The sequence below is a fragment of the Nelumbo lutea genome, chromosome 8 (genome assembly GCF_056320005.1).
Source record: "Nelumbo lutea isolate HS-2025 chromosome 8, American lotus-T2T, whole genome shotgun sequence".
Classification (NCBI taxonomy): Eukaryota; Viridiplantae; Streptophyta; class Magnoliopsida; order Proteales; family Nelumbonaceae; genus Nelumbo; species Nelumbo lutea.
Window position 1 is genome coordinate 29382689 of NC_142691.1, and position 144179 is coordinate 29526867.

General features: G+C 37.3%; 3 protein-coding genes across 3 annotated transcripts; 2 read left to right on the plus strand and 1 right to left on the minus strand.

Moving 5' to 3' along the window:
• Window positions 1–7889: 7889 nt before the first annotated feature.
• ALDH5F1 (aldehyde dehydrogenase 5F1) lies at window positions 7890–91989 on the plus strand. The gene is made up of 20 exons (XM_088958834.1): window positions 7890–8168; window positions 11582–11695; window positions 12419–12518; window positions 12809–12857; window positions 22291–22378; window positions 22488–22598; window positions 24169–24231; window positions 24343–24453; window positions 28949–29014; window positions 29916–29993; window positions 40490–40567; window positions 46587–46653; window positions 61296–61381; window positions 61646–61678; window positions 61784–61816; window positions 83384–83484; window positions 90212–90297; window positions 91094–91200; window positions 91304–91381; window positions 91458–91989. Exons 1-20 carry the CDS (start codon window positions 8076–8078, stop codon window positions 91491–91493), a joined length of 1578 nt encoding a protein of 525 aa, XP_088814960.1. The 5' UTR covers window positions 7890–8075; the 3' UTR covers window positions 91494–91989.
• Window positions 91990–103865: 11876 nt separating this feature from the next.
• LOC148843635 (RING-H2 finger protein ATL56-like) lies at window positions 103866–104880 on the plus strand. The gene has a single exon (XM_088956865.1). The coding sequence runs from the start codon at window positions 103968–103970 to the stop codon at window positions 104586–104588; it is 621 nt and encodes a 206-aa protein (XP_088812991.1). The 5' UTR covers window positions 103866–103967; the 3' UTR covers window positions 104589–104880.
• A 12969-nt stretch (window positions 104881–117849) lies between these two features.
• Window positions 117850–122146, minus strand: LOC148843636 (acyl transferase 4-like). The gene is made up of 2 exons (XM_088956583.1): window positions 121519–122146; window positions 117850–118878 (listed from the first exon to the last, which is right to left on the minus strand). The coding sequence occupies exons 1-2, from the start codon at window positions 121924–121926 to the stop codon at window positions 117946–117948; spliced, it is 1341 nt and encodes a 446-aa protein (XP_088812709.1). The 5' UTR covers window positions 121927–122146; the 3' UTR covers window positions 117850–117945.
• Window positions 122147–144179: the final 22033 nt, after the last annotated feature.

The following is a 144179-nucleotide window of genomic DNA, read 5'->3' on the forward strand; positions in this document are numbered from 1 at the left end:
TGCCGATTAACAACGCAAACAACTTATTTACAAGCCTTTGAAAGGTTGCCCCTGCGTTTTTGAACCCGAAGGGCATAATCCTATAACAGTATAGGCCGAATTTCGTGATGAAGGTAGTTTTTTCTTCGTCCGCTAGGTCCATCTTGATTTGGTTATAGCCCAAATAAGCATCCAAGAAACTTAGCAACTCGTGCCCTGAGGTCGCGTCCACCAAGCGGTCGATCCTAGGGAGAGGGAAGCAGTGTTTTGGGCAAGCCCGGTTTAGGTCGGTGTAGTCGACGCACATGCGCCACCTGCCGTTGGCCTTCTTTTCCAAGATGGGGTTGGCTACCCAACTCGGGTAGTGGACTTCTCTTATGAAGTTAGCTGCGATGAGCTTTTCGACCTCCTCGTCGACTGCTTTCCACCGCTCTAGGGTTAGGTTGCATTTCTTCTGTCTAATGGGCTTAACTATAGGAACAGTATTCAGTTTGTGAGTTATGAGTTCGGGGTCTATACCGGGCATCTCTACCGCAGACCATGAAAAAATATCTAAATTTTGAAGTAAGAAACTTACCAGTTCGGATCGTAGAGGTTCTTGGACAGAAGCGCCGATCTGAAGCATCTGAGCTGGGTCTGCTGCTGAGGTCAGAACTACGACTGTTTCTTCTGTGGGCGGCGATGTAGCACTTATGGGATTCGAGCTGGTCACCCCGCGCTACCCCCACACCGAAGTCTGTTGGAAACTTCATAGCCAAATGGTAAGTGGAGACCACCGCCCGTAAGACATGGGTGATCGGTCGACCTATTATGGCATTGTAGGGGGAGGGGGTTGCGACCACCAGGAAGTCGTGCTTGAATCTGACCACACAAGGCCACATGCCGACTTCCACAGGTACTGTTATTTTCCCAAGGGGCCGGACTTCTTCTCCGCTGAAGCCTATCAGAGGAGTGTCTATGGGCTTCAGGTCGCTTCTCTACAACTAGAGCTAGTCAAACGTAACTTTGGGGGGTTCTGCTTCTCTCGGGTGGCCTCACGAACCGAAGTCCGAGCTGCTGCTGAAGTGCAATCCACGACGATCGAACCTCTCACTATTATGTGGATGGTCCCCCGAACTAGCCTCTCCTCTGGAGGCTACCTCTGCGGTTGTTCGACCGGCCTGCTGCTGGACTTGGGAGCATCCTTACCGCACTCCCTTTGCCGACCTATTTTATTACTATTATTATTATTCTGTACGAAGTTTCTTAGATACCTGTGACGGATGAGCTCCTCTATCTCATCGCAGAGGTTTTTACAACTCTCGGTACTGTGATCGTGATTTTTGTGGAAACTGCAATACAGGTTCTTATTTCTTTCATTGGGATTCCCTCTCAGACGGGATGGCCACTTCACGTACGGGGCATCCTTGATTGCCATCAGGATTTCAGCCTGCTTCGCGTTCAGTGGGGTGTAATCAGCTCAGTCCGCTACAGGAGGTCGGGAAAACTAACCCGGCCTTGCCCCCGAGCTGTGTCCTTTTTATTTCGGCTGTCCCCTTGACTGGAAAGTTCTCCTTCCCTCTTTCTTTTTTCGGGTGTGCCCTGGCCCTTTTGGTTGATCTCCTCTTCGGTGGCTATGAACCTGTCCGCAAGCTTTAGAAACTCGGTTATGGTCGCTGGTTGGTTGACAATCATGTGCCATTTGAACTCTTTGTGTGTCACGCCTTTCTTAGCTGCTGCAAGGCGTATGGTGGGGTCCAGGCACGATATATGCATACAAGCATCGTTGAACTGCTTGACATAGCCTCGAATGGACTCTCCCTCTCTTTGCACTATGCTGAGGAGGCTTTCTTCAGTTCACGGGCACTGTTTGCTGGTGACGAAGTGGGACGTGAAGGCTTGTATGAACTGCGCTCAACTTCTTATCGACCCAGGTGCCAAGTTCCGGTATCACATGCGGGTTGCTCCCCTAAAAGTAGTGGAGAAGGCCACGCACATGCATGACTCACTGGCTCGCGCCAGGTGCATCTGTGACTGAAAGGCATCTACGTGATCATTTGGGTCAAACGACCCGCCATACTTGTCAAGAGGGGGGGAGCTTGAAGTCTTTAGGCATTGGGACTACCAGGAGTTTGGAAGACAAGGAGGATAGAACCGAGAGGAGGGGAGCTTTGACTTCGGCCGATCTTACCTCTTCTTTTCCCATGATCTCGGGCAAATCGCGGGTGACAGATCGACGAGCTCGTTGGCGGCGTCTCTGCTTCTTGGTGGGCTCGACGTTCGTGCTGCTCACCTCTGCACCGTCCGGAATGGTTTGTGCAGGAAGTAGCCCGGTCTACTGGTGATGGCTGCGGACAGAGGGGTCTTGATTGGAGTCTGTTGCCAGGACCTCGAACCGGTTCTCAAGGAGCGAGGTTTCAAACTTCGACTGCTGAGGTGACGTAGACCTGGCGAGCTGGGGTCCTCACAACCTGTCCGCCTACGGTGAGATCGGGGTAGTCGGTCTCTCTCATCTGATATGGGGGGAGGCTTGGTTTTTTGGGAGGTTTTGGGGGACCTCTTCTTGGCTAGAGGGGCACTCGTCCTGGCGGCAAGACTTAGCTTGCTGCGAGGTTGGGTGCCGAGGCGAGAACTGCGACTGCTGAAGTTGAGGTTGAGGCAGTTGGGAGAACTGCTGCTGATACTGATACTGGGATACCTGGTGCAGTACGTGTTGTTGATAGAGCTGAAGTTGCTGGAACTGTTGCATTTGGGCTTGCATGGCCCGCATGCACTGCATTAAGTCCTCCAGTTGGTTTGAGTTGGTTGCTGGGGGCACGACCGAAGGTTCGGTGAACGTCGCTCCGACTGTAGTAGGGAGTGGGGCGACAACAGGTGCCACTGTGAGAGGCACATTCAAGCTGGGGATTCTGTCCGCTGAGAGGGGGACAGTGAACTGTTCGACACAGACAGTAGGAAGCTGGGGTTGTTCCCTGGAGTTATCCATTTCCGTGCTTTGCTCGACGTTGCTAGAGGAAGCCATGAGCGTTGGATTGTTTTGAGGAAGAAAAGAACTGAGAAAGTTTAGAGAGAAAGGCATTTTGAAGCGTTTCCCATAGACGGCGCCAAATGATGTAGCGCAATCCGGTTACTCCTAGTTGGCGCTCGCAAGGCTCCTGAGAGGTACCTGAGATGAGAGGAAAGAGGTAGAACTCCCGGGGGGTTTCCTAGTGGGAACGGTCCGATGCTTAAGTTAGTATTGTGTGCAAGAAGCAAAAGGAGAACGAAGGCTAAGAGTGAAAGGTTACGCAGGTGATTCGAAGATACCTTGCTCCTTAAGAATAAGCCGCTTATAACCGAATTCTGTTGCTTCAGGCCCTCTGACTTCTGACAGGGCAGGTATAACCGCCACTGTCAATCTGCCACAACCGTTATAGGCAAGGCTAAGGTGGCACGCACGGGGCCATCATTGCAGGGTACGTATCTGTGAGGAGCGGGACACCTTTCTAAAGGTGGTAGGCGCGGCGAGAGGGACATGCTTGCTGTCCACAGATTTGTCAGGTATGGCGGTCGAGCTGGAAGCCCTCCTGTGGTATACCGAACTACCTTGAGCTGGGCTATCCTTTGAGTGACAGGCCACCTGTAGCCGGTTGTGCCGAGCTAGCTGAACCAAGGTGCCTAGGCCTCGGGGTGTCTGGGGAAGGATCGGTGCGTTCTTGCCTGGGAGTGGCCCGAGGTCCATTGGGAGGAGCTCGGGTCTTTAAAGGGGTCAGGGGGCCCCGAACTCGGGACCCCCTGAAGTGCCTTAACCCCAGGGAGGAGGTGCGGGTAAGGCAGCTACCGGCGAATAGTTTACTCGTTGAGTTGCCGAGTTGAAGTCGGTGGGACTTTCCCTCCGAGTTACGCTTGCTACACTGTCATGATGAATCACTGTTTGAGCAAGGTCACGCCCACGTGTACCTGTGCTGTGAGGTCGGGCCAAATCACCCTCCATCACTAAGCATGGCATCTAGAAATAAAGCTCTCGTCGAATCATTTACAAAAATCCAATCAATTCTCTCCATTACAGTTTTGTTCTTCCATGTGAATTGATTTCCTTTCATCTCTAGCACCATCAGATTGCACTCATTAATAAAATCATTAAAAGCCTAAATCTGACTAGGCTGTGGTTCCCTACCTCCTCTTTTGTTATTCATGGATTTGAAGTTATTGAACTCCCCAACAAGACACCACGGGTCATTTAAGTTATTTGCAATTTCATATATCCAATTCCAAATAGTTTTTGTTCATTTTTGTTCGGTGGAGAGTAAATGAAAGTGCACCACCATGTTTTGATGGAATGAACTTTAGTAACTAAAAAGTGAACCAACCTATCATTAGCAAAGGAGAGCTGAAGATTACATTGGCTTCAGTCCTAGAGAATCCAACCCCCCCCCCCCCCGAAAAACCAATAGGATCAACGAGAAAGTAATAATCATGCTTAAATCTTCTAACAATTCTTTATGCATGATCTAGTATTGCTCTGGTCTCCATAAAGAAAACAAACAATAGGACTATGAATTCTAATTCAATTGAGGACATGGTGTTGCAATCGGCCCCCTTACATTACAACTAATTAATTTCATTGGAGACTAAATTATTAATTGGATCAATGCCCCCGAACTCCTCAATCTTTGTTATTATTGAGACAGTTGTTAGATGGGTTCAGTAAAATTAATTTATTGTCCCAACATATATGCCAATTCAATTCATGTCTTGTTTTGTCTTGAACAGGTAGAACCACTATTATTAAGGTTGTGGCTCAAGCGATACCTAACTACATTATGGGTAATGTAATCTTGCCCAGAATGGTTACTAAGAAGCTTAAGAAGATATAGAGACAGTTTTGGTGGGTGGGGGAAGAAACGAAAAGAAGAAGAAAAGTTGGCATCATATTGGATGGAGCAAGTTTTCTAAAATCAAAGGTGAGGGTGGATTGGGTTTTAGAGAAGTGCATAAAATGAACCAAGCGCTATTACTATTCACAGATCGGGAAGATTGGTGGGTGAGGTTAATAATGGAATGGTATGGGGATTTAAAGCTCAATACAACAATAAAAAATAAGCAAAAGGATCCCACATGGTGGAAACACGTTATATCAATGAAAGAAGAGTTTTGTTGGTAAATTAAGGATGGAACTAAAGTGAAGCTTTTAAATGATGTTTTGATACCTTCTTTGGTTGGAGGAAAACCAATTCTAAAAGATGGTGTAGCTGAATATCTAAGCCAAAAAAACCGTAGGTGAACTGTTAATGCAAGATGGGTCATGGAATGTGCAAGTATTACAACAGTGGTTCATTACAGAAACCATTGCTCACATTGTGCAAATAAAACCAAATATAGCATTACATAGTGATAAATTAATGTGGAGGCCAAATAAGCCATGCATATACTCAATCAGGTTGGCATATAAAAGGTTTATGAAGATGGACGCTTCAACTTTTAACTTCATCATAAATTGGAAGTGGGTATGGAAATTAAAAGTTCCATATCGGTTTCAAGTTTTTCTTTGGAAATGCTTATGGAAGAGTGTAAGTGCATGTAGATGAGCATCGCAGAGATTGTGATGACATAGGGGTGACCACCATAGTACATGCAATGGGCCATTGTGCTTGTTGATGAAATCACAACTGCAGGCCTTTGCAATGACTTGGAATCACTTAAGATGACAAATGCAATCGTACATGCCTGTAATGTCTTATACATGTCACTCATGGTTATTCAAAGCCTCAACAAACAGAGTTCACCATAATAAACTCCTTATCACAATAAGCCATGTCATCACCTGAAGGGCTTTACTCCCAACATGTGACCGCAAGTTAGCATGAAAGCTCCTTAGCCAAAAACGTACCACGTGAGAGTTCTAAGGGATGGGAAATCCCTATCCCAAAAGATATTCATTGGACACGTAGCAAAACCCCGATAAAGCTTACTCATTAGGTACTTAGAGAATTGTGATCCCCTCCTGAGTAAGAAAAGCCTCTTTTTGTACTTTCTCATTATAGCTTTGGTGGTCTCTCTATAAAAGGGGAGAGGCTTGAAAGCCTCCACATGAGATTCATCTCAATAGGAGAATCCTTGCTTCCTAGCCTTCTTGCTCCCTTCCCTTGTAGTTACATTTCTCCTTCCTCACTAAGACTCATCCCACATACACACCTCCGGTCATCTTCTATCCTTTGCCTTACCACCCCTACCAACAGAGGGATAAGCCACTTATTCTTCAGATGCTGTTTTGTTAAAGCCATATCGTTGGCCTTAAAATTAGGAATAAACACAGAAATTATTCACTCTCAGCTTGTATTTTAGTGGCAAAGTGGTAGGAGCAAACCCTTTAGACTTGATCAAAATACTGAGAAGGCAGATATGTTGGGTCTATTTGCTATTGTGCTAAGGCAGACTTGGGATGCAAGGAATTATAAGTTATTCACGCTCAACCAAGGTTCAAAGTATCATTACGTATCGGCTGATACGAATCGTTCCGGGACCCTTCTAATATTCCCCTATAGTGGGTGTATCGGGGGTCTGGCCGGTTCAGGGGATGGAGGGTCCTAGACCAGCTCCCCCAAACTAGTTTTGAAAAAAAAAGATAAAAAACAAGTAACGAAGGCATATTGGGCGAATCGATATTTTGAACCTTGCTCTCAATTGGCACATGATAAATATGCAGCAAAATGGATGGTAGATGGATCTTTTGTCCCTTAAACAGGTAGAGCTGCTACAGGCTTAGTTTGTGTGGACTGCAATAACCAAGTTCTCTATGCAGTTGGGTTACAATGTTGGGCAACAAATAGCATGGAAGCAGAGTGGCGAGCAATCTTAAGAGCACTACAACTATCATTAGATAATGGATGAAAGGAGGTTTTTATTAGTGACAGATGCAAAACAAGTGACTAATATGTTGTCATAAAAAATATGGTCTTAGAAACTTATGCTCGTGTGCTCGACTAGTGTATAGACATGTTATTACAATTTCATTATTTTGATTGTTTATATATAATATAGGCAATGTAATGACTCATGTGTTAACTTATAAAGCATGTAAAGGGGCTGGTGACATATATATTGACACCACCCAGGGGATATTTGTATTAAGAACTTTTTTGCCTTATTAATGAAGTAGTTTTGGAAAAAAAAAAAAAAAGACTTAGATAAGTTTCCATGTGTAATAATCACTTACATAGCTTATGAAACCATATTAGCACTTTTTTTTATATTGAATCATGGCCTTTTGCCCCCTTGGCCCTATTTCATTTTTACTTAGCATGGTACAAGACGTTTCTCAAACAACAATTTGATAATTCTTCATTTTTATGGGTCGCATCGTTTTTGAGACTATCTCGATCAATCACCAAGGGACTCAAGCATCCCTTGTGAAATCATATTAGTATTTCGTCGCTTGATGCACATGATACTTTTTTTAGGAATAAATAGACTGCGGTTCATCTCAGAAATCTAAAATTATAGACACTCCTAATTTATTAAAATCCCTCTATAAAGCGTATCCTGACTAAATTTGATATCGATCAATCCACCTCAAAAAACTGAGCTACAGGTGAAATGAATCCTGATAATATATTTGGCATCCATCCACAGTCAGGGTTCATCCCACCTGTACGGTGAACTGAAGTATAAACACCCCATTTTTTTACTGGTCAAAGGAATATTGATTTTCATTACTTTTTCATCCCCCACTCATCGTAACGTGTCATATAAACTCTCTAGTCTCAAACCGTCCGGTCTGTTTTTCCTAAACGGCCAAAGTTTGTTCACCAACGGCGGCTAATCGCCCACGCGCAAGGCGACGTCTTGACTCCGGACAATTATGAACCGGTTAAAGTTGCTGATTATATCTATATGGGTTTATTCATGACCCCACAAAAACATGATACTGAAAAAAACTTGTTACCAATCAACTGGTATCATCAAAATGATACCAATCAAGTTGTATTTAACTATTTATCAAAATTCAACGAGTGGCTTTGATTGGTCAGATCTCTTTGGTATCATACTTTCGCCGCATCATAAATTTTCCCTATATTTATTTATTCAATTCTCAGTTCGGTTTTTCGTCACTCTACTCTGATTCCGACTGAGTTCCAATGTCGCTCTCCCGCATGGCTCTCCGCAGCCGGTTACTCTTTCAGACCACCTGTGCTTCATCTGTGCACCAAACTCATCGTTCCGTCCGTCAGGCAATCTCTTCTTCTTCTTCTTCCTTTTCTATCTTCTGTTTTTTCTCTCGATTGCGTGAGTCTAGTTTGAGTTTCACAATTCTTTTTCGGGTCATTACTTGGTTTAATTGTTTGTGAGTTAGTTAATGGTTTCTGATTCCTTTATTGAGACATATTCTGTTCTTGTGCAATTTTCTTCCTTTCATATACTCTGAGACGAATCTTGATTAGTTGCTAAGAAGATTTCGTTATTTTGGCTCTGGAAATGCGGAAAAGGTGCAGAATTTATAGCAATTGATTCTTCTATTGGTTCTGCTAGCTCTATGATCCCGTGTCATTATTATTTCATTTTTTTTTCTTGTTATATGAATCTTATGGATTTTGCTTTATTTTTCGGTTGTGTAATATGGACCCTCGTGATCAGTTGGATTAAAATCCTACATCCTGTAAAGGGCAATTCTTTATTTGAAATTATATTTGGATATTTGGACTGATTTAGGATATAGAAATTTGCTTCATTTTCAAATTATGTATTTTATTTCTGGTGACCATCTGATGTAGGACAGTTTAGGGGGTTCTACAACTTTTAGATGTGGTGGTAGGCTAGTGTGGTAAAGGAGAGGCTTTGGATGATCAAGGATGAAGAATAGGGATGAAAAACTAAGTAGACAGCCTTCTATCTACCAAAGAATGGGCTAGAAATTGGTAAAGGATAGAAGAATTCTTGCTGCTGAGGTAGGGTAAAGATCACTTAGAACTTAGAAGAAGAAATAGGAGAGAGAATTTCCAGGCAACAACCAGAATTCACTAAACCAAACTTGTTTTTTATGAATTTCAATTCCTTTTTTTAATTATGAAATCTTCCTTAAAATCAGTGTTTTAAAAGTGCAAGCATAGTTTTCAAGGTGCCAAGGCGAGGCTAGGCGACTGGGGGGTGCCTAGTTGCCTTGTCGCCTAGGCGATGGATTTTTTATGTTAAAAACATAGATCCTAGGGTAGTTCCCTAGGTACCATAACCATATTTCTTTAATAATTATTCATGATTTTCATAAGAAAAGTATAAATTTCTAATTAAAGTATAGAAAATCAACATATTCATGAGAAGAAAAGCAAGAAGGAAAATAAAATTAAAAAAATATAGGGGTTGAACCCTTATTTTTGTTATAGGAAAAGAAGAAAATAAAAAGTATTGGTAGAAGAAGAAGAATATAGGGAAGAGGAAAATGTGCTGATTACATAAAATTTTTAGTTCTTCCTTACTTATTGGTTTAGGTTTTTAAGTCTTCAAGGGTTCAATACAACATTTAGCAATGTTATGTTGATTAAACCCTAATAAATAAGAAAATAATAAAAGGAAATTAGTATATAAACACACAAAATGATTATTTTAGTTTAATAATGTCTATTTTATAATTATAATCTCAAAAAAGAATGAATAAAAAAGTTTTTTATTGTAGGAAGTAAAAAACTGTTAGGCGATTAGGCGGGGCGAGCCTCAAAGGGTGCCTTGTTGCCTAGGCATTGCCTTGACAACTATGAGCGCAAAGCGCAAGCGCAAGGGCCAATTTGCACCTAAGGTGCAAGGTGTGTGCCTTTTTGGAGCAAGGCGCAGAAATACAAAAAAATGCTAAAAAATGTCAGAAAAAAATCCAAAAAATTCAAAAAATATTAAACATAACATTAATAAAAAAAAATATAAACTTAAAATTTAAAATAAATGTTTTAAAATACCTATTATCTAAAATTAAAATACATAAACATAACAGGTAAAGCGTATTCAAATGAAAATTTAAAAATAAAAGCAAACATATAAAACATTTTCGAGCATGGAAAATCCACAATCTCTTTTTTTCCTCAATTGCGTTACTTCAAGTAACTAATGTGATGTAAAACGTATTGCATTCTTGATTCTATGAGTCACCTTTGTACCACGCCCCTAGAAGCAAGCCCGAACAAGTCCATGTTAGGGTCTTAAATTCTTATTTCTCACATAAAAAATAATGATTTTATAACTTTAATTGCCTTTAAAGAAGATATTTTATTGGAATGAATGAATGGACAACATAAGCATATAGGGGGGGTTCTCGGAGCTTCGGTAATGAGCGAAGTGAGCGAACCGGAGCGGAGTAGTATGTGGAGATGTTTTAGAGCAACCACACTATGGACAATTTGGGAAGAAAGAAATGTTAGAACCTTCCAAGATAAGGAGAGATCCTTTATTGAAGTGAAGGAATGTATTTTAACTAGGGCTATTCACTGGTTGAAATCCTTGGCTTTGTTCAACTCTGTTCAACTTTTTCTCTTTTGATGACATTTGGAGGAATTGGGCTGCAGTTGCACACACTTTGGCTAAGAAAACCAGGGCTGCAACAGTTTGGGTAACTCCTCCGAAAGGGGTTATTAAACTAAATTTTGACGGAAGCAGTCAGGGTATTCTAGCATAGGAGGAGTCCTGAGGAATGAGAATGGCAATATCATATCCTTATTCTCCGGCCTGGTGGTTATAGGGGATTCCACAAGAGCTGAGTTGTTGGCTGCAGTACAAGGAATTCAGATTGCTAATTAACTAGGACTGGAGAACCTATTAATTGAAGGGGATTCTTAAGGTGATTGTGGGCTGGTTGTCAAATCCAGACTCAGTTGTTTGGAGTTATAGGGACCGCGTTAAAAAAGTTAAATGTTTAGCAGGGTACATTTTGTGTAGATACCAGTGGGTGGCTAGGGAGGTAAATGCTTTGGCTGATTATCTTGCTAAACAAGGGTCTGCTAGGGATCGGTTATTTTGGGCAGTTTTGTAATCTTTTCTCTATGACTACTTGTAATGTTTAGGGGAGGCTGCATCTTGTGTCTGTAACTTAACGACCATGAACCAATTCTCCTCCTGGCTATTTAGGTCTTAGGAGTGGTTGACAAGATTTGTTTATAACCTTTGGCAGGCTTGAGCCCGTATCTTTATGCTTGTTATTTCCAAGATTTTATTATTACACTAGGCAATGATCCCTTTCTAACTACTGCATGAGCATGTGAATTAGATGGATATAACTGACACCTACAAGTCTGTGTGCTAATTTCATACACTAAGGGATAAATTCTGAAAGAAGGTATAACTATGTCCAGGTATTAGTTTATTTTTCTTTTTTACTATAAAAAGTATTAAAGTAAATTTCAGCATAGTTTATTAAAATAAAAAAATGTTTGATGTAACAAGTGAAAGGGAATAAAAAAATGTTCATGGAACATGAAACAAGATTTCTTTTCTTTTATGCAGTTTATAATGTTTAATCTAACTTTTTTACATTGATCTCTATGCATCTCTGCTGCCTTAAGGTGATTGTTTTGCTTTCTTGTGTAGATTGATGTCTTTTACATTCTCATATTTTAGTGATGGATATTTTAAGTCTTAATGGTATCTGAAAAGGTATTGGGTTATTCAGATAAGAACTGAAGCACAAAATGCTGCTACTCGGCTTAGTGGTTCAGGTCTCTTGCGAACTCAGGGCCTCATAGGAGGGAGATGGACTGATGCATATGATGGAAAGACCATTAAGGTTGGAAAAGATAAAATTTATTGTTTTATTTTGTTAATATTTTCTAGATGATTAATATCTTGATAGAATTGATGTTGTAGAACAGACAACATCTAAACATTGGTTGCAGAACCATGAAGAAATTTCAATGTTCAAATGATAGTTCTTCTTTAATTTAGTTGTTGCTTTTGAATTTGTAGCATATATATATATATTTCTTAATTTATTCTATGAAAAGGGAGTAAAAAATTGTAATTACAGAAAATTGGTATATAAATTATTTATCTGGAAAATTATCACTGTTTATTGTCCGCTCTATCTGCTCTCTTTAGGAAGAAAGAATAAAGACATCCATATGAATTTTTCTTTGTGAATGCTGCTTGGAACACTTATTTTGTTATACTTTCCTATGGTTTATCAAGAGAATGTACCTCAATGTAGCCCTACTAAACAGCAAATTATCAGAATATATTTGTTCCAGATATGCTTGGACTTGAAAACTGTTAGGATTGAAGGCCAAAAGGTTGTTATGTAGTTATTATGGCATGGTATTATTAAAAAGTACCGTTAAAGGAAAGATTACTTAAACTATGCTGCCCCATTTGGTTCTTAAGTGATCATTCTCTGATTGCTTCCCTTTTCATAGCATTGCCTGTTCATTAGTTTGCATTGCTGGATATTGTAGTCCTTTTATGTGTGTGGGTGAGAAATTGGTCAATAATGAAATAATTCTTGTCATATCAGGTGTACAATCCGGCCACAGGTGATGTTATAGCAGAAGTCCCATGCATGGGCAAGAGAGAGATAAATGATGCAATATGTTCAGCATATGACACATTTAGTTGTATGTATCTAAATACAACCTGCATCCAGACTTTTTTACTTTGCCAAAAAATTTCTATTCATATTCAGGAAACTTGGTTGGAATATCCTACTGAGTTTCTTAATTTCATGGAGGAATGAATTTGCATAATTTTAATACAGTGTTCACATGGATTGGTAATCCATGCAGAATTGCAGGTTTCCAACTTTATATAACTAGTATGATTAGTTGTTGTACTTTTTTTGTGCATCCCTATCCATGAAAAATATAGATATATCTAATTTATATATGTTATCTTTTTACCTATGTAGCATGGAGCAAACTAACTGCAAATGAAAGGAGCAGATGCCTACGGAAATGGTATATTGAAATTTTATCACCTTGGACATTTTCTAGTACTTCATTAGTCAGTATATCTGGTAAACTCTTGGAAATCCTAACAGCATACTGTGCATCATTTTGTTCAGATTTGTTTAGACATTTTTGTTTAGATTTTGCCATTATCATCCCATTTTCTCATGCCTGTGCCCAAGGTTTTACTATGGCACTAAGAGATGGCCTCTATATTGATTTTATACATATTATTAAAAAATGAGACAATGGTGGTGTTGAAATGTCATTATTCTGTATGTTTAGTACCACAGGTGTACTTTGGTACTTTCTGCCTTTTTTATTTTTAAGTTGTGTTGCCCTAGTATAAATGATAAAAAGCTGGCGCCGCCAGCACCTTTTTTGAGACTCCAAATCTCTGCCTCTCTTCTCTCCTCTCTTCCTTTCTTCCTTCTTCTCTGGATAACATGGTATCAGAGCAGGACTGTTAGATCTGAAAGAAGAGATCGAGCAAACCTTTTCTATCTTCTCCCTTTGCCAGATCCAGATCCAGATTCAGATTGGACTGAAGTACTCTCTCTCCTTTTCTCTTTTTTTTTTTTTTTAAAATTTTCTGGTCGTGTGCCAAAACAGAACCTGTAATAGGTTCAGTCTATTAATATGAGGCGAGCAACCCCTCTTCTTTCCTTTTTTGTGGGATCTGTTGATCCTTGTAATAGACTGTAGGTCGGTGATGACCTTTATATGCTGCGACGGCAGCCTTCTGGTGAACTTGTAGGTCAGGGGATGACCTGTATATGCTGCAACAGCAGCCACACTTGATTTGTAGGTTAAGAGAGGACCTGTATATGCTGCTACAGCAGCCATACCTGATTTATGGTGGGCCAGTGATGACCTGTGAGTTCAGTAATAGCAGCTGTTTTTTGTTGAGGAACTGATATTTAAACGAGGGGAGTGGTTGTCTCTAATTCCCTAGTGCAATTTTTTTTATTGGGGTGTTTGGCTGCTTCTATTTGGTCCTTGTGTTTAGTCGGAGTGTAACCTGAAGTTGTGATTATGAGTGGTGAAGACTCTGCCACATCTGGAGTCCCCTCAATGTAGAACGGAACAAGTGGGGGTATAGATTTATCCTTCCCTATGGCTGTTATACCCCTAGATGGTTTGAGTTATTTAGAATGGTCGAGGGGGATCAAGTTATACATTACTGCAAGGGGAAAAATAGGGTATATAAATGGGAGATCTAAAGAACTAAATTCTGGTAGTGCTGAGTATGACAGATGGAACCAGGAAAATGGCATGGTTATGTCCTGACTTTTGGTGTCTATGCAACCTCAAGTGAGAAGGAACTTTATGTGGGCTGAAATGGCTTATGAGATTTGGGAGTAGGCAAAATCGACCTATTTTGAACTGTCACTATGCAAAAATCTATCTGTTACAGGCAGAACCATCCACTTGTAAACACGTGGAGAGGAACCTTTCTATGTACTATTCAGATTTGACCTCTGTCTGGAAGGAGTTAGATCACTATCAGAGTGTAGATTGGAAGTGTGATGAAGATGCAAAAGCATACAAGAAGCTTGTTTCCCTACAAAGAGTGTTTGCATTTCTCCATGGTTTGAATCCAGTATATGAATTTGCCAGAGTCTAGATCCTAGGCAATAAGGATCTTCCATCTGTCTAGGAGGTTTTTGCATTAGTACAATCAGAAGAAAGGAGAAGAAATTTATTGAACAGCTTCGGAGGGGATGCAATTGTGTTGGCAGCAAAAGGGAATGTTACTGTAGGTGGGGGAATTTTTTTTAAGAAGGGGGACCCTCAAAAAAGGGTGGAAGACAAAGACAAACTATGTTGCACCCATTGCCAGAAACCCCGACACACCTGAGAAACATGTCGGGATCTTCATGGGAAGCCCAAATGGGCCCAGGAATTAAGCAAGAAGCAAGGTTCAAACCTGAACGAGAAGTCATGACAGTAAGGTCCAAGAAAGTTCACCACAACAAATATGGCTTCTCAAGAGAATCAACCCCCTACTATTGCTATGACTTAGACACACACTTCTGGTTTTGACTCGAGGAAGGATATTCTCAATTCCTTCCGTGACCATTTGGAACTCTATGGTAGAGCAATTCATCAGATGGATTCTTCACCTCCTTCAACTTCATTTGCGTCTACATCAGGTAACTCTGCCACGACTTTCCATGTATCGTGTCATCGCCTTGACTCTCCTTGGATAATTGATTCTGGAGTGTCAAAACATATGATTGGTAAGTCCACTTATTTCCAAACCTACCACCTCCTCTCTAGAATAGACAAGGTGAGGCTAGCTGATGGTGCATATTCTACCATAGCTGGTCAAGGAACCATTTCTCTTCCCTTTGGCCTCACCCTGACTAATATCTTACATGTTAAAAAATTCCCCATTAATTTGTTCTCTGTTAGTAGTATCACTAATTCTTTAAATTGCTTATTAACCTTTTTCCCTTCTTATTGTGTACTCCAGAATTTGGCATCGGGGAAGACAATTGGTAGAGGGCGTATGGTGGATGGACTCTACATGCTAGAGAATAAGGCTGGTCTTACAGTCACATAATCTAAGAGTCAGTCTAGTACAAGTCAAGTCTATTTATGGCACAGTCGTCTCAGTCATTTGCCTTTTGAGTCTTTAAAATTGGTGTTTCCAGAGTTGTTTAAGTCAGTGTCAGTGTCACAGTTTACATGTTAAACTTGTCAATTTAGTAAGCATTGTAGAACTCATTTTTCTTTAAAGAATAATAAATCTGAATTTCCTTTCCATATTATTCATTCTGATGTTTGGGGCCCTATTACTTTACTGTCTGAGAGTGGCTACAAATATTTTATTACCTTTATTGATGATTACTCTAGATACACATGGATATATCCCATGTGAACCGGGGATGAAGTACCAAAAAGTATCCAAGATTTCCACCAAATGATCTTCACCCAATTTCAAACTGAGATCCAAATTTTCCAATCCGATAATGCAAAAGAATATTTTCATAATGACCTCACGGAATTCTTTGCTTCGCATGGATCACTTCACCGTAACTCCTATGCCCGAACACCACAACAAAATGGTGTTGCTGAAAGAAAGAACCAACACCTTCTTGAAGTGGCCAAGGGTTTACTCATCCATATGAATGTCCCAAAACGTTTTTGGATTAAGGCGGTCCTTTGTGCTATATATTTCATTAATCATATGCCTTCTCGCTGGTTAGAGTGCAAAGCCCCACATCATCTTATTTTTCCCAAGGTTCCTCTTCTTTCTATTCCTCCTCGTGTGTTTGGTTGTTGTTGCTTTGTTCAAAATTTGACTCCCACTCATGGAAAATTGGATTATCGTGTTATTCTTTGCATCTTTTTGGGGTACTCCCTCACTCAAAAGGGGTACCGATGCTTTGATCCCGCCTCCTGGAGATATTATATTTCTATGGATGTCTCTTTCTTTGAGAGTGAGCCTTTCTTCCCTGTTTCTCCTCAGGGGGAGTGTAGAAATGAGGAGAAACTACTTCAGCTGCCTCCTATTCCTAATCCTCCTCCCTTTTGTGTTTTCTTTCGACGTCACAAAGGCTAGCCAAGTTCAAGAGCTGTGGAGCATCCAGAAGCTGTACCACCAATACCATCGAACTCTCCGGGGTTGGATCCTTCCCAACCAGGTGCCTTGGTTCCCATTGATGTTCTTGACTCTATTTCCATTGATACCTCTATTGCTGATGACCTTAACCTTCTTATTGCTTACCGGAAAGGTGTTAGGTCTTGCACCACTAAACACCCCATGTCCTACTTTGTTTCCTATGAGAACATTTCACCTTCCTTTAGGGCCTTTCTCTCTTCCATTGACAATGTTCCTATTCCTAAGAATGTGGCAAAAGCTCTTTTGATACATGAATGGGATAGATGCTATGAAGGAAGAGATTAATGCTTTACATAAAAGTGGTACATGAGAACTTGTAGATCTTCCTAAAGGGAAGGAACCAGTTGGATGTAAATGGGTTTTCACGGTAAAACATAGGGTTGATGGCACAGTGGAGCGGTATAAAGCTCATCTAGTAGCAAAGGGGTTTACACAAGTGTATGGAGTGGATTATGTAGAAACTTTTGCACCCGTTGCTAAGATGAACTCTATTGGAGTTCTTTTCTCCTTAGCTGCTAATCTTGACTGGGAACTTCATCAAATTGACATCAAGAATGCATTCTTAAATGGTGACCTTGAAGAGGAAGTATACATGGTTCAACCCTTTGGTTTACGAGCTCAAGGTAATGAATAGAAAGTGTGCGGGTTAAAAAAATCATTATATGGCCTGAAACAATCACCGAGAGCCTGGTTTAGTAGGTTCCATGTAGTAGTTCAGCAAAGAGGATACAAGCAGTGTCAATCTGATCACACACTGTTTGTGAAAAGAGGGGAAGGAAGGATTGCAACATTGATAGTATATGTTGATGATATAGTTATCACTGGTGATTGGAATGATGAAATTCAAAAGTTGAAAAGTTTCCTTGCTACCCAGTTTGAAGTGAAGGATCTAGGTCCTCTAAGGTACTTCCTTGGGATTGAAGTGGCCTTCTCACAAAAGGGTTTCTTCATTTTCCAAAGAAAGTATGTCCTAGATCTACTCCAGGATACATGAAAATTGGGAGTGAAGCCTATTGATTCCCCTATTGATCCTAACTTAGGAGATTGTCAAGGTGAACCCATTGAGGATGTGAAATAGTTTCAGAGACTTGTAGGAAGATTGCTATATCTTTCTATGACTCGACCAGACATTGCTTATGCAGTGGGTGTTCTTAGCCAGTTCATGCATGCTCCTAAGACTACCCACCTTGAAGCAGTAGAAAGAGTTCTCTGATATCTTAAGAAGTTCGCAGGTGCAGGCTTGTTGTTTCAAAAGCACGGTTATTTGAAAGTTGAAGTGTATACCGATGCAGATTGGGCAGGATCCTTGAATGATCGGAAGTCAACAAGTGGCTATTGTACCTTTATAGGAGGGAACCTAGTCACCTGGAGAAGCAAAAAGCAGAATGTGGTAGCTAGGTCTAGTTCTGAAGCTAAATATCGGGCAATGTCTCATGGAGTGGCCAAAATTATGTGGCTAAAGAATTTGTTGAGTGAGTTGGGCTATCTAGTTGATGGACCTATGACTCTTTACTGTGATAACAAAGTAGCCATAAACATCGCTGCTAATCCTGTGTTGCATGATAGAACTAAGCATATTGAACTTGACAGACATTTCATCAGAGAAAATGTTGTCACGAGGGAAGTGTGTACTCCCTATGTCAGTTCTGAAGACCAACTTGCAGACATCTTCACAAAAGGGTTACATCACTTGCGACATTATGATTTATGTGACAAGTTGGGCATGATTGATATCTATGTCCCAACTTGAGGGGAAGTTTTGAAATGTCATTATTCTGTATGTTTAGTACCGCAGGGGTACTTTGGTACTTTCTTCCTTTTTTTATTTTTTAGTTGTGTCGCCCTAGTATAAATGATAAAAAGCTGGCACTGCCAGCACCTTTTTTGAGACTCCAAATCTCTGTTTCTCTTCTCTCTTCTCTCTTCCTTTCTTCCTTCTTCTCTGGGTAACAGGTAGTTCTCTAAACTTGGGAATTCATGGCCTGTCAAGAGTGGGGGAGGTGTTTAGGGATGGTAATGGCAGAACCAAGGCACTGTATGTTCTTGGGACCAATTGGAGTTGGAAAATCCTTAAGAGCAGAACTTCTGACAGTGTTGCAAGAGCTGACCTAACACAGTCAATAAATATGTTAAAATTAATGATAGAAGGGGATTACAAAGTGGTGATCAGCTGGGTAAACAATAACAGCCAGGCAATTTGAACATATAGACATGTTAGCAAGGAGGTAAGATGCTTGTTGAGGGGAATGAAGGTATAATTTCAGTGGGTCAAAAGGTCAGCAAATGGAATGGCTGATACATTGGCAAAGTTAGTGGTAAATAGGTGGCAACTTTTCTGGGCTGAAATGTAATGTTTATACTAAGTAAAGGAATAGGTGGAGTATGTCCAGCCTATAAAGTGGGCACATGTTTGATTCTTTACAAAATGCAATTAAGTTTCTAATAAAAAGAAAAGAAGAAAAACTTAGAACTTCAAGGCTAATTCGTAAGAAACTCTAATAACTCATTAGAAATCCTAGTTAAGATTACCTAAATATAAGGAAACCAGAAATCACTAAAAATAGTAAATCATGATGGAATTTCAGTTTGTGGGTTGTGTTGGGGGAATTAGGCTCTTTTACTGCTAGAGCAAGAAACAAAATCAAATAATTGTTTTTAACCAGCATACCTTTTGGGTATGTGGGTTCTAAACCACTGTTCGTGTTTTTATCATTTGGGAAAAGATTGGAGGTGGAGAGGTTAATTTCTGATATTGAGTTCAGTGATAGGGGAGATAGGGGAAAAATCCCAAAATAAGTGTGATTGGTAAGAAGAGGGTTGTAACTGCTTTGGTAGTAGCTATGAAAATCATTTTTATTGGAATGTGAGGGAGATAGGGAGTGCTAGGAAGAGGAGGGTAATAAAAGATCTACTTAAAGAGAAACCTGACATTGTGATGTTATAGGAAACTAAATTGTTGGATTTGAATAAAAGTTGGTTTAAAAGCTTTTGGAGGTCTAGTGGTGTAAGCAGGTCTTCAACACTCTTGTGGGGAGCCTTAGGGGGAATTGTCACACTTTGGAAGGATGAAGTAGTGGAACCTTTGGAAGAATTGATAGGCAAATTTTTTGTCTCTATTAAATTGAAGTCTGTGGAGGATGGTTTTGTTTGGGTATTGAGAAAATATGGTATTATAGAAGCATAGAACAATCCAGGCTGACATCTATGTAAGCCAAATTTCACAACTACTAAATTGAACTTTGCCAAACCAAGAACGTGGAAACTGTTTTAGACCATACAATGCCTTCTTAACATCTAACTGATATAAGGGCCAATGATTAGTTGTAGTCAAGGAAATAACCATATGGAAAAATGTGACCTTAGCAACTAGAGAGAAAGTCTCATCAAAATCTACACCATAAGTTCGAGTAAACCCTTTAGCAGCCAAACGAGCTTTAAGTCTATCCATTGTACCATTACCATTAGGGTTAAATTTCGCAGCATACACTTACCTACATCCCACAGGTTGCTTACCAGAAGGGTGAAGAATGGAATCCCATGTGCCGTTTTGATGAAGTGCCAACAATTCTTCTTCCATAGCTGTCCACAACTTAGGATTAGACAAGGCTTACTATAGGGATTAAGGGATAGAGATCGCAGAAAGGGAGGTAACAAAAGCAAGGTCAAAGGTGATAATAACTGATAAGAAACGAAGTGCTAATAGTGTGCGTACTACAGGATCACTTACCTTTTTGAAGGGAAATGGGCAGATCAAGGTTTGTAGGTGGCTGCATGACTTGAGTAATAGTAGTAGTAGAGGGGTTGCAAGACCTATAGATAGCAAGGGGGAAGATGTTGGAGTTGAAGCTAGTCGCATGGAGTGAACTCATGAAAGGTAACATCAACGCTAACAAAGTGATGATGGAGAGGACTGTAACATTTGTACCCTTTTTGAGCTTTTGAATATCCTACGAAGTTACACTTTACTACACAGAGTTCAAGCTTGTTATGTTGATGATCAAAAAGATGGGAAAAGCAAATATATTAAAACATATGAGGTGGTAAAGCAAACAAGAGAGCATCAGGAAAAGTACAAAAAGAGGTATCTTATTATGAAGAACTGATGAAGACAGTTAATGAGATAACAAGCAGTTAGAACAACATCACACGAATAAATTTTTGGTGCATGCATTTGATTGAGGAGGGCCCGTGTAACTTCTAGAAGAGGGCAGTTTTTGTGTTCAACCACACCATTCTGCTTTGGTGTATCAATACAAGACGTCTGATGTATGATTCTGTGCTCATTATAAAATTCAATAAATGGTGAAGACATGTATTCTTTAGCCTTATCAGATTGGAGAACACAAATAGTAGAGTCAAATTTGGTTTTTATTTCCATAAAGAAAGACTTGAATACAGAAAACAATTTGGGCCTCTCATTTAACAAATAATATAACCAATTAACTCTAGAGAAATCATCAACAAAAGTAAGACACTACAAGACATGGACCTCAAACATCTGATTGAACTAAATGAAAAGGTTTGGACAAACGACTCATAGCCTAAGGAAGAAAAGTAGCCTGGTAATGCTTGCTAAGCTGACATGCATCGTACTCAAATCTAGTGTTGGATGGAAACAAAGAAATCATAGCATGAAGAAGAGGACTGTAAGGCAGTAGGTCCTCGCCACCTTGCAAATAGTAAAGGCCAATTTTTGTTAGTGGTGTGGCCACCAAAAGACAAATATATTCTCTTGCATCCGAAACCAATTTCCACGTTGACACACTTGAGGCTGTAGCACCCATGGGTAAGCCCAAGCAGCCAAACCCCAAAAAAAATTTCCCAATTTGACAATAAAATGCAGCAGCACATCTTAAAAAATTTCCTGACTTATATTTCCAGTCCCAATCATTACACTTTTAGAAAGATTGATCTTCAAACCTGAGCTCCAACCCCAAATGTAAATAGTAAGCACACGTTTGGGAGGGCTTTCATGCTATGGATTTTGGATGTGGGAGGTGGCTCAGCTGGACTGCCTATAAACTATGTTGGTTAAAAAACTGGAAGGCCAACGTTAGTTGTCTTTTAGCCAAAACCGGGAAAGCCCAATAGCTTTACCATGATGCTTCTTTTAGTGGCTTCTCCAAGGCGGCTCAACAAAAGCAACTCAACCAAAGCTTCAGCCCTCCCAAATGGGTCCTAAAGTTACTGGAGCATCAAAAGCTTATCTTTTTTGGTGGGGTACTTGGCACTTTTGCATTGTACATTCTAATCTTTTCACCTAATTTAATAAAATTGAACGGTTCATGATAAAACAAACACATGTTGTTCTTTAAGCCTGACAGCATTTCAAGACCTTTTAAAATAGCTCTATGATGTTGTATCTGATCTACTGAAGCATAAAAAAAGACCACGATCAACATATTCGGGTGTCTTTACTGCTACGGAATGATTAGTTTATCTTTTGACTTGGTTAGTTGGTCATTTGTAGTACAGTTAATTTATCTGCTGAGCTAGTTTTTATGTTCCCTATACCTGTTTTTACCATGAGTACTAGTTACTTTACATGAAAGGGTTGTAAATTTCAATTTCAAAGAAAAAAAAAAGGTGAGAAGCTTCTGAAAATTCTCTCTTTGGTGTTTGAAATTATATCATGTACAGATCAATCGGAAAAAAAGAAAAGAATTATATCATGTAGAGCATTTAAATTGCTGAATTGTCATTTCGTGCATTAATCCTGTTTATTGGTATACACTTAGGAGTTATTTTTGAGAGATTGTATTTGTTAAAATATGGATATGATTGATATTGTTTTCTCCAATGCAACTTAAGGTATGATTTATTAATTGCCCACAAGGAAGAGCTTGCACAACTTATAACACTAGAGCAAGGGAAACCTCTGAAAGAAGCCGTGGGTGAGGTATGCCATTTTTTCATTACGAGAAATGAGATTTCCTGTTTGGACTGCAGATTGTTTGCTATCAAGGAGTGGTCTTTAATGTCTGTTATTATGCATATTTACCTTACAGGTTAGCTATGGAGCCAGCTTTATTGAGTTCTTTGCTGAAGAGGCAAAACGTGTATATGGTGACATCATTCCAGCAACACTATCTGATCGACGGTTATTTGTTATAAAGCAGGCAAGTATATTGCATGCTTTACTTTTCAGATTTGATTTATTATATCTGCTTGTTTCCATAATCCAACTTCTTTAACATTGAGAAATTGAAGTTATTCTGAAGTAAATGTTTTCATCAATAAATATCCTTAAAAAAATTTTCATCAATTAGTTATTTAATTTGGACTAATTCTATGTTCCGTAATTTTCCTGTTATATTATAATTAGTGTGATGAGGGTGTGTCCATGAGAAGATGTTCAATTATATGTAAATTGGTTAGCATGTATAGGCTAATCCTCCTCCAGAAAACCAATTAGGCACTCAGCTTTTTCTACACAAAAGAAGCCCTTTCCGATATGTGAAAGCCATCTGGGATTGAGCTTACCTCTCATCAAACCCCTTACTTTTGGACTTCAATTGATGCTTGTAATTCTTTTTATTATCAATGAACTTTACAAGTTCCCATGGTTACTACCCCAAACTTTACTCCATCTAATAGTATTAGTGAAATACCTTTTGATTGCTAGGATGTAAGTTAAAGTCTCTTGGCAAGGAGTTATAAGGTTACTTCTCCTAACTTCTCTAATTTAACCCTAATTCACTCTTACATATGGGTCTTAGTTCAGCCTTTTGCTATACTGATTTGCTTTACTTTCTTTTCCTGCTTTTTTGATATATACTTTCTCTTGCTACTTCACAATTTCAATCGTTCTAATCAATCCTGGTAGTCGTTTGGCAGATATGAATATTCTTTTCCAATCCTCAGGTTGAATTTATATCAGGGCAGAATTGAATGTGGAGGTGGAATTGAGGGATCAATTCCTCAAGTCTCCAGATTATGCTGTTTGAAACCATTTTGACTGCAGAGAATATTCAGAAAAAGTGTGGATTTTGATCCTTCAAATACCCTTCCTTTTCTCTCAGGACTATTATTAACTGCTATGCTAGAGCCTAGTTTTAGTCTCATGTTCTATTAATTATCTCTAAAGGAATATTTCCATTTCTTTTTGCTCCCATTTATAGATGATCCTCAAAATTCGTGGAGAGTTGTCAAATTATGATCTCATTAAGCACATCGAATGTTGAACTGAATACTTGGATTCATCCTGAAGTCTAAATCTGTGAACTTAAAGAACAGTTTCATCATCCCTTGGAGCCTGGAAAAAAAATATTCCTGATTTTGTTTGTTTTCTGCCATCTAAACCCTTCAGTGTCTCCCTTAATTTGATTAGCATATTGTGCTCAGGTGAATTTGTTTGCCAGTGACTTGTCTGTCCATATAATTAGATGAAGAGGAGCCTATCCCTCCTTCCTTCCCTCCCAGTGTTTGTTTTCCCTTAGGTCCCCATGGGTTTCAATCCAATTCGGTGATTGGAATTATAGAGTTCATTTTTTGATCTTAATAGTTTGATAATCTTGCTACATATGTTTTTCGTATCAATACTAACAGAATCTTGATTTTGAGCTCCCATGTTGTTTCTTCTATCTCACTGTGGACATATTTTCTCCTTAACTTGGTAATATCATGATGAACCATGTTTCTTATTCTCTAGTTATTTAACCTATGGTCATTGATATACATATCTTGCAGCCTGTGGGTGTTGTTGGAGCAATTACACCCTGGAACTTTCCCCTGGCTATGATCACTAGGAAGGTATGTTAAAGTGTATACCAGTTCGTTGTGACATGGTACCTATCTGCATTTAGGATATTTGCAAGCACAGATGCCTTTAAATATTTGCTGATTGTCTCCCATCTGCGTCAGGTTGGACCTGCTCTTGCTTGTGGTTGTACTGTGGTTATTAAACCGTCTGAACTTACACCCCTGACAGCTTTAGCAGCAGCTGAGCTCTCTCTTCAAGCTGGAATACCTCCGGTATTCTCCAACTTATATATGTGTATCTGTCCCTTTAATTTTTTCTTTGGTTTTGTAAGTTGATTATTCATCATCATCTTCTATCTTTAGCCTTTGTAATGCCTTGGAAGGTACTTCTAGACTAGGGATTTATTTCTTGGTTCGGTTTTATCATATCAAGCTTATATCCTTATTAATGGTATGATGGATGCCCTTGGATTTGATATCCTTATATATGGTATGGTGTTGCTTTAGAACAAAGTAAATAATCAAATATCAGCACAATCCCCGCCCATTGCTGTCCCATACAAAATGACCTTTGGGGCACTCCCAAAACCAATCAACAAAAGCCAAATGTCAAAGTCATGTTACCTTCTCCAATTGGCTCCTAATCAAGCAAATGGTTCCAACTCATGTTACCTCCTCACTCATCAAAAAGCCCAAATGTCAAAGTCACCCATGGGAATATCAACACCACCTATTTAAAAACTTATTTTCTTGCCTGCCTTTTTTCTAAACTTTGGTGGAACATAAAGAGTATATTTATCTATTCAGTCTCATTATATATGAATTCTTTTGGCTCATACGATTGCTTCTTTCTAATCATTTCTATTCGTCCCCCCCTTCCTCTCTTCTCCTTTTTCTTAACTCTCTTTCACATGGATTTCAACATGGTACTAGAGTAGGGGTTTTGCCAGATGATTGCTGTTGACTGAGTGAACAGAAGAACCTGCTGATGTTAGCAGGTCATACAGTGAAACTGGGCATATGGTTAGCCTGCAATATAATTGAAATTTGTATTGATTTGTTGATTTCCTAAGATATTTTAGAGAAATCATCATCATCATCTAAGCCTTGTCCCAACTATATGGGTTCAGCTACATGCAACCTGTTTCACCATCGTGTTCCATTCAATGCTATATTTTTAAATTATAACCCATCAAGTCATTTCGTACCCTTCAATCTATGTCCTTTACTCCTTTTTAGTCTGCCCCTAGCTCTTTTAGCCCCTTCAACTTATGATCATTTCTTCTTTTATAGTTGTTGTAGATGGCCTTCTTTCTTTGTGGCCAAACCATCTTTTTTTTTTGAAGAATAAAAATAAAAAATTTATTAAAAGAAAAAGCTCGTGTACAGACAACTACCGGCGTGTTAAGATTACACCCATCCATCTACAACACAATCAAACAAAATAAAACACCAAGTTAAGATCACAAAATAGAGGTAAATAGTTGAGAGCCACCCTGAGACCAAACAAATTAAAATTCCTCTTCGAGCATTTCTTCTTGTTCATTTCCTCTGACTCCTTCATCCCAAGCCTCCCCTCCTCCCCCAATTACAATCTTCTTCTCACTTTCTACTCTCTTGCTCTTCTTAAAAGCTTTAAAATCTTTCATAGTGTACTCCTCTCCTCCCTCAAAAAAACAGCCTAAACTCTTGCCCACTTCAACATCCCTATCAACCTAAACATCAATCTCCACCCCCCCCCCCCCCCCCCTTCTTGCCCTTCCTGACTGATGTAGTTGTAATTTGACCCCTTTTTGCAGACTCAATTACCCCTTTCCTCCTTGTCCCTTTCTTCTGGCCTCAATGCCAAATCTTCTATAGTAGCCGGCGGCCGTTGTATTGGAATCCCTTGAGACTCTTGACACTTGTGTCCCTTAATCTCTGCAGTTTTCAAACTCATATCTTTATCTTTTGAGCTTCTTTTCTTGTAGAATTTCTTGAACTTGTTGGTAGGACCAGCACCGACCAGACCATTTTCAACTGTGAAAAAACTTCTGACACATGGACAAGCTGGTACTTGCCTAGCTCTCTTGCTTTCTTCAACGTCTCTGAAACCGAAGCATCTTTCTCCCTGACCTCAATGTTCCTCTTCCGACCTAAGTTGATTCCAAGTGTCCCAACTGAGACTTCAAAGTAACAAACTTTTCTTGAGACTTTGCTCCCCATTCTCTTCACTTAAGCTATTTATTTCGGGTTGACTACTTGATTCCAGTCTCCTAGCTTTCCCTCCTTTGGATTCTCCCCTCCTCTGCACCTCTTTTGAGATCCTTTCTCCCCTCTTAATCCCTTACCCTCTTCTTTCTCTACCCCAGCCTCCTTTCCTCCCCTGTTTCACTCCACCCTGGCGAAGTCCACTGCAGACGACACCATTCGTTCTTTTTGGGGAGAGTCAGCATTAGGTTCAACCACAAAAGAGCCAAAACGGATAGACCCACCTGTAGACTGGATGACCTTGCCTATTCCTCCAATCTCCCAGCATTTTCCTCCCAAGGAACTAATCTATCTTCAATGCAAGGAATACAATGAAACTCGTTTTCACTGCTCTGACTCTCCTTGTTACTCAGTCTTACCATTTTTCATCCAAGTTGTTGTAGCTTGAAATGATCCAAACCCAGTCTTTCATCTTTCTTGATCGAAACCTGTGAAAGTTCCTCTTTCCTTTTCTCCTCTTGAGCTGCAAAGCCTTGGTGCCAAAGCCTTTCCTTACCTTTAAACTGTTGCACCTAAAACTACTTTGGAACCTTTTAAGTTGTGATCCCCACTTGCAGCACCCGACTTCTCAAACAAGCCCCGTGACCCTTCATCTCCCCCTCTCCCTCTCAAAAACCGCTCTTAAACTCCCACCCTCCAACTAGACCAGCTAATACCTGTTCATAGTCTCCTCACCAACTCCATTCATGTGCATCTCTAATGGTATTCTCCTATTACCTAAGACTCAAGATTAGGGGTGATTATACATATATATATATGTGTGTGTGATATGATTTAATATATATTATAAAATGACACATATAATTTATTATATAATATTTTATATTAATATAAATTATAGCACATATTGTATGTCATATAATATAAAGTATTTAATGACACAAGCCCAAATTGGGTGCGGTCTGGTTTTGTTTGGTTTAGAGAGGACCTTAGACCAAATTAGTAAATTATGGTTTGAGAAATTCTCAAGCGAAACCGAGCCAGACCAAATAACATGCATACTTACATAAATAACAAATATAATTCAAATATCAAATTGAAATGCTAACAAGTGCCACATATTACTATTATATAAATTACATTCATACTTTCTCAAACATAAACCGATTCTTGGGCATAAAATTACAAGTTAGAGATTGAAAAAACAACAACAAAAATATATGAAATGTTAAATGAATACATACATACATACACATGTCTTATATACTATATGCATTAATAAGTATATTATTAATAATTTTGTTTACAGTTTGGTTTGGTTTCTAAAATTTAGAAAACCAGACCATCTGAGGAATTCTCTACCAAACCAAACTGTTTTAAGGCCAAACCAGACTAAACCAGCAATTTTGGTTTGGTTTGGTCTGGTTTGACGGTCTAGACCATATAATAAACACCCCTAGGCCCAAAGCCTAGATTGGGCCTGGGGTCTGAGTTGGCCTAGTCCTGGGCCCAGGCTCAGGCTATAGCCCTGATCAAAGGTGCTAAGCTAGCATAGCTCAGTCCACAATCACCCTTCACCATCCATTTTGCCCACCTAAGTGTACCCTTATTTGCACACCTATAATTATTATATTACATTCCATTTATTCTGTTTTATCTTACATATTTTAAAAATGGCTTGTTTAAGGTATTTATTGATAATCTAATTGTGTATTTAATCGTTTGTTAGTTTCATCCAAATAAGTGCTATAGTACTTCCTCCTGAATGTGTTTAGTCATTTTTTTTATAACCATGAATTTTATTAGATGTTACAAAAGAATGTTATTTACAAAGTACCTAGAGTTGATTAGTTAGGCTAACAGAAATGCTACCTAACCCCTATTCTATTTTGGAATTAGAGAAATAATTACATTGTTGTCCTTCAATACAAGTTACCCCTATTCACCTCTTGCCTTGCAAGTGAATCAGCCATGGTGTTTCTGCTATATGCATCCATGACCGTTTCACTGTCAATTCTGTAGCCATATGTTTAGCTTGTCTTAAAGTATGCCTATGCTGCCATGTTCCTTTAGATTTGTTTGGTAGCCTTCCTATTACAGTTTTGGATCTTCTTCAATCTCTCTAATATTTAGATTTAGCCTATTGCAACTCTTTAGTCCTTGAAGGACAACCTGCATCTTAGCTCTAGTGGAATCTCCCTTTCTAATTGGACCTGTGCAGAGTGCTAAAAGGGAACCTCAAGTGTCTATAATGATTCCCCCCCCAACACTCTAGGGTTTTAGGTTTCAAAAACTGTACCCATCAAGATTAAGTTTGATTTGGTTTGTTGCTGGCAGCTTCCATTGTCTTAATTGTTTTAGTTTGGAAGATGAGGAGCTTGCCATACTTTTCAATCCTATCAAGATATAATCTTTGGGGAATAGTTAAAAAATCTCCAAGCCCTAGAGTGGAATGAGGCTTCTGTTTCACTGGTTTGAGTTTTGTAGCTTACTTCTAAGACTTGAGACAAGGCCTTTTTTGTTTGATTGTCCTTTTTTCATTAAACTCTGTCTAATTATTTGATATTGAATAATTCAGGGTGTTGTGAATGTGGTTATGGGGAATGCATCTGATATTGGAGATGTTTTACTTGAAAGCTCTCAGGTTTGTAGTTTTTCATCATTTGGTCTCTCTCCCTCCCTCTCTCTCTCTCTCTCTCTCTCTCTCTCTCTCTTTCTCTCTTCAATATCTTGCTGGTTGGTTGTTACATGGTCACTGGTTTTGATATCTCTTCCACCTCAAGATACGACAATCTGTATCTATTATGCATTCTGTCTGACAGGATAGCCTATTTATTCAGAATAGACTGGAAGTTTTAACCATATGGATTTCCCAAAAGAGACTGAAAGTCATGCATATATTAAAGTTTTGGCTTTTAGTTTGAACAACTCGTTTGTGTCAGTTCCTAGAACTGCCAACTTAGTAGATGGGATTGCTAATATGTTTTGATACCTTGACATATAAAATTGAAATTTGACATGTCATAAGTAAAGTTGTGCCCAACCTGATCATAACGGTTGAACTGGAGAGACATTCACTTCCCAGTTTTCCTGGCTCAAGCAGGCAATCTGATATGGATTCAGAAATATTTGCATAAAATCAGCTTTAACATCATGTGTTTACAAGTTATCCCTTCAACAATGTAAGCTCTATATGGCACAACTTTACATATGAATTCCTTTTTTAACTGCCTGCTTACCTTGTGAACAGGAAAGTTTTTCCAATTCATTGAACAGGTCTGCTTTCAAAACATTGATTTTATAAGGAATTACCATGGAAAGGAGGAAATGTAACTTTTATGTTAAATAAAACTTAGCATATTTTCCAGTATAAATTAGTGGATCCATTGTCATTAGTGTTGAATTTAAATTCATGGTTTGAATATATCTCTGGTTGTCTTTAATGTACTTTTTCATCTGTCTTTAACAAATATTTGATCTTTTGACATAAAGAATCTTTCCCAACATAATATTGGTAATTAACTTTCTTGTGTACTTATCCTTAGGTAAGGAAGATCACCTTTACGGGCTCGACAGCTGTTGGAAAGAAATTGATGGCCGGTTCTGCTGGGACTGTAAAGAAGGTATATTTTGGCTACAACGAAACAATATCCTGCTTGATTAAGGAACTATGCACCGTTTCCTGTGTCATTCATCTTTGAATACCTATTAGTTAGTAAAAAACCATGTAGGGCTGAAAACAGATCAGATTGAATTCAGAGTGGGGTATATCTGATTCAATTTGATAAGAAATCCGACAGATTCAAATTTGAAAAGAGTCTGTTGGATTTTGCATATTGTGGTTCAAATTTCATCAGTCTATCTGCTAATATTAACGGATATCCGGTTTGATAATGAAAAACAAGAAAGTCCTTGCTTGATAATTTGTCAAAACCTTAAGCAAACTTTTAGAATTTTCTTAAATATCTTCATCCCAAAACTCTCTGATAAACTAAGAACTTTCTCAAAGTATACAAAATTATCAACGTAAAAGTTTTTTGATTTTTCTTTAATCTCTTAATCCTTTGCAGAATTTTCTTAAAATCTGTCAACCTAAAAAACATCATTCTTCTACATGCCATATGTATAAAAGTTTTCACCATATCTATAAATAATTAAGAGCAAAACACATTCACAACCATTTACCACCGTTAAAACCATTCTCCAAAATCCTATCCATCCAAGTCATTGTAATAAACTAACAATCATCATGAAAAGATGATTGTGATTATCTTGCAGTGATTTAAAAGATGATTCAGCTAATGGTCCACCATTGCAACGGGCAATAGGTCATACAAGGGGAGAGATTGAAGATACCAAGAAACTAAACAAAAATTAACCAGAAACAATATCAAATGAAAGAATAGACAAACTAAACAGTTCAGATCACTTATAAAGAACTTCAAACTAATCATTATGAACATCTTTATCATCAATAGAGTCTTCTTCTTCTTGTTCTGATACTATCTTGCAATGATTTACCTAGGCACACAAGTGAGGCACAGGCGCACCACTTTCAATAGGTGCACGCCTAGTGTGCCTTTCACCTCAGCCCATGTGTGTGCCTTTTTTTATTTTTTTTCTTGGGTTTTTGGTGTTTTTTGAGCATGGTGGCTGGGCTAGGGGCTCTACCCTTGGATCTCCAACCAAGCCCCTTGAGGCAAGCCCAAAAAAGTCCATGTTAGAGACTTAGGGCCTGTTCGTTTCCTCTTAACTCTTATCTCTTAAGAGGAATCTTTTAACTTTAAGAAAAAATGGTTGTTCGTTTCCTCTTATCTCTTACAGTGCAATCATACAACTTTTTGTTTTCAAATAATGCTCCCAAAAAGACAAACAAAAACTCTAATATATGGGGTCAAAATGGTTATTTGATAATTTTCAGAATTCAGAATTCAGAATTCCAAACAATATTCTCTGCATTTAGAGTTCAGAGGAAAGAAAAGTTCACCAATACCAATATACCTCTTAATGTAATTATTACACTTTCAGATGTTAGACTTCAGAGCAAACGAATAGGTCCTTAGAGTCTTTAAATTCTTAATCCTTAAATAAATGGTTTTATAATTTTAATTATCTTTTATTACGATGAAAGAATGAACAACATTAGCAAGTAGGGGGTTCTACTCTGCTATGATTTTATTCATTCATCCTAATAAAATATATTTTTAAAAGATAATTAAAATTTAAAATCATATTTTAGGGATTAATAATTTTAAGACCCTAACATGGACTTGTTTGGGCTTGCCTCAAGGGGCTTGGTACAAAGGCAGAAGTGCTTGGATAATGAAATTAAAAGTTGAAAAAGAAGTAACATCACATTAACTATATTTGAAATAATACCATTGAAAAAGAAGTAATGAAACTATAAGTTTGACATTCTTGGATATGTTTTATATGCTATTTTTTGTTTTATTTTTGCATTTTTCACTTTGAATGTATTTTATATGTTATGTTTATGTATTTAAATTTGAGCTAATAGGATTTAAAAAAAAACATTTGGTTTAAAACTAAAGTTTGATTTTTTTAATTAATAATATTTTTAATATTTTTTTATTTATTTTGATTTTTTTACAATTTTTTTTTTTAAATTTGTTCCATGTTCAAAAAGGTGCACACCTTGCCTTGCGCCTTGCGCCTCGGACATGAAAAAAAAGAACTTTGGTTTGAAAGATAGAAGAGAGGGCTTGAAGTTGGTGATACAACAGTAGAAGATAGGGGTATAAGACAAGGAGACCCCCAGGGCTTGAAGTTGGTGATACAACAGTAGAAGATAGGGGTATAAGACAAGGAGACCCCCTGTCTCCTTTCTTGTTCATTCTAATTGCGGAGGTTCTAGGGAAACTGATTCACAGAGCAGATGCTAGGGGGCTCATTAGAGGCTGGAGAGTTGGGAGGGTGGAAACCCCCCTCACTCACTTACAGTTTGCTGATGACACGATTCTATTTTGTGAAGGCGGTAATGCGAGCTTGATCAGGAGCTTGAAGTTGGTGATACAACCGTTTAAGCAAATGTCTAACTTGAAGGCTAACCTTGGGAAAAGTTGTATAGTGGGGGTGAACCTAGAGGAGGGAGAGCTCAGGGAGAGTGCTGAAATGTTGGGGTGTGAAGTTTCGGGGTGGCCTTTGAACTACTTAGGGTTGCCATTAGGTGATAATCCCATGCGAGAGAGCTTTTGGAACTCGGTGGTGGAAAGGTTTGAAAAAAGACTGGTATCCTGGAAAAAGAACTACCTCTCTCTCGGTGGGAGAATTACACTAATTAAGGCCACGCTTGCTAACTTACCCATCTTTTTGCTATCGGTGTTTAAAATCTCAGTGAAGGTTGCTAACAGATTAGAGAAGTTTATGAGAGATTTCCTGTGGGAGCCAGGAGAGGAGAAGAGGGATCACAGAGTTAGCTGGGAGATAGTGTGTAGGAGTAAGTCTTGTGGTGGCGTGGGGCTTGGGAGTATCAGGAGAAGGAATATGACTTTGTTGGGGAAGTGGTTGTGGAGGTTCCCTATGGAGAAGGAGAAGCTATGGGCTAAAATAGTGGCAAGTATACATGGGCTAGAGGACAATGGATGGGATGCTAGAATCAGAGCTAGGACCACAAGCAACTCTCCTTGGAAAGCCATTCATGACCTGCTACCAGTTTTCTCCCCTAATATCAGGTATGACTTGAATTCTGGTAACTCCATAAAATTTTGGGAACAAACCTAGGTGGGGAGCGCCCCTTTAAAGGATCAATTTCCTTCTTTGTATGCTCTTTCTGATTTGAAAAATGAGCCGATCTCGTCTTTCATCACCCCGTCCTCTTCCACTTCTGGGATTGGGTGGAACTTGGGTTTAAGAAGGGATTGAGGGACTCAGACCTCGATAGTATTTCAAGCCTTATTGCACTTCTTGATAACGTTGTCTTAGACCCCACCAGGGAGGATTCTAGAATTTGGACACCTACCCCCAATGGCATCTTCTCTTGTGCCTCGTTCTTCAAAGTCTTAAGTCAGTCTACCAGTCCTACCTTCCCCCCTTTCCCTATTGGTGAGGTTTGGTGCAGAGCAATACCTTCTAGGGTTGGTAGTTTTTGTTGGGAAGCCTATCTGGAAAGAATTAACACTGGTGATCTATTCCAAAAGAAGAGACCCAATACTTGTTTGTCACCTCAGTGGTGTGTTCTATGTAAAGCGGATGGGGAGACTGGTTTTTCACCTACTGGTGTCTTGCCACTTTGCGATGTCAATTTGGGATTGGGCTTCCTCCTTATTTGGACGCAGTTGGAATCCCCCATCAGACTTGCAGGGCCTTTTCTCCCCTACCTTTTTCAGGTGGCGGATAAAAAGGGGAAGGATAATGTGGAGAGGACTAAGGGCTGCAGTATGTTGGACATTGTGGGAGGAAAGAAACTCCAGGATAATCTGAGGGCTGTCATACATATTAGGGCGGTACAGTGGCTGAAATATTTGGAACTATTCACAGATTACACTGTGGATGACATGTTGAGGAAGTGGGGTGAAATTGCAAATTGCACACAGACCAAGTCAGTAATGAAAGTGGCTTGGACTCCCCCACCTAGTGGATTCTTGAAATTAAACTTTGATGGATGCAATAGGGGAAATCCAGGGCAATCGGGGATTGGAGGTGTTTTTAGGGATGAAAATGGGGTCATCTCTGCCATGTTCTCAGGTCCATATGGAGTGGATGACTCCCTTAGAGCTGAGATCCTTGCAGTTCTGGAAGGAGTCCAGAAAGCTAAGGAGTTGAACATCAAGAAACTCATAATTGAAGGGGATTCAGAGGTGGCGATAGGATGGCTGACTAAAGATCAAAATGGTTTATGGAAGTATAACAATGAGAGGAGGAAATTCATGTGGCTGGTGCGGGAGATGGAAGTTAAGACATGTTGGGTTAAAAGATCGGCTAATTCCCTAGCTGAAGGTTTAGCTAAACAAGGGGCAGAAAGGGATTCACTGTTTTGGGCTAAGCTGTAACTTTAGTGTATTTTTTTCTCTTTTTCTTCTTTTATCTTCTTTTTATGAGGCTCTTAGTGGCTCTTGGAAGATAAGTGTGTTTGTCTTCCTCCTGTAAATTTTCTACTGATGATTTAATGAAAGTGTTATTGATCAAAAAAAAAAAAAAGAAAGATAGAAGAGAGTAGTAGCAAGAGATGTGAATTGGAAAACAAATCATGGTTCTCATAATGAGCCTCCCAATCTCTTATGGTGCTCATTTGTAAAAATTATAGAAGTGTCCCTAATAAGATGGCAGTAACAAAACCTAAAAAAAACTAAAATAGGCCCATAAACTGGATAGAAGAGAAACAACTAAAAGTAGCTAATAATTCCACTTCTAGTACTACTTTCAACAGCTTACAAATAAGCTGAAGTAAAAATGAAACTAGATTACCAAATCTTGTAATTTCAATTTCAGAGTCGTCAAATCTTGCATCTTTCCCTTCCTTATCCCCATCAACTTCTACATCATTTTCTAAAACATGTAAAAAAATATCAATAACAAAGTATGTAAAGTATAAAAATAAAAATATATTTTAAATTCACTTATTTTGATTTGGAGTTTCCAACCAATTTTGTCCACACATCAGAGCCTCTACAACCTATGAACACAAACATGTATGATTCTTGTAAATGGATCTACTAGAAGTATTAAAGGCTGCTTCTAATGCCACGGTAGTAGATGGAATGGCCAAAATATCACGAGCCAGGGCTGTTGTCGAGGATGCTTAGGATGCTCTACCTTCCAATATGTCAAAATCCATATCTTGAGAATTAAAAAATTTCCTCCAAGTACATGCGCATTTCTGATTTGTAGGGTCTTCAGTGGAAGTAACACCTATTATCAATGCACCACTTATCTAAACCAGCCATTATTGCAATTTGGCCAGCACGAGTAGAATTTTTAGCTACAACCTTAGGCCTTTGTTTTCTTTCTTGGAGAGAGAGGAGTGAGAGAGAAGAGAAGAGAGAGGAGAAGAGAAGGGAGAGAGAGAGAGAGATCCAATTGAGAGTCAAAAGTCTCTAGCTGGCGGTGCCCAGCTTGTTATTTATATTAACTTAACATAAAAAAGATAGGAGATTACAAGTATGACCCTGGTGGCACTCCCTAATAACAAGCAAATAAGAAAGAAAGAAAGGAACTGGCTGACAGCATACTAACAACAACTGTAAAAAAACAAATAAATAACCCTCACAACACTCCCCCTCAAGTTGGGTTGAATATGTCTATCATGCTCAGTTTGTCACATAACTCATTGTGCCGCGAGTATGGAAGTCCTTTTGTGAGGACATCAGCAAGTTGTTTCTTGAAGTGACATAAGGGGTGCAAATTTCCTCTTTCTCCATTTTTTTCGTTACAAAGTGTTTGTCCACTTCAATGTGCTTGGTCCTCTCATGTCGGACAGGGTTGCTGGCGACGTTTATGGCTGCCTTGTTGTCATAGTAAAGAGACAGGATTATGAACAACAACTCCAAGCTCCCCTAAAAGGTTTTTTAGCCAAAGAACTTTAGCCACCCCATGTGCCATAGCTCTATATTCCGCTTCAACAATTGACCTTGCTACTACACTTTGTTTTTTGCTTTTCCATGTCACTAGGTTTCCTTCCACAAATGTGCATTACCCACTTGTGGACTTTCTGTCATCCACAACACTTGCCCAATTAGCATCTGTAAAGACTTCCACCTTTAGATGATTATGTTTACTGAATAGTAGACCTATTCTTGGATACTTTTTAAGTATCTAAGAACTCTCTCTGTTGCTTTCATGTGTGGTTTCTTAGGAGAGTGCATGAACTAGCTCAGGACCCCAACTGAATAGGCAATGTCTAGACGGGTCATGGACAAATAAATCAACTTTCCCACTAACCTTTGGAACTATTTCACATTATTCAGAGGTTTACCATCAGAGTCACCCAATTTATGATCAACATCCATAGGAGTATCTGTTGGCCTTGCACCTAACTTGCCTGTGTCTTATAACAGATCAAGGGTGTACTTCCTTTGAGAAATGAAGATGCCTCTTATTGAGGACAACTTCAATTCCAAGAAAATACTTTAGAGGACCTAGATCTTTCACTTCAAATTTAGATGCAAGGAATTGTTTCAACTTTTGTATTTTTGAACTCCAATTTCCTGTAATGATGATATCATCCACATACACTATCAATACAACAACCTGTTCCTAACATCTCTTCACAAAGAGTGTGATCAGACTGTCATTGCTTGAACCCTACTTGTTGAACTGCCATATGAAACTTACTGAACCAAGCCCTGAGAGATTGTTTTAAACCATGCAGAGACTTTCTCAGCTTGCACACCTTATTTTCACTTCCCTTGGCACAAAATCCAGGGGGCTGAACCATGTAAACCTCCTCCTCTATGTCACCATTTAAAAAGGCATTCTTTAGTCCAATTGATGCAATTCCCAGTCAAGGTTAGCGGCTAATGAATAATGACAGAAGAACTCAATTTGAGTTCATCTTAGCTACTGGAGCAAATATCTCATCATAGTTAACCCTATACACTTGAGTGTATCCCTTAGCTACTAATCTTGTTTTGTGCTTTTCAACTGTCTTATCCGCCATGTGTTTAACTGACACCCCATTCGGTCTTTCCCCCTTGGAAGATCCACCAATTCCCAAGTTTGATTTTTATGGAGGGCATTAATCTCCTCCATCATAGCCATTCAGGGTATTTTAAGGCTTCTACAACATTTTTGGGAGGGATGCAATCAACTGCAGATAGGAAGGCTTGGTATGAGGGGGAAATGTGATCATAGGAGACATACTGGGTAATGGGATGTTTGGTAGTGCATGACCTGAGACTTGACTCCCTTTCTTTGAGCAATAGGAATGTCAAGGTCATCCACAGTAGGAGTAGGGGTATCGATAGGTGCAACAGGGTTTGGACTTACCTCCTGGGAGTCTGACGGTGTTAGTTGCTCAATGTTTGGTAGCTCAACACCTCTGTCACATTGCTGATATCTACAGTGTTTACATTGGAAGACACGAAAGGGGGCAAGGTCCGGAATAAAAGGAAGAGAGACTTGGTGGACTTGAACCTGCTTCTCCTCTTCCACGTTACTCTCCCCCTGAGGAGAAGCAGGGAAGAACAGTTTAGACTCAAAGGACACGTCCATAGAGACAAAAAACTTATGACTAATGCAGCGATTGATGACATAAGCTGCTGTAAGTATAGCATCCATCCAAAACCTATGAGGAACATTCATGTGTACACATCCCTTGAGCTACCTCAAGGAGGTGTCTGTTTTTTCTGTTTGCAACACCACTTTGTTCTGGTGTTCTTGTGCATGAGCTCTTATGAATAGATCCATGGGAGGCAAAGAACTCATTGAGCTCACCATGGAAATACTCCTTTGCATTATCTGATTGAAAGATCTGTATCTCAACATGGAACTATGTAAACACCATCATCTGGAAGTCTTTCACAATCTTTGGAACTTCATCTTTGCTATGCATGGGAAATACCCATATATAACGGGAGAAATCATCAATCAATGTGATAAAGTACTTATACCCGCCCTCAGAGATTATAGCGGTAGGTCCCCATACATCAAAATACACAAGATGGAAAGGAAAACTTGATCTTTTATTATTTGAATGAAAAGTTGTTCTACTTTGTTCAACTGACATGTTTGACACTAGAAATCTGACACTGAACATTACTTAAATAAAAACGGAAACAAAGACTTTACTATTTCAAATGAAACATGGCCTAAGCGACTATGCCACAGGAAAAATGAAATCCAATTTGTGTGGGTGAAGTATTCAATGACAATGGTTTTGAGTTTCTAATGCTTGTGCATATTCCATGAGAGATCATGTATAGCTATCATAACTTTTGAAACATACTTATTTGTCTCAATACCATAAATCAGATCATAGTAGTACTCTGAATTTGGGATTAAGAACAACTGCAATTGCCAAAATTTATAATCTTTCCAATCTTTATTAAACTTTTCATTCATCTTCTATGCCATTGAAAATAAAAAAATGATGTTCACCAATTTCTCACTCACACAACTTAAGTTTGATAAGACAACCATTAGAGAAGAATATGTTAGAAGTTGGATGATTTCTCCTAGAAAGGCATTGGTTGTAGTGTAAAAAACCTTCAAACAATCCCATATGATAGAACATATTTCCCACTCTTCGTCTCTTCCTCGGATGGGTTGAAGGGGACTCTCAAGTGGTTGTAGGCTGGCTAAAGAATGAAAAAAGCCAGCCTCGACTTATCAAGAAGTGGTGAAGAAGATAAAATGGTTGTTATGGGTATTGAATGCAACATTTCAGTGGGTTCCAAGGGATACTGATGGGCTGGCAGATTCTTTAGCAAGGCACGGGGTAAATAGGGAGCAGTTTTGTTGGGCTCATTTGTAATGTCTGTATTTTAAGGGTATTTTTATCCCCTTTGAATCCTCATTTTAAATTATTGTTTATATTAATGAAATGTTTCCCTGTTAATTATCAAAAAAGAAAAAAGAAAAGCCAGTTAGGGAATAGTTAACCATGAGAGAAAGAGAGGGAGAGCAAACAGTTTACCATGAGTGGGGGTGTTGGCACTTGGAAGGTAAATGAAGTCTCTCAAAACAAATGGCCAAATGGGAGAATTCAAATTGGATCAGATCTGGCTCATTTGCAGCTCTAATACCATGCCCATTTGAAACTTCCCCAATTACTGGGAAATGCCTAAACATTTCTCTAAATCAAGTATCAGCATGCCAATTTACATCATAGATGTTGCACTCACTGGTCAGCAATTGCATTATGCTGCTGAAAACATATCTGAAACAATGCAAAATCAGTTTCTTTTACCTTGAGTGGGAGTTGATCAAGAGGTAAGTACAAGATGTGAACAATCTTAAGGAAAAGGAAGTAATATGGCTTTTTGTAAATACATACATATATGCATAAGTATACATACACACATACATACATTTGACTAGAAACTGAATTTCAATGGGTGAAGCTTTGGTAATTTAGGTCTTTCAGGAGTAGGTGACTAGAAATCCTGGGAGTGAAATGGTGGATGCAGGCCTGATGGGTACCTACAGGAAACTCGAAGTAGAAATTTTGCTTTGTTATAAGGACTGAGACTGCCTGCCTTGCATATTACCAAAATTTAATTGTTGCAGGGGACTCAAATTTTGTAGATTAGGAAGAGGATTGGGGATGTGCTCATCTCTCAGATTTGGTTAGACTATGATGTAGATAGTTCTCTTCAACCCTTGATCAGACCTCTGAACAAGGATAATAAAAAAGAAAAAGAAAAATAAGACTGTTTATGTCAATAGTTCATCAGTCCATCTTCCGTGTAGAAACCTCAAACTTCATTTCTTCTAATCTAACCATTGGATTAGCTTGAAGTTTGACATTTTGAAGCTTAAGAAGAAAGTAAGAAATTCTCCAAATCTTAAGCTAATAATCCTATTTGTAACATGCTAGACAGAATTTTGGTGATTATTGAGATCATCTTTTAGCTTTGATTTGATCATAACTAGGCTTTCATCAATCCTTGACCAAGCCTCAGAAGAAGGCTAAGAGAAAGATGAGAAAGAATTATCCATGTCTACAACCTAACTTTTGGGTAGAAATCTGAGATTTAGTTTCTTTTAATCCAGCCATTGGATTAGCTAGAGATTTGGATATCTTGAAACTTTAAGAAGATTTATAGGAGATTAGAAATCTCAAGCTAATCAGACTACAGGAAGACTTTCATCAAGGAAGGTTACTGTCGTTCACATTTGATTAATGGCCCCACATCAAGGGTTTCCTGAAATTGACTATTTGTAGTTCAAGTTTCATGTCACTTGGGTCAGTAGTTAATGAGTTATAGTAGTTATTTTGCTTCTGGAAACCTGAGGTTAGTTTTCTAACGTAGCATGCAATATGAGGATCCTAATTAGCCAATCAGTAAATATGTAAGTCCTATCTTGATATAAGTTTCAGTTTCTTATGGTATCATTTCCTTGTAATCAGCATTTTGTAATTTTAATATTATAAAGCTTCCTTTTATTTTTGTAATCCATATTCTTTTGGATTCTATAGCATGAATCTTTTATCCTCTAGGTATCTTTGGAACTTGGTGGGAATGCACCTTGCATTGTCTTTGATGATGCAGACCTGGATGTTGCAGTAAAAGGAAGTGTAAGTTCTCTTTGGTACTAATAGCTACATTCATGGTTTAAAGTGTTGCATGTATTTCAATATTTCACAACATATTTCCATTTCCATGGGTATTGACATGAAATATTACCTGTTCAGCAGTGCGCTAATATCTTTTATACTGTTATCAATAAATATTACTTTGTTACTTCTATTAGTATAAAGTTTCAATTTACATGTATACAAATATAATCCAAAGAGTTTTTTTATTATGTTTTTGTTCTCATAATTCTCATTAGCATGTAACTTTCTATCTTATTTCCTTTATGAAATATGTTCAGTTATACATAATTTAATAAATTATAGTCCATATTTCAATTTGAAATTTTAAACTCATAAAAGGATAAGCAGTAGTCGTACATAATTTAATAGCATAGGCATATTTAAATAATAAATTTTGTTAACGAAGAAATAATAAAATGTAATGTCTTAACTATAATATCAACAGCAGGTATAATAATTTTTAAACCCTTAATCCAAATAGTATTGGCGTGAAACTCCAATTATAGTCTTCTCCCAATTGTTCTTTCTCTTCTATTCTCTTTTCTCTCTCTCTCTTCTTCTTCTTCTTGCACTTTCTCACCTGACTTTTACCAATACAAATCATTATTGTATGCCCTTTTAATTTGCTGCAAGACAAGTGGAGCTACACTTGGCTTTAAGTTCAAGGGGAATGACAATAAGGTAGACCAATTGAATAAGTCAAACTAGGGGCTGAAGTACTCTCATAGGGCTTGGTTTGAGAGGCATAGATGAGTAGTTCCAGAGATTGGTTTCAAACAATCTCTAGTTGATGATACTTTATTCATCAAAGGATTGGGAGATTCTTTGACTACTCTCATTTTTATTTGGACAAAATTGTAGTTACTGGAATAACCTTGGTGAGATAAGCAGGCTTAATTCCCTGGCATCTGAATTCAATATTAAGGATTTAGAAAAACTTTGTTATTTACTGGGATAGAAGTGACTTGATAAACAAGAGGAATTTTTATATAACAAAGGAAGACACACTGGATTTGTTAAGGGAGACAAGGATGTTTGAAGCAAAGCTAGCAGAATTTCCTTGAAATACCCCATGAATCCAAGTCATATGTTCACAGGTGAAGTTCTTCCAAAAATTGTTAACAATATCAATGATATTTGTCAAAATTTTCTTGAAATATCCCTATTTTCCTAGGTGTCGATGCAAAATTTTCCAGGAATCTTTTTTTCCTGATACCTTTGATATTTTGTTGATATAGTGATATGTCTGCGATATTTCAAATTTCATTGATATATTATATATTTAAGGTTTAACGTTTTTGAAATTAGAATATTATTAAAACATTTTCAATATTTCATTAAATTCATCATAATTCTTTAAAAATCTTTTCCTAAAAGAACCTATTGGGAATTGATGATTTGATAATTGGCCTACTATTTTGATATGGTTCCCATAATTGTTCACTATAATTCAAAAGAAAAAGAATAGAGCATACAACTAAAAAGGAGGATATTCAATCTAATTAAAACATATAATAAAAAATATAAAAGTCAAAATGGCAAGTAAAACACATAATTAATGAAGAGAAGATAGCTAAAAGACTAAAAGGAAGACAAGGGAAAGATACCTATTATAGTCTCATAATTTTCTTCTATTTGATTTATATAGTTCTTTGCTATGATTTTTTGGGCCTTAAAAGTGCAATTATACTTCTTCTAATGATTCCTTGAAGGTTTATTAACTAATTCCATGTTTTTAGAAAACTTTCCTGGAATTTTTAGTTTTTCCAAATATCTTAACAAAATCAGTGAAATATGTCTGAAATTTCTCCTTATTTACATGGAAAAATGCCCATCAATGTCAAAATTGTGAGCCATGCTTCTAAATAAAGAGTTGTTACAGAGGTTGATCGGTTAACTTCTTTATTTATGTTTAACTGACTAAATATTGCATATGTTGTGGGTGTCATCAACCAGTAAATGCAGTAACCAAGAAAACCACATATTGATGTAGTTAAAAGGATTTTGAGCTGCTTAAAAGGGATATTTGGAAGAGGAATTTTGTATGCTAATCATGGTCATTTATAAATAGAGACCTTTCTCTATAGATGCTGAATGGGTAGGTTTTGTTGATGATAGGCCATCCATCCTTGGTTACTTTACTTTCTGTTGGAGGTAATATGATGTGATGGAGAATCAAGAAGCAATTCATTTTTGCAAGATCTAGTGCTAAAGGCATACAAAGTGCTTAATTGCTGTGTACATCTCCTCATGTACCTTTCTCTTTTCTTCGAATAAAGTTAACTTTTTTCTTCAAAAAAAAAAAAAAAGACAAACAGAGCAATGACTCATGAGCTTAAGCTCATCTAGCATGGTAAACTATTCACATTGTGGTCAATTGTCAAGTCATAAGAGAGAAAGTTTCTATGGTAGAAATATGTTTAGTTTTTATAAAATCTGAAAAGCCAAAAGGTATTTAACTCTAAGTTGTTGATAATCTTGGCAAGCTAGGCACGATTAATATCTATGTTCCACCTTCCATGAGGGAGTGTTGAGTGGATCGTGATTTATATTACAATTCATTATATGTACTATTTAAGTCATTTTTATGCTATCTATTTTAAACATATAAAAGCTAATGATTTGAGGCATGAATCCCAAGATAGTTCTTTCTCAAGATTTCTTTTCTTCCTCTTCTCTTCTCTTTTCCTTGTTATTTATTATACCGATCTTCAAGTATTTTTAACTCTGTTTATCATACATATATACCAATTAAAATACTCCTTTAATTACACTAATCAATCAAATAATACTTGTGGCTTATTGTCTCCTTTCACATCTAGATTTTCCTTTTCCCTTCCAATGTTCATGATAATATTGTTCTTATTAGTCAACCTAATCATATATGGTTTCTTCCACCATCTTTCAAATAAACTAACAAAAGATGATTGGTTTGGTTTAGAAAACTGATTATCATTGATTCTAGATCTCTAAGATTGTTTATAACATACCTTATAGAATCAATCACTTCTAAAAACTTGGTAATTAACCATTAGTTTTGATACGAAATGATGTAGGATCCTGCTTTGGCACAACTAATGTAAGTGTTGTGGGCCCGGGCATAGGATCTTGTCACGGGTCGGTCCACGGGGAGAACCTCTAGTTTCCCCTTGCCCCTCCCTTTGCGTGCTGACCCTATCGTTGCGACCTAAGGGGTGATTTGTCCAAGAGATCACCCTAACTCTCCTTTACTCTTCTCTTTGACTGAAATTTTGGATGCCTTTATTCAATAATAGTGGCTCCTTAAATAGGAGATTACAAGAGTCCTGCTCTTAGGGAGACTCCTTGCTGAATAGGGAGACCTCCAACTCTATCTTGATAAGATAAGACTGATAAGATAAGATAAGTCTCTCTTAATCCTAATCTAATAAGATAAGATAATCTCTCTTAATCCTAATCTAATTAGATAAGTCTCTCTTAATCCTAATCTAATAAGATAAGATAATCTAATCAACTAACTTAATAAGATAAGAATAACAAGATAGTCTAATCTAATATGTTGAATGGATAAGATTGTTGCTGTCGAATTGGATAGGATGAGAACACTGGATCATTGCTGCTGCTGTTCCCAATACGCATCCACATCATTACTCCCCTCTTGGAGTACGAGCTTGTCCTCAAGCTCGAATTCAGGATGGGTGTCAGGAAACACCGTCAAAGGAATCCTGGATAGGTGGAATGGTTTAAGTTTAATCAGCTCGCCTAAGGGGTTGCTTGTTAGTGTGGGCCTAAATCTAAGAAGGCAGTAGGACTTGAACTAGGTCCAACTGAGCCCAGGTTCTTCCTATTCTAATTGATAGAACCAAAGTTGCGCTTCCTCTGTTAAGTGAAAGGCGGCTAGGCTTACCTTATCCTGGTCGTCTGTCTGTTGATTTTGAAAAAACTGCTCGCACTGGTACAGCCAGCCCAAGGGATCTCCGTTGCCATTGTACGAAGGGAATTCTAACCTGCTGTACTTGGGGATGACTGCAGCCCCCTGGTTGCCGAATTGCTGTTCTTCGGAAGACTCCAACAGATCTGGTTGGTGGCCGCTAGTGGCTGTCACCCCTTCTGTGTTCCTTTCTTTGCTAGAAAGGAATAACTCCATCAGACGTCGTAGCTCCCTGACTTCGTCCTTGATCTCACGTACTTCTGAGCTGGTCTCCACGAGCTGGTGCTAGAGATCGTGGACCCTAGACAACAGTTGCTCCAGATCTCCCATGACGCCTTGCTCTGATACCAAGTTGCTGTGGGTCTGGGCGTAGGATCTCGTCATGGGTCGGTCCACGGGGAGAACCTCTAGTTTCCCCTTGCCCCTTTCTTTGCGTGTTGACCCTATCATTGCGACCTAAGGGGTGATTTGTCCAAGAGATCACCCTAACTCTCCTTTACTCTTCTCTTTGATTGAAATTTTGGATGCCTTTATTCAATAATAGTGGCTCCTTAAATATGAGATTACAAGAGTCCTGCTCTTAGGGAGACTCCTTGCTGAATAGGGAGACCTCCAACTCTATCTTGATAAGATAAGACTGAAAAGACAAGATAAGTCTCTCTTAATCCTAATCTAATAAGATAAGATAATCTCTCTTAATCCTAATCTAATAAGATAAGTCTCTCTTAATCCTAATCTAATAAGATAAGATAATCTAATCAACTAACTTAATAAGATAAGAATAACAAGATAGTCTAATCTAATTTGCTGAATGGATAAGACTGTTGCTGCCGAATTGGATAGGATGAGAACACCAGATCATTGCTGCTGCTGTTCCCAATACGCATCCACACCAGTAAGGCTAATAGCTCTGGTACCAATTAATATAAGACCATCTGGTTTTGAATTAGATAGTTTGAATTTACAAACTCTTTTTAAATAACAAATATAATACCCATTCCCATAGATTTATAATGCTCAATTTCAACATATATAAACTACTTAATAATTTATGCTTTTATAGACAAATGGGCAGCTATGTTATATGGAGCACAGTGTTGGACACTTAGAAAACATCATGTCAAGAAAATGAGTGTGGCAGAAATGTGAATGCTTAGATGGATGTGGGGTAAAACTATAAAGGACATGACTAGAAATGAAGTCATATGAGGGAATCTAGGAGTAGGCTCAATAGGTTATAAAATGAAAGCAAGTAGATTGAGATGGTTTGATCATGTGTATAAAGACCATCTACAAGACCTGCTAGGAAAAAATGATCTATTAAAAGTTGAAGGGGCTAGAAGAGCTAGAGGCAGACTGCAAAGGACTTGGGTGGAGGTAATAAGATATTATTTAAGCTCCCATAATTTCAAGATGGGTATGGCACTGAACAGAATGGAATTGTGAAACATGATTCATGTAGCCGAGCACATATAGTTGGGACAAGGCTTGGATGATGATGATGATTCTTTTTATTAACATTTCTGACATTCCTTGCTTCTTTGTCTTGCCACCAATTTCTTTTAAGCAATTAATTTATACTTATCTAAAATTATTTATCAAAAAAAATTATACTTATCTAAAATAAATATTAGTATATGCTTCCTTGTATATACGCATATACAATGATTTGTCAGGATGTCACAAAATCACACTGACTACCATCTTGACAAATCATTTAAGTAATGAAATTTATATTAGGGTGTTATAGTTTGATCCATGTTTCACAATAAATATGCTCGCGCACTTATAATTAGTTTTGCATGGACATTGAATGGGTGGCAAGACAAACAAGTATAATTTCAAAACTCCCCTTATATTTGTTGGGATGGTAATGCATATATGCATTCTTTGGCAATGTATTTCACTTGATCCCTGTATACTTAAATAATTTGTAATGGTAGCTACATTTTAGTTTTTTTCAGAGCAGATAGTATGAACAGTTATCCTTGTGTTCTTTTTAGATGTTTCTTTCCAGTCTTTTCATTGTTGCATAAAACTTATGTTAGAGGTTATAACTAACTGAGGTTATGCCATTTTTCTTTGCAGATTGCAGCAAAGTTCCGTAATAGTGGGCAAACATGTGTATGTGCAAATAGAATAATTGTGCAAGAAGGTATACATGGAATAAATGTTTATATAAATATTGAGGATAGGTAGATAAAGATTAAAAAAAACTAGGGGTAGGTAGAATTCTTTTTTGCTTATTTATTCCTTGTTTTTTAAAAGTTATATACATAGAGAATAACTACTCTTATCTACTACAAACAGTGAACAAATATAATGTTTCTATCATTTCTTTGGTTCTTGCCTATTGAGAATGCTTGGGCAAAGGTGTTTTAGACTTTTCACCATCTTTTTGTATTTGAGGGTGTGAATAGACACACACGCATACACACCTCTCTTTGATACCTCCTTCCTCTCCTTCACTCTTCTCTTCCAAACCCGAAATCTACAACTTGGTACTAGAGCAGGTTGAGGCTCTCAGGAATAAATCTTTCATTGATTCTCCTGCGAGATGATCCGCTGATGTCAGTAGTTCATACTGGTGATGATGGCAGTCAATGAATCCTACATGGTTTGGTTTGCCCTGATTTTAGAATTTTTTTGGTATGACTCTTGTAGCTGTTTGAAGCTTCTATGATTTTTTGTGGGTTTTTCAAGAAGAAAATTGAAAAAATTCCAGATCTGATGTTGAGCCTTATACAACATGTTTACTGGTGTTTTCTATTGCAAAACCTAGACCATTTGGGTGGTTTTACATTTTGAGAGTGACAGGAAGTGGTTTTGTAATTTTCTAAGACCTATACAATTTTTGGGGAGATTTTCTTCTTCCTTTATTTTGCTGTCAACCTAGTGTTTTGGCCTCCTTGTGGCTCTTAAATGTGTGGTGACTTATTTTCTTGGGTCCTTAGCTTTGGTTGAGTATTGGGTTGGGGGTCCTTTTGGTTGACGAGAAAGTGTTTTAATATAACATGGAATCATCCAAGGATGTATAGATGGTTTCCAGTGTGCTCTTGAGAAATGCAGATATTTCAAGGGGTATGATAACCACTGCTGAACTTGATGGGACCAACGTTTTGGACTGGTCCTGATCTGCTAAGCTTACCATCACAAGGAGAGGTAAACTGGGATTCATTACATGAAAGGTGGTGAAGCCAAATCCTAAAGATTCGATATTTGCAAAGTGGGAGTAGGATAACTCCCTTGCAATGCCATGGTTGATTTACTCAATGCAACCTCATATTGCCCATAATTACATGTTGCCACCTATTCCCAAGTTAACAATACTGCCAGAGTGTACCAACTTTGGAGGTAGGCTTGTAGTATGCGTCAGGGGTGGAGATCTGTGGCTATGTATTTTTCTTCTCTATAGTCTATTTGGGAAGAAATAGATCATTTGAAATCTCTAGTCTAGAAAGACTGAAGATAGTGAGTAATATTGTAAGTACATAGAAGAGGATATAGTTTTTGATTTCTTGGCCAGCTTGAACCCAGAGTTTGACTTCACTAGGCAACATATTCTCAATGTTGGCACTGTCACTCGTACTTCCGCTTACTCCCTTGTATAAGGGGAGGAGAGTAGAAGGGCCGCCATGATGCAACCTCTTATGATTGATCACTCAGCCTTTATGTCATCTTGACCCAAGCAAAGTACTAGTAAGCATCCTGTTATTGATGATGTTGAGGATGTTATTTGCGATTATTGCAAGAAGCCAAGACACACTAAGGAAAGGTGTTGGAAGCTTAATCCTCATTTAAAACCGAAAAAATTCAAAACTATGAAGAAGGGCAATGCTCACTTGGCTATAATTGGTAATGATGTTCAATTTTTTGATGCTCCCGACTCCTCTAATGTAATGGCTAAACTATGGATTATCCTGTTGCAGTTGGAAAAGGGTGGAACATCCTCCTCACCTGGTTTTGGACCTAGTAATCCATCTAGTTCATATTCTAAGACAAATACTGCACTTGCTTGTTCCACATCTTTCAGCCCATGGATTGTAGACTTTGGGGCTAGTGCCCATATGATTGCCTTCACATTTTTTTACGTATAAGTCAATCCTAGGGAAGGGTCTAGACCTAGAAATCCATCTAGTTCATATGCTAAGAGCGGTACTGCACTTGCTTGTTCCTCATCTTTCAGCCCATAGATTGTAGACTCTGGAGCCAATGTCCATATGATTGGTTTGCCTTCACATTTTACTTCAAATAAGTTAACCCCGGGGAAGGGTAGGATTATTGTTGATGTTGGATCTCAAACCCTTATCTCGAGTTAGGGTGAAGTCAAACTCACTCATAACCTCTGTTTGATCTATTCTTCATGTACCTCAATTACATAAAAAATTATTGTCAATTAGTTCTCTTACAAAATTCCATAACTGCTCTATGACCTTTTTTCCTACCCATTGTGTTTTTCAAGACCGGAGCATAGGGAAGATGATTGGAAGTGGGCATGAAGATGATGGAGTCTACCTCTTTAATTGATCTTCAAAAGCATGGATTATTGAGCTAGACTGAGTTTTGTTCTAATGAGAAACCTCCCTCTTACCTTATGACCAAGGCACCTTTGTTGTAGTTGAAGTGGAAGAGCAGTTGATTGCTAGAGATGAAATACTAAAATCACTCAAATTCCATCACCAACAATCCCAACAACGCATGAAGTTGGGTTATGATAAAAAGCATTGGGAGCTGCAGCTCTCCCTAGGTGATTAGGTCTACTTAAAGCTCCAACCTTACAAGCAAACCTCTTTGGCCCAACGAGCTTGGTAGAAGTTGGCTCCGCGTTATTGTGTGCCCTTCTAAGTGGTGGAGAGCATAGGACAGGTGGCATATTGCTTGGCTCTTCTACCAGACTCCAATTTGCCCCTAGTTTTCCACATCAGCCTCTTGAAACCATGCTTGGCTACATCAGATGCTATGAGCCCTTCCCTTCCCCATTACATAGATGAAGGAGAAACAATGATGGAGTCCTAGAGGATCATTGATTTTCAATGGATCAAATGTGGCAAGAAACCAAAAAATAGGCACTAGTCATCTGGAGCCACCTACCCAAAGAAGATGCTATGTGGGAAGATTTTGAGCAACTATGACGGTTCCCTATTGTTGACCTTAAGGCCAAGGTCATTCTTGATGGAGAGGGGGATAATAGAGCTCAGATGACACCCAGTCAAGCCCATTCAGCCTAGACCCAGAGTAATACAGCTAATTATTCGGTTGTCCCTTAGATCACTTGCTCGAAGCCTCACCTGAGGTTTGTTTACATGTGTTGTCCACATCAAGGGAGTGGACATGAGTTGTTAGTTGTTACTATCCTCCCATGCCAAAAGCATATATAAATATCATTGGAATAATCTCAAGAGGCAATGAGAAAACCCTACTTCTTCCTTTGCTCTCTTCTTCTTTTACTCTTCTCCTCTTCTTCCCTCTTTTTTCTTCCGTCCATTTCTAGAGGGTGAGCTCCCTCGGACCAACTCTCATTGTAACTGCAATTAGTAGTCAAGTTCTTAACAAATGCCTTGGTAAAGGGATGTTGTATTCCAATCATGGCCATCTAAAGATTCGTGCTTACATAGACCTTGATTAGGTAGGGTCCACTGATGATAAAAGATCTACATTTGGTTATTGTGCCTTAGTTGGAGGAAATGCGATTTCATGGAGAAGTAAGAAACAATCAGTTGTTGATCATTCTCGTGTTGAAGTAAAGTACAGGGTTGAACTACTTTGGTTGAAGACCTTCTTGACTGAGATGGGCATCCAAGAAGATCTCCAATGAGACTGTATTGTGATAATCAAGCAACAACAAATATTGCTCCCAATCTAGTTCAACATTGTCGTAGAAAGCATATTGAAGTGGACAAACATTTTATTATGGCTGATTGCCTCACTAAAGATGTTCACCATCCGAAGTTTTCTAAAAACCTTGTCAAGCTAAGCATGATTAACATATATGCTCATCTTGAGGGGGAGTGTTGAGAATGCTTGGGAAAGGGTGTTTTAGACTTTTCACCATATTTTTGTATTTGGGTGCCCAAATATGGGCTTTCTTGTAATTGTTCTTCAAAATATAAAATAGTGATTGAGGGTGTGAACAGTAACACCCACACCTCTCTTTGATACTTCCCTTCTCTCCTCTCTTCTCTTCTTCTACAAACCCTAAATCTGCGACTTTGCCAACCACAGAAGTACAACCAGAATAATTTCCATTGCTCCTTGGAAATTTCGCTATTTATACATGGTTAAATGTCAATTGTCAACCACATTGAAATAGGTTCGAAATTTCGCTATTTATACATGGTTAAATGTCAATTGTCAACCACATTGAAATTGTGTATCTAGGGCTGCAAAAGGATCGGATCGAATTAGATATACCTAGATCCAAATTTGATTCATTTCTATTAATGTTATTAACAAAATGAATTAAAATGACTTTGATATTGTATACATTGAATAAAATGAATAAAATATAATGTGTGAAACTTAAACCTGACACTTTAGTAAAAATACAACATTCAAATCAATTTTATCAATGGTGGGGCCATACTGAATCCAATTACAAATGGATCAAATTTGAATCACCATTAACTGAATTGAATATGAATTTAATTTGGACAAATTGATACCATTTTCAGCCTTATGTAAACCATGCTTATGGGCAATGACTCATGGTCAGGTGATGATTTGTCATGTCCCTAAACTATCTTCTTATAGTGAACAATCTAGCTGTCCTAAAATTTCTATTGATTCGTTTTCTATTCTTTTTTTTTTAGTAAAAATACAACATTCAAATCAATTTTATCAATGGTGGAGCCATACTGAATCCAATTACAAATGGATCAAATTTGAATCACCATTAACCGAATTGAATATGAATTTAATTTGGACAAATTGATACCATTTTCAGCCCTATGTAAACCATGCTTATGGGCAATCACTCATGGTCAGGTGATGATTTGTCATGTCCCTAAACTATCTTCTTATAGTGAACAAGCTAGCTCTGTCCTAAAATTTCTATTGATTCCTCTTCTATTCTTTTTTTTTTCTTTAATTTGATCAACAAGAGGAGAATTTTATTCAATTAAGAGAATCAGTTACAGAATTACAAGTAGAAAGCAGACATTGCACCACAAGGTGTTACCATAAAGCCTAGAAAAGCTGCTGCCTATGAACTCTGTTTGGCTAATGAAGTTTTTCTTGGGTATAGAGGTTGCTCTATCAAAGTAGGGAATCTCCCTCTAGCAAACAAAGTGTGTTTTGGATGTGTTAGAGGAATCAGGTTATTGGGATCCAATCCAATGGAAACTCCTATCAATCCCAATGTCATTATGTGAATATGATTGACAATCAAGGGAATCCGTTAGAAGATCCAGCAAAGTATAGGACACTTGTAGGTAAGCTAATCTATGTTCCTATCACTAGATGTGACATCTCATTGGTGTTGGAGGGCTTAGTTTATGCAAAATCCCACAACTACTCGTTGGGATGGTGTTGTGAGAGTGTTCAGATATTTAAAGGGTGCTCCAGGTCGTGGGTTATTGTACAAGAAAGGGGGAGACTTATCTCTAGAGGAGAGATATTGACTTGGAAAAGTATGAAGCAAAGTGGAGTTTCTAGGAGCAGCGTTGAAGCAAGTGCAGGACAATGACTCATGCTATCAATAAACTGATCTGGTTAAAGCATTTTCTTTAGCCAATTAGCCAACTCATCTAGCTATTTTGTGACAACCAAGCTATTGCACATATTGCCTCAAATCTAGTGTTTCATGAAAGAACAAAACATATTGAAGTTGACTGCCATTTTGTGAGAGAGAAAGTAACAAGTGGGGATATTCTCACACCATATATCAAATAAGAAGACCAAGTAGTTGATATCTTCACTAAAAACCTGGGTCAGACACCAAAGTCAATTCGTGAGAATAGAAATGAGGAGAGCAAGCACTATTTAGGTGTGTCAAAAGTGAGAACCCACACCCAGGAAAATATATTTATATCAAAGTAGGAAAATGACCATTCTGTCCTTAAGATACAAGTAACGTACAAAAGAAGAATGAAGGATCTAGTGTATAAGAAGGGCACAATATAAGGGTGCTCCCAAGATATATAAGGACAAAAATAATGCCCTAACTCGTATTGTGTCTACACTCCCCTCAAAATGATGCCTAGGAATGAGCATCAGTTTGCCCATAAGAAAAGTGTATTGGGCTTCAGCCATAGCTTTTATGAACAAGTTTGCAAGTTCGAGTCTAGAGGAAGAGAAATATGGCCTACACGGAAGAGATCTTGAATAAAATGACAATCCAATTTAATGTGCTTTGTGCGCTCATGGGAAACATGATTGGAGGCAATTTTAATAACACTGAGATTATCAACAAAGAGGGGAACTGCAGATGGAAGCTCAATATGAAGATCATGTAGGAGAGCCTTGAGCCAGACAATCTCACTACACACTGAGGACATGGGCCTATACTTTGTTTAGTAGAAGATTTTGAAACTGTGTGCTCCTTTTTACACTTCCACGAGATAAGAGATTCATCTAGGAAAATACACCAACCAGTAGTAGATCTCCTAGTGTTTGGGAAACCAGCCCAATTGGCATCAACATAGCCAATAAGATTAAGAGATGATGATGATGATGAGAAGAATAGTCCATGAGATAAGGTTCCTCCTAACATATCTGATGAAACGATAACTTGTCGATGTGTGGTTGACGAGGAGAAGAAAACAAACTAGAAGAAAACCAGTCCAACAATTTCCTACTTGTATAACAAAGAAAATAAGAAGAAGAGGAGCTGTTCAAGAGAAAGAAGAAGTTGGAAGAAAAGAGAGAAGAAAATCGTCCCTCTCTCACTCCCTTAATCTCTTTATATATGTGCTGGACTAATTAAAGGAGAAATTACATGGGTGTCCCTGGTTAGGCGGTTAACCCAAAAAACATAAGAACTAAATGTGTTAAGGGCCCATAGAGACAACTCATTACAGAAGAAATAAAAACAATAAACAACTGAACTAAACTAAGGCCCATTTGGCCCATTCTTTCTACAAAACTGACTCACAACCTGCATTACATTAGATATATCTAGCGAGTCATGCAATAACCAAGAAGGATCTTCTAGAAGAGGACTATCATCCTTACTAAGTTTCAAATTGATTCCCAAAGGAGTGTCAACCAACTTGGAATTAGTGAGATTAGCCAACTTAACAAGATCTGCTTCATACTTGTGTTGGTTAACAAAGTAACCACGAGAGTTATGATTTACTTCCAGGCCCAAGAAATAAGTCAAGGGACCCAAGTCCATCTTGAAAGACTCACTCAAGAGCTTCTTCAAGTTAACAATCCCTTGCTCATCATCACTTGTGATGATAATGCCATCAACATATAATAGAAGTATAGTCACTCATTAATCCCGGTGCAAGATCAAAAGGGAGTAATTAGAGGAACTCTCTATGAAGTTAACATCATAGAGGGGGAATGTTTCAAGTTGGGTATTATCATTGTTTCAAAAGAAAAAATAATAACAAAACGAAATCTTTCATACCAGGCACGAGGGGGATTTTTTAAACCATATAAACAACAAACAAGTTGGGGATTATCACAGTACCCATGAAGAAAGGCATTATTCACGCCCATTTAATGGATATGCCACTGTTTAACTACAAAAATAGCCAAGAGTAACTGTGGCACAGTTCGGAAACAAATCATGTACAGAGAAGCTTCAAAGAAAAGAACCAAAGCCGAAATAAACGGGAAAAACAACTCTTCCCTGAATACTTGAGAGAAAATGAACCAAAAAACTCCCTTAGCTTTGCCCTAGCTACTTTTTATATAGACTTTTTTACACCTTTATGCCTCTTACAAGGAAGTTTCCTAATCTATTAAAAGACTGCTTATTACAATCCTACTAAATCTCTTCGAAAAAGAAAGTCCTAATTGAATACAAATTTGGAAATCCTGCTATAATGCTTAGTTGGGCCAAATCCAGTACTGCATCATCCTCCTCAGGTTGGAGACAATTCGACCTCACATTCATGTTACCATTTGAGAGGCCGCCAACATATACTGTTGCATTTCCACTATTCTTCTTTGTTTCTAACCCTTTAGTACATAATTGGTGGTGTAGACCTCCAATACGAACTAAGATTCCTCATTACATCTCTTAACCTTTGAACTATATTTCTTCAAATAATTCAATTCCTCCTTTATTAACCATTCTAAATGTTGCAAAAAAGCATGCCAATAGGGATCTTCATAGACTTGTATGAAGACAATGTTATCAAAGCCTCTAGTATGATAAATATTGTCTCCATCATTTTGAAATTCATTATGAAGGATAACATATTCATCCTGAGTAATGGGTTCTTCATCATAGATTGGGGATTTGTTCTAATCAATATTTTGTTCTTCAATAGATGTTGAGGAGAATGGCCACACAAGATTTTTGTTATAATCCTCAATATATTAAATCAATCAATAAAGTCATGAGATTTGAATTAATTTGGATTTATACCTCTATGAAGCTCTAGGAAGTCAATTTGTAGATTTGTTTCCCACTACTTCTGATCACCATCTGCAACTACAGCCACCTTGGTTGCTTGCCTTTATGATAAAGTACAAGTGAAAGAACCTCCATGAAACTTTGGGATGTCAATCTTGAGACCCGTTTCCCACCGTTGCTGGTCACCATCCACAACTACACCCAATCTGGTTGCTTGTCTTGATGATGAAAAGGAACAAATGGAGGCACTTGCTTTGGAGCCGCTATCCCCTATTTTGGAACAAGAATGTAGCAATCTCAACTCTTGAGCAAGTGTATTGACTTGGCTTTGCAACTCTGCCACCTCTTGTGTTTTGTTGTTGTTTTCCTACTCCATGGTGTGAGTCACTTGTTTCTTCTTAGGAGCCATAATCTGAAGAAGGATCGAACTTGTGTTCTGATACCACATGACGCAGTTCGGAAACAAATCACATAAGAGAAGCTTCAAAGAAAAGAACCAAAGCCAAAATAAATAGGAAGAACAACTTTTCACTGAATACTTAAGAGAAAATCAACCAAAAAACTCCCCTATCTTTGTCCTAGCTACTCTTTATATAGACTTTTTTACACCCTTGTGCCTCCTATAAGGAAGTTTCCTAATCTAATAAAACATTCCTTATTATAATCCTACAATATCTCTTCAAAAAAGCAAGTCCTAATTGAACTAATTCGGAAATCCCGTTGTAATGCTAACTTGGAAAATATGAACTAAGATAGAAATTCTGTGATGGCGCTAACTTGGTAAAAACGAACTAAGATGGGTTATCGAAACCAACTTAGTAATTGTTTACTCAATTGGGCCAAATCCCGTACTGCATCAAAATGAGCAGTAGTCATCTTTGCTACCAGACCAAAGGTCTCATCATAATCTATCCCATTCTCCTACTTATAACCTTGGGCAACAAAATGAGCTTTATACCTATCATTACTTCCATCTAACTTTAATTTCATAGAATAAACCCATCGGCCACCAATAACAAAGGCATCAGGAGGAGCTTTGACATTTTCCTAGGTGTTGTTTTCAAGAAGAGCCCAAATTTTAGGGTCCATGGCATCTCTCCAATGAGGAAGGGCTGTAGCTTGCTGGTAAGACTTTGGAATATCTGTACTGGACATCACCATAGAGAGGGAGCTATAATCTAATAGAAAACCATAGCGGTTACGAGGTTGAAAGATTCTAGGGGAATGACATAATGTAGAAGCAGTAGATGAAATGGGCTTAGAGGAAGGAACACAAGAACTTACAAGGATTGATGAAGTAGGATGACCAACATCTAGTAATGGAGAAGCCCTTGTGGTTAGGAGTATAACCCACAAAAGCACACAATGTAGCTTGAGCAGTTGGCTTAGTGCATTCTTGTGGGGGAAGATGAACAAAGCATGTACAACCAAATACCCGAAGCATGGAAAAGTCTAAAGGGCGATTAAAAAGGGATTGAAAAGGAGAAGAGTTATCAAGGACTAAGGGTCTGTTTGGTTCGCAAACAAGATCATAATCGAAATCCCTTGGAATCGGAATGACCTATTCTTGATGCCTTATTAGTTTCATTAGGAAACGGAATCGGATTAGATTGTTGCTATTTGGTTCATTTGGAGTTGGAATCTGAATCAATTGAAAATTTTTAATTTTGTATTAGTAATAATTAATATCCTAGTATTTATCATTAATTTATGATTATTTTATTAATATATTATTTAATATTATTACTTATTAATATTTTTATTACTATATTTTATTAATAATTGATTATTTTATTATAATTTTTTTAATTAGTTTATGAATATTATTATTTTTCTTTATGATTTTAAAATTAGTTTATATTTATTTAATAAATAATGTGTTAGTATTTTATTATTACTTTAATTATAATATATTAATATTTTATTTGTACTTCATTATTATTATGATAATTATTAAATAAATAATATCTTTTCTTTTTATTATTTATTATTAATATTTTATTATTGCACTACTGTTTTATTACTATTTTACTAATATTTTGTTAATAATTTATTAGTATTTATTAATTTATTATTAATATATTATTTATCATTATTATTTATTATTGTCTTATTATTAATTTAATAATAATTTATTATTTTATTAATATTTGCATTTGGGTGGCTTTTTGTCATGAGTTCTTTACTTCTTGACATACTTTAGAATGGGAATCTCATTCCTGCCAAACAAACAGTAGGACATTCTGATTCCGATTCCAAGCACCTATTCTTGGAAACCAAACGAACACTAATATGGAAAGGAGATTTATAAGGTACACAACTGTGTTGGCCACCTCCACCCAAAACCAAGAAGGTACATGGGAATCCTGCAATGGGTTTTCACTACACTCAAGATATGTTTATTCTTCCTCTCTACCACCCCATTCTGTTGTGGTGTACTAGGACACAAATTTTTGGATTGGATGCCATGTTGTTTCATGTTTGAAATTCTTCATTAAAATATTCTCCCCCTGAATTTGAGCGCAAGATGCATATGTTAGTTTTGAATTGGGTTGCAACATGAACTTGAAACAACTTTAAGGTTGAAATCACTCTTGATTTCTTGTGAAGAAAGTAAATCCAAGTAAAGCGGGTATAATGATCAATAGAAGTCAAAATATTTGAAGCCCATCTTGGAGACAACTGGAGACGACCAAATATCATTATGTATTAACTGAAATGGAACAAATGCATGTTTAGAATCGAAGGGAAAAGGTTTGATATGACTCTTGCGCAAGTAGCAAGTAATACAAGCTTTATTAATATCTTTAAAAGAAGTAATTGAAGTTGGTAAACTACCAAAAGCAAACAAATAATCTAGTTTCTTAGAAAAGCGGTGGACAAGGTGTCTATGCTATAAGTGCCATGAATTATTACAACTAGCAGTCTCAAAACAAGTAATAGAAAGTAAGCAAGAGTCAGATGTAGAGGAAGCCTTTTCCTACGATGTATCCCTTACTGAGAACATTAGAACTCACAATCTCATATTCTGGCCTAGGATGCATTAAGAAATGCATAATCTTTCTTCTATCAAAATGTGTTCTCATAAATTTCACACAATAAGTTGATGGATCATCTCCCATGTGCACCAACTCATATTCAATCCATAGGTTAATGAACCCTGCATAATACTCCTGAATCTTTCTTTCTCCTTGATGATAAGAAAATATGTCAACTTCAATTTGATATTGTCTCAAAAGATTTGATTGCTGGTAGACCTTCTCAAGATATTGATACATCTCATAAGCAGTCATGTACTCATGCATAGGAATGGCAATGTCAATCTCTACTGGTCCAAGTATCCAGGAAGCAATCTTTGCATTCTCAAATTTCCATTGTTTTAGGGCCTTTGCGTTGGAATCACCAGGCTTAATAGTTGTGCCATCCAAATAGTCCCAAAGTCCCTTAGCCTTAACATGAAATTGCAAGTTGAATTTCCACATGGCATAGTTGGGCCCATTAAATTTGGTAGGAAGGATACCCATTCTTTCTGAAAACAGCAGCAGTAAGAATTGCTCCAAAGAAGAGGAAAATGGTGGCAGTCCACTCAATGTAACTAAAACACAGTCAAAGAGACAAAACAGCAAACACCTTTTTGGCAGACGAAAATCTCCTTGATACATCTTCAGAAAATAGGGGCAGTCCAACAACTGATTAAAACAGCTAGGAACAACAAAAAGTAACAGGACTACCAAGAGATTGTTCACCTGTCCAGAAATAGAAACTGTACCAGTCAGGCAATCCGAGAGAGAGAGAGAGAGATCAAAACCACTCTCAAACAGAGACAATCCAAACCATGCAAAGAAAGACCAGTTGAACTCCTCTGGGCGATACCAAATCCAAGTTTTTATGCATATCTAGTGCTCCATGTAAGAGAACCAATAAAAATACCAAATCTGGGGATGTAGAAATCCAGAAACAGAACTTGATATTGGCTGATTGAAACAGCCTAAAGAAGTAGTATCCAGCACTAAGGATAGGACCCACAATCATTGTGAAATTATTCCTAGAGAATGGTATAATACAGAGCAAAAGAATCTCTTTTCAACAAACTAGATCATGACCTGCTCTGATACCATGTCAGAGTCAATTTTTGAGAATAGAAATGAGGAGAGCAAGCACTGCTCAGGTGTGTCAAAAGTGACAGCCTACGCCCAGGAAAATATATTTATATTAAGGGTAAAATACAAAAACCTCCCCTGAAGTTTCTGACAATCATAAAAACTTCCCCTATAGTTTCATTTTAACAAATGCCTCCCCTGAACTTTTGAGAAACTCGACAAAAACCTCCCTTCCGTCACCTTCCCAGATGGAAAACGTTAGACTGATGCACCAATTTTTTCCAAATACCCATTCTACCCTTTTATAAATTATTTTACATACAAAATTACTGAAATAACCCTGTTTTAACTCAACAAAAACATTAAAAGATGACTGTTAAATGCGGTTTTTGTCAAATTAAAATAGGGTTATTTCAGTAATTGTGTATGCAAAATAATTTATAAAAGGGTAGAATGGGAATTTGGAAAAAACTGGTCCATCAGTCTAACGTTTTCCATCTGGAAAGGTGACAGGAAGGGAGGTTTTTTGTTGAGTTTCTCAAAAGTTCAGGGGAGGTATTTGTTAAAATGAAACTATAGAGGTTTGTATGATTGTCAGAAGCTTCAGGGGAGGTTTTTGTATTTTACCCTTATATTAAAGTAGTAAAAGGACCATTCTGTCCTTAAGATACAAGTAATGTATAAAAGAATAAATAAGGATCTAGTGTACAAGAGGGGCACAATATAAGGGTGCTCCCAAGAAATAAAAGGACAAAAATAACCCTCTAACACATATTGTCTCTACAAGTCAAGGATGGACTATATTTGTAACAAGCTGGAACCATATGATATATATGCTCCAGCTTGAGGGAGAGTGATATATATGCTCCAGCTTGAGGGAGAGTTTTAAAGTAGTTTTGTTCTTTTTCCTATTGTTTCTACTATTTTTAGTCGGTTGTTATTGTTAACAGTCAACAAATTGTAATTTTTTAACAGTAATGAATAGAATTGTATAAAGGGTCAGCTGTCTAGAGAAACAAACTGACTATCCTCTCTTGTAATGATTCCTTTTTTTTTCCTTCTTTTAGTTAAATAACTTAGTAAATCATATGCATAATAGTAAGTTAAACATCCAACCAAGAATCCGGAAAAAGATTTCAAAATTTCAATTGTTTCAATGAAACATCAGAAAAATTCATAGATATTCTGAATCATTAAATATTAGATGTATAATTTATGAGTTCAACTACGGTGCATTCACTAATATTGCTTGCACATTAAATTCAGATCTCAACCAATCACTTTAAAGTCTGCTTAGTTTTCATTGGTTCACATTTCACAAAATGTACTTTGACATTTGGCAATGAAATTCAAAGTGCTGCTTAATTTTCATTGGTTCACCATAGATTTTGCCAAATTTATCATTGAAATTCAAACTGCTGCTGATATATCAGCAATATATCAAAGATATAAGGGTAAAAAAGATTTTTGGAATATTTTATATCATCCCCAGTGAAAAGGAGAGATTTCAAGAAGATTTTGCCAAATTTATCAATGAAATTCAAACTGCTTCTGATATATCAGCAATATATCAAAGATACGAGGGAAAAAAAGATTTTTGGAATATTTTATATCATCCCCAGTGAAAAGTAGAGATTTCAAATAGTTTTTACCAAATTTTACTAATATTGTGAACCATGGTCAGAATATATAGTGATCTGAATGCCCGGCTTCTCAAATACTTTTTACTTCCCTTAGTTTTCATTCATACAGTTGCTTCAGACTCACCATGTTGCAAATTTGCAATAGACGTGTGTACCATTTAACAGAGATGTGCATTCATCTAGGTATGCATATCAGCATTTATATATGCATGTGTGTTCTGTCAACAAAAATAAAACTTAAATTGATGAATTCAACCAATTTTAACAGCATTCACTTTCAGAATACATGCATATTTATACAAGATATGAATGGGGTTAGGTGGATGTCAACATTCAGAATTTCAGCAGTATGGAAGTTCCCATGGGCCTAATTGTTCTTAACCAATTGTCTTGAAACTTTAATATCTCTGCCATTTTATGGTTTCTTTATTATCCTCTCATGTGTACATGTCTTTTAGGATTTATACACCTTTATTTACCACTAAGTAAGAAGTTTGAGGATTTAAAAGGCCTTTATGTGCAGGTATTTATGACAAATTTGCCAATGCTTTTGCTAGAGCTGTTCAAAATTTGAAAGTAGGTGATGGCTTCACAGAAGGTGTGGCTCAGGTATAGATTACTTAATGCCAACTTAAAGAATTTCTATCTAGGTGGTCAGGGTTTTATGCTTTTCTCCTTGGTAAATACATTGTTCAGGATTTTGTGCTTTTCTGAGCACATAGATTTTAACTAACAAATGACATATTGCTATACAAAAGCAGTTTATATCTTTAACCTTATTGCAAAGGGAATTTGTTTCTTCATTTAATACAAGCCCTTTTTTTACTCATAAAATAAAATATCTTACCCAACAAAATTGTTCATTTTGTACAGGGTCCACTAATCAATGAAACTGCAGTACAGAAGGTCAATTATGACTTCATTTTATTGATTGGTCATTCAGTATTTTCTTGTTATAACTCCATTCCATGAATTTATAAACCTAGCCTGGTCCTTCTGGATTTTTCACAGGTCGAATCATTCATTCAAGATGCAATCTCAAAGGTACATCCGATCAATAGTACACAAACAGGTGTTATAAAACTATTTATTAAAGGGGGTGTTCTCAATGTGAATGGTTTTTCTTGTTGCAAGTTCCAAAAACAAAACAGAACCAGCTGGTTTGAAAACAAATTGATTCTTAAAACAAAAACACAACCGAAAATATGTAATTGAATTTCTGGTTTAAAGAACATGTTTTCATTTGGTTATTTAATATCATGTTCCATAAATCATATAAATTCTGTAATATGAAATCTGTTTTTGTTTTCAGTGTTAGGTTCCTTTGAAAAAGTGAGGAAGGAAGAAGAGAGACAAGTATTTGGAGCTGTCAAAAGTGGTCTGGACAGCAGCCCCTCTTATTATTATTTATAAAAGGGCAACCATACTACTGTGGAAAAAGACAGAAATACCCCTGATACTAGAATAACATGAGGAAAGGAACCAGCATAATAATAAAGCAAACTACACTACAACACTCCCTCTCAAGTTGGGTCATTCCCAACATGTTACGAAGTCCCATATGACGAGGCAGGGACTCATTTTGTAAGAATACCAGCCAATTGATTCAAGGTAATGTAAGGAGTACAAATGTCACCAATATCTAATTTCTCTCTCATGAAGTGCATGTCAACTTCAATATTCTTCATTCTTTCATAGAGAATAGGGTTGTGGGCAATACTGATAGCAGTTTTGTATCATAGTATAAAGACATAGGGCTGATCATAGGAGGCCCTAACTCAAGAAGCATAGTTTTTACCCATAACATCTCAGTCACCCCATTTGCCATTGCACAACACTCTACATCTGTACTTGAGTGAGCCACCATTGATTGCTTACTTCTCCAAGTTACCAAGTTTCCTCCCACAAACGTGGAATATCTAGAAGTTGACCTCCTATCATCTATAAAGCCTGCATAATCCACATCTATGTAGTCTTCAACTCTCAAGTGTCCATTAGTAGCGAACAATACACCTCTACCAAGATGTTTCTTCAAATACTTCAATATTCTTTTAGCTGCTAAGACGTGATGTTTTAGGAGCATGTGCATGCTGACTGAAAACGTCAACAACATTGCAATACTAGGCTGGGTCATAGAAGGGTATAACAACCGCCCAACAGGTATTTGGAATTGTCTAACATCCACCATTGTATCCCTGTACAGTCTTCCTAGTCTATGATTAGACTTAATGGGGGTGTCAGCTAGTTTACACCCAAGTTTAGTTGTACCTTGTAAGAGATCTAGGATGTATTTCTATTGGGAAATGAAGATACCCTTTTTTGACTAGCAACTTCAATATCAAGAAAATACTTAAGAGGACCTAAATCCTTTACATCAAACTGAGAAGCCAAGAACTGTTTCAACCTTTGTATCTCCATCTCCCAGTCACCTGTTATGACAATATCATCCATATTCACAATGAGAACAACAATTTTCTTATATTTTTCTCAAACATTGTATGATCTAACTAGCATGCTTGAACCCCATTTACTAAATTGCTTTGTTGAACCAGCCAAACCACACCCTTGGTGACTGTTTCTATCCATATAAAAACTTCTTGAGACAACAAACCTTCCCTTCACTTCCTTTCTTATAAAAACTTGGTGGTTAAACTATATACGCTTTTTCTTCCAAATCTAAAGCATTCTTTATGCAAAGTTGATGAAGATGTCATCCCAAATTGGCTGCCAAGGACAATAAAACCCATATAGAGTTTATCTTTGCAACAGGTGAAAATGTCTCCGTGTAATCAACACAATACATTTGTGTGAAGCCTTTTGCTACTAGTCTCGCCTTATATCTTTTAATGGATCCATTGTCTATGTGCTTTACGTGCTTCACCATAAAACCCACTTACACCCAACATGATCCTTTCCTTGAGGAAGATTAACTAGTTCCCACGTGTTATTCTTATGTTGGGCATTAATCTCATCTAGCATTGCATGTGTTCATTCAGAAGATTCTAGGGCTTCTGCAAGGCATTTAGGTATAGACACACTAGATACAGCAGAAATGTAAGCATGGTAGGAAGGAAATAAAGAATCAAGAGAGGTGTAATGAGTAATAGGATTCTTGGTAATACAAGTTCTGACACTCTTACAATGTGCAATAGTAACATTAAGGTCATCAATGATAGGTGGCAAGAGAAAGGGACCAATACTTCTTTGTGAAGACAATAGACCAAAATAAGGATCTGTCCCCTGATATTTAATTGACACTGATTGCACAACTTCTGGCTGCTCTTTTTCTTGTGCTGCATATTGGACTTGCCAACTATGAGGACACGAGAAAAAGCATGACAAGGACTTAAGGACAAGTAGGAAACCACTCCTCCTAAGGAGTAGGGGTGGAAAATGGTTGGGTTGGGTTTGGGTTGAGTACCAACCCACCAATATTGACCCACTAACCCACATCCTTTTTCATGATTGTTGCATGGCATATGTGGGTCGGGTTAACCCATATATCCAAAAAGAAAATCTAAGAGAAGTGTTTGCACTTCTCATGATTGCCACATGGCATATACGGGTTGGATCAACCTGTATACTCGAAAAATACAGAAAATTGTAGGAAGATGTAAAAATATTACTAAAATTTTGCAAGAAATGCAAAAATTTGAAGGTAATACAGAGAAGTACATATTTGCAAGAAAATATATAATCAAGCCACGTGTCCCATGTTGCCACATGTCACTATTGAACTGGATCAACCCATTTACCCAAAAGGTATCAATCACCAAAAGAGGCAAAAAAGAAAAAGAAAACAGAAATTATAAACATGTCATTTGAATCTCTCTCTCTCTCTCTCTCTCTCTCTCTCTCTCTCTCTCCTTGAACACCACCCAAACATAGCTGAATCAGTCCAACCATTGTCACCCAAGTGGAGTTGAATCCCCACTGCCCCCTTTTTCTTTCTTCCTCCTCTTCTCTCGCTCTCTTCATTATTATCATTGGTTCGACCTAGGTAACGAATTGAGGAACATAATCAGACCCTATGTTTGTTCCTATATTACCATTCAAATCTCAAGTACCTCACTTGAATCAAACAATGGATACTATACATTGCAACTCCAAAGTTTCAATTCCACTATTTTTGCGTGAGGTCTGCAAACACAATGTATTCTCTCTCTGTTGGGTTTTTGCTAGAGCTTTGCAAGAGCTTTAATGGAAGATTCTTAAAACTCCAACAGTGAATGTCAAGAAAAGAATATCTCATCGAAAAATGATGGGTACCACTTAAAAGTCACAACAAAAATAACAAAAGCAACAATATTTGTGTGGAAAACCTAACAAGCTAATATTGATGTTATCCTAATGACCCAATGGGTACCCTTGACTAACCCACCCTGACCCTAATGGGTAACTCGACCCATATTGACCCACCACTCAAATGGGTGGGTCAAATGGGTTAGGGTCACAATTGCCAGCCTTGTCGAGAAGCAATAGAAGGAATAGGAGGGTAGAAGCAGGAGAAGTGGAACGAGTAGGAAGAGTAGCAAGAATAAGCATGTGAAATGGTAAGATTGGGTTCAAAGAATGTGACATCGAAAGAAATATAAGACTTAGAGGTCACGGGGTCATAAAACTTATACCCTTTTTGAGACAAAGGTTGCCCAAGAAAAACAAAAGTGATATTCAGGGTCAAGTTTACCTCGTAAAGGTGACAAGCCATGAACAAAACATTTATTCCCAAAACCCCGAAGAGGGATAGAAAAGAAAGGAGACTGCGGATAGAGAAGCTGATGGGGGGGCTGTACTTGAGAATTTTTCTAGGCATCAAGTAAGTGGCTGTAAGATTTGTTTTTTGGGTAGAAATAAGAGAAAAAAGGAGAAGCAGAGAAAGGAAGAGAGAAGAGAAGAGAAGAAGAGAGAAACATAAAATGGAGAGGCAAAAATCCTTGATGGCGGCACCAGCCTTTTCTTATATATTAGGGTAATACACTAATCACATAAAGAGTAAAAAGACTACAATACCCTTGCAGCCCATAATACATAAAAAACTAATAGTTTTAACACTCCCTCTCAAGTTGGGACATAGATGTCAATCATGCCCAACTTGTCACACAAGTTATTGTGTCGCAGATGATGAAGGCCCTTTGTGAAGATGCAAGTTCTTCTTCAGAGCTAATATAGGGAGTACACGCTTCTCCACATATGATTTTTTTCCTGATGAAATGCTTGTCAACCTCAATATGTTTAGTTCTATCATGAAGAACCGGGTTGGCTGCAATGTTGATAGTAGCCTTATTGTGACAATAAAGTGACATGGGACTATCAACAGTAAATCCCAATTCACCTAGCAAGCCTTTTTTATCCACATAACCTTAGCAATTCCGTGGGACATAGCTCTATACTCCGCTTTTGCACTGAACGTAGCCACCACATTTTGTTTTTATGCTTCTCCATGTGACTAAGTTTCCTCCTACAAAAGTACAATATCCACTGGTAGACTTTCTGTCATCTGCCCCTGCCCAGTCAGCATTTGTGTACACTTCAACTTTTAAATGCTCATGTTTCTAGAACAACAAACCAGCACTTGGGAACTTTTTTAGGTATCAAGGAATCCTCTCAGCAGCCTCAAGGTGTGTAGTTTGGGGTTATGCATAAATTGGCTGAGAACATTGACATCTGTGTACACTTCAACTTTTGAGAGCCTGTCAACAAGTCTTTGGAATTGCTTTACATCTTTTATAGGTTTTCCCTAACTATCACCCAACCTATGATTTTGATCAATAGGTGAATCAACCGGCTTCACTCCTAACTTCCTAGTATCCTCCAATAAATCAAGAACATATTTCCTTTGAGAGATGAATATCCCCCTTTTGGAGCAAGCAACTTCAATTCCAAGGAAATAGCACAAGGGACTTAGATTTTTCACCTCAAATTGTGTGGCTAAGAACTCTTCCAATTTCTGTATTTTGTTGTCTAGTCACTAGTAACTACTATGTCATCAACACTATTTAAACCCCATTTGTTGAAGAACTAAATGAAACCTGCTAAACCAAGCCTGCATTGACTACTTTAACCCGTACAAAGATTTCTTCAACCCGCATACCTTCTGTTCACTACCTTTTGCACAAAAACCTGGGGGTTGAGTCATGTACACTTCTTCTAAATCACTATTTCAAGAAAGCATTTTTTATGTCTAGTTGATGAAGGTCCTAATCAAAATTAGCTGCCAAAGACAAAACGGCTCTAATGGAATTCATCTTGGCAACAGGCGCAAAAGTCTTTGCATAGTCCACATCGTACACTTGTGTAAACCCTTTTGCTACCAATCTAGCCTTGTACCTTTCCATTGTACCATCAACCTTGTGTTTAACTTTGAACATCCACTTACACTGCTGGTTCTTTTCCTCTTGAAAGATTTACCAACTCCCAAGTGCCATTTTTATGTAAGGCATCAATTTCTTCCTTCACCGCATTTGTCCATTTAGGTATAGATAAGGCTTCTACCACATTCTTAGGAATAGAAGCATTGCCAATGGAGGTAAGAAAAGCACGAAAGGAGGGTGAAACATGATCGTAGGAAACAAAATGGGAGATAAGATGCTTAGTAGTACAAGATCTAAAACCCTTTCTCTTAGCAATAGGAACATTCAGATTATCAATAATAGAAATATAAACATCAATAGGAACAGGGATACTTGGGTGAGGAAGGTTTGCCTCTGGAGAGTCTGATGGTATTGGTGGCATAGCTTTAGGTTGTTCCACGGTTGTTGAACTTTGTTGGCCCTTATTACGGCCAGAGAAGACACGAAATGGAGGAGGATCAAGAAGAGAAGGGAGTTGACCATGAGTAGGAGAAACACTTACAAGAAACAGGAAAAAAAGGAATTTTCTCAAAAAAGGAGACATCCATGGAAAGGTAACACTTACAAGAAACTGGATCAAAGCACCGATAGCCCTTTTGAGAGGAAGGATAGCCCAAGAAGACACACGGGATAGCACAAGGGTCAAGTTTACCACAAGTAGGAGACAAGTTATGGACATAGCATTGACAACCAAACACACTCTTAGGAATGGAGAACCAAGGAGCCTTGGGAAACAACAACTGATGTGGAGTCTTGTACCCTAACATCTGAGATGGCATACAGTTGATAATATATGCAGCAGACGTAATAGCTTCCATCTAGAAACGCTTAGGAACATTAATGTGCAATAACAACCCACGAACAACTTCAAGAAGATGCCGATTCATTCTTTCAGCAACACTGTTTTGTTAAGGTTTTTTAGCATAAGAGCTGCGATGAAGAGAACCACATGAGGCAAAGAATTCTGCAAGATCACTATGGAAATACCTTGCGTTGAAAATTTTGCACAATTTGTGGTACCTCATCTTTGGATCACATTGGATAACCCAAGTGTATAAAGAATAATCATCAATCAATGTGATAAAATATTTATACTTGGTCATAAAAGGTACTGTAGTAGGGCCCTAGACATCAGAGTAGATAATAAGAAAAGGAAAATTAGATCCTTTATTTCTCAATGGAAAAGAGTTTCTACAATGTTTACTCAACTGACACATTTGACACTTTACTCATTTACTGACAAAGACTTAAAATAAATTTAGAAACACAACTTTTAAAGTCAAACGATAAACGACCAAGACGACTATGCCATTAATAGGCCCGACTCTTACTAGAATGACTCATAGACTCTGAAGCAACAAGACCAGCTTTATTCTCCAACACATAGAGACCATCCACCATATTACCTCTACCAATCATCCTCTTGAAGGTCAAATCCTAAAAAACAGAAGGAGAAAAAGGTTATTGAGCAATTTAAGGAATGAGTAATACTACAATTGGAAAGTAAATTGATAGGTAATTTAGGGACATGTAGCACATTAGAGAGAATGAGGCCAAATGGAAGGGAGATGGTTCCTTGACCAGCAATGGTAGAGAAAGACCCATCAGCTAGTCTCACCTTGTCTCTCCCAGAGAGGAGGTTATATGCCTGAAACAAGTTGGACTTACTCGTCATGTGGTTTGAGGCTCCAAAGTCAATGATCCAAGGAGACTCAGATGAGTGAGATGACACATGGAAGGATGTAGCAGAGTTACCCGATGTAGATGCAAATGAGGTGGATAGTGTAGGACCAGAGTCCATGTATCGAAGTGTCCTACCATACAGGTCCAAATGATCATGGAAGAAATTGATAATCTCTTCGGATCAAAAACAATAGGGCAATCCTGAGGTACTGTGTGGGAAGAAGTCAATTGAGTTGCCACATTTTCTGAATTGTACTTCTTTTGGCTTGGCTGGATTGGCTTCTTATCTTGATCAATTGATTTTTTGCTCAACTTCTGAGCCCGCTTCAGCTTCCCATGAAGACTCCAATAGGTCTCTCTAGTGTGCCTAGGCTGCTGACAGTGAGTACACCACAGTTTATCCTTGTCCTCCACTCTTTTCTGGTATCGAAGTGTCCTACCATACAGGTCCAAATGATCACGGAAGAAATTGATAATCTCTTCGGATCAAAAACAATAGGGCAATCCTGAGGTACTGTGTGGGAAGAAGTCAATTGAGTTGCCACATTTTCTGAATTGTACTTCTTTTGGCTTGGCTGGATTGGCTTCTTATTTTGATCAATTGATTTTTTGCTCAACTTTTGAGCCCGCTTCAGCTTCCCATGAAGACTCCAATAGGTCTCTCTAGTGTGCCTAGGCTGCTGACAGTGAGTACACCACAGTTTATCCTTGTCCTCCACTCTTTTCTGGGAGTCGCCCTTCTTAAAAAAGTTATTGCCATTCACATTAGTACCATCCCTAGCTATCAAAGCAACTGGCTCCCCCTCATAAGTATTCATCATATTTCTTCTGCTTTCTTTTGACTGCACTAAAGCATAAACTTCTTGGACTGAAGGGAGGTCTTTACTTCCAAGGATTTGAACCCTAATAGAGTCATACATAGGGTTCAGCCCCAATAGAAATGCAAACACCCTCTTTTGGGAGACTAGAGTCTTGTAGGCTTTGGCATCTTCACATTTCCAATTCATATTCTGGTAATGATCTTGGCCCTTCAAAATTGAAGTCAAGTCCGAGTAATATACGGAAATACTTCTTTCCTCTTGCTTACATGTAGTAGGCGCAGCTTGCAGTTGATAAATTTTCTCATAGTGTCTTAGTTCTGAATAGGTTGTTTTTGCTTGTTCCCAAATTTCAACAGCAGTCTCAGCCCACATAAAATTTTTCCTTACTTGTGGGAGCATAGATACAAATAACCATGACTTCACCATACTATTTTCTTGGTTCGATTTGTCATGTTCAACACTCCCAGATCTTGGTTCTTTAATTCTCCCATTGATATACCCTGTTTTCCCACTTGCCATAATGTAAAGCTTAATTCCTCTTGACCACTGCAAATAATTGAGGTCATCTAATGGAACAACAGCCATGGGGAAGGTCATGTTGACACTCCCAAGTCCCACCTAGTTCACTATGGCTGGAAGACATATCCAAGGTAGCTGTATCCTAAGAGGTCATGGAAAACCAACTGAAAAAATCACTTCCAAGTTCAAACTACAGACCAGATGTCGCAAACACACAAATATAGGTTCTGGTATAGGAAAGCACAGAAAAAAAACTTTAGCAGAAAAAATTTCACACTTCTGACAGCAATCCAACACCACTAGGGCCAGAAAAGAAGCACAGTCACAGTGCTAGGTTATCCACCAAATTGACATAGTTCAAAAAAAAGGTAGAACAGGCCCTTCAATCACAATCATTCATTCAAAAAAAGGTGGCACAGTGCCCACGGCAACCAAACAAGACTTACCTCTGCTGTCACAGTCATCACCAATCATTCTTGACCAATAAACATCACCTAACTGGGTACAGGAAGGACCACACGATCCATACAGGTGTTAAACACCACAAAAAACTTCACAGCATTCTGTCACCACGAGCAAACAGCTGTCTTGGCACACCGCCAAGAGAGAAAACAAAAGAAAGGTAGAAACTCCTATCAGATCAGTCTAGTGTGATTTGTCCTTTGATCAATCTGGAAAAACAGCAAAGGAGGAAGAAAAAACAAGGTTTGATCTGCCTTCAGGCCCACAGAACTCGCTCTGATACCATGTTTTCTGGGTACAAATAAAAGAAAAAAGGAGAAGCAGAGAAAGGAAGAGAGAAGAAAGAAGAGAAGAGAAGAAGAGAGAAACAGAAAATGGAGAGGAAAAAATCCTTGCTGGTGGTGCCAGCCTTTTCTTATATAATAGGGCAACACACTGATCACATAATAAAGAGTAATAAGACCACAGTACCCCTGCGGCCCATAATACATAAAAACTAACAGTTTTAACAGGAATTACATCTCCCCAAAATTTCTTTAGCATGTGCATTTGTAACATTAATCCATGAGCAACTTCTGACAAGTGTATTCTCTCTTCGGCACCATTTTGTTGAGGTGTATGAGAGCAGGAGCATAGTTTTCAAGGCGCCAAGGAGAGGCTAGGTGACAGGGGTACCCATAATTTCCTTAATGCATACTCATAACCATATTTTCTTAATACATACCCATAATTTTCATAAGAAAAGTATAAACTTCATGTTGAAGTATAGAAAATCAACATATTCCAACTTAATCATGAGAAGAAAAAGAAGAAAGAAAAGAAAATATAGGGGCTGAACCCCTATTTCTGTTATAGGAAAAGAAGAAAAGAAAAGGTGGAAGAAAAAGAAGAAATTAGTATTTAAACACACAAAATTAATAAAGAAAAAGAAGTTTGTTGATTGGACAACATTTTATGTTCTTCCTTACTTATTGGTTCAGGTTTTGAAGTCTTCGAGGGTTCAATACAGCAATTAGCAATGTTTGTGTTGATTAAACCCTAACAAATAAGAAAATAATAAAAATAAATTAGTATGTAAACACACAAAATGAGTATTTTAGTTTAAAAATGTCTATTTTATAATTATAACCTAAAAAAATTAGGAATATAAAAGTTTTTTGTAACATGCTATAGAAAACTGCTTGGCGATAGGCGAGACAAGCCTCCAAAGACACCTTGTTGCCTAGGCGTTGCCTTGAGAACTATGAGCAGGAGCTATGGTGTAACATCCCGTTTGCAGAAAAATGTTCATTGATACTTGTAGTGAAATACTCCTTAGCATTATCAGACTAAAAATCTAAAAATCAACATGAATCTGAGTGTACACCATATGAGAGAAATCCTTAATGACTAGAGGAACTTAATGAGAACAAAGCAAATATACAAATGTATAGCGATAATATTCATCAATAGATGTTATAAAGTATCTGTACCCTCCATTGACCGAAATAGTAGCAGTGCCCCACACATTGGAGTAAATAATATGAAACAGGAAATCAAATCTTCTATGACTCATTGGAAAAGATGTTATGCAATGTTTTCTCAGCTGACAAGTATGGCACTGTAAAGAGGACACAGACAGACTTGAATAAGGATGGGAACAACTTCAAGGTTTCAAAGGATACATGCCCAAATGGTAATGCCACAAGTAAATTTGACTCTAAGGACTCTGATTTTTACTAAAAGAGTCATAGCAGGAGAAGTCTTCAATCCAAAACCATCATCAACAACATAGAAACCATCCACCATATGACCCCTTCCAATCGTCCTCCCTGAAGCCAAATCCTAAAAGGCACTTGAATTAGGAGAGAAGGTTACGTTGTAATGCCAGGTTTTTGTTATACTAATGAGGAGCAAATTAACAAGTAATTTTGTCACATATAGAATAGGGGAAAGAGCAAACCCAGAGGGATTTGTCTGCTAGCCTCAGCCAGCAACTGGAGTGAGGTATCCGTCTTCTAGCCTCACCTTATCTTTTCCAAACAATAGCTGATATGAATTGAAAAAGATGGGCTTACCAATCATATGGTTGGAATCCCTAGAAATCATTAGGAACAAAGAAAGTATGGAAATCAATAGACTAGTTAGCTGAATTGGTTACAAAATAGGCTGAGGGACCCCACTAGAATTACCTTCTAAAGCACAAAAATCCTATCAAACTACACCAGCTGATCAAATATGGAACTAAGAGGATCATGTCAAGGTATAGAACTCTGAGTGAGCATGTTATAAGTTGAAGGGGACTGCTCATCATTAACTGTAGTGCTAGCTGCCATCTTCCACAGTCTGAAACAGAACCAATATACCTTATAAAACCACTTGAGAAGTAAACAGTCACATGGTTCACAAACTGGTCTGAAAGAATCCGCCTTGGTTCTACAACTGTAAAGAGACTGGACCAAATGGGCCCTAACAGCCGAATGGACCCTAACATCCTCTCTTGTAATTTCTTTTATTTTATTCTTAATGGGCCTGTTATTTATTTTTTGTTTTATTTTCTTTATGTAACTGTCAAGCTGGCTGCCCACTTAAGGACATTCTTGTCATCATCAAATTTTTAGATCTTAATAAAATAGGGTTAGAGGAGAATGGAGAACATTCGACTCCTTCTTCTCTTACCTCTTCTTTTCGCCATCTTCTTCTTTTGTACAGCTATTCAGACCTGTTTTCTTCTGCTAATCCCTAAGTTTACTCTTGATATTAGAGGACTGATTCACATCTTGGTATCAGAGTGGGTTTAGTTCCTCTTCCTTTTTTTTTTCCTTCGTTCCTGTACACTCTAAAATCAGGGGAGTGTATGGAGAGATAGGTTCTCTATAGTATAGAGAATCACTTGCCTAGTTTGTAGAGGGTTTGGAGAGTTTAGATCTGGCTGGATTTTGCCAAGTGATGCTGTTCTGCTGCTGCCCGAAACCCTAGCCGACTAGAGATTTTCGAGGTTACCAGGAAAGGTGAAGCTTGGGTGTGGCGCTCTGTGCTTGGAAGGTGTCTGGTGACTACTAAAGGAGGGCGGTTCAGGTTTGGAAGAGTTTGGGTTAGTCTAGTAGGTGCGGCTGCATCTTCTCTCTTCCTCCCATCAGCTGGACGGAGAAAAACCCTAGTTTTTCAAGCACCCGAGTTCTGGTTTGACTTCAAGTAAGTTTACATAGTCAAAATTTCTGGTTCTTTGATTTCCGTTTGATTAATGGAGACATACGGAAGTGAGTTCAAGCAAGTGCCGGTTTCTGGACCTACCTCAGTAGATTCTGTTTTGACTAGTGTAACCACAATTAAGCTAGATGGGACGGACTATCTTGCTTGGGCACAGTCTATAAAAATCTATGTTTGTAGTAGAGGAAAACTCGGGTATCTAACAGGCAGTAAGGTGAAATCTGAGGAGACAGACCCTGAATTTGAAAAATGGATGCAAGAGAACTATGCTGTCATAGGATGGTTAGTCAACTCTATGCAACCCCATATAAGCCAGCACTATCTCTGGATGTCTTCGGCTAAGGAGATACGGGACGGTGTTACTGAGACCTATTCACAGAAACTGAATGTAGCCAGAGCATATAAATTGAAAAGTGATGTGAAGAACCTGAGACAGGGGGAGAAGAGTGTAGCAATCTACTACTCTATACTAAAATCCCTATGGTAGGAAATTGATGTTATGGAGACAGTGGTATGGGAGAGTAAAAAGGATGCTGAAATGTATAGAAAGCTAGTGGAGAGAAATAGGGTGTTTGAGTTTCTCACTGGACTCAATCCTGAGTTTGATATTATTAGACAGGATATTTTGGCCAGAGATGAGGTTACTCTTTCACAGGCATATGCTATGATAAGTAGTGAGGAGAGTAGGCGGCATGTTCAGTTGCAGAGTCCACCTACAGAACATTTTGCACATGCAGGAATGAAACCAAAGGGCCCTACTGAGAAAAGAGAGCAGGTGTGTGAATATTGCAAGAAACCACGACATAAAAAGGACACCTGCTGGAAGCTTCATCCTGGACTTCTCCCTGACAGGTTTAAGAACAACAATAACTCTAAGAAGGGCAGTCAGGTGGGGAAACCCAAGACTGCTAATGCTACTACATTACCTAAAGGGGAAAGTAAGGAGAGTGAAGAGAAATCAACCATTGAGCAGTTGGCTGCAATGAAGATGGACTTTGAAAAGTATGGGAGGCTCCTGAATCACTTGGAAGCCACGGTTCTGATGCATCAGACCATATGACCAGCCTGTCTAACCTTTTTTGTTCATATCACCTTCTCTCTGGGAAAGAGAAAATATCCCTTGCCAATGGGTCCCTTGCCCCCATCTCTGGTAAAGGTGATATAAAGACCTCTGACACCTTGATCTTATCTTTTGTCCTTCATGTCCCTAAGCTTAACACAAACCTCTTATCTATTAGTAGCTTAACAAAATCCATGAATTGCAGCATAGCCTTCTTTCCCACTCATTGTGTTTTTCAGGACCTGCAGTCTCAGAGGATGATTGGGAGTGGCCATGAGGCGAACGGAATATACTTGCTGGACACACCGGATCATGCTTTGGGACCACCTCATGGACTTGCCTTAGAGTCAACCGTGTTAGTCTGTTAACAAAATTTTATTATGTCATTTTCGGTTTGGTCACTTGTCTTTTTCTACTTTGAGTCATTTGTTCCTAGATATGTTTAAAGGGGTGTCTTTATCGAGTCTTCATTGTGAATCATGTGAGCTGGCAAAGCATTGTAGACATTCCTATTCAATTAGCAATAAAAGATCACTTTCTCCTTTCCATATTGTTCACTCTAATGTGTGGGGGCCATATCACATGCCAACCATGGGAGGCTACAAGTACTTTATCCTTTTTATTAATGATTATTCGCGTTACACTTGGATTTATCTCATGAAATCCAGGGATGAAGTACCAGCTATTGTGAAAAAATTTCATGAACTCATCCTCACCCAGTTTGATACTCGTATCAAAGTATTCTGTTCTGACAATGCTAAGGAGTATTTTGAGAGAACCCTCTCCACCTATCTTGAAACTTTTGGGGTTATTCATCAAAGTTCTTGTTCCTGCACTCCACAACAAAACGGGGTGGCGGAAAGAAAGAACAGACATGTGGTTGAGGTTGCCAGATCCTTTTTATTTGCATCCCATGTTCCTATAAAATTTTGGGGGGATGTTGTTCTTATTGCTACCTTTCTGATCAACTGTATGCTCTCCCGGGTCCTTGGCTTTAAAACTCCATTTAGTCTTCTCTTCCCGGATGAGGATCTCTTTTCCCTTCCTCTCCTTGTGTTTGGGTGCGCTTGCTATGTGCATATTCATAGTCACCAAAGGCACAAGTTTGAACCTAAGGCTTATAAGTGTGTGTTTCTGGGATATGCTTCCACACAGAAGGGTTACTGCTGTTTTGACCCAGTTCGTGGCACCCGATTTGTATCTTTGGATGTCACCTTTGCTGAGTTGACTGCCTTCTTTAACATTCCTCCTGAGGGGGAGAAATCTTACGAGCCCTTTGCTATGTCTCCAGTCGTTCCTCTTCCCATCCCTTGTGAGTCAAATCATGGGGTGCCCACTTCTTCCACTGGACCTACCTCTGATATCCCTGCTCCTCCTCCTGCTTCTACTCCTGCTCTCCAAAGGTGGTACCGAAGGCAGAGATTCAGACATGTGCAGGTTGTTTCCAACCCTTCAGAAAGCATCTTGCCACTCCCATCATTCCTGAGGTAACAAGTCAGCCCTCTACTGACCCATCTCTGACTGTCCCAGATCTTGACCTTCCTATTGCTCTTCGCAAGGGCAAATGGAAGTGTACAACCCATTGTATCTCCAAACACTTATCTTACAGCCTTCTCTCCCCTTCCTACTACTCCTTTCTTGCCTCTATTTCTTCCCATGTGATACCCAAGTCTATACTAGAAGCATTATCTTAAGCTGAATGGAGGGATGCTATGATGGCTGAACTTGATGCATTACATAAGAACCATACCTGGGATATTGTGGACTTGCCGGAAGGGAAGGAACCAATGGGTTGTAAATGGGTGTTTACCATTAAATATCACTCTGATGGCTCTGTTGAGAGGTTTAAGGCTCGGTTGGTTGCTAAGGGCTACACTCAAATGTATGGCATTGACTATCTTGAGACATTTGCTCCTGTAGCTAAGATGACCTCAGTCAGGGTTTTACTTTCTCTAGCAGCTACTTTTGACTGGCCCCTATACCAGTTTGATGTTAAAAATGCCTTCCTGAATGGAGACCTGAATGAAGAGGTCAAATGTCTCTACCTCCAGGAGTGTATGGGAAAGAAATGAAAGGCAAGGTGTGTAAACTACACAGATCTATTTATGGTCTCAAACAATCTCCTCGGGCTTGGTTTGAGAGATTTCAGGCTGCTCTTGTCTCCTTTGGCTACATTCAAACACAATCTGATCATACACTGTTCTTGAAGAGAAATGACTCTCTGGTGACTTTCTTGATTGTTTATATTGATGATATTGTGGTCACGGGTAATGACATTGAAGAGGCCAGCAAACTAAAAGAATTTCTCAACTCTGAATTTGAAATCAAAGATTTGGGAGATCTTCGGTATTTCTTGGGCATTGAAGTTGCTCGATCTAAGGATGGTATCTTCATATCTCAGCGCAAATATGTCCTTGATCTTCTTGCTGAAACTGGTAAACTTGGAGCTAAACCCATCTCCACTCCCATTGATCCTAATCATAAACTTTCTACTACAGATGGTGAACCTTTGTCTGATAAGGGAGTGTTTCAGAGACTGTTTGGGAAGTTGTTATACCTTTGCATGACTCAGCCAGATATTTCCTATGCATCAAGTGTAAGTCAATTTATGCATTCTCCCAGAGATATTCATCTAGCTGCTGCAGAAAGGGTTCTGTGCTACTTGAAAGGTACTCCAGGGAAAGGTATTCTATTTGCTAAGCATGGTCACATGAAGCTAGAAGCCTTTATTGATGCAGATTGGGCAGGATGTATTGATGATAGAAGATCTACCTCTGGTTATTGTGCTCTGGTTGCTGGGAATATTGTGTCTTGGAGGAGTAAGAAACAAACAGTAGGTGCTAGATCCTTAGCTGAAGCAGAATACATGGCAATGGCTCATGGTGTGTCAGAATTACTATAGCTATGATCTCTTCTAAAGGAATTGGGGGTGGACTATGAGAAACCAATGATGCTCTATTGTGACAACCAAGCTGCTATCAACATTGCACATAATCCTGTTCAACATGACAGAACTAAGCACATTGAGGTTGATAGGCATTTCATAAGGGAAAGAGTCTCTTCAGGAGAAGTTTGTTTGCCATTCATCACATCAGAAGAGCAACTGGCTGATATCTTGACCAAGGGAGTTCCAAGAGGGAAATTGACACATTATATAAGCAAGTTGGGCATGATTGACATCTATGCTCAGCTTGAGGGGTAGTGTAAAGAGACTGGGCCGAATGGGTCCTAACAGCCGAATGGGCCCTAACATCCTCTCTTGTAATATTTTTTATTTTATTCTTAATGGGCCTGTTATTTATTTTTTGTTTTATTTTCCTTATGTAACTGCCAAGCTGGCCGCCCACTTAAGGGCATTCTTGTCCTCATCAAATTTTTGGATCTTAATAAAATAGGGTTAGAGGAGAATGGAGAACATTCGACTCCTTCTTCTCTTACCTCTTCTTTTCGCCTTCTTCTTTTGTACAGCTATTTGGACCTGTTTTCTTCTGCTAATCCCTAAATTTACTCTTGATATTAGAGGACTGATTCACATCTACAACCAAGGACAAAGAATAGAGTGAAAATGAAAGAGAGTTACTTCGATAGGTATTCTGTTGTTCCTCCTTATATGATGAAGAAAACCAAACAAGGATGAAAGTGCACAGTAGAAGTCCTTTATTCAGATCTAGTGCTCTGATACCATGTTTTCAGTGTTAGATTCCTTGGAAAAAGAGAAGAAATGAAGAAGAGAAAGAGACGAGTATTTGGAGCTGTCAATAGTGTCTGGCAGAAGCCTCTCTTATTACTTATAATAGGGTGTACTACAGAGGAAAAAGACATAAATTCCCCTCATACTAACAATAACATAAGAAACAGGTAAAACTCAGCATAATAATAAAGCAAACTACACTACAACAGTTTTACCTTTCAAACAAAAACTGGGTTCAAGAACATGCTTTTTGCTTTTTATTTTCTTTTTTGCTAACGTGGTGACTTCAAAAACAAATGAAAACAAAAGCATCCATGTTGTAGAACACCCCCCAAGTGATCCATATGTACTGTGTTACAGAATGATGTTCTATCTTATCCCACTGTTATTTTCCTAAATGCTGGTTTCTTCTTAAATAGTACATCCTCGTTATATTTCATGTATTTTGGATACTGCATAGATTCTTCTATTTTCAAGGTTTATTGCTTCCATAGGTTGCAATCCTAGTAGTTTTCATGTTTGCATTTACTGATGAAAGATTTCAAGTATTAGTAAGTGCCATTGAATTTTATGGGATATTAATATTACAAAGAAGCAAGTCATTCCTGTCATGGTGACGAGGAGAGTAGAGAAGATTATTGAATATTCCTTATGGAAACCAAGGGACACTAAAAAGGAGCAAAAAGGAATCTTGTCCTTCTCATGAAATGGTTGAGGAGATTTCTAATGGACATGGATAAATAGTGGCACAATGCAGTGAGCTGTATTCGTGGGATATTGGCTAATTGATTTATGTACGAATAATAAATCATGCATCTTTGCCCTCCACTTGGAATGTCATCCCTAGCATTCTTCTGACTTTACTATGATTTGTTAGGTGTGACGTTTCTCCAGCAACAGAACCAAATCCTGGGAAGGCATTTGATGGGAGAATAGCATTGAAGGACCATTTGCTTTTCCCAGCCCACTTATAAAGCTAAAGCCATTTTATTCTGTTTTCTTTTCCAATAACAATCTAGACTGGAATTTCGAGCTTAGGAGTGGGTTTGGAGACCTCAAAACCTTGGAGGTCTTAAATTTGAATCATCTTCATTATGGGGTTTTCTTGGACATTTCCAAACTCTGGGACAGAATCTGGACACTGAAATCTTTTTGGTGCTTTCACTTGTCCTTCTTTAAAATCCATTTCTTCCTCCTCAAATCTCTTGTAGGCTTTCCCTGTCAAAGAAATTTGGAGTGGACCAGTTTCACCCAAAATTAGAGCCTTTTGTTGGGAGGTATTTCTTTTTAAGATTGGCATGTGTGAAACTCTCCAAAAGAGAAGACCTACTGCCTCCTATCATTTGTTTTCTATTTAATGCAAGTGGAGAAAGCAGCTACCACCTACTAATCTCCTTTTTGGATTTTTTGTTTTGGGAAAGGATCTTCTCTTTGTTTGGTTGCAGGTGGGTGCCACCGGATGATCTAGGAAGTCTATTCAAACCATCCTTTTTCACAATGCGAAGGAAGAGGGGATAGGTAATGTGGAGATGTATAAGGGCAAAGGTGTTGTGGGACAGTTTAGCAAAGTGAGAACAGAATTCTTAATGAGGGGGGGAAACTGTCAATGAAGCTATCTTGTAGGGCATCCTAATCAAAGTTGTGCATTGGATAATTGGATCAAGACACTAGAAGCCATGCCCCTTGCTCCAAAGATGCTAGACTTAGAGGATGGCAACATGTACAACAGTCATCTGCAATTAGAATCTCTCTTCTTATGCAGCGGAGTCCTCCATGGTTCAACTAGATTAAATTGAACATTGACGGGTGCAGCATAGATAATTCAGGCTACCTGGCTTTTGTGGTGCATTTAGAGACAGTCATGACTTGATAATAGCCATATTTTTAGGTCCTGCATTGGAGACTGAAGTCACAGAACAAGAGCAGAAGTGTTAGCAGTTTTATGAGGATTGAGGTTAAGTCAGTCACTTCAAAGTTGATATTAGAAATTAATTTTGGACAAAGGCTCCAAAGTGATAGTGTTAGATGGTGGCATTGCATAAGTATGTAGACCCGGCTGACTTGGGCTGAATCCAGGTTAGACCGGCCCACTTTAAGGTAAAATAGCTAAAGGCCTAAAGTGCTGGACATCCTATAACATTAATAAATCAGCATGTGTTCTAATTAAATATTGGAATATTCTAGAAGAGCAAAGCATCCAGCTAAGCCGTGAACATCATAGAAAGGTAATTAAACATGTGCATTAAATGAGTAAATAAAGAACATTCTAGATTAAAGGGTAATTTTAGAAAAGATAAAAATAAGAAAGATCTGGAATGAGAATTTTCCAGATTCCACCCATCCAAACTTTATAAATAGGGGTCTCCATGCCCATCTGGGAGCACTTCTTTGGAACTTCTTGAGCCACTTCCCCTACTGGTCCATTTCCTCTCTCTCTCTCTCTCTCTCTCGTTCCCTCTGCAGCTAACAATGCCATCCATCTTCAATTGTCAGAATTCCATCTCTATAAAACTACATGGGCCTAATCCCTCGCCGGAGGGTATGTAGGCAGTCCCTCTGAGGGTCTGGCCACCTCTCTTTGCCCCATTTTCCTCCCCTTCCTCTACTGAAACCATCAACCAACTCCTCATATGTCAGGGTATAGATCATCCAGTCCATGGCCTTACAGGTAGTAGCTGGCTGAGAAAGATCAGTGAGTATGATTGGCAATACAGAAATGTGATGAGGGAAATCAGGCAACTACAAAGAGATTTGACAATCGCTTAAACATGGATGAGAGGATTGGCTAATGCTCTAGCTGATTTACTGACTAAATAAAGGGTGGCTAAGTGAGTAAATTATTTCAGTATCTAAGTATGTAGCCATCTTAGATTTCAAAATTCCCAATCAATTAAAAAACTTTGTCCTTGAGTTTCCGTGGCTGTTTTGGTATCCATGGGTCATCTTTTTACTCTTATTACATGAGTATGTCCTACTTTATTCGGCTTTTGTATCAGATAAACAATGAAAAAAGAATGAAGCAAATATCGACTTAATTTCATCTTCAGGAGTATATATGCAAACTGTTTCATTTAATGTGTGATATATTGCTATGTTTTGTGATTAGCATGTCTTTATGTCACAACATGTTGGCACTTTCTGTGCTGTATAGGTGCAATTGTTTCATTTAATATGTGATTGTGATATATTGCTAAACTTATTTTGTTCATAGAATAGGTAAGTTAATATAAATCATACAAGGAAGTAGATGTACTAAAGTATATGGAATAGGTGCCTTGAGCTTGTTTGTCTGGATGTGATGTCAGCAAGGCTATGATAATGTCAATGTTTGGTTAAGGCAATAAAATGTTCAGAAAATGCATTGTCCTTATCAGATGGTTTATATATTATTGGCTAACATCTTCATCAGGTTTAATACCTAGATCAACATTTAACAAACTGCCTAGTGGGCACCATCATCTTACTTAGCTTCATGCCTTAAAGCACATTAAGCCTTAACAAATATGTATTTGTCGGGTAAATGCACTTATAAAGTCTGGATATCATTTTCTTTTTGGCAAAATATTTGAGACAAAGTAAGGCCTTTATATCGAAAGCCCTTCCTAGGTAATCGTTAACTTCTTTGCAAGGTCCAAAATATTGGCATTACATATCGTATTGGGAAGCTTCGATATGGATACCCTTTGGATAAATATGGATATGGTGGAAAGCCATGGATAGATAAGAGATGTACATTTAATAACAATGAATAAGTTATGAACACATAAGAGATGTACATTTTAATAATATATCAAACAATGTTTGAACTTCCATTCTACTAAAAATTCATTACAAGGCATGTGAAATTGTTGTTAGGTCAATGTATTTGATAGATCTGTCTTATAGTTCTCTCTTTCTATGAAAATCATTAAAATATATAAAATAAACTATTTTTCTAATTTTTTCCTAAAAAATAAGGAAAAAAATTTCACTTTTGACAACTCATTCTTAGACCAATGAGTTTAATAGATCATTGATGGATCCATACTATAGTTCTTTCCTGTAATAAAATCGTTTATAACATATAAAAATTATGTTTTATAATTTTTGGACTTTTAGCAGTGGTCATGACCACTGTTATAGGTCCTTAACAGCATCATGCTGTTCCACCGATACCACATACCCATGCCTTCAGATACCAATGCGATACACATTCACCCTGTATCAGGTGTATCATTGTCAATATTTTGAACTTTTGCTTCTGCGTAGCTTTAGGATCATTACTCATAAAGCCATACCATGATATTTGACTTTGAAAATTGTGATATCATTGTCATCTTCGTGCAAACACTATTTGGTTATATGGTTGCCGCTAATAAAAAGACTGATGTATAGCTCAATGTTAAAATTGTACTTGTTTTTTTCTTGCAAGCTATTATTTGAATCTGAAATTAGAGGACATAGTAGTCACGTTTTTGTTTTGAAAATTTCCTTAAAATGTTATTTATGTCATATGATGATTTTGTTCCTCAAAATATCGTGTTTAACATTTTGAACTTTTGCTTCTATGCATCTTTAGAATCATTACTCATAAATCCATACTATGAGATGGTGAGTTTGGAAATTGTGATATCATTGTCATCTTTGTGCAAACACTATTTGTTTTTATAAGATTGCAGCTAATAAAACGATTTCTGTATAGCTCAATGTTCAAATCGTAATTGTTTCTTTCTTTCAAGCTATTTTTTGCATCTGGGATTAGAGGAGATAGTAGTCACATTTTTTGTTTTGAAAAATTCCTTAAAATGTTATTATCTGATACGATGAGTTTGTTCCTGTAACCTTATTATCTAAAAGGGTGCAAAAGTTGTCCTTGGTGGTAGAAGACATAGCCTTGGGATGACATTTTATGAGCCTACAGTGATCAGCAATGTCAACAGAGAAATGCTTCTGTCAAGGTAAATAATTGCACCAATCTTTTTTTTTTTTTTTTTTGGAGAAGGTAATGTAACCATGGACCTTAAAACACCCAAGATGTATGAGTGGCTATACGAACTTTTGTTAGCAAGATATTAACATAAAAACAAAATTGATTTGTCAACAAATCTTCTGTACTCTTAAGATTTAAACTACTTTTGGATAGACAGCCAAGTACACAACCCTTTGACTTCCCCAACACCTGCTCTCCTTGATTGAGGAAAATCCTATTATTCCTCTCCCTCCAACCAAAACACAACCAAAGGAATCAGGTCCCCTACAATTCTCCCCTGCTTCGTCTTGCTTCTAGGCTGCCAACTCTGCATGAATGCCAAGACTGAAGATGGGAAGCACTGTAACCAGTCAAAATTTGTGAGAACCATACAACATATTTTAGTTTTATAGGAGCAGTGTAGGAAGAGATGCCTTGCTGTCTCATTCTCCTATAATACATAACAGACTCCAAGCCATCCAAATGCATTTCCCTCCTTTGCAGTTTATTATGAGTCAAACACTTTCTCCAAGACTGCTGTCCAAACAAAGAACCTGATTTAGGATGGAGTAGCAGAGTGCCAAATTTTGAAGGCAGTGAAATGAAAGTACTCATTGGTTCAGTTTCCTGTAAAGAGACTTTACTGAAAATACACCACTTTTCTCCCACATCCACCATCTTCAATCTGGAACCCCCAGCTGAGGGCAGATCGTGGGAATTGATTGAACTATCTCCATTCGTTTTAGTCTCTTCTTAAAGTTGGGTCCCAAACCACCTGTCCATTAGCAATTGCATAACAGTTTCTTTCCAAAACTTCTCTGTTTTGTGCCACCATAAACAAGGATATGTCTCCATGAGGGGTTGCTGCCTACATGACCTATCCACCCAAAACCTGGTTCTGCTCCCATTGCCCACTTTGTAATCAATTCCTTGCTCAAAATCAGAATGAACCTTCTCAATCCCCATAGGCATGTCAAATGATTCACTCAAATGCCAAATCTGGAAAGAAGCCTCAATTCCACCTTTATTACTTTGGTCTTGAAGAAAGAAGATGCCTGTGATCTAAAGGATTATAGACTTATGAGCCTAATAGGCAGTGTCTATAAAACTCTATCCAAAATATTGGCGGCAAGAATGAGGGATGTGATTGGCAAAATGATTTCATCTTCTTAAGGTGCTTTTGTGGAAGGGAGGCAGATTGTTTACAGGGTTCTTATTGCTAATGAGTTAATTAACTCTCAGCTAAGAGAAGGAAAGGAGGGTATTCTCTATAAAACTCTATCCAAAAATAAATTTTCCATTGAAATGTTTGCCCACAAGGGCATTTTAGTCATTTGATGTAATCTTGTATTCCCCTGTAAAGAATCACTTAACATGGACATTTTTGTAATTTCCGCATGTTTAATGAACAGTGCTACAGAGCGGGTTGAGAGGAAGGAATATACATTTTGTATTCCTTGAAACCTACTTTTCTTCTTCTTCCTACTTTCTACTGTGCAATACAGCTTTCCTAATCTTTTTCTTCCCTCTTCCCTTTCTTTTTCTACTTTATTTACAAACAATAACATGGTATAAGAGCTGTGAACTCGCGGATTACTGTTCACGCCTCTGTTTTGTGCCCTAGGAGTTGAGAACTCCATAATTTCAAGACAAGTTGCTAAAGGGACTGAAAAGGATTGGTTGTCCCTTAGGAAACGAGGCTTTAGTGCCTTGAGTTGGTCAGTTTAAGTTGTTTGTGATGGTGTATTAAGTTCCTCTTTGCTGCAGCCCTAGACGTAAGTACAGGTATGCATCAAGGATCAAAGTATCGGTATCGAGTATCATATCTGACATGGATATGGATATGCTATGGAAACGCATGGATACGAACGAAAAAAATAGAAACACTTAGATACACTGGGGAAACACATACATATTCCATAAATTTATTAATAACACTAAATTTAAAATCAAATAGTCACAAATAATGTATAAATACAAAGGAAACATACATTTTAATGGTATATATGATAAAATATATTAAAATTAATATAGCATGATGCATAAATATCACACAATTTTATGGATAATGCATCAATCAAGAGTCCAAGACACATAACATATGCACATATTATATTTTAATTATTATATCAATTATTTTCTATTTACTACTTAAAATTTTTTACATTAACAAAAAAATCAACTAAATATTAAATTCTCAAATGTAAACTAAAATATCAATTAATAATTTATAAAAAATATATATTTTCAATTTAAAATATATCAAATCTGTTAAAATTTCTAAGATACATACATAATTTTTAGTTAAAATATCGATTTTGAATATTGTTCTTCATAATTTTTAGTTAAGATTGTTGAACATAAATATATTATTTATTTAAATTACATGTAGTATGTAGATGCTATATATAATAAAAGTTATTTTATTTCAAATATTTTACACAAGAACTAAGTTACCTTAATGGTTTACGACTTGCCTTAAAATTGTTGAACATAAATATATGGTTTACATCATGTAGTATGTTGGGAGACTTAGGTTCGAGTCACGTGTTTGCTTTAATTTTAATAAACAACTAAACAAGCTCACACATATCGGTCCGTATTGCATGGTATTAGACCGATACGCACCGATACAAGGTGATATGTGCCCATTTTGACCCGATACACACCGACACAAGGCGATACATGCCTGTATCAACCCGATATCCAGGACTGGCAGTATACACCTCCAGTTGTAGCATATTGTGTGTTGGAAAAGGCCGATACCGGTACGATACGCCCCATATCGGGAGTATCGTGTCAATATTTAAATCCTTGGTATGTGTGTTGAGTTTGTGACTATGTGTGGTGATTAGTTTGGTATGTTGCGGTGTGGGAACTCACTTCCTACGATTTGTAGATTCCTTTGATGCTCTACAAGCTTGTGCAAGTCGTTGTTTGTTGGTTTCTAGGGTTGCAAACTATTGTAGCAAGGTACTATTGTACCCATATTTGAGATTAAAGTTGTTGTAATGTGCTTTCCATCTTGTGGTTGGTGATTAGTGTTATTAATCCTCGTTGTTTGGTGTTTTGCTCTTCCTATGGCTTTCTCTAGCAATAGCTCCAAGCCCTTTGTAGTAGTGCAATCGGACTTTATGAATACCCAGCTAACCACCATTAAGCTCAATGGTACTAATTATGTACCATGGCTAAATCCGTGGAAGTATCTTTGATTGCTAGAGGGAAGTTGAAATATGTCATGGAAGATCCACTTGAGAGTAGGGGTGTCAATGGTATTCGAAAATCCGATTTCGAATTCAAGATTCGACATAATCGAATCGAATTCGGATAATTTGAATATCTAACAAGTTGAATTCGGATATGACCTGATTTGTTTCGATAAATATCTGAATTCCATCGATTATTTAATTCTTATATATAATATTATAAAATTTTTAAATGTTTTATATAATTTATATATAATAATTAAATTATATAAATAATTTATATATTTATATACTTTATATAAATAAAATATTTATTAATTACCTAAAATAATTAATTAGTCAAATTCGAATTCGAATCTTAATTTCCAATATCTGTCGGATATCGAATCAAATTTGGATATCAAATTTTTAAATCGGATTCGAATTTGATCCGTTTACACCCCTACCTGAGAATGGATCAGAGGGGTACAATGAATGGGTGCAAGAAAATTCTCAGATTGTGACTGCTTTATGGAATAGTATGGAAAACAACATTAGTATTAATCTCATGTTTTTGGACATAGACAAGAAGATTTCGGAGCATACCCAATAGTTATACTCGGGACTCAAAGGGAACATTTAGATGTCGCAAGATTCTTGTCAGGATTGAGATCAGAGTTTAAACCTACGAGATTTCAGGTTTTGGGAAGTGGTCTTCCTTCCTTTCTGTGGTGTTTCTCATATCTGTAAGACATGCCAATCCCACAATTATCATTCTTCCTAAGAGAAGTCTGCCTTAGTGGTAGCTAGAGATGGTGGTGGAAGGGTTGTTAAGGGGAGAGGTACTTTTAGACGTGTAAGTCGTGGTGGAAGCAAGGAAGAGGTGGTGGAAGAAACTATGGAGGTTGTGGTATTGTCTGAGAGTGCACACATTGTGGCTGTGAGGGACACAGTTGCTTTTTGTTATGATTTGCATGGTCCTCCATCTTGGGCTAATCATGCCACAGTTGAGGGTGGCACTAGTATGAATGATGCTACTGATGAGCTGGTTTCGATCACTCGTGAGGAATTTGAGAGCCTTCATCAGACCTCTTCTTGGCCTTCCAAGTCCATTGCTACCATTTCTAAGTCAAGTACAACTTGTTTAGTTTCCAGTTCTAACCATTCACCATGGGTAATTGACTCTGGAGCTTCAGAGTAAGGCTGCGTACATCTATTCCTCGCCTAAACCCCACATTGGTAGGAGCCTTAGCTGCCCTTTATGTTTTGTATTTCATTTCTATCATTAGCAAAAGCAATTGTTTGTAATCACACTTATTTTTATTTTATATGGTTAATATAACATATTAGTGAATTTCTATATTTTTTCATTTTTTGTGCTTTAATATTTTTTAATCTTTATTATTTAATTCTGACATCAAGGGTTGACACATTTGACCTAAAAGGTTGCACTCCAGATCTTCTACCCACAAATTGTTTCCACATCCATACCCATGGAACACCACTGCCGTGTATTGGGAACATCTCCCCAAGAATGATAAGGGAGATATTCCCAATGTGCAGTTGTAATTACTCGTGGGTAGGGATGTGGGAACAACTCATGTGTAGCAGATCCGAGCCCAAAAGGTTGATCTATTGAGTGTTGACCCACAACCAAATAGGAAACCAATTTCATTTTTGGGTGGTTTTACATTTTGTGTTTCATTTCTAACATCAATAAAAACAATTATTGTTTACTATACATATTTTTCCTTATATGATTAATATAAAATATTAGGGATGTGCCCAGTTTTTCTACGATTTTTTGTTGCAATATTTGCATTTATTTCTATTTGACTTGGATGGTTTAATTAATTATTCACCACCAGATGAAAGAATGTTGTCATTTTTGGGTTGATTTTAAACATGGGTTTTATATTACTAAAAGCATTTGGATATAGATCTAATTGATAGAATTTATTTGAAGCAAAAGAAATGATAGGATTTATTAGTGAGAAAGATAGCTTAAATATGGGATTTAATGAGAGAGAATGGGAATTGATACCTTAAATATAAGATTTAATTTGAGGAAATTGAAGTAGGTAAAAGGTAGTTCAATTTACATTTTTTCCTTACAATTAGAGATGGCCAAATTCAAAGATAAGGGCATTTTAGTCAAGAATAGGATTCAATGGAAGATGATGGGAATTCATAAGTATAAGACTTAATGAGAGGGAATTAATTAAGGTGATAAGTAATTCAAATTACATTTTCTACTCTCGTAAACCACAATTAGAGAGGGACCAGATTCAAAAGGGTATTTTAGTCAAACAAAAGTTCCACTCTCATTGGTACTTTTAATAGTAGTATAGATAAGTGTGTTACACATTTCTAGATGTAATTCTGTTATTTTAGTGTTACAGATAAGAGAGTCAAATTTGGAATCTTTATGAAAATTTGAGTTTTACCATATTTTTAGGAGTATTTTGCTCATTTTCTACGTTGCCTATGGGATTCAGCCTTGTAGTTTGATTTGCCTGTGCATAGTCGATTTGTATTGAAGTTTAGCAATTAATGTGCTTTATTATTGTGGTGGAAAGTCTGTAATTTTTCTTAATTCTAGTAGAACTGGTCACCCCTATGGTGTCTATATGTATGCAGACAGTGCAAAAACATGGAGTTTTGTAAAGGTAGGATGCAAAAACTTGGATTGACTCAGGTTGGACTTTTGTCAAAAGTTCCAACTGCCCAAGCTCAAAGCAATTTAAAATATTAGCTCGGGCCAACCCGAGTTGCATCCCTGGTACAAGGGTGTTGTGTCATGTTGGATACTTCAATTTTTAGTGTAAATTTCTTATCCAATATTGTAAACCAGCTTTGTCTTTGCTTTATCTGAGTAACAAATTAACAATAGGTGGAGGTATATAGTGGAATGGTATGTGTGATTTTTTTGTATGCACACTGTGCTTATGGTGAACGATTCCTTGAGGTTTATTTCTTATGATGTTGGTTCTTAGAGTAACACAAAATTCTTGGAAGATTCATAGGTCAGAATAGAACTTTCGAAAGATTTATTTACAATTGCTTTGTCCTCATACAACTTTAATCTTGGATCCAAGTTGCTATCACCCCCTCTACTGGGTTTGCATGGGATTTTGGCTTTTGTAGAGGATTTTATCTATGGAATACAAGGGGCCACCATTGCTTGGTGCAATGGTAAAATCTTGGACGAAAATACCAAAGGCCAGGTCCATATTCGATCTGCCCCTCCCAAAAAACCCACGGATAGCTGGGACCATCATTAGGTAATAGCCCTATAGTAGCTATGTATAGGTGAATTATTTTTCTGTATATTTTTTATTTTTAGTATAGATGTTTTTTAATTTTTCAGAAATTTCTAAAAAGCAGAAATAATCTTTACGATTTGTGACACAGTTCATTATTCAATTAGGTTCAACATTCTCTATGGTGTGATGATAAAATTATGGTTTTCAGAACATTGACCTACTGTATCTTTTTTTTTTTTTTTTTTTTGCTTTTACTTTTTTTCAGGGAGGAAGTCTTTGGACCTGTTGCACCAATTTTGCGTTTTAAAACTGAGGAGGAAGCTATCCGAATGGCCAATGACACTAATGCAGGTTAATTGTCCAGACCTTTTTGCATATGTCGTTCCAAGCATGAGATCTTTATAGAAACTTTATTAGTTTGACTGATTAAAAATATCATCTCTGTAGTGATCTTGTCACCATCATCACCCTGATTAAGAATATTTTCCATCTAACCATAAATAGATGTGTAATGTATTCGTGGGGGTGGGTGGGTGGTTGCCCACACTGTAGCAGGCCGTGCCATGCCCTGCCAACACATGGGCCTGGGCAAGTTGTGCCTGCCTGGCCCAAAACCCTCAATAGGAAAGGCTAACACGCCTAATGGCATGAGCCCAGGTGGGCCTGTTCTGGGCCAGATCAGGCTAGGCCATGGGTAGCACAATTTCTTTTAGAAAAATTGAAAAAAAAATAATGAAAAAATTAAAATAAATTAACAAGATAAACAAGAAATTGAAAAATTAAAATTTTATTCCATATGAATTTTGATGTATACAATTGTTTATATATGAAATAATAAAATAAATTTGAAAATTTACAATAAAATTGGATTAATATAGTAAATAAACTTGAAAATAAATAAATAAATAAATATATATATATATATATATATATATATATATATATATATATATATATATGTGTGTGTGTGTGTGTATGTGTGGCCCATGGGCAGCCCAACCCACTTTGCAGCTCTAACCACCTAGTTGTACAACTTACATACTCGTTGCATATATAATAGAAATATTGATGTTGATTAATGTTGTGTGATAATGAGAAAGAGTATCTACTGAAACTCACATTTAATTGTTTGTGTATACATGAGCAGGACTAGCTGCTTATATTTTCACAACAAATGTCCAGCGTTCTTGGCGTGTGTCTGAAGCTCTTGAATATGGATTGGTTGGTGTTAATGAAGGAATAATCTCTACAGAGGTTAGCACTCCCTAATTTTTTTTTCCTTTACCCGAGGAATGCAAAGAAGGAAATGTGGGTTTTATGATTGGTTATAACAAGAAGCATGTTTCCTTCTATGTAGGTTGCACCATTTGGAGGAGTAAAACAGTCCGGACTTGGTCGAGAAGGTTCCAAGTATGGGATGGATGAATACCTAGAAGTAAGTCATTGCCAGTGATATTCCATATATCAATTCTTGGCATTTTTATAATATGTTTTCAACTGTTTGGCTGCAGATAAAATATGTGTGTTTGGGGAATATGAACGCATGACATCTTAGGCTGTGTTCTGGACCAGCTGCTTTTGAGCTTATACATCTTCAAACATGGGTAGGATTCATGTTTTCCTACCTTCTGCCTCCACTGATAAAGAGCGTTTCTTGACAATTCATATATGCAATATGGGGAGTTACCCTTGTTGCCATCTGTCTACCAATTTGGAGAGGTACTAGGATTCATATTCAACCGATTTCTTGAATAAGCACATACTGCTATGTGTACTTGAATAAACAGCCGTTTGTGCTTATAATTTATCCTTCCAAGCTTGATGTTCATGCGAGAACAGAAAGAGCCGTAGGATATGTATGCTTGGGTTGAATGCTAGTTAGCTCGAGGTTAAACCGTTAAATTTTGGATTACGGTTACATCATTATAAATTTCTTTTTCCCACCTAATGGTAGGAATTCTTTGTTTTTGTTTTTATTTTTCTCCTGAATATTTTAATTAGTTTCTCATAAGGAAAAATTCAATTGATGACTTCACTTGAAAATGTTCAAAAGCCTACATAGAAATCTTCAATCTATTGTGGTGCTTGCTACTCGCTGGTCAATATGCGTGCACAATGTAAATTTCTCAATTTCATCGTTTGCCTTGAGCTCAAGGTTCAAAATATTTGTATCACAATTCACATGTTATATCGATAAATTTGGAAATGGATACGTATTGCAATGCACATTGATACAGTGAAAAATATGGATAGACATAGCTATGAGATGACTTTCTCCTACCGTCGTGTAGGGCTTTCTCTCATCTTTCTTCTCTAGTTTCTCCTTCACTTGCTCTCCCCGTCGCTTCATTCCCTGTCGATCTTTCTCCCTCGTGGAGGAACTCCTAAGAAACCTCTCCCGTATTTTAGTTCCTAGATCTCATAATCCTGTTGAAGCCACCGAAGAAGATGCACTCCCTCCCAAAACTTGGCAGAAAACTCTATTCTTGAAAATCCTTTCAGACCGTCCTCTAAAAGTTGCAGGTCTTCAAGAGATGATTACGAAGTCATGGAGACTTGTAAAAGATCCTGGACTTCGCAAAAGAGCTATTTAGTATAGATTTCCCCAGCGGCTTTGAACGAGATCAAGTTCTAGAACGTGGACCCTGGCTATTCGATGGTGATCTGATCCTCTTGCATAAAGCCGAACCAAGCCTAAGCCCTGAAGAATATGAATAAAGCCGACTTCTGGGTTCGTCTTTCCCGTATTCCTCTTGTATATCTTAATGCTACTGCAGTAAAAAAGATAACCTCTGAGATTGGAAAACCCTATGAACCTGACCCAAAAGACGTAGCCAAATGGAGTATGTATGCTCGTGTGCGTTATGAACGTTTGCTTAGATATTGCATCCTCTCTGCAAGGATTGGACATGATGTTGGGATTTGGCTGTAGTTTCAGCTTACTATGGGTGCATGCAAAGTGGAGAAACAGAGAACTTGTATGCAGCAGGTTGAAGTAAAATACAGAGCAAGAACAAAGTAAGAGAAGGGCTGAAAATACCTCATACCTATCTGGTTTCTCTCTTGGTCCGAGTGATACAAGAATATTTTCTTAAGCAAGCCAAATAGAAGATTCTTCAAGTACACATTTTCAACTAACCCAGATTTACAAAAAGTAGAAAGAGACCCAACTAAAGTTACTTTTTACATACTACAAGAAAAGACAAAATAAATATAAAATATTTAATTTTCTAGCACATTAATTGTAATATTCTCCCCCTTAATGTTTTGTTGGACTCTTAATGCTTCTCTTAATTCTTCAAACTTTTCTCTTGCCAATGGCTTGGTGAAAATATCAGCTAATTGCTCTTGGGTCCTGCAATATACTAATTCAATTTATCCATCTTCAATGGCATCTTGAATGAAGTGATGTTTGAGAGCAATGTGATTGGTTCTGCTCTGATACCACTTTGTTGGGTGCATGCAAAGTAAAGAAACAGAGAACAAATAGAGAATTTACAGGTTGAAGTAAAATACAGAGCAAGAGAAGGGATGAAAATCACTTCATACATATTCTGGTTTCTCTCTTGGTTAGAGAGATACAAGAATAGCTTATTGAGCAAGCCAAATAGAAACTTTTTAAGTATGCTTTTTCAACTAACCCAGATTTACAAAAAGTAGAAAGAGACTCAACTAAAGTTACTTTTTACTTATTGCAAGAAAAAATAAATATAAAATATTTAATTTTCTAGCACATTAACTATAACACATGAAGCTGGAACCTGTCGTACAAAGAATCGACTTTGTAAAGCAATTGAAGACTACACCAACCCGATGATAAGGGAAAAACTCTTAGCCATTGCAATTGATAGAATAACAAAGGATATTTGTGTCGCTCCAGCTCTGCGAGTGTCTACTGATAGTAAAAAAGTTCCCTTAAGGGGCGTCGGTGCAACTCATGGTGAAGAATCAGATCCCTCCAGTTCACTGGAAATCTCACTGGAGTTTCAAAATCATTCGATGGATGACCGTGGGGTCCATGTCAGCCAACCTCTTCAATTGGAAGGTGGAATTGACACATGTCCCAGTTAATGTGCCTTTCATTCAAACTTTTTTGTTCCGTTAGACAGAAATTATCCATTATTTTATCTTTGTCAAAATAATTAAAATTAAAAAACAATGAAAAAAGAAGGTTTCTTCGAAAAACCACTTTGTCTCCCTCTCTCTCTCAGCTCGGTCTGCTACTATCTCAAAGAAAGTTTCTTCGGAAACTCCTCAACTTTGCTAGTTGCAGATTCTCGCCCAAGCCTTAGTTGTATCCTAAAAACGGATTTATCTGTAACCCAACCGAAAACTCAGTGAAATTGAGTGGGGGCAAATAATGTTCTAAAGACTGTTTCTTCGTACGCACCTCAGAGCTTCTCCTCCAAGTCTTAGTGACCCCATTTTCCAATAGTACACACTCAAAACTCAAGCATGTGGCTCGTGGACTTGATTCAATGGTGAACAGTCCAATTATCTCTCATTCCCAACGGGTGGAGGAGGCGCACCCAATCACACCCCCACAGAGTCATGAAAATCCTTGCCTAGAACTGCAAGAGAATGGGGAGCCCCTGTGCAATTCATCACCTTGCTAAGCTCATTACTTGTACATCTCCTGATATTAATCTTTATTTCTGAGACAAAAGTTGATGTTGGTGGTGTTAGTAGAGTGATGACACTGTTGAACTGGAACAACTATCATTATGTTGTAGCCTCTGGTCTTTCAGGGAGGCTTTGTTTATTTTGGGTTGATCATATCAAAGGTCGAGTGACTAATTCTTCACAGAACCTTTTTATTGTTAACATCACTGATGAGAGAGGTACGTGGATCTTGGGATCTCCTTTGTGCCTATGGCTTTCCAAACAGAGATGAGAGAGGTAAATTGTGGCAGTTGATAAGAGATTACCATGCTTCTTCCAGCCATCCTCGGGCTCTCATTGGTGACCTAAATGCTATTACTAATATTCATGAAAAATCTAGCGGCCAAGCTGTAACAAGATCTATTAGAGAATTTAAATCTTTCATTAATGATTGTCAACTTCTTGATCTAGGCTTTCATGGCCCTGCTTATACATGGACAAATCGAAGATCAGCCCATCTACTCATTCATGAGCGTTTGGACAGATTACCAATTTCTTCCTCTTGATTTGATTGGTTCCCAAAGACAATGGTTAAACACCTCCCTGCAATTGGCAGTGACTAGTACCACAATCCCATCTTATGCAATTTGGTGGGCTTTCATCGTAGAGTGAAGCCCATTAAGAGATTTGAAGCCATTTGGACAAATTGTGAAGGATACTTTGATACTCTCTCCTCTACTTGGGAATCTCAATCTGGCTCTTTCCAACAAAAGTGCTTAAACTCCAAGTTGTACCTTCAGAAGTGGTTTTAATTAACCCTCCAATTTCCCTTAAGAATCCTATAACTAAAGAAGCAAATTGAAGATATTCAAAATGGACTTCCATCTTATTCGTTGGCCTCTAACGAAATTGCTTTGAGAGTTGAACTAGAAAAATTGTATCATATTGAAGAGTTGTATTGGGAAAAATGCTCAAAGTGTAATTTGTTAAAAAATGGGGATACGAATACCCGATTTTTCCTTATTTTTGCTGCCAACAGAAAAATGAAAAACAACATTTACTAGTTGAAATTGTTGGACAATGTATGCCCCTAGCTCCAATCAGATTGTTGTATAGATACATTTATTGCAAATGAATAAAAGCACCCTATTGTTTCATGTTGATATTGGTATTTTTCTATGTAATTACGCTTTAAACTAGACACTTATGAAACATGTATTAATTTAGAATGTTCTCAGTCGTTGGATAGACTTTGGGAGTTTATCCTGCAAATGATAACACTGATGTGCTACCAAAGAAATTAGGGTAGCTTGTCTCAGCTGATAGGGTTAGACCCGAAGTACATGTAGTGTGTGTTTTGATGAAACACTAAACCCGAACCATTTTCTAGTTATGCTTTGAACCTTGGAGATTGATGGGAAAAACTAGAAAGTTACACATAATCCTTAGACTTAATTATGATACTGTACTAGGTGTTGGATTGGGATATCTTTGATATGCCAATTAATGGAATCCATCAAAGGTCAAAACCTGGGTATGTTGGGACAATATAAAATTCATTTGAGTGGGTGATCATAGTGATAGGGTCGGCCCCTTTATTGGACAAAGCGAATGATAATGCTTATATTCTCTTTAATAGAAACCTAAATTGTTAGTAGTGGATTTCAACTGTGTTTGAGATTTGGTTTTGCAATATATATATATATATATATATATATATATATGAAAAATATTTGCAAAAGGTTTTAATTCCCAGAATCCATCTGAACAGAGAGTGTGGCATTGTACCTTGTAGCTAAGGGAAAATTTCTTTCCTATCGGGAAGTGTTTGATCATTATGGGCTGAGAGGTTAATTATAATAGACCGGTATAGGACTAATTACCTAATGGGCTTTATCTTACTTAAGTCCATTATCCTTGGTTCTTTATAGGATGGTTGAATTCAATAATCATTTAGGTGTAAATGTTGGTCCATATTGAGCCCATAGTAATGTACTCAAGGGTTCACTGCGCTTGTAGTACATTCGGTTAAGCCTTTTCATAAAGGTTGGGCCAAACCCATGTGGACTTATATGAGGTCATTGTAGAGTCTCACGCCATACAAATCAGGCCTAAATTGGCCATGCAACATCTTGGGTCATGAGCCTTTGAATAATTAATAAGATTAAGTAAGTTGTCACATGACAACTTATCAAATATGGGTTTGGAAATGGGTATGGAGCACCCATCCTTTTAAGAGAATAAGATTTATCTCTTAATAGATTATAGATCCAAATTAGATTTGGATAATCTCCTAATTTGATTAGGAGAGTGCTCCATAGATAAAAGAAGAAGAAGGCGAACCAGACTAGAAGACCACTCTCTCTTATTCTCTCTTGTTCTCTCTTGTTCTCTTTTGTCTTCCAAGAAACCCTATCACAACCTAGGCTTTCAAGAAGTGATAGAGATCAGTTTTCTTATAATTTTTGCAAGAAAAATTTAGAAGAATCTCAATATCACCTTCCCCAGTTCGATCCAAGCAGTTGGGTTACAGTTTTGCTAAAATTTCTGTTGTTGAATCAACTTCACCTATACACTGTGCAATCTTCAATGGATGCTGGTTTAGGACTGATTTGGGTGTGAAATTCTACATTGGGATATGTGTTTATGGTATCCATATCAGGTATTAATCTCCCTTTGTTTGGTTTCAAATCTGGTTTGGTTTAGTGCAAGACCGATTCAAAAAGTGCAATTTTTCAAAACATATGGAATTTGACTCCCAAAAGGATTAGGAAATTTTTGAAATTTCACCTAGCCAAAATGCTTCAACCATCCATATGATGGATCCTAACCCCTCCAGCAAAAATGTGAGAACGACTCCTAGACTTCTGACCCATTTCTAATTGTGGAGATTATTTGTGACTATTTTAGTCTCTGTTCACATCCTTAGCCCCACTTTTTTGACTCCATGGCCCATCATCTGCTAGATAGTTGTATCTCCTTATTTGAAAATCTACTTCTTTGCAAGCCTCCCTCTATTGATGGACACTCTTAAAGCACTAGGTTCGAATGGCCTTCACAGTCTCTTCTTTCAAAATGGTCGGAGTATCGTGGGTAACGGTCTTTGCAATTTTATTCACTCTCTACTTGAAAACCCTTCACTCATCTATGAAATTAATGATGCTCTCTTAGTTTTGATCCATAAGAAAGATGTTGTGATGCTACCCAACGATTTCAGGCCGATCGGACTTGCAAATATTAAATTGAAAGAGCTTCTGATGAACAAGCATTCTAGTGGTTCAAATAATTTCTTGTTAAAGATTGATCTCACAAAGGCTTTTGATCGAGTTGAATGGTCTTTCCTAATTCACTGCATGAAGTGCTTAGGCTTCTTTGGAATTTTCTACAATCTTATTCACCATTGTCTAGCTTCATCCTCTTTGAAAATTTCGCTTAATAGAGACCCTAGCAAATCTTTCAAGCCCAACAAAGGACTTCGGTAATGTTGTCCCTTATCACCTTAACTTTTCATTATTTACCTTGAATTGCTTGCTATCAATGATGCTTTCTGAAGTCATACACATTGGTACTCTCAAAGGCTTTATCACCTTACCTATTGTGAATGATTTGCTGATTTTTTGAGAAGCTACTCCTAATGAAGCCCAACAATTCAAATCTATTCTTGAGCTCTTTTGTTGGTGGTCTGACTAGAAAGTAAATTTTGGAAAATCTTCTATTTTTTTTTAGTAAAAAATAATCCCAATGCAGCAAAATTTAACATTATGAATATCTTGGGCATTTTTTGAAATGAAAAGAGAAGATTTTTATATTGGAAGCCCTCTCCTCAACACCTCCAAAATAAAAGCCTCTTGGAATTTTATTATTGACAAAGTGAAATCCAAACTAAAGGGTTGGAAATCCAATGTTCTTTCTCATGCTAGTAAGACTACTTAGATCAAATCCATTCTTGCTTCAGTGCCTTTTTACCATTTGGCTACATTTCATATTCTTTCATCGGTCTGCAAAGAGCTTAACAATCTATGTAGAGATTTCTGGTGGGGCAAGTATGCAAAGAAGTCGATCTATCTTAAAGCCTGAAACTCTTTTCTTTCACCTCTCGAGAAGAGGGGTCTTGGTCTCCGTAATCTTTTAATGAATAATAAAGCCTTAATCATGAAACTTGCTTGGCTTTTCTTGACAGAAAAACTCTTTATGGGTAACATTCCTTGAAGGTAAATATCTAAGTTCTTGTAGTTTCTAGGATTAAAAGCATAAGCCCTCTAATTCTCCTCTCTAGTCAAGTCTTCTTTCTTCTCGTGCCAACTTAATCAAATATTATAAATGATTGATTTCTAATGATTGGGAAGTGGACATTTCCAAAAACCCTTTGTTCTCTTCTAAGCTGATTGAGAAGCCTCCAAACAGGAGTTTGTCGTGTAGCAAAATTGCAATTGTTGGAATATCCCCTTCTTACAACCTTTTTTAATGATGAGCTCATTCAGAAAATTCAACAAATTTGGATCTCTGATTGTGACTCTTCTATTGAAGATAAATTAGTGTAGATCCTCACCCCATGGTAGATTCACTTGCAATTCTAGATGCAAGCTCTTAAGCTCAAATGCATTAGAATCTTTAAATGCACCTTGACCTTGTAGTGGCCTTAGCTGGAAACATTTCTAGAATATGGATATTTTAATCCTCCGAATTAAAATGTTTATTTGGCATTGCAGTAAAGATGCTCTTTTTCTCAATGTTAAGCTTGTCTGTAGATCAACTTCCTTTGATCCCCTTTGCCCTCTCTTTTTGAAAGAGGAAGTGATGATTATCCACATTTTCTTTCATTGTCCAACTATCTGGCCTTTATGGTTTGCTTTATTGGGTATTTGGACTCATCTCAATCAGTTTTACAATATCTCCCAATTGTTTGAAGAGTGGTTCACCTCAACGAAGTTCACGAGGACACTTCTTATTTTCCAATTTTTGCAACTGGGATCATTGCCATGTGGTACATCTGGAAATCTTGAAATAAGTTTGTATTTAAGAAGTGCCCACTCAACTACAACCACATTTTACTTTCAATATAAGATCATATTAAGGATGCTATTAAGCTTCGTGAAGGGAATGTTTTTCTTGTCCTGACGGAGAATTGTATTTCTATTACTCCTCGATGGCTTAGTCCCCCAATTGGCATTCTCAAAATTAACATTGATAGAGTGTGACCCAGGCTGCCATTGGTATAGTCATTAAAGATCACTATGGCTCTTTCATCCTTGGGAGGGATCGTTTCTTATACTACTCCTCTCTAGAATAGGAGGCTCTTGCAATTCTTGAAGGAATTCGATGTGCCATCTCTTTGGGCATAGAATCAATGCAAGTTGAAAGTGATATGAAAAACTTGATAGTCATTCTCACCTCCAACTCTAAGCCACCTTTGAGGCTTCGCTCTTATATTCTAGAATGCAGATATCTCATCCAAAATTTCTTATAGATCAGTTTTCTCCATATTTCTAGATCTTGTAACAAATTAGCTCACAATCTAGCTAACTTTGCTTTCAAATACAATCGTTGTTTGACCTAATCATCTCCTCCTGAGTTTTTCAGGTCAATTGTATTGGATGATACCCTTTTGTTGAATTAATTAATCCACCTTTGGCTTCAAAAATATGGATAGACATGGATATGTGAGTTAATAAGACTAAATTTAAAGTATAAATGAATATAAAAAAGGTATTTACACATTAAAAATGTATATTGTAGTAATTTATACCAAGACATACTTTTTTTAATTACATAGAGAATGGTAGGGTACATATAAGATCCATAGGCCATTGATGAAAGCATGAAAATGTATACCTAAAGTGTGCTCAACAATTGACATTTGTAAAATAAAGAGCTTAAAAGTAGTATTCTACCATAGTAATCTTATAAATGTTAGTTTTATTATTTGTGCAATTTTTATGCTGGAAGGATTAATAATTGAATGAAGGAAAGCCCAAACATATGTCCAAGAAACCCAAGCCCAAGTTCCATGGCCCAAGCATGAGTGCTGATTTGTTTCCTATTTTACACTAAACAGGATCTGGTATTTCGGGCATAATTTTTTCTACAGATGTCCGAATTCAATCATTCTTGAAGATATTGATAGATAAGAGATAGGGCTACAATTCATTTGTTGATAACTTTTTCTAAATCAGTTTCCATCAAGGCAAAAAATGGGGAATAAGACACGGATCTGGGTTAAGTAGTTTGAGGAGCCTAACGACAAAATAAAAGGGGAAAAATCTGACCTAAAAGGGCATGACTTTCGGAGGTTATTTTGGCATTATTTTCTCATTCTTTCATAGAGAGAACATGAGAGAATGATGTACAAGCATGGCTAAAGCTTCAACAGGGCTAGGGAAGATCTTAATTGATGAGTTTTACTTGTTATTTTGCTTTGATTCCTTGAGAGATTTTAATGTTTAATTTTGTTCTTGAGAGATTCTTAATTATCTTTAGATTCGATATACCTTGAAGTTATATTTTTCAATTTCCATATGAGATTAGTCATGCTCTTTTTGTGTGCAATTTGTTAGAAGATAATTGATTGGGTAAATTTATTTTATGGATTGATCATTTACTGCAATACTATCAGTTTGATATATTGTCGCTCTTGGATAGCTTGTAAGAATAGACCACTCTATTCTTCATTGAAATTAATTTTCTTAGAATAAATACTTTTGTTCTTATCATTGGTCTTCAAAGTTATATTTTTTTGATTGTTTGGGATGTGAAATATGTAATTGAGTAATGAATAGGAATCAAAGTTGAGAACAGTTGAACAAATCATTCCTCAACTCTTTTATCTGTAACAATTGTAACTTCCTTTGAATACCTATAATATTTAAATCAAAGTTAAGTGTTTTAACAACCCAATAAGCTTTATTCTCAAGCTCTGCAAGTAAATGATATGCTTTCCCATAAATGAGTCGGTATGGTGACATCCCAATGATAGTTTTGTAAGTAGTATGGTACGCCACATGTGGTTATTAGTGGTCAAGGGGCACATTTTTGTAATCGTTCTTTTGAAGCTTTGATGTGTAGGTATGGTGTTATTCACAAGATGTCAACTGCTTAACATCCATAGACCAATGGGCAAATTGAGTTAGCTAATAGGAAGGTCAAGCAAAATTTGGAAAAGTCAGTCAACCTGAACGCAAAGATTGGTTTTTGCGCCTTTTTGACGCACTTTGGGTGTACCGTACTGTTTACAAAACTATCATTGGGATGTCAGTCATACCATGGAGAACCTATGGTTATGTGGTTTTGATCTTGTTCCTACCATTTGGAGGGGTGCCAATTAAAGAATTAAATGAAACAGATCCATTCCTATTATTCTTAGTTCTAATGAACTTTCTTCCCTTGTTTTATGCAAGATGTCAACTATTCCAGTCCCTTCACTTACATGAACATTAACCCTCCCCTTCCATGTGATCTTTGAAAACCCCACCCCATTCACATAAAATAATTATTTTCATTTCCCAAAATACTCTCATATTCAACTTATAAATTTCAAGCCTCTTGACCTTTCGACTTCCCCCTTTTCCTAGATGACTATAACTTTCCTAACTTCAACCAAGCACTACCGATGGCATCTCATCAAACCATCATAACAAGTACACCCTCAACCATTAATCTTAAGTCATGCCGTTCCCTAATATAGTTTAAAGCTTGATTCCACGAAACCAAGTGGTTTTCCTTGACTTCAAACAAAGCCTATACCATTATCAAGTTCTTCAACTTGCTCATACATGGCTTAGTTTTTTTCTGAACATTCCAGACTTAGGGATGTTTACGGGTTGGTTTGATTCGGTTGCATTTAATTTTGTCAACCAAACCGAAATAATTGGGGTGGGCTTAAGACCAACGGAAACCGACCAACAAACAGTGAAAGCTGACCACATTTTAAATTTTGTTTTACATCGGTTTAATCGGTTTGAATTAAGCCAAATCGAAATAATGCTTTTATAACATAAAATGTCAGTCAGACCATCTACCTATGCTCCTCCAATTGCATTCCGCCAGCTGTTGTAATGTCAGGGATCGTTAATTATGTTGTCTCCTCATTTCTTAACTTTTTTTACTCTTTATCAAATTAAATGGAGAGACATGGCTGAAAAGACAAACTAGGACAACAACAGTTGTGAAACGAAAAGAAAAAAAAAAAAAAAAAACAGACAAAATTAAACGAAGGGCATAACTTATAAACATATATATGTCTAGCGGTCTGGGTTGGTTTCACGTCAGATTACAAAAAGGATAACCGCATCCAAACCGTATAATCGGTTTTTATCATGTTTTAAACCGAGACCGATCCGATCATTTTAGAAACTGATCATATCGGATCAAATCGGTTTGGTTTGGTCAGTTTGACCGGTTTTACAATAGTTTGTGGACAGCCCTACCAGGCTTCCATAGGCATTCCCTATGGCCCAAAACGTTTGCATGTTTTAAGCATAGACGGGAATCCCAATACATGGACCCAAACAAGACTTCCTACGCCACCTGAATTCACTATTCCCAACTCCTTAAGCACAAACATTAGAAGTTTAGAATCTACCTACCACCGCTGAATCATTCTCCATGAGAACTCCCTAAGCAAAATATTAACTATTATCTTTCAAAAAAAATCAAAATATTAACTGGACCACCATTAACCATCTGATCTGTAGACCAATCTACATGATTGTTCAAGATCATCAAGATCCCATTTCACCATAACCCGGGACGTGTCTCCAAAGTTTTAGATTTTTATTGTTGGGGTTAGAACTAGATAAATATGAATTAGGGACTTCATTCTTATCCATTCTTTTCAAATCTCTAGCAGAGATTGAGTCGAGCCTCATCTTGTTCCAACAGAAGTACAGAACAGATTAATCCAGTATTCAGATTCATTGCTCCTCCTCTTCTCTGTGTGCCGCTCAAAATCCACCATACCAGTTTTGCTGATTGCTGCTGCCGCCCACCCTAGATTCGTCCTCCGTCGCCACCCAATTGACTCCAGATTTCTCAAAAGAGAATCTTGTCCTATCCATCGTTTTCAATAAGAAAATTTCATTTTGTGGGTTTCCACATCAAGAAAATGTAAATAAGAAGGTAATGGGATTACTCTCCTCGTCCGCACAAATTAGACGGTTCTGATTGAATCAATAGTGTAATCTCTCAATCTAATTATCTAACTTTAATTATTTATAGTATCAACAGTACAATATCATTTAGAAAACAAACACAAAGCGACAAAAATATGGTCTTTAACTGACTTTTCATGTCTCAAGTGATAAAGTCTCGAAAGACTCTTGTCTACCAAAGACCCACCACTCTCTGTTCAGGCTGTTCTTCCCTCCTACATATATTTGGTGATCTCGTAAGTTCAGATTCATTATTCATCAGAGAGATAAGAGATGTCTATCGAGGACGAAGGCGACGCTAACATGCTCTTCATTAATGAAAGTTCAAGCGGCGGTCCACCTCCGTCACCACCATCACGACCGCCCCGGGCACGTGGGCTTCTGATCTCGCCACCACCGCCGCCACCTATTGTAATCCGGTCACTGCATGTGTCAATGAAACCAAACCCTAGGCTACTCTCCTTCTTCCTCCAGGCCATTGTCATGGCGTTCGTGATCTCACTATTCTTCCTCTTTGTCGGCATCGCTATCATCTTCCTCATCCACATCTGCGTTTCCAGTGGAGCCTTCCGCCGCCGGAGGCGGCGGCGCTCCCGTTTCCGTAGCTCAGGCGGAGATGATGTGAAATTCTGTGTTGGGTTATCGCGGGAGGATCTTCAGAAGCTTCCCTGTTTCGATTACGGGGCGGCCGCAGAGAATGGGTTCAACAGTGATTGCGCCGTTTGCTTGGAGGGGTTCCGGGACGGAGAGCGGTGCCGGGTTCTTCGGGGGTGTAAGCATGTGTTCCATGTGAATTGCATCGATGGGTGGCTAGTAAAAATGCCTGCTTGTCCAATTTGCCGTTCTGGGGTCGAATTGGGCTCGAGCTCTGTCCGGAGGATTCCAGGAAAGTGAGGGCTATCAGGGTCTGAGGCGAGTTCCTTCGCCGATTTGTAAAGTTGTAGTAGAACCCTGGTTGTGGGGTCGAATTGGGCTCGAGCTCTGTCCGGAGGATTCCAGGAAAGTAAGGGCTATCAGGGTCTGAGGCGAGTTCCTTCGCCGATTTGTAAAGTTATAGTAGAACCCTGGTTCAGAGGTTGATAAAATTTGTAAGTTTTGCCCCACTATTTGGGTGTTTTTTTTCCTGATGTAGTTCATATATTAGACAATGTAAATTTTGGGTTCACTTATACACTTCTTTTCTCTATATCTTTTATTTCGATGGATTAGTACGAATCGTAGAGTGGAGTAAGAGCCTTATAAAGAGTGGAAGCGCACCAAATTCATAATCAGATATATTCATGGGCTTGTGGTCTTGGAGTTTCAGATTAGGGTTTTAATGGTGGGATTGAACTGCTTAATTGCTTCTATACTTATTGGTAATGGTGAGACTGAACTGTTAGCTATGGCATACAAATACAATGATAGATTGCCTTATCTTGGTATTGGTAGGATAGGAGTCATCAGTCGTGTAGATTAAGAAATAAAATATGATTGTTTGATGGATGTTAGGTTGTTAGGTGTAAATAGACTATTTTAAAGCATTACCGGTGTGTGATAAGGAGAGACTGTTGGAAGGTTAGTGCACGAGTTTATGGTTGGACTGTTGGAGTTGGGTAGCAAAGCTATGAAAGAATCGAGTAAATTTACCCTTGAGAGCAATAGAAGGTTTCATCCGCCTTCAACTACTTTCTCTTTCTTTCTATTTATTTTATCCTAACAACTTGGAATTGTTATGACTTATAGTTTGGATTTGAGCATAGAAAATACATTTTGTCAGTCTGCCAGGACATAAAAGAAATGGCTAGAACACGGTTGGACACTTGGTAGCTTACACTAAAAATAAATTGAAGTATCCAACACGATAGAGCACCCTTGTACAGGTATCTAGGTGTCACAGCCTAGGAGTTAAAATAAACTGAATGGTTCAAATCAAATTCAGTAAATACCCATGGGAAAAAGCTCTCATGAATCATGGTGGCACTGCCAAGGCTATGGAGAACAGATTGACTGGTTTCCTTTGATTTATAGATAATTGATTTTGTTATTTTTTGATGATGTCATTAGAGGATGAGTAGGGACTAATTACCATTTTTGGGGCAGAACATTATCACAAGATCAGACTCAAACAGCCATTTCAAAACATACCAACCACCATGTCCATGGGGTTAGTGTTCCCATGAGTAGAAGTTGCGAATCCTAGGTTGAATTTAGTATGTTCTTTGTAGAGGCAAGATCAAAAGGTCAATGAGGCTAATATGTTCTGGAGGATAGCAATGAAAGCTGATGTGAGGATTGGGTTTATAATGAATTTTGGATTAAATTATAGAACCAAAGTCTGCAAAGCATTTAAAAGGTATTTTAGGAATCCTATCAAACAGTTTGAAGTTCGTAATGGTGATAGGGTGAGAGTTCATGAAATGGATTTGTTGTGATGGTTTCCTTCATGATTGTTGCTTTTGCGGATTGTTATAGGTGCTAATGAATATTGGAGTGTAGGATTGTAAATAACAAGAAGAAATATGCTATAATCCTGGATATGGTGACATATGCGAGTGTAAGACGAACAAGAATGCATATTCAGGGGTGTTTTGGTAACAACCAACTCTAATATTTTTTTTTGTCCTGGTGTACACTTCCATGGTCATTAATGTCTATGATGGTGATGATTGTTGTTGGGTAAGGTGGGGATTGAAAGAAAACAGGTTTCTTTTGTTTCAAACAAGAAGATAAATGACTAGGAATTGGAGATAATGGAGGTATATCTCAGTTGTATGAGGAGCTCTTGTTTATATGATGGGCAGCACAGATGTGTACATGGAGGAAAACAAAGGAATCTTTTCTGTTTTGGTATCCTTGCTCTGCTTTCTTGTGATTTTGGACAGGCACTTAAAGTTCCTTTTCTCGTCTAACACCCTTTATTCTTGTGGAATACTAGTGCAATAAAAATTGATTATGGACCTTTTGATCACTTTTTGAGAAAAGGTGAATTTTCTATTAATGGAAGTAAGGATAAAAGTTGCTGAGGGAGAAGTTTCCTCAACAGCCAAGTACATCAAAGCGGGTGCAACACTGTAAAAAGGAAAGTGTCACAGTACGAAATCAATATCCCACAAAAGACTACTCCAGTGACTAGAGAACAGACTAAAGTTGAAGTCCTTAAATAACTACTCCAATGACCTTTTGATTACTCTTTGGACGTCTATCACGTTTCATCTCAAGGAGTGGGAAGAAGCAAGTCATCCCCTTCACTTTCTCATTACAAGTTGTTTTGAATCTCATGGTGCTGATTTTTAGCTCTTATGGAGTGTGAAGGCTGATTTGGAAAGAGTTTGGTTCATTTGCTAAGTTAGAAAATGCAAATATTTTGTAATGGAAGGCCAAGTGAACCGGATATTTCACATCACTCAAACTATAAGGCAATATGTGTGTGTGTGTGTGTGTGTGATGATCATCGTCCCAACTAATATGGGGTCATCTACATGAATCCTGTTTCACCAGTCTGTAACTGTTTAATGCCATATCCATTGTTAAATTATTGGTGCTTAAATCAGGATCCATGTTCATGAAAGTTTTGAAAAATATATGCTGGATGCCAATCTGATGCAGTGGTGCATCCCTCCACCTTTATCTGGGCTTGGGTCTGGTGGTGTAACCGTGTGAGACAAGGTCACACTGGCAGAGTTTTGTGTATGAATATATGTAATCGTGTATTTATAATATATATATATATATATATTTTTGAGTTGGATTCCATTTCTATGGGGGGGATTATTGCATTTTCTTGGTTTTGATTGGGCAAAGTACCTTTCTGTGTGCTTTTTTGGGCTGTTTTTAGGTTGCGATGTGGAAGTCAAGTTGCCAGATTTGAAGAATTCCAACTACATCCGGCTTGGTTCCGGTTCGAGCCAGTTGAAAATTTGATAAATGCCCAATACACTTGGTCATTTCTGAACTTTTGTGCTAATAAAACGTGATTTCATTTTAGGAGAAAATTTAATTTGGGGTGGTATTGGAGCATGTTAAGATCATATTCTTCATAGATAAGTCTATTCTATTTCCTCAACTAAAAGAAAATGATAATAGGAAGGAGATATTTTCCACTGTGCATAAGGTCAACCAAATAGAGAATTTCCTGAAAGATGTTTGTATCCACTACCCAATGAAACTATAAAAGACACATCGAAGAGGTTTCCCTCGAACGGAGGCACTAGAGAAATATTCAGCTTTTTTGCAAATGCTTCCTGATGGGATTTGGTGAGTGTAAGGGAAGGCGAAATCTTTTTGATAGAGGTATGGTGCTTTTTTCTGCAGTAATCTAGGGAAGACTTTAGTCATAGAAATGGGTTCTCTCTGATCGTGGATGGGTTTAGAAGGATCAAATGATCTTAAGCAATGAGAGACAGAATGATGGGAATATAAATTACTATTTTATTTCTGAGTTTCATCCCTTTTTATATGGTGGATTGTAGGAAGTAGGAAGGATTTGGCATATTATTACGTATCAATTAAGGAAGCATCTCCTATTAGTTTTGAACCAACAACCTTTTATTTGCAGCAATATTGAATCATACATGTTCTGCTTATAGACGAGTTTAAATTTAATATTTGAATTTAAGTTGATCTGATCTAGATATCTTGATCATGATCAACACTTTGTGTGCCTCGTACCTTTTTCTGTGGGCCTAATTCAGGTGAGGACTGAGGACTCACAATTGATGATCTCATCTTGTTTAATTTTATCGCGTGAAATATAAAGATGGCAATATAGGGGGAAAGTGTGTTTGTTTTGTAATTTGTGGGGGAATGGAAATCATTGAACCTGCTACTGATGGAGCTTAGTTTGATAATGATGGATAACGACCAATCCGCCCACAGCTTTGGTGTTGTGAGAAGGGACAAAGTACAAGGTGACAGTTTTGTTGTTAATGGGTGATCTCTAATCGACCTGATACACATACACGGAATCTCGTTCTTTCTGATTTATAAATTCTTGGTTTCATTCTTCTATTGAAAAGAAAAAGATTTAGGGGACTCTGATTGTTCGCCGGTGCAAATCTGAACCGGATATAAATTTTGCATCTAATATAATTTGGGACGGGTTATAGTAGGCATAAGCCAGTTTGAATCAGATAGACATAACGTAATAATTAAGCACGTTCAATGAGCACTAGAATTCTTTTTTGACACCTGTCCCTTAAAATACTCTCACCCCACTCTTGAAAAATATTAAAACTCATGTTTGACAGTTGCCAAAATAATTATCGAGTGCTCATTTAACGTACGTACTTATATTGTGCATACTACCAAGTGGTCATTTAAGGTATTTATGCCAGGACCAGATCTAGTAGGCATATTAAATGAGCACTTGATAAGTATTTTGACAACTGTCAAAAGAGATTTTAATATTTTTCAAGGGTGGGGTGAGAGTATTTTAAGGGACAGGGTATTGTAGGATCTATTTGTTTTTAATTATGATTTGTACCTCAATTTGTATTGTCCCTTGTACTCATTTTCATAATAAGTTTTACATCTCAAAAACTGATGCAAAATTTTCACCATGTACCTTCCTCGGCCCTCAATTCTCTCTCATATAAGTTAGGGGTTATATTATCTTGTTCCCTACCTCATTCCCAAACAGGCAACTCTCTTACTACCCCCGTTATAATACATCATCTTACTTCCTGTTTTATTTCTCACAAACAAATAGATTAAAAATCAAATCTAAGGCAAAAGTAAACTAGATTTTACACTTTGTACTCCCAACCATTACCATTTACACAATACCAAGAAACTGCTTTTTAGAGTTCAGTCCACCTAGAATTCTTTTATTTGTCTCCAAAATATATTTATGCCCACCCCCTATAAACACCATCCTCTTTGGAATTAGGAATCTTTCCCCCCTTGGCACTGACAGAACTGGACGATAACATTAGGAATTTGAGGTGGAGAGCACTCAAATTGATTATTGTTCTGCTCTTGGTACTTGGCAGCACTGTTTTCCTTCGAATTCTCAAATCAAAATCATTTTGCATGGCTTGCAAGTTGCAGCAGATTATATAAACAGAGAACGGGTCCGTATTCAATGACTTTTCTTTCATGGATTGAATTTCCTAATGAGTTCTGTGGGCTTCTAGAAGGGTTTCCGGGTGGGAACCACAGTTTGATTGATATGGTTTGCTACGTGACAGAAGATGGAACACCTTCCACCAGAAAAGAAAAGAAAAGAAAAAGGAACAAAAGCTATACAAATGAGGAGATCGGCTTCAGTCACTGCAAGGCCGTTCGAACGCCTTTTTCAGCCTTGCGTCGGAAACAGCTCTCTACTTTTATGCTTTATTTCCAATGCAAGGCTATGATGGTTGTTCAAACGGGCCTTGCAATGACTGAATCCCATCACACAAATGAGAGAGGGAGGCTAAAGGTCCTCTCATCTCAATGTTTCGCACAAGCAACACATCCTCCGATTTTATACATGGTTATTTACTTTTAAATTAAATGAAATTGAAGTCGAAGGAGATCATGAAATTAAAATTTATGTAGAGCCGAATATAGGTAAAATTGATCCTGAACCACTCAATTATAATATGACTGCTGGCTTGTTCTTGTAGAATTGGTGATCGTTCTCATTACCACCATCAAGTGTTTTGGGGCTATGGGTATGGGGATGGGCTATCCCTTAGTGAATAAAAAAATAATAATAAAAGTTCCTGGGTTAGATTTGATACTGTATTAACAATTTTTTAAAAATAGAAAATACAAAGAATTCTTAAAATAAAATAAAAACAGAGAAAACTTTCCACACATATCTAATGGTATATATTTATAAAAAATAAAATTTTGGACACATCTCTAATATTTTGCATTCATTATATTGAAAAAAAGTATTATACATAAGAAAGAATTTTATCAATGATGGAGATGTAATACAACATTTAATGTCAACCAAAAATTTAAACTATTTTTTGTAGTGGTTTGGGTCAAATAGATCAATTGATGATGTGATAGTTAAATAATGCATCCTTAAAAAATAAAAAAGTATAAGTAATCAAAAGAATTTATAAAAAATTATATATTAATTTTGTCAAACAAAAATTAATTTTGATAAGTAATTATTTATATAATATAGATGGAATATATAATTTAAAACTGATCAGAAAGCAAAACTATTTTATTATTTAGATGGTGGGTCAATGATTCAACTTTTCAAAGAAACTCATGATGTCATAATAGAATAATAAATATTTAAAAAAGATAGAACCCAAAAAATGAAAAAGTACAGAATTTTGTCGAAAACATTTTGAATGTTGTATATTCATTACATTAAATAAAATAATTGTTGAAATAAAAAAAAATATTTATGATAAAACTGGAATACAACAACAACAACAACAACAACATCAACAATAATAATAATAATAAAAAAATTTCCACGTGCAATGCACATGTTTAATTACTAGTAGCAATAAGTATGAAAAAAAAACTACAAAAAAATGAAAATCATACAAGATTTATAGAGGTTTGGCCAACCAAAGCCTATGCCCTCTCCCCAGGTACACTACCACCTAAGAGTTTCCACTAAATTAATTGGGTTTTGCACATGCCAATAAAACCTTTGCAACTAGTTGGACTTCCCAGTGTCAACAAGACACTCACATAATAATTGAACTTTCTAGGTGCCAATAAGACCTTTAATTGGATAGATTTGGTTCTATCCCAAACTTTTTAGTATCCAATATCTAAACACTTAACTAGTATCAACTAGAAACCACTAGCTAACTAATTACAACAAATTTACACAATTAAAGAACAATAATGAATATCTTTTGTTAGGTAGGTATGTAAATAGGGAACAAACTATTCAAATACAAGAATGAATATAAACAAATATGGGCTTAATAAACTTGAATAGATTAAAAATTATTGGAGAGAACCAATTAATTAAGCACAGATAGCTTTTTCAAGCTTTTTTCTCCCAAGACAAAAGCTCTTTTTTAGCTTTCAGCCTCTTCAAACAAGGTTGCTCTCTTGCTATTGCTCTCGTTTTCCTTTTCAAAGCACAACCCAATGCATTTCCTTCTAGTTTTTCAGTTTAAACTCATGTTTTTATAGCATAAGTCAAGTTTAGAATGCTTGTAACTATTATCAATTTATTGGGAAGTGATTAAACCATTCATAGACATGTTTAGAGCTTGTTCCGACAAGATTGAAGTCTTACTAGAAGATAAAAGACTAATGAGCCTTCAAATGGTAAAAAAACTAATTGTTCTTTGTGAAATAGTCGACCGCTATGGCCAAGTAGTCTATTTCTAAGTTTTGATGGTATACTACTCACAAGAGAGAATCTTTCACTCTGGTAATCGACAACTAAATGTGACACCAGACATGGTCTATTTCTCAGTTGACAGGCATAGTCAAATATCCTTGTTTCAATAGTCAACTACTAACCAATGTGTGACACCAGGCTCGACTATCACAGTTAGTCAACTACTGCTAATGGATAGTAAATTACTTAGTGACATTAGTCTTAGTACAATTTCTTTATGGCATGGTAGTTGACTAATGACTATGTCCAACATTAGAAACTTCATGTAGGTGATTCCAAACATCTGAGAGTCGACTCCTTAGGCCTCTACACTTAGAATTTTTACATTTATGTTCAATATAAAATTTGGAGAAAGTCTACTCGTTTAACTGTTGGGCTTAAAGGTTTTGGTTAAATCGAGGTAAGTTAATTAAACCATTTTGTGTGCATTCCTAGAAATGATTACATCAAGTCCTAAAAGAAGTAAACACAAATGAAAGCATTGGAACTTGATGCATTCTTCTTTCTCTTTTTCTTCTTTCTTGAAGAGTAATCAATTCATCATTTAACACAACTGTTTCTTTCAGATCATTAGAACTTTTCAAAAGAGTTTATCAACAACTTTAATTCAACTGATGAAAATCACTTGGCATAGTTTTACACTTGAGTTCAAACTATTAGTACTCTTAATGAGTTTGTTATCACCAGAACACATAGGGTCAATAGATCCAAGTTGGGCCTAGACTAGAAGAAAATAGTTGCCTAAGCCTTGGAATTTGTAGGTTTGGATGGGATAGTTTAGGTCATTAACGATCATCCCTAAGAAAAAGGAGACTTATGACATTTCCAATTGAACCATTATCATTTTTATACTTTTTATATGTAGCGTAAATGGTTTACAATCTAAATATTATATATAATATTTACAATATATGTATATAACTTTTGGGTCAAGCTTAGGAGTTGCTTAGCTTGGGCCTAACCCACATTATGTGTGGACTTGGTGTGGAATTGAGTTGGGCCTAACCAAGAAGAAAATAGTTGCCTAAGTCTAGAAATTTGATAGTTTGGAGGCTAGTTTAGGTCACAAATGTTCATCCCTAAGGAGGAGCCTTATGACATTTCCAATTGAGTCATTATTATTTTTATTATTTATATGGAATGCAAGTTGTTTGTTTTGATTACTTTTAATTTTTTTATTATTAATTTTTCTATTAATATTAGTTATTTTAACTTTTAATTTTTGAACTACTAATTTTTATTTATTTCTTAAATTTTAATAATTGTTAGATCAAGTATTGCTAAAGTTTAATACTTTTTTGTAATATAATATAGCTTGGAATAAAAATAAAAATTCACAAAACAAGGGAGAAAAACACACCCTCCTATGTTTTAGTGAATTCGGATTTCATCCTCACAAAGCTTGCCCTTACAACACTTCAAGTCTTGCACTAGGAACATCTTTGCACGAATGAAAACATATAAGTACACAAATGGGTATGCACACAAAAAACACACCCTCCCATGCTTTAGTGAATTCGGATTTCGTCACAAAGTTTGCCCTTACAACACTTCAAGTCTTGCACTAGGGACATCTTTGCACGAATGAAAACATATAAGTACAGAGATGATCCCAATGAATGGCTGGGATTGTTGTGGGAACAATGTGAGAACAAATTATGCGAGGACAAAATCTGAACTTTGTTTTTTGTGTTTGTGTGTGCATACGCATTTGTGTGCATGTAGATTTTTAGTTGGGACTTGTGCGATGCATGGGCTTTGCTAAGTGGAATTAAAACAAAAAGAACCCATTGTATCCAATGCGAGCATCATGTTTGGGTGATTTAATTATTTCTAATATTTTTTATTAACTAAAATTTAATTTTTTTTTTGTTTGTGGGTTGGCTCAGGCTTAAAGTATTAGGCCCAAGCCCAACCTTGAAATTTATGGGCCTGATACAATCCTAGGCCTAGGCTGGGCTGAAATGATCACCCTTAAGCAAAGTGTGCTTGGTTTCTTATTAATTTTCAAAGAAAAAAGAGTCAATGAATTTTAAGAAATTTAATGGAGTGATTAAGAGGAGAAAGAATTAGTGGAGTGAGTTATTGGAGGAGAGAGATTTAATGGCATGATTAATGAGGAGAGATAATCAAAATATTTAATGTGTGGGAGAGAGAGAGAGAGATAATGGTGAGTTAATAAGGCTGATTGGATCATTAGGACCTTGAAAACCGTCACTTAACCAAGGTAAGTGAATGGTACCGGTACCATCTGGTAACCAATCAATCATTTAACACATTTTGAAAGTGATTTATGCTTAAGAATGGTTATTTCATTGATTTGATATTTGTTGCTATCAACCCATATAATCTTCAATGGGTTGGTTTTTGTTGTTGTTAACCCATTCAACTAAGTTATCAATGCACTTTGAAAGTCCAATACCCAATTTGATATCAAATCTGACATCCCAGATTTGGATGTTAGCATTTGCATTTGATTAATAATCAAGTATAGATGTGGATTTAATTTATGTATATACATAATATATAGGTAATATATAGTAGGAGTGAGCATGGGTTGGTTTGGTTGAGCTTTAAGGCAAAACCTAGAACTGATACAAACCTAGCCTTTAGGGGTTGGGTCCAAGTTTTTGGAACCAAAACTCACCCTGCCAAGATTGGTTTCAATGTCACTTTTGGTCTTGGTGGTTCTAAGGTTGGTTCTAGGGTCTACCCATGAAAATTGTTCTTTATAAAAAAATCATAATATAATGTTTTTTCCCTTCCAAATCTTTGGCCTTGGGTGACAATCTATCATATACATTCTATATTTCAAATCCATATAGTCATTCAATATCAAAGAAAATAAATCATAATCAATAAATAAACTAAATAAAAAATATCACATTTAAAGCACATGCACACTTACTAGTATCATATAATCATTACTAATCCATAATCCAACTTTACACACATTTTACAATTTAGTTAAAAACAATTTCAATGCAAATAAAATACAATCCACAATCAACCCAAACAATATAACATAATTAATGCATGATCTACCATTCAAATCCATATGCTAAGTTCAATTTACATCTAGACCAATCAAGGCTGGTTCTTTGGGTTAATTGATAGGATAAACCCCTAGACCCTCGAACCAACTTGAGTGGGAGTTAGTTCCAAGAATTTGGAGTTGAACCTACTTGAGAATTGATTTGAAAAGGATGGTTTGAATCCAATTCCAATTGGTTGAGTATGTACCAACCTATTGCTCACTCCTATATGTGTGTGTGATGTAAATTTTTTTTTGGACTAAAATTACCCTCTATTTCTTTGTTGAGAAAATGTATAAAAGTCATTTTATTATAGCTTTAATGTCAAATTTAATGGCTACTATAATGGCCATATTTGTATATTTAATCCATATTTAATTGTAAGGATTGAAAATGTAACTGCAATTACTACTATCCACCTCATTTAATCCCCTTTCATTAAAATAGGCTGAAAAACAAAATCATTCTTATTAAATCTTATATTTATGTTATTTTTCACCAATAAATGGTACTAATTAGATCTATGCCAATATTTTTAACAATATAAACTCATATATTTTAAAACAGGCTAAAAAACAAAATCATTCTTTATCCAAGTGATGGCTAAGAAATTCAACCATTCAAGACAAATTGATAAATCTATGAAGTTATAGTTAGGTAATAAAATTTTTAAAATAGAAAAAAATTTAGAAAATTACAAAAATTTAGAAAAAATTAGACACATTTATGATACTTTTATTAATCTAATTAAAAAATAAGTCTAATATAAAGATTTATTTTTATTGATAATGAAGATGAAATACATACTTTAGAACTAATTAAAAATGAAATTATTTTACTATTTGTCAAAGATCAATAATTCAACTTTTGGGTCAAATGCATTAAAATTTAATGCCATAAATAAATAATAAAAATTAATACAATATAAAAATACAAAAATGAAAAAAAAACACATAAGTGTTACAAATAAAGCATTTGGGTACATGTATAATATTAATTAATTGTCGTATTAAATTAAAAGTAAGTGTGACATGTCGGAATTATTTTTACACAAAAATATAAAAAATATATAGAAAAAATTGAACACATCTATAATTTATATTTACACTACTATTAAAAATATAAAAAAGATTATGGAACTTTTTTTTGACTAAAATACTCATTTTTTAATTTAGTCCCTATTTAATTGTGAGATTTAAATTGTAAATTGAACTACTATTTTTCACCTTATTCAATTCCCTCTATTTAAATCTTACATTTCTGATAAATGAATAGAAAAAACACCAAAAAGATAAAATATTATGAAAAGAAGAATCTAACCAAGCAAGTAGACTTGTCAATGATACTTAAAACTTTACAACTCAATCCGATTATCAAACATTTATGAGATGTTTATGTAATCAAGTTTAAATTTTGCAATATGCATTTGATTAATAATAAAAAGCAAAAAACATAAAACAAAACATAAAAATGCATATTTATATAAATTTTTGGATATATTATTACTATCATAGTATCATTATCATCATTTATAATTACCACGTGCTTTTGCACACACTTACTAGTATATATACATGAGAGTGGAACTTTTGTTTGACTAAAATCTCCCAAATTTTGAAATTTGTCATTCTTTAATTGTAAGGATAGAAATGTAATTTGAACGATCATTATTCTCTTCATTCAAATCCCTTTCATTAAGTTTATATTTAAAGTATTAACTCTCTTTATCGATATTCAATGAATCCTATTCTTGACTAAAATACCCATATACTTGAATTTGGCCCCTCTCTAATTGTAATGGCACAAATTATAATTTGAGTTATTGCATTTCTCCTCATTCAACTCCCTCTCATTAAGTTTTATATTTAAGGAATTAATTCACATTCTTTGATTGGATCTTATATTAATTAACCATATTAAACAAAAAATAAGTGTGATAAAGAATTATTGCTTTTTATTGATAATAGAAATAAAATACAAATTTAACACCAACCCAACAATTGCCTCATTTGCATAAAAAAGCATCTAACAATGGAGTTATGTTCCTCTCTGATTGCAAGCCAACAATTAAACCTTTTAGGTCAAATGTGTCAATCCTTGATGTCATAATTAAATAATAACAAAAATAAAGAAAGATGAAAACAAAAAATATAAGAAAATACAGAAATTTTGTAAAAAAAACATTTGAATATTAAACTAAAATAAATGCATCTAATAAGAATAATTTTAATAAACAAAGAAATATAAAAAACTTACAGAAAATTTTCAAAAAATATTATTTACTATCATTATAATATCATAAAAAATTTACTAGTGTGTGCGTGCACAATAATTAAGATGGATCAGATTTGGATCCAATGGTTTAATAATTAGATCCATTCCAATGATCCAATTACCAATTATAACCCTACATTATTCAAGATTATATGCATTGACAACAACAAATAGAAAAATGATAAAAGTAATCATTGTAAATTACAAATTGTTATCAAAGCATTGATAAATCACTCATTTTCTCAAGATGAGCTTAATTAAAATTAAGAAAGTTATAAAAACGTGTAAGATTTAAGAAATTAAATTAAAAGGGAAAAATGGTCTCACAAAATAGCATAAAAGCAATTTAGAGATTTTATAAATATTTAACAGAATATTCCCTGAGATTAACCGATGAAATTCTAATGGCGAGAACAAAGTGCTAGCTGGAAATCTGGAATCCAATTAAAAGTTTATAAAAACAGTTGTGGGGGTGTATCATTACTCATTACCTCCAAAATATATATGTCTATAAGTTGCCCTAATTTTGAAATTAATAATATGAAAATACAAGGTTAATTTATAGATTTGTATCTCGGAAAATACAAAGATAATTGATACAAATATGAAAATTAAAGAAAAGAAAAGAAAAGAAACCCTACAAGGAAGCTGATCTAAACAATCCCAGAGACACTCCACTCCCATCTAATCCCAGGTTCATCATCTGCTCAAGGAAGCATGGCAAGTGGGCCCCTTTGACGCTCCATGTCATCAGACGGATGCCCTTCTTTGGGGTAGGTGGGTATCCTATGATTGCAAGAGGGGCTATGGTAGAGCCTTCAATGGGGACAAGATGAACTGGACGGCCCCACCCATAGTCGACTTGATTCAACCCCAAACGGCCCCACTCAGTTACAACCAATCTTGAGTAGATGACAGAAGGAGCATATGAGTCAGCACCAGCATCCCCAGAATCTCCGTCCAACCACTTGGTGAACTCAGTGAGCTCTCTAGACCTGGCCTCCTGTATCACCTGAATAACCTCGGCAATGGATGCCTGCGACAGTGCCTCACTGGAAACTGTCACGTTTATTGGGAAGAAACAGTTGCCATAAAAACCTTTCGGTAATGGTGGATTGAAGAGGTGACGGCCATTGGCGAGGTAGACGAGCTTGACTTGGGTGCCCCTTTTGAAATCTATGGCTCGTGTTCGGCAGCTCCACAGGCAGGCAGCTACCACCTCAAACGTGGAGCAGGTCCGCCCCGTCAGCTCTAGGAACTCTCCCTTCAGTTGGTTGATCCCATCTGGAGAAATGTCTATGGTGGCATGTTGTAGCATGTAATCCGGCATGGTAAGTGGTGGCGACGAGGGCGGTGGTGGTCGTCGAGGGGTAGGTCCGGTGGCTGCGCTGAGTAGTCGTGGTGAAGTTGGGATGATTTCTCTAAGCCAGACTGGTGCAACGCTGGGTTGCTGCAAGCCTCTCGCAAATTCACCAACTGCGTTCAAGAATTGTGCCATTCCTAGGCCGTCGCAAATGGCGTGGCAGAAGATGAATCCTATCACAAACCCGCTGCATGTGAACTCAGTCACCTGGAGAGCAAAAGGCAAGGTTTTTGGTTAGGGCTTAGGGTGCAAATTCTTGGCCGGCCACCACCCCTCTCCCCCTCTCTAGAATACTGGGCTGAAGCAGTGTAAATTTTTAAGTGAGATATCCATCTGGTTTGGCTGTAAATAGTATCTGATTGTCGGAATTCGAATTTAACTTCAAACCCATTAAGGATTATCTAAATTTGATCTATTTATACTTGAATCCACTCCTTAGATATAATCCAAGTTAATTAGATTTGAGCATATATGTTGATATATACTTATAATTTATATAGTATATATTAAAGTTAGTTTGAGTGATGGATTAAGTTGAAGTTGAAAGTGAATGCAAAGGAGTTTATTCTAGTACTCTGTTGATCTTGAACCTCCTTGGCGTATCCATACTATGATTCAGGGTTGTAAAAATCATTTGTCATATTTCTCTTCTTATGAGTTTCTTTATACATCTCACCCATGCTTTTCAAAACCGGACCGGACGGATGGATACGCCAAGGACCTGGGAACCGTTCAGGTGATTGATTCCATTTTTCTCAAAATCGGATATTTGCAAAAAAAAAAAAATGTTGATTTGGTCAACAAACCATTGACCTGGGCAGTTAAACCGTTTCAACTGTTTAATGATTTTGTCCGTTTTTTTATTTTATTTATTTTTTTTATCAGAATGGGCTGATCGTTCGGTTTAAACAGTCGAGCCATTCGACCCAAGAACCGAACCCTGACTGATTCATTCTCCCGATTGGTTTGAAAAACTTTGATCTCACCCACAGGCTAGCTCAACATGCCAATAGGCATAATTGCCCCATGACCCAGTAATCTTCCATCCCTGCTCTTGTGAATTCTGTGGTGTGATTGATGAATAAAATTTTATTTTGGGATTCAGAAAAAAAGAATAATAATAAAGTTCTATGCTTTATAACAAAATTGTCGTTGCTTTAAATACAAGTAACTTTCAATTTACTTCTTATATGAAATGATCAATTAAAATACTCATTTTCAATGTTATTAATTTATATACAATATATAATTGTTCTGTTCCAGGCAGGCTTCCAGAAATAGATATGCTCAATTGGAATGTGCTCTATAACGTAACATTCTATAACAGGATGCCTATCTTAGTGCTTATGGGAGAATAAGGGAGCGCCCTGCAATGCAAATTGTTTTCGTTGTTTGTGGTTTCAAAAATAAATCAAAATCATCTTATTTGAAAATAGATTGTTCATTAAAACAAGAACATAACATGTTTTCATCTGATTATTCAACATCGTGTTCTATAAATCATACAATTAGTATACTAAAAATTTGTTTTTGTTGTGCTGTTTTTTAAAACAAAATCAATTTATTTTTCCCTTTGAAAACGAAAACAGAATTCAAGAATAATTTGTTTTGAAAACATCATATTCTTTATCTACATAACTTCTTTCTTAGAAATAACAGTAGATCTCTAATGGAGAAATGCAATAATTACAACCGTTTATGACAACTAAGTACTACGGCTTTACATCAGCGTAACAGTAAAATACACTTGACTGTTTGTAAAAACTTTGAAAAGTAACTTCACAAACGGCTGACATGCGCAAACACCAAAATTGACTTTCATTTTCCATGCATGAGAGAAAAAATGTTAAAGTGGCGCCTTTGTGACACTGTCAATAAACATTTATTGAATAAACGTTATCGACCCTCTCTGTCCTCTCCCGCTGCTCATGATTACTTGTAGACCGTAGACGACTAAATGTTTTACATGAGTTTTTGTTTTCTGTCTTTCCTTTCTGACTATACTTATTGCCCATGCCATTTGAGCATTTATTAGTGGATTTTACTTCTTGGTTTCAAAAAAACGGCCGGATCTGGTCAGTGTGAGTAGTCAGCCTTGGGTCGGACTGGTGGTTGATCCAGCGATAATCGGTGCCTCAATCAAATTTTTGGGTCCCAATTTTTTAGATAACTTTTCCGGCCGGCCAAAACCATCTGATCAATGGTTAAACCAGAACGATTGTGACCTAGATATCTTTGCTGTTAGACACCCTTGAACCCAGTAGTCGATTAAAGAACTGCAAGCTTTCCGACCTAACGTGTACCTAGGGGTGAATACAAATCGATTTTTTCACAAGTTATCCGATCTTGCTTCATGGAAATCACAATTCAGCTTGGTTTAAAAGGAGTTTTAAGTTGAACTTGAGTCCAATAAAACTTAGATTGTGAGATTTATGAGTCTAATTGAGCTTATATATATATATATATATAAATAAAAATTAATTTTTAATTTTATATGCATAATAATAATAACAATTAGTTTTTATAATTTTTAATTTTTTATATATAAAATAAAAAAATTATATGTTTAATTTTTTATTTTTATAAAACGTTTGGCTCATAGTTGAGTTTGAGCCGAACCGAGTTCAAACTTACAAGTTTTTGAGTTGGGCCAAATTCGAATTCAAGTCTATCGAGTTCAAGCTTGAGCTTGAGTCTCATAATTTTTCGGTGAACCAAACTAGAATACTCAAATATTCAACTCAAGTGAGCTTGAATCCACCACATGCACCTAATATGTAATAATAATAATAATAATAATAATAATAATAATAATAATAATAATAATAGACGACTCTAAGAAGGTACCTGCATTTGCACAAGAGGGTCCATGCCATTAGCTTCAAAAGGTTGATCTGGAAGGAGCTTATCGTTTGGCGTCATACCAACATTATCAAAATAATTAACCGTTTCAAGACTACAATTAGCAGATGCCTGGACGAACCAGATGCCTTCTCCAGTGCAGGAAATCTGGAGCACCCCTTGGCTTGATTCCTTTAGCCTCCCCGCCATGGGATAGTATGGAACCAGTGCCTTAGACAAGGCTTCACTTATGACCTTTGCAGCTTCCTGGCCATGCCTGAACACATGCAGAGCTCTAACTTTGGTCCTCAAGGCCGGCATTCCGTCAATGAACGAGAGATCGAGCACGCTGGATGGAGTCGGCCCAGATGGCCGGACCATGCTTCTAGCTGATCTAATCACAGAGAAAGTCATGGTGAAAAGATTTCTGGGGTGACAAGGAAAATAAGCACAAAGGAAGAAGCTCTATATATCTAAGCTTCTTCTGTGTGTGTAAAGCTGGGCTTTATTTCTGCCATTTTATAGGTGAGAGCTTCATTAGCTGATCAGTTAATGGAGTTGGCCTCCTGCATTCTGCTGTGCTTGGATTGGCCTGAGCCAAAAATAATTTAACTAAAAGGACGGAGATGATCACGGGCTGTAGTATTCTGATGTTTTAGTTATATACAATTGAAACTAAAACAGCCTAGATAGGGTCCATATTGGGCCTATCAAATAAAGAAAACTCCAAACCTAACACACAAGCCATACTTGCAGAAACGACATTGCAAGGGATATACATGTTTCTTGTTGTGGGAGCAAGTAATACTCTGCTTTAATGTACTGCAATTTCTGTCTCCATCAAAATGGGATCTTGCTGGTGAAACGTCACTCTTCTTTAAAAAAATTATAACGATTTTCTTTCTGTTAGAGCTATTCAGTACTGCTACTATAGATGTTAATAATTTGATATTTTGTGGTAAATTATCTAGATAATCTAGTTGATAATTAAATTTATTTATTAATTAATTCGTACAATATGGGCCAGTCGGTGAACCGGAAATGTGAACGCAGATTTAATCCAAACTGGTTTGACCAGGGTGTGAACTTGTGCAGTTAAACCAGTGATTCGGTACTTTAAAAAACATTAATTTCAAAAAAAAAAAAAGCATTTCTAGCTAGCTAAACCACCATTGACCCAGGTCGTCATTTAACAATAAAATTAGAAGACAATTGGAATCTGCATATTTTTACTCAAGGTTATGTTTGGATAAATAGAAAATAAATCCTTTTTGTTTGATCCATTATATCCGTCGTCCTAATTGTATAATCTCTTATAATAGTTTCAATTATTTTGTGACTTTTGTTAACGATTATTTAAGAATAACATGACTTCACTCAATAAAGAGCACTCTAATTTACTTTTCATGATTCAATCATTTATGCAAAAATTAAAGTTCAATTTCGGATTCTATTAGTGTGTGTTTTGATCAAACTTGGTAACAATTTACATTTCAAAATAGCTGTAACCCAATTTACATTTGTCAATTAATGTGGTTGGTGGTGGGCATGTGGATTTGGAGGACAAGGGTTAATTATTCTAATTATATTCTCACAACCCTGCAATTGAAAACCTTGCATGTGGTTCGATTGTGGGTGGGTCCATATTGAATATGAGGACGAGAGAGAAGGGCCCGCTTGCTCTTGAACCGTCATGGGTTCTACCATTATTAATTCTTAATAGGACCAAACGCTAGCAAAGGGTTAGTTGTAGAATAGGATTATAGGGCCAACTGCACTAGTTCCATCCCTGTCAAGTTCCAATGTTCATGAAAAAGCACAAATTGTCTTAGGAATATTTTTGGAATTTTTTTAGAATAAATTTTGTTCCTTCGTATTTAAATTAATTAATAAAAAATAAGGGCAAATAGGGCGATCGATTATTAATATTAAATGAATTGAAAAGAGGTAATTTTAAGATATTCAATGCATTCAATTCTCTCTCATTAAATACAGTATTTAAGGTATTAACTTGCAATCAACTTCATAATCATATATTTAAGACATTTTTGTTTTATTTCATCATTAAATCAAATTAATAATTCTAATAATATAAAAACTTATACTTTTAAAATCTACATGGAAAAAAAATAGTGTTTTTCATCTAAGTGGTGGTAAGAAATTATACCATTTTAGGTCAAATGGGTCAATCCATGTTGCCACAATTAAATAATAAAGTTCAATAATAGTAAAATGCAAAAAAATGTAGAAATAAAAAATGAGAACATTTTTATCATCATATATTTGACATATTAAACAATAATAAGTATGATAAATAAGAAATATTTTTATTAATGATAGAAATGGAATGTAAAATTTATAATCAATTGGAAATAAAACTATTTTCGTATTTTCTCTCATTAAATATCATATCTAAGGTATATTCTCTCATTAAATCCTATATTTAAAATATATTTTTTCCATCATTAAATTCTACTAATTAAATCCATAACATTAATTTTAACAGTAAAAACATAAATATTTTGAAAAAATAATTTGAAAACAAAATCATTTTCTTCCTTCTCGGTGGTGGGAAAGCAATTCAATGATTTTTGGTCAAATGGGTTAATAAATAATGCCATAATTGAATAATAAAAAATTAAAATAAATAAAGTATATAATGCAAAAAAAGAATAAAAAGAATTAGGCATATCTCTAATATTGTATACTCATTATACTAAACAAAAATAAGTATGAAAAATAAGAAGTATTTATTAATGATGAAAATGGACAGCCAAATTTAAAATCAATGTAGAAATTAAATATTGTCTTTGTCAAGTTGTTAGCACCTAATTTTTGCTGGATCCTTTCACCATACCTCTTTGTACTCTACTCTTAGACCCCAAAACTTGGAAATACAACTAGATCAAATTGAGATTTTACAAAGCAAAATATCCCTCTTTTGACACAATCCACAAGATAAATAAAAACCTCAAGATCAACATTGACGTTCAATCGAATATGACCTACAGACTTAGGAAACTATAAATTAGTCACACTCATTAGTCATCATGCTAATTTCTTTACTATGGCCCTGGTCCAACATATTTATTGCCTTAAGATCACTAAGATACAATTAACTAGAGAATCCCACCGCAAGTCTACAATGATTAACCTTGAAAGCGCCAAAATTCTATTCTAACAGCCCTAATTTAGAAAACCTAGATTAACCATTTCTCTTTTAAATCAGAATCATCCACTTGACTCATCAACTTAACCCATGCCTATCTGCCAAATTTCATTCTAAAATTCCTCCGTTTGACCCACCATCAATCTTAGATTCTATTTTAGCAAATCTCATCGATTATAGCTTATTATCTACCATCCCAACTTTATTTGACTGATCAGACCTCACCACCGTGTTTAGAGACCAAAAAAAACCCTGGCACATCAAATTTTATCTCTAAACTCCTCCATTTGACCGTTAAAATAATGAGATTCTATTTCAAGCCTTCTTGTTAATTGATTCCATTGGCTAAAACATAGACCCAAACCAAATTTGTCAATCCAAACTTCTAATTAAATACCTACCACCTCTATTAGATTTATGATGTTCAAAAATTCCTATCCACCAAATTTCATACCAAAACTCCTGACCCTTCACCAAGCAAAGATTCTAGTAAATCTCGTTGGTCCAAATTTATTATTCATAGATCTTTATCATCTCGACTATATTAGGCTAGTCAGACCTCACCACTGTGTTTAGAGACTAAAAAACCCCAGCATGTCAAATTTTACGACCTAATTCACCATTTTGACTATTAAACTAAGAAGATGCCATTTCGATGTACCAAATCGAATCACCACCTATCTATCCCAACTTGAAACCTAAAAAGGGAGATGGTTGATATCAGACCCATTCTTGACTTGTTCAAACACCTAGACCAATGAAATTGAGCCTAATAGACCCAAAAAGCCTAAAAACCCAAAGATACCCCTACTTTATTGAGAAAAGTCAAAACCACATTTAAAAATTCATTAAATTTATATTTTCTGCCACTAACAACCCTTAATACGAGACTGTCATGATAGGCACACCCCAAACTCTTACGGGATGCACAAAACCCATGAAAACCACTCCCAAATCGAAGATAATCTTTTACCAAAGAGGAAAAGTTAATTAATCACTATTTTCTTTGAAAAATCCTTGCCCATTCTCTTGTAAGAGATTTCTTGAAGCCCAAGACTTGTGATCGGATGAATTTTAGAACTCTCCCCCTTCCTTTCCCTATAAATATTGATCTAAAATAAGAGAATAAGAGAAAAAAAACATTTCCCCAACATTTGTATTGTCTTTATTTTACTTGACACCCCAAAACCCTTGAAAATCAAACTTCAAATCCACCCTCTATTTTCAAATGCAAGATTTGAAACCAAAAAGTGCACCATCCATCCTAACATCTCATTTAATCTTCTTTGAACTTGTTCCCATTGTTGGAAAACTGCCATCAAGGTTGTACACGAAAGGTAAGTCTCTCATTCCATTATTTTTTCTAAGTTTGAATTCGTAAATCTCTATTTTCAGCTTAGTTCTAGATTGCTTGAGGTCCAGAAACCATGGGAAATTTGCATTCTTGGTTTCATCCAAAATGACAAAAAGAGGAAGAGAGGTGAGGGTCTTAGGGAAATTAGTACCTAAGACCCGATAACATCACTTGAAATCAAATATGGGTAAGGTTGGGAGTGTTTTCTTATAATTTCTAGAGTTTTGAACAACCCTTTTTATTGATGTTTTGTTAGATGTAGAGCCTAACCAACTCCCGTATTGGGCTGCTACATCAACTTAGAGAGATGGGTGCCTAATTTCTTCCCTCTCCCAATCCTTGGGATCCAAAATCCCTCGGTTAGGTGCCTTTCCTGGTGAAGAACAGAGTTACTATAAAAGCAAGTAAATCAATTTCTGAATCTAAAATGAGGGCTCATTTCCTCTAAAATATGGGTGGTGACTCCATTTCTTTGACTTGGCCATGAGCTTTCTGGATCTCATAGCTAACGACTCCATTAGGGACTTTAAAACCTTTACTGGGTGTTGTTTTAGCTCAATTTAGGGCTTATTTGTTTTACATTAGTAATACTAAAAGTTGTAGGAATGTGATTCAAAATCACATCCCAGTGAGGCTAGGCGTAATAGCTACCCAACTTGCTTCAAAATCATGTTTCAGCGATGCTCAGCCTAATAGACCTCCCTTACATGTTGAAATTGCACCTAGTTTAGTCCCATTGCAACTTAGAACGTTAAAATTGTAGCCTCTTTCGTCTCAGTTGCAACCTTGAAGTTTGAAATCACACTTCAAAACCTAATCATCGCACATCAGAAAATGCTCATTGCACCTCAAAACTTATTCATCACACCTTCCTTCCTGCTCATCACACTCTTGAATCTGGTCATCGCACATCTGAACCTACCCATCACACCTTAGTCTTACTACACCTAAATCTTACCCATCTACCTCTCCCTCACCTTGCTATCGCATAATTCCTTCCGTTATAGTGCATTGGATCTCTAGCAGACCCCTTTGGGGCATGCCATCCGGAAACTGTGGGGCTTTTATAAGCCCTTTGTTTTTTTTTTTTTTTTTCTTTTTTGTATTTTTGGCTCCCCACTCTTTTCCTGTGGTGTCCTTAAAAGCAAAGTTTTTCAAACTTCTCTACTTCTAGTCAATGATGGAAATGTAATACAAAATTTAATATCAACCTAGAAATCAAATTATTTTCCTTTTTGGGTGGTGGGTTAGTGGTTTGGGTCAAATAGATTAATCGATGATATGATAGTTAAATAATAAATATTTTAAAAATAAAAAAATACAAGTAATCAAAAGAATATATAAAAAATTATATATTAATTATGTCAAACAAAATTTAAGTGTGATAAGAAAAATTTATTAATAAAATGTAGATGAAAATACAATTTAAAATTGATTCGAAAGCAAAACTATTTTCTTATCTAAATGGTGGGTCAATGATCCAACTTTTTAAAAAACTCGTGATGTCATAATTGAATAATAAAATTAAAAAAAAAAAACATAGAATACAAAAAATGAAAATATACAAAATTTTGTCAAAAACTATTGAGAACATTTCTGTTGTATATTCATCATATTAATTAAAAATAATTGTTAAAATAAAAGTTATTTTTATTTATAACATACATCTATAATAATAATAATTGTTATTATAATTTAAATTTTCCACATGCAATGCACTTACATATTTACTACAAGCATTTAAGTTTATTTTTAATCATATAGCTGATTTGTTAATTTTTAATTTCTATATTAACTATGCTACATCTAAAATTCAAGTAATTAATATGAAGAAAATTTTCTTACATGATGAAACACACATGCTTAATTATTAGTACATACATACATACATATATATACATACTCACACTTTTCAGCCCAAGATCTTACAAAATTACTCTCTAATATTTAGGGGGTAATTATTAATAACAGAAATTAATTAATACTTTTCAAAATTTTATTGACAAACAACTTTATGTCTAAAAGATGATCATTACCCAATGTTGGTTCCAGGTATATGGAGTCTTAGAAAGTGTAGATTGCATGTGATCCTAACGTTGGCATTTTTTGCACAATGGCTGCTTTCAGACTTAAGTATGTATCCTAATGCTTTTCAGCTGAGATTTTACAATTTCAAACATCTGATTATTATTACTCGTTAAATTTGTTGTACACTCTCTTGTCAGGTGGCTTGAAGTTGGAAGATGGAAATTGAAAAGTAAGAGTTGTTCAGTCCAAACCATTGCAAAATGTAGGCACTAGCAAGGTAGTTCAACCAAACAAAATTATTGTTGCTTTTTAACTTTTTGATCTTTCATTGAAACTTTTTACATTATTTATTATCAGTATCTAGGCCTTATCCCAAATATATGGATCAGTTACATAAATCTTATTTTACCATTAGCGCCAATGCCTTATTATCACCATGAAAAGACAATTCAAGATCCATAACTTTGAGAGTTTGGAAAAAAGTTTTATGCCAGCTGCCAGCCGGTGAAACTATGGAAATGGATTTAGAAAATTTGGCAACTGAAAAGCAATTGCATAAAAGTCCTTAAAAATATCAGTATAATCTTCTAGCAAATTATTTAGGTGTTACACCTTCATGGTGTTAGACAGTTTTGTATGCCCTTAGCTTCAATCTGATTTGATGTACTTTTGTTATTTAGTGGAAATAAATAAAGTGCATGTTTGATTCATGTTGTTTGGTTTAATTCTGTGTAAAACCCTAAAACTTGACATTTATAGAGACTCATGTTAGTTTTAAATGTTCACAGCCGTTGGATAAGTCTGGGGAGATTTATCCTGCCAAGGCTGATACTGGTGTGCCACCAAGTGTTGGGATGGCCTGTCTCAGCCATCAGGGTAAGACCCGAGGTACATGCAGTATGGGATTACTTGAATCCTTGAACCGGACCAGATTTGCAGTATTGCCCTGGACCTTGGAGATAGATGGGCAAAACTGGAAAGTTACACCTGACCCCTAGACTCGATTATGACATTTCACTAGGTGTTGGATCAGGCTGCCTTTGATATGCCATTCAGTGAGATCCTTAGCGGGGATCAAAACCTGGGTATGTTGGGGCAGTTTGAGAATTCATCTGAGTGGGTGATCATAGTGACAGAATCAGCCACTTTGTCGGACAAAGGGTAATGATCGGGAATGCACTCTCTCTGATGGAAACCAAACTGCCGGCAGTTGATTTCAATCGTTGGAATTTTGTTTTGCAAAATTAATATATTTATATATATATGTACGGTTTTGAATTGTTTGCAAATGGTTTTAATTCCCGGGATCCATGGGAGAGGAGAGTGCGGCACTGTACCTTGCAGCCGAGGGAGAGGTCCTCTCTTGTCGGGTAGTGCTTGATCATTAAGGGCTGAGAGGTTAAGTGTAAGACCATTGAGGATAATACCTGATGGGCTAATCTTGCACCTGCCCACAGTCCCTGGGTTTTTATAAGATGGCTTGGCCCAGGGACCACTTAATGTAAGTGTTGGGCCCAAAGGGTCCATATGATGGACTCAAGGGGTTCATTGAGTTTTTCAGTGAATTCGGCTGGGCCTTGTATTAAAGGCTGGGCCGAACCCATGTGGCTGGTGTGTAGATCAATGCTTGGGTCCCACGCCATACAAAGAAGCCCAACTGGGCAGCAGATTGGAAAGTAATTAGACACTGAACACTTAATGGGCCAAAAGCCCATTTCGAGGTGGGCTGATATGATCACCCATCCATGGGGCGAATTTGAGATTAAAGTTAGTAAAAGGATTGGGCCTTTTAGCCTTATCCACTCTTAGAGACCAAATTCAAATTAGATTTGAATCTGGTAACCTCCTGATAAGATCAGGAGTAAGTTAACTCTATCTGCAAAAAGGATTAAGATTATCCCCTATCCAAATGCTGATTTGGATTGGGATAACTCCTAAAAAGGAAGTTTCTTAATCAAGAAGAAAGGAGGAGATTTCGAACCACCTTGAAGAGGTATAGGATACCTCCTGCGAATTCAGATCTGATCTGATTCATACTCTCCAAAAAAAAAAAAAAAGCAGTTCAGCCTTTTTTTTTGGAAATCTCCTCCTGCCACCACCATCTACCTTTGCAAGATTAGATCTTTGCAGAGAAGAAAGTCAAGAAATCTGTTCTTGACATCAGTCTTGCAAGAAAGACTGAAAAGGATTCAGTGTTTAGTACTTCCAGAGGATTCTTGTGAAGGATCCAGTGTGTAGGATGCACCCTGCTGGTTCTGTTCCATTCACAGCTGTGTCATCTTCAGCAGGAACGGTTCTTGGAGCATTCTTTGGGCGTGAACACCAACTTTGGGAGATACTGTTTCTCCGGATCAGGTATATTCCTCCCATTTATCTTTTGGTACAGATCTGGTTTGATTATGGTTCAAGTAGGATCCTTGAATATTGTATTCTAAATTTAGGGAATATGATTCCCAGTTGAGAGAAGGTAGGAAATTTTTGAAATTCGCCCACCCATTCCGCAACCTTTATGACGTCCATTAGATGGATCCTACCATTCTTTCACATGGGCCAAAATATGATTGTTCCATAAAGGAAATGAAAAGGGAAAAAAAAAAAAAATATATATATATATATATATATATATATATATATATATATATTGGGAGAGAGCTCCAGATTGTTTGCACATACCATCAGAAGATGTTAATGAGACTTTGTACTCTATTCTTAATAATATTTTTTCTTTACACCTTTATAGATAACTCTAGATTTGCTCACTACCTCCTCTTACCCATTTTCTTGGTAGTAAATTTAAAGTTTCATTAAAAGGAAAAATATTATTTTTACACCTCTTTTTTTTATTACCAAAAATATACACCAAAACCCACATCAAAATAACAAATGGAAGAAAAGTGGAGCACAACATCAAAATCTCGACCAATGAAGATAAATTGATTGAGAACAGCAAGTTGATTGATATATTTGTTCAGGAATCATTTACTAAAACCAACTGCATGATCAGCTTTGTGTTCTCTATTTTTGTTTTTATTTATATACTTTTCATTCAATAGGAGTGGGACCAAGGTAGAATGAGCCAAACAATTATGCTTGATGTCGTGAAAGTTCACTTAATTTGATAAACTGCTCATAATCTATCATGCTTTATAGGGTGAAATGAAAAGATTTGTTAGTTGAACTAGAACACATAAATAACCCAATTCACAACAAATAATCACTAATGCAATCAACATGAAGTTCATCAACTACTAAAGCAATAAAGAGTGGTGTAAAGAAAAAGTGAAAATTCTAGATGAATGTCATTGGCCCTTTGAACCAAACTGGCCTGAAATTGAAGAATTCCTACAGTGGCCATTTTGTTGTCACATTTGCTTGTACCCATCTATATATTGTTGCAGAGTTATCGCCCAAATGGAAAGATATTTGGAGCAATAAACCAAACATATGGAGCACATTCTAGTAACACCTAACCACTGCAGATCATTTAGATTCTACTATCTTCAACATTGTGTTTGGTTTGACATAACCTAAATTGAATAGACTCGTTAACAACCCCACCCAGAAAACCCGACAACTAAAACCTCCTCTTAGGCTTGCAACACCAAATGCTTTTTTCTTGTTTCACCAATAAATTGATTACCGAGACTACAACTCCTAATCCAATAGTTTTAGCATGTCGAGAGCTCATTTATATACTCCTAAAAGTGATATCATAAATGAAGGAAAATGTCTTGCATTAAATTGTATCCTTTTATGAAAACAAAGAATATGCATGAATAAATTGATATATGAATTTATAGGTAATATTTTTGTTTGGGTTATGATTGAGTTGGCTAAAGATGCCATGTGGCAGCCTCTATGGCCATCCTATTTCTTTAGCCATGTCGGCACCACACATGATGGATAATCATGACTCAGAAAGAGTGTCCTGCATGGATGAGGAAGTTAACTCCACTGAGGAAGATGAGACATCTCAAAGGCCTTGGCAGATAACCTCATTCTGACAACCCCGAAAGTCTCATCCGATTAGAACACGGACGTCCAACTATAAATAGGTAACATCCGCTCAGGGTAAGGGACTTTTTGACTTTGAATACCTCTGCTCTACCTCTTTTTCTCAGCCCAACCACCTACCCTTCAATTCAATTGACTTGATCATCAGAGTGCCTACCCTGGGAATAACTTCTCGGGCCTTTGACCATCCCTCTTGTTTGCAGATTACAATGCGCAGCTTTGTCCTTCCACCTCGGCTTCGTCTACCTGGCAGGATTATCTTACTGGATTCTCAATTTGGGACACCTCGGATTGGACAATATCAAATTGGCGCCGTCTGTGGAAAGCATACAAAAAACCATTTCCCAAACCTCTTTCCAAGCACTTAAGACAACCATGCCTATAAACACATATGACCACTCTAAAGCCTACTCCCCATCTTGGGGTTCCCATTCTTATCGCAGCTCTCCACCTCGAGAGCCTCAACAGCAGACTACGGTCAACCCTATGCATTTTCAGGTGATGCAACAAAAGGTTGACTGCATTCTTGCAATGATAGAGATGATGGGACAGCCATCTCAATCCCACCAAACTGTTCGCCCTGTTGCACAGGCGCTTACTACGGCTGGTCCTCATACCGAGGACCCCAAAAAGCGCCGTATAGACAAGCACAGGGTCCGGTCTGACTGTGAGAAATAACAGTCATCTAGAAGACTAGACTCCCTAATACAGTCCTGAGCACACGACATTTACAGCAAGTCATGTCACTCCACCCAAGTACCAGCGAAGGAACGGCTCGGTTAGCGTCTACCATAACCGCCAATCTTGATAGCTAAGTCTAGTTCGGTCTAAGATCGGCTTGCAATCCCAAAAGGAAAGAAGCCTATGGATGCAACCCATCCAACAAAGACACCCAAATCAGGGAGCTGAGAGAACGGCTAGCCAAACTGGAATGCAGCCAAGCAGACAAAAGCGCGACTCCTCCAACAACTCGTTCCACAAAGCAACACCATAGCCAGCTCGCGAAAGAACCAGTCTTTGTTCAAGAGATCATGGACGAATTTCCATTAGCTGGTTGGTGACCTCCTCAATTTGAGAAGTACGATGGAGCCTCGGATCCAAACGACCATGCCGAAGGGTTCAAAGCCATGATGATGCTCCACGACTCTTTCAAAGGACTAATGTGCAAGGCCTTTGTCACCACCATCCGTGGAGTCGCTAGAATTTGGTATGCCTCCCTTCCTTCGTGGTCTATATCCACCTAGGAACAGCTGGAAACACAATTTTTAGCATAGTTCACCACCAGTCAGAGACACTGGAAGACGTTGGCCAACCTCATGCAAGTACAACAGAGGAAGGGAGAGACCTTAAGAGAGTACTTAGTGAGGTTTAATGCTGAGGCCCTACAGGTCCGAGCCCTGGACCATTTTGTAGTAGTGATAGCTATCATGAGTGGCCTATGCTCCTCTATATTCAGCTTTTTGTTGTAGAAGAATCCTCCCCTAACTTGGCCATGCTCATGAAGCACACACGGAAGTACATGAATTCCGAAGAGGCCTAGGCGCTATGTAGGGAGGATGAAGACCAGCACGACCGAAAGCGCAAGGACCATGACGGCCAAAGACTGGAATCACAAACAAGAAGGATAGATCGCCAACCTGATCATAGACAGAGGACCCACCACCAATGTTTCATAGCTTCCCTCCACTCAACGCTCAACAAGCCCACGTACTGATGCAAATCCGTGACCATAGCTTTGTTAAGTGGCCTGAGAAGATGAAAACCTAAAGCAACAAAAGAAGCCAAGACAAGTTCTACAGCTTCCACCACGACCATGACCATGACACCGAGAGCTACCATAACCTCCGTCACCATTTGGAATACCTCATCCAAAGCGGGTACCTTCACAAATTCATCGACATAAAAGAACACAAGCCTAGGGAAGAACTGCATGACGCCGATGAGCCCCTCGCCCGAGCTCCCCTGGTGGGGTCATTGCCACCATTTCAGGTGGGATAGCACTTAAAAGGGGAAATTAAGCGTAGAAGACTTACTTGAGGATCTAGAGTGACAAAACTATGATGTATCGATGACCATCGGTGTCGAACAATAACAATGACCAGACTGTATAGATTTAATAAATAAAGAATCCTCTTCAACCATGAATGACCAAATGCCCAAGCACAACCCGGCCGAACTTTAGTGACTGAACTCCACATTGACCAACAGATATAGCACATCGACAACCCCACAAAAGACCCGACCGACCACAAGCGGTCGAGGCCAGAACAAGCCCCTAATGAGTACTGCGGGAACGGCGTCCCTACTGCATAACGACAAGAGGGCAGCCGTTGAACTCCATATAGCCATCTATCTAGCAGCAAGAGCAGAGCTAACCGAGGACCATAGCTAAACCAACCAAAGAGCAGGCAGCTCTCCAAGACCAAGTGCCATCGAGCTCCCCAACAACATTATGAGCTTGAAACACCTTGGCCAACAAAGACCAAGGCCAAACCAGAAACCTCAGTCAACGAAGACCAAAGACCTCGGTCGGTCAAGATAAGCTTAAGGCCACTAAGCCAAAGACCTCAACCATCGAAGACCAAAGCACCTCGATCAGTGAAGACCAAAGACAGCAATCAACATAAGATCGAAGACACTAAGTCAGAGACCTCAGCCAATGAAGACCAAAGAACCTCGGTCAATGAAGACTAAAGACCTCAATCAACATAAGAGCAAGGACACTAAGCCAAAGACCTCGACTACTAGACACCTCAGCCAATACGAGACCGAGACCCACAATCAACTCATTTACTAAGCAAAATAGTAAAAGGAATGGAAGGACACAGAAAAGAATGTTCGGCAAAAAGTTTGAGTTTTCATTAATTGTAAAGATTAATTGCGTAGATCAAAGCTCAACATACTGAGCTGCATACAATAAAAAAAAGAGACAAGGGGAGCACTTCAATCATCAATGGGGTCTCCTCAACTCGCTCTTGGACATCGGCAATGGCATCATCCCCTTCAGGTGTAGGAGCATCAAACATGCCAAACCCCTGAACAACCTCGACCACCTCCGGGAAGTGACGCACAACCCTCCGCTAGCAAAGAGTGAACCCCTCCTGCCAAGATACGATGGTGAAGTCATCCTGGTCATTTTGGTAGGCCTCCGAAGCCTAGTACTTGGAGATGCCCTCTTCCTTTGTTCGAGCAATCCTCGCCTCGACGTCCCTGAATTCCTTCCTCAACACATCCCACATCTCCTTCAAGTCGTGGACGCAACCTTTCACCTTATGAATAGTATCATCCAATCCTGTGTTCCACAAACGTATCGAGCATACCGACATTAATTGCTATTTTCTACGTGAACATGTACAAAGTGGAGAAATTTAAACCTTCCAATTACTAAGCAATTCTCAACCTATTGATCTTTTCACTAAAGCCCGCAATTTAGACAAGTCCTAGTAGTTAACATCCAAGTTGGGCATTCAACTTCTTCCTGTACCAACTTGAGGGGGGAATGTTAGCATAGTTAAAACATTTGTTAAATAGTTGTAACCGAAAGATTCTTCTATCTTGACAACTGGCCTATTGGGTTCAACTTGCCTAAGTTGGCTGCCCTGTATCTATAAATTACTCATCACCTAATCTATGAAGTGTGATTAAATTTTCTCTTTCTTGTGTCTAATACCAATTTACAAAAGTTAAATCCTCTAAAAGTTTTCAATATATTATTTATTGTAACTTGTAACCTAATGAATAGGACAAAAGGGTTAATGGTTCAACCACACAAGTTGTACATCATGATTTTTAGGAAACTCAAATTTGGAAATAGGGTCAAATGATGGTTTGAATGGTTCAACTATTTGGGTCAATAACAGGTTGAAAACATTGAATAAAATATCATAAAAATTATAGTCCATTTATATTCCATTTGAAAATAATAAAAGTTAATTAACCATAGTAAAAATAATTTAGTAAGTTACTTAGATAAATGAAAATAATTATTATTTATTGTCATCAATAATTATTAATTATTATCATATGTAGAGCATTCATTCAATCATAATCGATCAATCACACCCAATGAAAATAAATCATAACTAAATTTCACTTTTGCTAACTTTTCTCCCCCTCAATGTCTTACTCTCTTTTTGGCATTAGGAGAGAAGAGCATAATTTTATGTATTCCATGAAGTTTATTTAAGCCATTGCATTCTCACAACATTGATAGAAGAGATGATCTAATAGAAATCATAGGACTATTTGCATCGTTCACATATAAAAATTATAATAAAATAAACTATTCTTGATCATTTAATGAAGTTTTAGAGGAATATGTCCATTTAAATCTTGTCATTTATTCAAGGGTAAATCTCTTAAACTACCCCTACTGTTCATGAAATTGATAAACTGCACCCTTATTGTTTACATATTGTCTTAAGCTATCCTTAAGTTTTCTGACAATTGACATTACCGTTAAGTGCTAACGGAAGAAAACGAAATGTTGAATTTGCCCTTCACTATTCATCAAATTTTCAAAATAAAACCCAACTAATGAAAAACCCCTTATTTCTAATTTTTTCAAAGCTTTGCTTGAAAAGGAAATATGTGCCTCTTTGTTGTGGAGTGGTTGTTCATCCTACACCCATCACCGCCACCAGCCGTCACCACAACAATGAGGACACAGAGAACAATGGAAATGGAATATTATCACAAATGAGCTAAGGGGAAGAGCTGAGCTTATCCAACATACTCGACTGCCTGGAACTCATCCGGTTCAGCACTCAGATTACAGAAAGTGAACAAATACCTTATTTCTCTCTCCTCCTTCACCGGCCAGGCAGACTCCTCGAAGTATTCGACAATTAGTAATTTCAATGTCCTAATGAGCTCCACCATAAGCTTTCAAGAAGTTTAGGTTAAGAAATGGAGGGTAGAAATGAAACTGAGTATATACAGTGGTTTGGTAGGGTACGGTTATTGATGATTCTGAATTGATTGGTGGGGTTAGATTGGCCCAACTGGGCCTGGATCAACCAGATTTGGAAGGGCCTTGATCCGGTCAATCTAGAGCCTCAAAATATAATATTGATGCAATGGATAAGAAAACAAAGGAATTTTTAGTTGAAACTTGACAGGGCAGGGAGTTTTGGTATTCTGGATCGATTGGTAGAGTTAGATTGGTTTAGGGGTTTCAAGATCATGGGAATTTGGGTATATAAGATGGTTAAAAAATATAATTTGAGCTTGATGAAAGGGTAAATAGGGGAATTTTGGATTGAAACTTTATGGGTATATGTTTTGGTGTACCTCTAGTTCAATGATGTGGTTTGATAGGTTTAGATGTGTTTGGATCAAGGGGATTTGGGTTGTAGGTGTTTAGGCTAACAAAAGTGTTCAAAAGGGAATCTTAGTGTAATTGAGGGATGAATGGAGGAATCTTGGGTTAAAACTTCATGGGTAGGGATTTTAGGAGGTCTTGGGTCTGATGGTGGTGTTTGATCTAATGGTCAAGGTGTAAATAGGGGTTAATCAGGGCCATCGAATAGGTATTGGGTAGACTTAATGATGGAAATCTAGCGGTTTTTAGGTTAAAATTTAGCTTCGTTAGGTTTTTTAGTGCTTTGAAATGATTGGAAAGGTTTGATCAGGAGTTTGAGGTGAATTAGAGGTTCAAGTGGCGAACTGAGCAATAATTGGGTGCTGACACAGTATTTACTATGAGAAAGAGAGATAGATAAAGAATTTGCATGTATTTAATTGTAAGAAAGAACAAAAATGTTTTCAAAGGATATTTTAAACTTAACATATGGTTATTAGATCTCTTAATTTATTTTTTTTTAGTTTTTTATAACTAATTTTATGTCTTATAAGATTGCATCATTCTCAGGGTGGACCATATTTGTGTTAAATTAAAAAGTCATCATAAGAAGGAAAAACATAATGGAGGGTATTAATATCAAGGGCATGCTTTGATATGTTGATATGTTTGATATGTATGGCAATATAAGAGAACCAATGGAGAAAAATTCCAACCACGCATATAAAAGGAAATACATATTCAATTATTTTGTAAGATTGTTATTGTGTTTTATTTGTTTATTCCACCTAAATCAATTTATTGTGGTTTATAAAGTGTTTTTATCATCTTACTAATTTTTATCATCTTACTAACTTTTCTAGTTTTCTAGGTTTCATTACAAATCTTAGTACTTGAATTTATCAATATTTACATTTTATTTTCTAGTGCTAAATGATTTATTGGAATATCACAAGGGAATGTTGTATGGCAACAAACATGCACCAACTCAATGTCTTGTAATGAGGTTTTAGCTGGGACTAACACAAGGCAACCTCATCATAATATTCATAAGTTTAATAAATGATTCAGTAATTAAAATATTAGATATTAGAGTATATATAATTAAATTAATTAATATTTATAAAAGTATAACATATTAAAATTATAATTAGTTTTGGATTCTCTATACTCTAGATTTTTGTCCATAATGACCAAATAAAAAATTGAGAAAATTTCACTTTGGAAGTGTTTGTCAATACATTAGATTTTGTTTTAAAATGAAAACATGTTTTTGTTAGTTTTCAAGAAACATAGACCTGAAATGGTAACAACTCCTTCATGAAATTGACAAACTATACCCTTACTGTTTACATATTGTCCTATGCCACCCTTAAGTTTTCTAAAAATTGACAAGCCGCTAAAAACTAACAGAAAAATGAAATACCAAATTTGCCCTTCATTGATCATCAAAATTCAAAATAAAACCCAACTGACTGTGTAGACCAGTTCATTGTTCTTCGTGGGAGAGGATGCTGGTGTTGACGGTGAGCGTCATTGAAAACAGCGGGTTTCTTCTCTTCCGACTTCGTCAGTCCACTATCGCTTCGTCAATCGTCAATCCACATCTTCCCTACTGTCAGTTAGGAGGCCGATCTCATCTTCATCAGTCCACAATCGCTGGAACAAACAGCGAGTCATAAAAAACGGATGACTATTTCAATAGGTTGCCACTACTGGTAAAGAGAGAGCGAGAGTTGCTGCCACTAGTAAAGAGAGAGCAAGAGACATGGGAGTGGGGTTGTGTCCATCCCAGTCAGAGAGAGAGAGAGAGAGAGAGGTGAGAAATAGAAGAAATCAAACCAAGGCTCTACGCTCAATTGCTCATTGAGTTGGTTGTTGTGTCAAACAGGGTTAGAGAGAGAGAGGAGGGGAGCGGAGAGGGCCACCCCTGGCTACATATCCCGGTCAGTGTGCGGGCAAGAAGTTGCCATCAACACTAAGTTTAGAGCGGACGACTACCTCAACCCATTCCTAGTCACCAAAGTTCAGGTTTGCAAAAGAGACACCGATTGGTTGATGTGTCAAACAAGGTTAGTGATGCAAGTGACAGTTCAGTTTGCAAGCTGGATTGTTCTGATGGAACCTTGTTCTTGATTGGGGAAGGCTTTAACATTTAGAGAGGGAAGTTATTGGGATGATCGATCAAGTTCTGAATTTTGTTTATAGGAAGCTCGATCCACTTTCACATTCCTCCAGTGCCAACAGAAGACGCACACAGGGTCAAGAGTTAGGATCTCAGAAGCGATGTAATCCTTTTATTTTTTGGGTCTCAAAGTATTTGATGTCAGGTCTCATGAGTGGATCACTCCCCACCTTGTGAGATACAGAATAAAAATGGCACCATGAGATTTAAGCATTGATATCCAAACAGAGGGGTCAAGATGACGGAAGTAAAGCCTTAAAATGGACTGCAATCTCATGGATTTGGGGACTTTCAGGCTGGAAAGAAACCAGCACAAGAGGGGACTGAAAGTGAGGAAGTGGGATCCCTTCATAGGTGCAACCCTATTTCCATGGTCCTGTAGAAAGAGAGTGAAAGGTTAAAGAATTAACTTGGGCTTCTTCTCCTCAGCATAGTTCTAGAGAAAATAGTGCAAAACAGTTAGCTTTGCTCTCGCAAATCAACCAAAGAGTTTGATCTGTAATCCTCATTTGGACCTCCAGCTCCTTAATTCCATTTAGAAGAGAGCGGTGATCATGCCTATGAGCTCTCTACTTTGGCTCTCATTGAAGTTAACAAAGCTTACCAGACAAAGAAGCTCTTTACTCCGACTTCAGCTATTTTCGATCATCGAACCATAGGTAAGAAGCCAATGGGTTTTAGCCTTGTAGCCGAACATCCCATCACTCAACCGGCTTTTGGGTTGCAACTTCATCAACGATGTGGTCACGCCCATTCGTGAGTTGTAGCTTAGTAACTGAAGTTGCAGCTTAGTAACGATCATCTGGCCAAGATCTTTGGTTGCAAATGTAGAGCTTCTCTTTTATGGTGATACCACATGGGGATAAAGAAGTGATTTGAATGATGAATGAGCAGAGAATTAGAGACATCATGGTGGTCCTGGTGTTCTGTCATCAATGTAATTGCCATTGGTGATGGTCTGCCAATAGCGGCGGTGAATAATAAGGGTATTTTAGGAATTTTAAAATAATTAACACTCATGTGATGTCACATGTGAACAGAGTGTGACGGAAAATTAATGGCAAGGGAGGTGTTAGACAATTGTCAGAAAACTTAAGGGTAGTTTAAGACAATATGTAAATTTTAAGGGTATAGTTTGTCAATTTCATGAACAATAGGGGTAGTTTAAGAGATTTACCCTTTTTATTACGAATGGTGAAACATTGGGATTCAACTATGATACTAGAAATTTTTGTAACTGATGATGGACAATTTGGCCCAACCTGTAATATGATGACACATGGGGTGACCTATCGACTAGATGACATGTCAATCTTCTTGAACACCTCAGTAGTCCAAGTCACATTGGGCACCTCGGGTCAGTCAGCTAAGACAAAGGTCCCGAGAAGTTTGCATGCACCGACCTATTGAGGTGCCACGTAATCTCCTTCTAGAAGCAAGCCAACTGTCTCCGATCTCCTTGGTATCACACCGCACATCAACGGAGATTATCCTCATCCCGCCTAGATTGGAGGGACTCAAATAAGGTTTATCAACTTACACGATGTAGGCATGGTAAGGCTGGGGTGAGGAGTAGTCTCTTTCAAAGACAGGGAAGGCTCTTGTTGACAAGAAAGTGAGGATCTTTGGGTTGAGGATGCAGGAAATGGGGAGAACTCGGGGTACTAGGTGATAGATTTCTTGGGATCGGATGATTTCTGATACGAGGAGGATTCCTATTTATGGAGGGGATCCCGAGATCTTAAAATCTAGGAAATGAGGATATTCGCTCCGTATCAGGGAAGGGAATATTTGATTCGCTGTCAATTATTGGATGCGCTGCTAGGGTATCGCCATGTGTTTCATGAGGATCTTCTTAGGGATTGGTTTTCCTTATCCTCGAGATCCTTCATTACTCACGTGTGCTACTACCTTTTTGCGCATTACAACTCATCTTATGTGGCAATGGTGATGTCACTATTTGGTGGTTGGTACTTCGTTGATTCCATGTGGTGGCTCGCAGGGCTCTTTGCTGTCATGGGTCCATGTGTGTTAGGCACACGCAGGCCTCACCATGGGATCGACCTGCTGTCCTTTCTAACCCATCGTCAAGAGTCGGCTTACGGGCTATGAGTTCATCGCATGTTGTAGCGGGTGTAGGTTCATCGCACGCTCAGGTGGGCTTGGGTCCTTTGGACAGGTCCCTGTAGGGTTTCTTTAGGTTCGGGCGCTGATTGGGCTCGGTGGGTCATGGGTTTATCACTGTTTTGTTACATGTATTGCGAGTTCATCGCAGAAGTGACAGTGTATCGCAAGTTCATCACAGCATGGGGGTCGATTGAAAGTTGCTTGCTCGTGCTTCTGTTGTGTTAATCCTGATGTCTGAGTGTTCTTTGAGGGTCTGAATGAGCGGTATATACCTACATTAGCTCCCCTACTTATCTGTAAGTGGGAACTTATCGATAAGCACATTGCCTTTTCGTTTTCTGGTTTTGGGATACGTTCGCCTATGTGCATTGGGTATGGAGTTTTTGCCTGCTCTGTAGTTTTGTGTAGATCGCATGTAACTTTACAGTGAATTATAATCTATGACTTAGCCCCTTTGTCTTTTCGTGATTTGCTTGTTGGACGCAATTACACACTAATTGTATTCCAGCCCCCTGACCGTTGACACTAATCTGGTTATAATTGTTGAATAAGTGCTTGTTTTCACGGCATGGTAATGGTTGATGACTGATGGATCGGCGGTGGTCATTGTTTGTTATTAATGGGTATTCGATTATGACGGTCGTAATCATTATTTCTCCTTTTGTCCTGATGTAATGAATGTTGTATGCGTCAATACGTTCGAACGCATGCGCCATCGTGTAAATCTGTAAGTTATTTGAAAATGCTCTTTGCGACGATTCATCTAGGTGTGTCTGTTCGACTCCCCTGTTATCGGGCCGTGTGTTGTGTATAAAAGGTGTCTTATTGTTTGTCATCGTCTCCATTTAATTCAGCCTTTTTGTTTTTCTTGTCTTGTTTTCCACTGCATATTGCGTTTAGTAATGGTTCTTGATCAGCACAGTGCGCAAAGAGAGGCTAGGTTTCCTGATGCCCCGCGCATGATGGAAATTAGTGAATCTGTTGACTCCACTCCATTGTCTCCGATAGAGTCAGCACCTAATAGGGCCACCGGATGCTCGTGCAACATTTGGAGGAAAATTCCAGAGCCCCTTTAGGTTATGAGGCCACGGATGGCGTTCCTGTCCAACGCGCTCGTCCTAGTGACAGGTATATAGTGACAGAATCAGTGGTGAAGTTTGCGGAGGCGATTATTCAGGGTGGTTGGTTGCCTCCCTTCAAACTCCATTCCGACCGTAATGTGCGGGATTATGAATCTCCCTTTCGACCAGATGTCTTGGTTCGTCTTTGCGCAGTGATTGAAAACTTATGAAAGCTTTTCTACCATCGGCTTTCACGTCAAGTATATTGAAGAACACATCATTCTACTAGCGCATGTATTCTAGAAGGCCAGTCTTGGAGAATCACCGTTAGTTTATAGGTGGTCTTTGAGGGACGTGCACCATCGTATTGAGGCGGCTGAGGCGAAGTTCACTAAAGCTACTAAGAAGTTAGAGGATCTTGTGGTGGAGTGCAGTCGCTAGTACGAATTGGTGGCCGCATACGAAGCAGAGGTGGGCGAGCTAACGGCGTTCGAGACTTGAAGACCTTTGCTTGAAAATATAGAGGCGATGTATGAATGGGCCATTTTGTGAGGCATGGGCATGTATTTGTTGTACTGTTGTAATCATCGTAGTTGATTTGAATGAAATGTTATACCTTGCTAATGTTATATATATATATATATATTTTAAACGTGATCCGTACACAGTCGTAAGCTTTTGAATTTGGTTATATCTGTGTGATATCCATTTGCGCGTTAACCCCTTTAACGGGCAGACATGTCGATGTGGTTCTCCTTCTTTGGAAGTGGGTGTTGGGGGGTTTATGCGGAGTTCCATCCGCTCTAGTTGTTTCGGGCATTAGTATCTCTTTGTGACCTTTTTGGACTGCTGTCCTAGCAGGGAAGGAAGAGGTAGAATCCCTTCCTTTGTGATGATTGATCATCTTGTCGATTCGGGTGACTTTGCGTCTTGTGAGGTTCTATAGTTAGTGACGGCGGAGAAAGCCTGCCAGGGTATCCACATGGCAATCTTCGATTGCGCCTCCTCGTGTGATACTCCATAATAAATGCGGGTTAGCTGCACGTGTGTCGGTGATTCGATATCTAATACGCGTGTGATGACAGTTATAGACGTGGCAGCATTTTTGAATTAATGCGTCTTTGCAACCCTGCCTGTTTGGGAGTATGTGAGTAATTTACTACGGTTGCTTTCTGGCTAAGCTTTATTCCGGGCGTCACATAGACATCCTTTCATCTTCTTCGGTGCCATTTAGTTTGTTGTGTGTCCAGGTTCGGGGAAATCGTTATAAAACTTAAGGGAAAGAAACCCAGGTGATTTTCCTTTCACGATCTATTCAAGTTTCTGTTTCCGGTTGCGAGTTCGATTTCTGTGTTTGATTAACAGTTTTTTCCATTTCATTTCTGCTTCGTTCTTCATCTATGGCTCCACGTCGGTGGCAGGCGAAG

Coding starts and splice junctions, on each gene's coding strand:
- ALDH5F1 (XM_088958834.1), top strand. CDS start 8,076: ATGTCGCTCTCCCGCATGGCTCTCCGCAGCCGGTTACTCTTTCAGACC. Junction 8,169..11,581: donor CTCATCGTTCCGTCCGTCAG/GCAATCTCTTCT, acceptor TGGGTTATTCAG/ATAAGAACTGAAGCACAAAA. Junction 22,599..24,168: donor GGTTATTTGTTATAAAGCAG/GCAAGTATATTG, acceptor CATATCTTGCAG/CCTGTGGGTGTTGTTGGAGC.
- LOC148843635 (XM_088956865.1), top strand. CDS start 103,968: ATGTCTATCGAGGACGAAGGCGACGCTAACATGCTCTTCATTAATGAA.
- LOC148843636 (XM_088956583.1), bottom strand. CDS start 121,926: ATGACTTTCTCTGTGATTAGATCAGCTAGAAGCATGGTCCGGCCATCT. Junction 118,879..121,518: donor ACCCTCTTGTGCAAATGCAG/GTACCTTCTTAG, acceptor TTTGCTCTCCAG/GTGACTGAGTTCACATGCAG.